Source organism: Scyliorhinus torazame, chromosome 4, assembly GCF_047496885.1.
Source record: "Scyliorhinus torazame isolate Kashiwa2021f chromosome 4, sScyTor2.1, whole genome shotgun sequence".
NCBI lineage: Eukaryota > Metazoa > Chordata > Chondrichthyes > Carcharhiniformes > Scyliorhinidae > Scyliorhinus > Scyliorhinus torazame.
In genome coordinates, this window is record NC_092710.1 from 263,776,812 (window position 1) to 263,920,990 (window position 144,179).

The window sequence follows — 144,179 nt, forward strand, 5'->3', positions numbered from 1 at the left end:
ATAAATGACTTGGAGGAAAATGTAACAGGTCTGATTAGTACGTTTTCGGACGACACAAAGGTTGGTGGAATTGCGGATAGCGATGAGGACTGTCTGAGGATACAGCAGGATTTAGATTGTTTGGAGACTTGGGCAGAGAGATGGCAGATGGAGTTTAATCTGGACTAATGTGAGTTTTGCATTTTCGAAGGTCTAATGCAGGTAGGGAATATACAGTGAATGGTAGAACCCTTAAGAGTATTGACAGTCAGAGATCTAGGTGTACAGTTCCACAGGTCACTGAAAGGGGCAACACAGGTGGAGAAGGTAGTCAAGAAGGCATAAGGCTTGCTTTCCTTCATTGTCCAGGGCATTCAGTATAAGAATTGGCAAGTCATGTTGCAGCTGTATAGAACCTTAGTTAGGCCACACTTGGAGTATAGTGTTCAATTCTGGTCGCCACACTACCAGAAGGATGAGGAGGCTTTAGAGAGGGTGCAGAAGAAATTTACCAGGATGTTGCCTGGTATGGAGGGCATTAGCTTTGAGGAGAGTTTGAATAAACTCGGTTTGTTCTCACTGGAACGACAGAGGTTAAGGGGCAACCTGATCGAGGTCTACAAAATTATGAGGGGCATAGACAAAGTGGATCATCAGAGGCTTTTTCCCAGGGTAGAGGGGTCAATTACGAGGGGGCATAGGTTTAAGGTGCGAGGGGCAAGGTTTAGAGATGTACGAGGCAAGTTTTTTTTTAAACAGAGGGTAGTGGGTGCCTGGAACTCGCTGCCGGAGGTGGTGGAAACAGGGACGATAGTGACGTTTAAGGGGCATCTTTCTTTTTATAAATATTTTTTATTGGATTTTTGAACAAAGTATATTTGCTGTTATGTACACAGGCTATGATATATATATCTATATGGAAGGGAAGGGCACACACACAAATCACAAAGGGAGAGGAGAAAAGAAAAAGAAAACAGTAACACGACGAGAGAAGTACAAAATCAAATAATGTAACTGGTAGGGTATAATGCACCCGCCCAGCCGCAGCAACTCTGTACACTTGGCAAAATTATTTACACACATAAGTAGGCATCTGTTTGTGGCGGGAGAGGGTAGATATACATTTGGGTGCCAGAGACAATTCCGGAGGGCAATCCTCGAATGGGTCTGGTGCTGGTGTTGCCCCTTGCTTCTCCTGGACGGATTTTGCTGCTGTTGTCGCCTCGTGCTCACTATCACTTCAGCCGGCCCTCTCGTCTTCCGCCTGTGTTCTCCGTTTTCTCTGTTCATGTGGATATCAAGTTAGTTAACGTATTCCTGCCCTCTCCCCGCCCCACCTACTTCCCTGGCTCTCTATTGTTCCGTCTCTTCCCTACCCCCCTGTGGTTCGCCTTTCCTTCCTTAGATTTAGCTGTCCCCCCGCTCTCCTTCTCCCTCTCATGCTTTGGCTGCTTTCCCCTGGTTCTTGGCTACCTGGCTATTCTTCTGCTTGTTTGTTGGCCACAAACAGGTCCCGGAACAATTGGATGAATGGCTCGCATGTTCTGTGGAAGCCTTCGTCTGAAGAATTTGATTTTCTCCATTTGGAGAGATTCCGAGAGGTCGGACAGCCAGTCTGCAGCTTTGGGTGGTGCTGCTGACCGCCAACCGAACAGGAATCAACGGCAGACGATCGGGGAGGCAAAGGCAAGGGTGTCTGCCCTCCTCCCCAGGAATAGATCTGGCTAGTCTGAAACCCAGAAGACCACCACTTTCGGGCATGGCTCCACCCTCACCCCCACCACTTTGGACATTGCCTACTCCACAAGTCTGGGGCAAGACCAGAACATGTGGGTGTGGTTGGATAGGCCTCTTTGGCACCGTTCACATCTATCCTCTACCTCCGGGAAGAACCTACTCATACGGGCTTTTGTTAAGTGGGCTCTATGTACCACTTTTAGTTGCGTCAAGCCAAGCCTTGCGCACATGGAGTTTAAGGGGCATTTTAACAAATACATGAATAGGAAGGGAATAGAGGGATACGGACCCCGGAAGTGTAGAAGATTTTAGTTTAGATGGGCAGCAGGGTCAGCACATGCTTGGAGGGCCGAAGGGCCTGTTCCTGTGCTGTACTTTTCTTTGTTATTTATATGTCCCGATCTCAGATGGGAATGGCTGAGGTGCTGCAGAGCTTCTCCCAGTCACAAGTGGGCACGGCTGGGGCACTGCAGACCATGGCTGTCACTGGTGGATGTATCCCAGTCACTTAGGAGCATCTGAGGGCATCGACGCGATGGTGCGGACTATGGGAAAACACCAGGCCTGGAAGAGCCCGATGATGCCCTATGGGCACCGACTGAGTGCCAACCCAGTTCTGTTCCAGGGGGCGGCGACGGTGGCCACCAACACTCCTGAGTTCCATCGCCCTGATGAGGTCACATCTCGGGGTGAGCACATGGGACAGGGTGGCACGGCTGTGCATGTGCCATTGACAAGTGAGCTGGGGCCGTCCGGCCACAGAGGACTCCCACCCGGGGACGTCCGGCCCCAGAGGATTCCCACCAGGGGCAGTGAAGACCACGGACAGGGTAAGCAATTGGCTGCCTCCACCTCAGATGTGCCCTGGGGACACAGCTAGACGTAGAGCATCACTGAGGGCACCGGGGTAGGGTGGATTGGTTAGGTAAGGGGCTGGTGGTTGGGGAAGGGCAGCACTATTCGGAAATGGGGCATTGTACAGCACATTAAACAACTTTTTGCAGACATTCGCCTAGGGGCGCGGGCTGGTTACATCGGAAACCACTATTCACCGGCCTCGTTACACTTGAGTGAGTGTGTAACTAGGCTGGAGAATCACACCCAGGGAATTAATAGGAATTGTGGTGGAGTCCAAACGGCAGTGTTGCCTGCCCATTACCGAGGTTTAGGGCATCTGCTCTGTGCTGGAGAGGAACTTACAGTGGTGGGGAGGGGGGGGGGGGGGGGGGGGGGGGGGAGGATCCTGTTGTTGTGGCTCACCAATAACATAGGTAGGACAAGGGAAGAGATTCTGCTTAGAGTATGAGCAACTAGGGGCTACATTAAATAGCAGAACCTTAAAGTTAAGAAATAATCTCTTGATTACTACCCGAGCCACGAGAAAATTGGAGTAGGGTTAAGAAGATTAGAGAGTTAACTGCTTGGCTCAAAGATGGATATATGAGCAACAGATGTGGTAAATTAAAGAGAGGACAAGCAGGAGAGCAAGGTAGCAATAAGGGAATTAATAATCTGAATGTGGAAGGGACAGAGTGTATAAACGTAAGAGTGCACCAGAAGATAAGACTGGAGGTTGTAAAAATAACAAAGGCAAAATTACAGGCACTCTATCTGAATGCAAGCAGCATTTGCAACAAGATAGATTAATTGCCTGCACAAATGGAAATAAATATGTATGATGGGACACATAGCTGTAGGTTGACCAAGGCTGGGAACTGAATGTTCCACGGGCAAAAAGCAAAATGAGGTGGGTAGAGCCATTATTAAAGGATAGCATCAGCACATCAGTGAGAGTGGATCTTAGATCAGAAGAGCAAGTCAGCCAGACTCGAAACGTTAGCTCCCTTTTCTCTCCACAGATGCTGTCAGACCTGGTGAGAAAACCAGTATTTTCTGGTTTTGTTTCAGAATCCAGCATCTGCAGTAATTTCATATTTATGAGAAGTTAATGATTGCATTAGGTTAAAAGCAGAGGCATATAAAATTGCCACAAAAAGTAGTAAGCCTGAGGATTGAAAGGATTTTGGAATTCAGTAAAGGAGATCCAGGAAACTGATAAAGAATGAGAAAACAGAAGAGTAAACAGACGACATGCAAAAGCAGACAGTAAAAACATCTATAGGTATGTAAAAAGGAATAAAACTAGCAAAGACCAATGAGCATCCAGTACAGGCAGAGATGTGCAAATTTATAATGGGAATTAAGGTAATGGCATAGAAACTTGCTTCCTTTATTTTGGAGGAAGATACAAAACACCTGTCGGGAACGCTAGCAAACTAAGGGATTAATAAGAATGAGGAACTGAAAAAAAATCTTGTTAGTAAAAATAGTACTGGAGAAATTTATGGTACTGCAAATTGATCAAGCCCCTGGACCTGATGATCCACGTCCCAGTGTTGAAAGAAGTGGCTGTAGAGAAAGTGTTATGTTAATGGTCACCTTCCATATTCTTTCGCTTCTGGAGAGGTTTGTGCAAATTGGAAGGCAGGAAATGCAAATATAACCCCATTGGTTAAGAAAGAAGAGATTGAGAATTGGTTGTCAGACAGCAATTGGAATACATGTACCATTCTCGGGTTGGCACACTGACACCAAGATTGGTAGCAGAGTGGACAGTGAAGGTGATCTAGGATTGCAACGGGACTGTGATCAATTGGGCCAGTGGGCCAATGAATGGCAGGTGGTTTAATTTAGATAAATTGATGCATTCTGGTAGATTGAATCGGGGCAGGGCTTACTCAGTTAATGGTGTTGGGGAGAGTTATAGAACAATGAGATCTAGTACAGGTTCATAGCTCCTTGAAAGTGGAGTCACCGGTAGGCAGGGTGGTGAAGAAGATACTCTGCATGCTTGGTTTCATTGGTCAGAACATTGAATACAGGAGTTGGGATGTATTGTTGACGTTGTACAAGGCATTAGTAATGCCACACTTGGAATACTGTGTACAGTTCTGGTCACCCTATCATAGAAAGGATATTATTAAACTAGAAAGAATGCAGAAAAGATTTAATAGGATGCTTACCAGGACTTGATGAGGAGGCTGGAGACTGGGACTTTTTTCCCTGGAGCATAGGAGACTTTGGGTGATCTTAAGAGGTCTATAGAATAATGAGGGGTATAGGTAAGGTACATAGTCAACATCTTTTCCCAAAGCCAGGGGAGTCTAAAACTAGAGGGCATTGGTTTATGGTGAGGGATCCAAAAGGGTCCAGAGGAGCAATTTTTTCCACAAAGGGTGGTGAGTGTCTGGAATGAGCTGCCAGAGGCTGTAGGAGAGGCGGGTACAATTTTGTCTTTTAACAATCATTTAGACAGTTATATGGGTAAGATGGGTATCGAGAGATATGGGCCAAATGCGGGCTTGGAACTAGCGTAGAGCCGAAGGGCCTGTTTCCATGTTGTAAACCTCTATGACTCTGACATAGGAACATAGAAAATAGGAGCAAGACTAGGTCATTCAGCACATCGAGCCTGCTCCACCACTCAATGTGATCATGGCTGCTCCTCTTTCTCCCTGTACCCCTCGATGCCTTTAGGTCTAGAACTCTATTTCCTTCTTAAATATATTTAGTGACTTGGCCTCCAGAGAATGCCACAATTTCACCACCCTCTGAGTGGAGAAATCTCTCATTTCAATCCTAAATGGCGTACCCGTATCCTGAAACTGTGCCCCCTTACATTAGACCACCCCTCAGTTAGAGGAAACATCCCTCCATCCAGTTGGTCCAGCCCTGTCAGAATGTTATGTTTCAGTGAGATCCCTTCATTCTTCTAAATTCTTGAGAAAACAGGCCTAGTCAGCCCAATCTCCTCCTATGACTAGGACGCAGTCTGATGAACCTTCGCTGCAATTCCTCTGTAAAGTATATCCTAATTAGGCAAGGATACAAAAGCTGCACACAATACTCTAGGTGTGTTCCCTCCAATGTCCTGTACAGCTGCACTAAGACATCCTTGCGCCTGTACTCAAATCCTCTTGCAATGAAGGCCAACATACCATTTGCCTTCCTAGCCCGACCTTCATCCCCAAATGCAAAACCTTTCTTAGCATGTTTCACGCTAGCTGCCAGATAATTGGCCAACCAGTGTGAAATCAGTCAGGGTCCGATCGCATCCAGAAGCTCACATCATGGTCACTTCCAGGCCGACCGATCGCACATGCTCAACCGACTCTACTGACATGGTTAACAGGTCTTTAATTCCCCATTTTCTCTCTCCCTCCTTTTTGAAATAGGATTACATTTGCCACCCTCCAACAGCTGAGATTGTTCCAGAATCTATAGTATTTTGGAAGATGGCAATCAATGCATCCACTATTTCCATGATTACCTAATTTAGTACACTGGGATGCAGATTATCCCTTAGGATCTTTTGCCTTTCAGTCCCATTAATTTCTCCAGCGTTATTTTTTTTACTAATACTAATTGCCTTCAATTCCTCCTTCTTACTTGACCATTGGTTCCTTAACATTTCTGGAAAGTTATTTGTGCCTCCTCTGTGACGGTAGAACTAAAGTAGTTTTTAAACATTTCTCTGGCATTTCCTTGTTCTCCATTGCAAATTGTCCTGTTTTGGACTGTAAGAGGTCTTCACTATCTTTTAAAAAAAAAAAACATACTTAGAAACTTTTAGTCTTCTTTTATGTTACTTGCAAGTTTACTCTGATAATCTATTTTCCCCCTTAATCAATCTCTTGGTCCTCCATTGCTGAGTTCTAAACTGCTCCTAAGCCTCAGGTTTGCCACCTTTTCTAGCAACTTTATGACTCCTGTTTGGATATAACACTGTCCCTAATTTCTGTTGTTAACTATAGTTTGGCCGCTTTTCCTGCTGTTTTTTGTACCAGAAAGGAATGTATAACTGTTACAATGCATACATTTATTCCTTAAATATTAGCCAACTTCCAGTAGTTTTCCTCCTTGTTGCTTCTTAGCTCCACCCAGATCGATTCTGCATGTAGATTTTTTTGAGCCGATATCCTTTCTCATTATTGCACTGATTTCATCCTTTACCAGTGGAGTATCACAAAAATCAGTGCTTGGGACCCAGCTACTCACAATCTCCTAGTTTGCTGATGACACAAAACTAGGTGGGTATGCAAGTAATGAGGAGGATGCAAAGGAGCTTCAAAGGGATTTAGACAGACTGAAAAGGCAAGGGGTATGGATAGCATCCTTTGTAAAGGATCGAGTCAAGCATGGTGTGTTGCCTACCTGGTGCCAGGGTGAGGGATATCTCTAATTGGCTTGAAAGGATTTTGGAGAGGGAGGGGGAGGATCCTGTTGTTGTGGTTCACCCTGGGACCAACAACATAAGCAAGACGACCTGTTTAGGGATGATGAGGAATTAGGAACAAAATTAAAGGGTTATAATCTCTGGATTATGACCTGAGCCACATGCAAATTGGCATAGAGATAAGAAAATTAGGAAAGTAAACACGTGACTAAAGGAGTGGTATGGGAAAGAGGGGTTCCATTTTGCGTAGCACTGGTATCAGTATTGGGACAGAAAGGAGATGTACCGTTGGGACAGGGTCCACCCGAACTAGTCCGAGATCAGTGTCCTAGTGGAACAGCTAAATAAAGTGGTCACAAGGACTTTAAATTAGTACATTTGGGGGTGGGGGGGGGGCACACAGGGGAATTCAATATAGTTCCAAATACAAGTCACAGGTCAGAGTAAAGAAAGCCAGGAGTCCTACTGCGACACAGCAGGTAGCGACAAAACTATAAGTAGTATATTAATTAAACCATAAAATAGAATAAATGGGCAAAGCTTCATTGTTGAGGGACAGCATTGTTGAGGGACAGCTTAGAGTGTATGGCGCACACAAGAGTTCAATATACAAATGCACGGAGTGCAAGGAATAAATCAAATGAGCTGCAGGCACAAATTCAAATTGGAGATAAGATATAATAGCCTAAACTGAGACATAGCTGCATGATGGTCAGGTCTGGGAACCTAAAGAGACCAGATTATAAAGTTTACAGGATGGACAAGAGAAATGGCAGGAGTGGGGGGGGGGGGGGGGGGGGCGTACCCTAACTGGTTAGAAACTGAACAGAATCAATTCATTGGTGGGAGAGGATATAATGAGGGGAAAGCATTCCGTGGGGACCTTGTGGGTGGAACTGAGGAACAGTAAAGGATCTAAAACTGCAATAGTGTTGTGCATAGACCTCCTGCGCCAGTAGCAGCTCTTAACTGCTAGATTGTATAAACACAGAAATTAGGTAAGTGTGTTGCAAAGCCAAAATAGTATTAGTGGGGGATTTTAACTTCAACATAGATTGGGAGAGGCAGCAGCTCAAAAACTACACCTGCAGCAACATTCTGAATGATGACGAGGTCATTTAAAATTTCTAGCCTTCTGGAAATAAGAAATCTTGCTATCTTTAACTTCAGGAATTTAAGGATGTGTATTCTTCAATTCATCATAATCAATACCATGGGAGAAGGCGGCATGGCGGCACAGTGGTTAGGACTGCTTCCTACATCACTGAGGACCCGGATTCGATCCCAGCCCTGGGTCACTGTCTGTGTGGAGTTTGCATATTCTCCCTGTGTCTACGCGGGTTTCACCCCCACAACCCAAACATGTGCAGTGTAGGTGGATTGGCCACACTAAATTGCCCCTTGATTGTAAAAAAAAAATTGGGTACTCTTAAATGTATTTAAAAATAAATTAATACCATGGGAGACCAACTGTTTTCCAAATCTTACCAAAAATCATTGACTTGCATAGAATTATTTGTCTACAAAACCTTACTTCTCGATGCAATTTCTGTCACACTCCCATCAACTTTTCCCATTACATTTATTCTCATTACAAAATATTGATTCTGCACATCCTGCTCTGACTTCTATACCTTCAATTGAAGGTTTTTTGGTCTTGATTTCCCATTTGCAAAGTCAGAAAATGGTCGATATGTAAATATATATTAAAGATATGAAGGGATATGGGGATAGTGCAGATTGAGGTAGACCAACCAATATCTTGTTGAATGGTAGAGCAGTGCTGAATGGCCTTCTCCTGCTCCTATAGTAGAAAGGAGATATTTGCCAAAATGTAGCATTGTGAAGGAAATACATGAATAGGTAGAATTCATAAGTATTTAGGGTATTATAAGTGACCACACATTCATGTTTAGCCATTTTTACCCAGAAGCCTTACAACATTTAAATGGGCAGCACTAGCTGACAGCTTTGGTCTCAACAGGTGTTAAACCGACATTGTCTGTGCTACACAAAGTAACACCAGGGCTTTTCAAGTTTGCGTCATACTAAGGAAAGATGAGAAAAAGCTCTAGTCATTTTTAAAGTCATTTTCAAAGGAACTTTAAAAGCTTTTATGGTATTGTCTCTCCTTCAGGAGACAATGAGAACTAACCGCTGCAAATTAGAACAAGACTTTACAAAATCTATTCCTCTATTAAAAGTTAAAAATGACTTCTATATAAAAACAATTGGGGAGGTAAACAGGGAAGATGTTAAGCACATATTTAAGAATTTTTGAATAATAGCACAATTAAAAGGAATTAATCAAAGAGGCAACACCCATTGCTATTAAACAGTGATGCAAACTGGTTTAGAACTTCTAAATGTTCCAGTTTCCTTTCAGAAGATGAGGAATGTTGTATAAGAGGGAGCACCCTCTCAATGTTTCTCCAATTGTCAAGCGGTTGGATATGGTACAGCAGACAGCTTTTGAATCCAACTGCCCAGCAACTGATTCACTCAGGAATTTGGGTAAAACATTACTTTGAATACGAATGGGTATTCTGAATTAATACGAGCAGTGGTGCTGTATTTTTAAAGTTTTATTAGATTTCTTAGAACTAAGACTATTTTTTTCTTTTAGTCATTAACGTTGTGATGTGCTTACCCACTTTAAAGTGTATTACCTGTTAAATAAGTCTGTAATAAAATTTGTAAATAAGTTGGTAAAGTATTATATCTCTTGAAGTATTCTGCATGCAGTTTAAGAACCCAGCTTTCTAGTATTTTCTGAAAGTGGGAAGATACAATTTTTGAAGAGAGACCCCCCCCCCCAAAGACCCTTATACCTTGGTAATTATAACTTGGCCAAAAAATTATTTAACTGGCTATCTGGGAAAAAGATATCTCTTGGCAGTGTGGATGAGCAGAGAGATCTCGGTGCCAATGTACATAAATCCCTGAAAGATGCCACCCAGGTTGAGAGGGTTGTTAAGAAGGCGTACGGTGTGTTAGCTTTTATTGGTAGAGGGAGAGTGTTTCGGAGCCACGAGATCATGTTGTAGCTGTACAAAACTCTGGTGCGGCCGCATTTGGAGTATTGCGTGCAATTCTGGTCGTCGCATTATAGGAAGGATGTGGAAGCATTGGAAAGGGCGCAGAGGAGATTTACCAGAATGTTGCCTGGTATGGAGGGAAGATCTTATGAGGAAAGGCTGAGGGACTTGAGGCTGTTTTCGTCAGAGAGAAGGTTAAGAGGTCACTTAATTGAGGCATACAAGATGATCAGAGTATTGGACAGGGTGGACAGTGAGAGCCTTTTTCCTCGGATGGTGATGTCTAGCACGAGGGGGCATAGCTTTAAATTGAGGGTAGATAGATATAAGACAGATGTCAGAGGTAGGTTCTTTACTCAGAGTAGTAAGGGTGTGGAATGCCCTGCCTGCAATAATAGTGGACTCGCCAACACTAAGGGCATTCAAATGGTCATTGGATAGACATATGGATGATAAGTGAATAGTGTAGATGGGCTTTAGAGTGGTTTCACAGGTCGCCGCAACATTGAGGGCCGAAGGGCCTGTACTGCGCTGTAATGTTCTATGTTCATAATCGCTTTCCTTGGGGGAGACGTGGTTCACCTTCTCACACTCATAAGTGCCTGTGTGAAGTTGCAGCCTTGAACTCAGGTGAGGGTGATTGTTGAGGGTGTGCTCTTGATCTAGGGTCGTCTATATTTGGGGCTAGAGTTCTAATTCATTTCAGCATTCCCTTTCAAAATAATTATCTTATTTTCAAAGTATTGAAGCAAATCCCAGCAGCTTTTAGGGATAATTCAGTAATGTTAATTCCACTAACAAGGAAATTTGATTCATTTACAATGATCGAGAATTGTAACTAGGACAATGATATTGGAATCAATTTCTGCTTCCGGCGGCCTTTTGGCTAAGATGAGCGTGAGGTCAGGACTAATGCCTGGATCTGGTATGTCTCTCTTGTGGGGACCATGAATTGGATTCAATTTGAATTGGTTTTTGGAGCAGACAAGGAGCTGGATTAGGGGTTTGCTCCGGTCCACACTCTTGAGCTCTGGCTTTGTAACTTTGATATAGTAATCCAAAAAAACTAATTTTAGAAGAGGCCTAAGAATTTCTTTGGTCCACCAATATTATCTAGATTACCGCTATGGCATAAATATAATTTCTGGGGCAAAATAAGGTTTCTAGAACTCATCTTGACCTTGCTTTTCATAGACTCCAATGTCACAATCATGCACACCAGGAAAAGCAAATGTTCACCAATTTCCATTGAAACTGAAGTCTTGTAGATAATAGGGCATCACACTTTCACGGTGGTCCATTATCGCTCACAAAAGGTTACAATATTTTCAGAGCAGTATTGCAATATTCTTACCAGTACATGCCACATACCTCTGATAGACAATGAGTGTCCTATCTGCAGGCCAGTCAGAATACATACACAGTCTGCAGCTTACAATGCTAATTGTATTTTTCCAATTCCAAATCATTCCCCATGGCTTTGTCTGGTTCAGCCATGAGCAAACACACGTTTACTCATTGAAACATGCATTCATGGACGCTCCAGGATTTCCATCTTCAACAGTCAAGTGTTCACACGTCAAGCTAACAAGGTGACCTTGTTATTGAAATCTTTAAAGCAATCCAAAACACATTTTTCTTCAAATGAGTAGATTTTGAAGTTTTTTTCCTGAATTTACAGTTTTACATATGAAAGTTACATATTTTCTATGAAAAAGTATACCATCTTAACCACATCTCATCAACACAAACATTTAGCCTTTGCAATACATAATTGTCCTTTCCAACTCAAATTCAACAGCAGATGCAATTTCCAAGGTTAGGGTATAAAAGCAATACAATATTCCAACTGCTGCCAATTGGAATGAAGACATAACATCTAAGCAACAATGTTGACATATTTTGTAGTAGACTATTTACATGACAGATGCACTCTGTCGCTCAACATAACCCTTTGATACTGAGAAAGCCTTGCTACATCAAATAAGCAACTACTATATACTCAGGACTACATTTATTGTGAGAATATTGTAAATCAATATTTTACAGTGCATACATCCACCTACTACAACTTTGCTGAGGATTGGAAATTTACAAAAATAAACAAATATAACAGAAAATATGTTATTCAAAGTGCTATCCAGTACTCAAAGGATTATGTTTTATGTGAATTTTGATGTTAATTTAGATGATGTAATGTCCAATTGAAAATTTTTGTTTGTGAATTACCTTACAACCGCAATGATAAAGTAAATTCTTGTTTGAAATTCAACAGTATTCTTGTATCAAACAGATGCCACTTGCAATGCTCGTGAGGATGGATACTCAACCTGAGGAATAAACATTCAGCTTGGAAAAGTGGAGTGAATCGAGAACATGTTCACTGCCAGAGTGCAGTGTGATTTCTAAGCACAAAGTCAAAAGTTTTAAACTCTTAGTAATTTGCAGAATTAAAATCTTGTTTTCATTATAAATCAAAACTATTTGATGGAATACCGGCAACATTATAAGTTTATTATGTAGAGCAACGCTGGTAAAACTGTAACAATTGATTTTTTTATGTTGGTAATGGTTGAAGGGCAATAGAATAGTTTCTTTTAAACTAAGTAGTAGTCAATAGTCTGCTTGTTAATAGGTACATTAAAGAACTTCAAATCAAGGTTGCGGATCATAAAACACTTTTTCAAGTCAGTATTTATTAAAACATAGACAAAGTAAATCTGGGTTCAGAGAAGAAATCTCACTGGTGATGGGTAGTCACCGCCATTCTTTCTGGAGTATGAAATATTCATACCTCAAGAGTTTAATCGATCAAAGTTTGTAGCAAGCACAAATGAAAAAAACACTGGAACTCACCAACATTAGTGAGATTCTCTTTATTGTGAGGCTCCTGGTAGAAGTTTAAATTCACGTTCTGCAGCATTATGGGCTATATGATTCTAGTCCCATGAAAGTTATTTTCAAATACAGAAAAAGTTTCCTAAGATACTGCTTTAGAATAATTAATGCAATACTTGTTATTATGTTTTGATACATTTCCAATGGTTAATATGATAAATGGTATGCATCACAGCATGTAACTATTTTAATAAAACTTCACACTGCCTTTTTTGATCTATTAGTTGATGCCGTATATGAAGTTTCTTGTCTTGGCTGATCAATTTTTAAAATCAACAAGCAACCATGCAAATATTTAAACAGTTTTCAATACCCTACATTGTGTAAAAGGCTTGATGCACTAGATTTTTTAATTAATAGGATGTGATTTGACTCCAACTTTTAGGAACCCTCCATTTTACATTAACTCTCAAAATAATTTTAAAAATGAACTTCTCAGTCCATAGTTACCTGAAACTTTTAATCACTACTAAATGGGAATTTAACTTCAACCACAACTATTACTTGTGAGGGACCTGTTAGTTAAAACTGCTTTCCCAAATAATGTTTTGGATTTACCAAAGCTAAATTACACTATTTAAACATTTTGAAAGAACTTATGACTGATGGCAGGGTTCTCGTTTAAAATTAAATACACATCTATTAATTTTATTTAAACACTAACCAAAATGGACAGTGATATTGGTGGCATCTTTGGTTTCCATATACAGCATAAATTTCTTTTTTAAAAAGACCTCACAATAAAACACAAAGCTCAACCAGAAAAAATGGTTCAACTTTAAATGTAGTGCACATTTTATAACCTTGTTCCCCTTACTGCACAGACTAAGAGAGCTCTTCCAAGAAAAACAGCAGCATCATGTCATGTAAACAGTTCACAATAAAACAATATTAACATCCCAATATGAATACATTTGCATTGTGTTCATACATTTTTATAAGCATCTCACAGTCTCTCATTTACTGTATGTCCATTCCTGGAATTATTATATGGTCAAATTTGCCTGTGTAGTCATCCATTCAATAATCAAAGGATGGTCCCAGAATAGGAATGGTTATTTGATCATCTTTCGAGACTCAAAGATTAATGGATAAGTTTGCTCCACTGCAGTGGCAACACACTGTATACTGGGTGCTAAGGTACAGAAAGAAAAAGGCACATTATAAATCATACTTTTAAAAGTAATTCCACAGTGCAAAGTTAACATTTTGAACAGTTTGCTCTTAATCTAGCCAAATATAACAGATTCATAGAATCCCTAAAGTGCAAAATGAGGCCATTTGGCCTGTCTGGTCTACACCGATGCTCCGAAAGGGGACCCTACCTAGGCCCACTTCCCCGCCTTATCCCCTAACTCTACCTAGCCTTTGGACACAAAGGAGAAATTTAACATGGCCAATCCACCCAACCTGCACACCTTTGTGACTGTGGGAGGAAAACGGAGCACCCGAGGAAACCCACGTAGACTCGGGGAGAATGTGCAAACTCCACACAGATAGTAGTCTAAGGTCAGAATCAAATCCGGATCCCTTGCACTGTGAGGTAGCAGTGCTAACTACTGTGCCACCGTGCCGCCTGCAAGAGCCTTTGAGTATATAAAGAGGAAGAGAAGCTAATGTTAACATTGATCCTTTGAAGCAGAGACAGGAGAAGTCATCATCATGGGAATGAGGAAATAGTAGACAAATACTTGCGTTTTCTTCAGAAGGCAAAAGTTTCATACCAGAAATAATAGATGGTAATCTTGAACTAAAAAGTGAGTAAATTAAGGAAATTAGTATCGGAGAAACTTAAGGGGCTTAAATCTGACAACTTCCTGGGACCCGATGGCCTACACCCTGGGGTTCTAAAACAGATTGCTGCAGGGATAGTGGCTGCGCTAGCTATGATTTTCCAAAATTATTTAGACTCCATTAGATTGGAAGTTAGCAAATGTGACACTGCTTTTCAAGAAAGTAGGGAGAGAAAATAGGGCACTACATGCCAGTTAGCCCAACATCAGTTTTTCGTAAAATGCTGAAATTCGTTATTAAGAAAGTATTACAATGCAAATAGAAAAGCATATGATTAGTAAAATCATGTTGACCTATGCTAAACAGAAATTCTCTTTGTCAAATGTATTAGAGTTTTTTTAAGGATATAATGAGTAGGGTCAATAAAGAGGAAACCAGGAATGTAATATACTGGATTTCCAAAAGACATTCCATAAGATGCCACACCAAAGCAAAAGAGACGAGATAAGAACTCATGGAGTTGGGTGTAGTTTTTTAGCATGGATAGGAGGTTCATTAATCAATAGAAAGCATAGAGTGGGCATTAACAGGGCTTTTCCCAAGTTGGCAGGCAGCAAATAGTGGAGTGCCACAAGAATCAGTGCTTGGGCATCAGCTTTTTACAAACTATGTTAATGACTTAAGAGTAATGAAATGAAATGAAAATTGCTTATTGTCACAAGTAGGCTTCAAATTAAGTTACTGTGAAAAGCCCCTAGTCGCCACATTCCGGTGCCTTTTCGGGGAGGCTGGTACGGGAATTGAACCGTGCTGCTGGCCTGCCTTGGTCTGCTTTAAAAGCCAGCTCTTTAGCCCTATGCGTATCAAACTTTGCTGATGATACCAAGCTAGGTGGGAAGGACACAGCGACTGCAAAGAGATATGGATAGGTTAAGCGAGTGTGCAACAGGATGGCAGAGGATTATAATGCAAGTGTGAAGTTATTCACTTTGGTCTACATATACTAAAGCAGTACATTTTTGAAAGGTGTGTGAAACATGCAAGTGTTGATGTTCAGAGAGACTGGGTGTAGGTGCAGCAAGCAATTAGGAAAGTAAACAGCATATTGGGCTTTATTGCATGTGGACCAGAGTACAAGAATAAAGAAATCTCGTTACAATTGTAGCCCATCGAGTCTGCACCGACCCACTTAAGGCCTCACTTCCACCCTATCCCCGTAACCCAATAACCCCTCAAGAACAAACAAAGAAACGTACAGCACAGGAACAGGCCCTTCAGCCCTCCAAGCCCGTGCCGACCATGCTGCCCGACTAAACTACAATCTTCTACACTTCCTGGGTCCGTATCCCTCTATTCCCATCCTATTCATGTATTTCTCAAGATGCCCCTTAAATGTCACTATCGTCCCTGCTTCCACCACCTCCTCCAGTAGCGAGTTCCAGGCACCCACTACCCTCTGTGTAAAAAACTTGCCTCATACATATACTCTAAACATTGCCCCTCTCACCTTAAACCTATGCCCCCTAGTAATTGACCACTCTACCCCGGGGAAAAGCCTCTGACTATCCACTCTGTCTATGCCCCTCATAATTTTGTAGACCTCTATCAGGTCGCCCCTCAACCTCCTTCGTTCCAGTGAGAACAAACTGAGTTTATTCAACAGCTCCTCATAGCTAATGCCCTCCATACCAGGCAACATTCTGGTAAATCTCTTCTGCACCCTCTCTAAAGCCTCTACATCCTTCTGGTAGTGTGGCGACCAGAATTGAACACTATACTCCAAGTGTGGCCTAACTAAGGTTCTATACAGCTGCAACATGACTTGCCAATTCTTATACTCAATGCCCCGGCCAATGAAGGCAAGCATGCCGTATGCCTTCTTGACTACCTTCTCCTCCTGTGTTGCCCCTTTCAGTGACCTGTGGACCTGTAGTCCTAACCTTTTCGGTCACGAAGGGCAATTTATCTTGGCCAATCCACCTAACCTGCACGTCTTTGGACTGTAGGAGGAAACTGGAGCACCTGGAGGAAACCCACGCAGACACGGGAAGAATGTGCAGACTCCGCACAGACAGTGACCCAGCGGGGAATCGAACCTGGGACCCTGGCGCTGTGAAGCCACAGTGCTATCCACTTGTGCTGCCCCAAAAGATTCACATTGGGGGCTGTGCAGCAACGGTTCACTAAATTGGTCCCTGGGATGAGGGGGTTGTCCTATGTTGAGAGGGTAAGTAAATTGGGCTCATATTGTATGGAATTTAGAAAAATGAAGGGCGATAAGATATAGGAGCAGGACGCTATTCAGCCCATTGAGTCTGCTGCGACATTCAATGAGATCATGACTGATCTGATAATCCTCAACTCCACTTATTACTGTAACTCTTGATCCCTTTACTGATTAATCTGTCCACCTCAGCCTTGAATATACTCAATGACTCAGCCTCTATAGCCCTCTACAGCGAAGATGTCCACAGATTTACGACCCTCAGAAGAAATTCTTCCTGATCTCGGTTTTAAATGGGTGACCCCTTACTCTGAGATTATGCTCCCTGGTCATAGATTTTCCCACAAGGGGGAACAGCCACATTGCGCTCCTCACTGATACCTCCAAAATTCTGAAGGGGCTTGATAGGGTAGATGCTGAGAAATTGTTTCTAATGGTCGAGGAGTATAAAACTTGGGGAGAGAGACAGTCTTGGGAAAAGGGGTCTATCATTTAAGACTGAGATGAGGAGTAGTTACTTCACTCAAATTCTTGGAATTCTCTATCCCAAAGGTTTGATGCTTCATCGTTGAATATGTTTAAGGCTGGGATTGTGAGAGTTTTAGTGTCTCAGGTAATTAAGGGATTATGGGGAACGGGCGAGAATATGGAGTTGAATCCCAAGGTCAGCCATGATTGTACTGGAAGGCAGAGGAAGTCAGATGGACCATATGTTCCTATTTCTTGCGGATGGGACTATGGTGTACAGGGTGGATGAGCAAATTGTCCATGACACCATGGTGCAGGAGGTAATTTAAATGAGGGGAGTGAAAGGAATGCCGGAGTCATAGGAAGCAGTAGTCAAAGCATAGAAACAGTTCTGAAGATTGTGTTGCCTGGCCAGTGCTATGTTTAAGGACATCATTGTGTGGCTAGTGAAAAACCTGGAATGAAAGGAAGAGGATCCAGCTGCGATGCGTCCAGCAACCAACATATGCACAACTAGAAAAGAAGTTCTGCTGAAAGAGTTTGAGGAAGTAATGTTGAAATTAAAGAGCAGAATCTCATAGGTAATAATCTCTGCATTGTTAATTGAGCCATATGCAATTTGCTAGGGTCAAACAGATAACGTGTGGTCGGGAGTGGTGTGGGAGGCAGGGTTTTCAATTCATGGGGTACTAGCATCAATACCAGGGACGAGGGAGCTGTTCTGTTGGGGCAGGCACATTTAAATGAGCTGGAATTGGGGGCGGCATATGGCGCAGTGGTTAGCACTGGGACTACAGTACCCTGGTTCGAATCCCGGCCCTGGATTACTGTCCGTGTGGAGTTTGCACATTCTCCCTATGTCTGCGTGGGTTTCACCTCCACAACACAAAGATGTGCAGGTTAGGTGGATTGGTCACGCTAAATTGCCCCTTAATTGGAAAAACAATTATTGGGTCCTCTAAATTTATAAAATAAAAGAAGAAAAAAAAAAAAAAGAGCTTTGCAAACTAGGGCGGTTGGTTAAACTTTAAATTGGTAACTTCCGGTTGCGGCTATGCGGAGCCAAGTCGCACATTCAGCGCCTCCTGCAAAAAATTGACTTTTGGGCTCTTTTCAGGGCCCCCAATGGAATTTTGAGACGTTTCCCGCTGTGGGAAGGAGAGTACAATAGTTCCCCGACAGTATATGGCTTTTACCAGGAGCGGGGCGACTAAAAAAGTGGTGGTGGACCCGAAGGTGCGAGTGAAGAAGAACAAAATGGCGGCGGGCGGGGACCAGGCAGCGTGGATGCAGTGGGCGCAGGCGCAACAGGAGGTTATCCAGCGCTGCTTTAGGGAGATTAAAGCGGACCTGCTTGAGCCGATGAAGGCTTCTATCGATAAGTTGCTGGAGACACAGACGGCCCAGGGGGTGGCGATCCGCGAGGCCCGACAAAAGATCTCCGACAACGAGGACGAGATCTTAGGCCTGGCGGTAAAGGTGGAGGCGCACTACAAGAAATGGCAGGAGCGGTTCGAGGAGATGGAGAATCGGTTGAGGCGGAAGAACTTGCGGATTCTGGGCCTCTCGGAGGGGCTGGAGGGGCCGGACATGGGGGCCTATGTGGTCACCATGTTGAACTCACTGATGGGAGTGGGATCCTTCCAGGGGCCCCTGGAGCTGGAAGGGGCCCATAGAGTGCTGGCGAGGAGGATGACTACAATCGAGCAAAGGCGATGCTGCACAGGAAGGGGGTGAAGTTTGGCATGTTGCAGCTGGCGCGACTGTGGGTCACCTACAATGACCGGCACCATTATTTTGAGTCTCCAGGCCTTTGTTCAGGCCGAGAAGTTGGACACAGATTGAGGGTCGGGATGGGCGTTTGGGGATTGCGGTTATGTTACTTTTTGAGTGGGGGTCCTTTGCTCTTGTTTTTTTTTCTGGTTTGGTGAGGGTGGTTAGGGCGGATTGGGCACGGTTTTGGTTGGGTTGGTCGGGGGGGCTCTTGGAGGGGGGTAAGCAAATGGAACAGGGGTGGACGGCCGGCAGTGTGATGGGACCCCGCGGGGGAGGGGGAGGCTGGCCGAGGAGGGGTTATGGCTAGTCGGCGGGGGAGGGGGGCAGGTAGCCCCCTGATCCGGCTGATAACCTGGAATGTAAGGGGATTGAACGGGCCGGTCAAGCGGGTCCGCGTGTTCGCGCTCCTGAAGGGGCTGAAGGCGGATGCGGTCATGCTCCAGGAGACACACCTGGAGGTGGCAGACCAGGTAAGATTGAGGAAAGGGTGGGTAGGTCAGGTATTTCATTCGGGGCTGGATGTCAACAATCGAGGGGTGGCGATCTTGGTGGGAAAGAAGGTGTCGTTCGAGGCGTCGAGCATTATGGCAGACAATGGCGGTAGGTACGTAATGGCTAGTGGTAAGCTGCAAGGAGAGAGGGTGGTACTGGTCAATGTGTATGCCCCGAACTGGGACGATGCGAGTTTTATGCGGCGCATGTTGGGTTGGATCCCTGATATGGAAGTGGGGGGCCTGATAATGGCGGGAGATTTTAACACGGTGTTGGATCCGGCACTGGATCGCTCCAGGTCTAGTAGGAAGCCGACAGCGGCTAAGGTGCTGAGGGGGTTTATGGACAAGATGGGAGGGGTGGACCCGTGGAGATTTGCAAGGTCGGAATTTTCATTCTTCTCACATGTCCATAAGGCTTATTCACGGATCAACTTTTTTATTTTGAGCAGGGCGCTCATAGCGAGAGTAGAGGATACGGAGTCCTTGGCGATAGCCATTTTGGATCACGCCCCGCATTGGGTGGACTTAGAGCTGGGGGAGGAGAGGGACCAGCGCCCGTTGTGGCATTTGGAGGTGGGGCTGTTGGCGGATGAGGAGGTGAGTGAGCGGGTCCGAGGAAGCATAGAGAGGTACCTGGAGGCCAACGATAATGGGGAGGTCCGAGTGGGGATGGTATGGGAGGGGCTGAAGGCGGGTGTTAGGGAGAGCTGATCTCCATTAGGGCCCACAAGGAGAGGAGGGAGCAGAGGGAGAGGGAGAGGCTGGTGGGGGAGATGGTGAGTGTAGACAGGAGGTATGCGGAGGTGCCTGAGGAAGGACTGTTGAGGAAGAGGCGCAGCGTCCAGGCCGAATTTGACCTGATGACCACCAGGAAGGCGGAGGTGCAGTGGAGGAAGGCCCAGGGGGCGATTTATGTGTATGGGAAAAAGGCAAGCCGGATGCTGGCTCATCAGCTTCGGAAGCGGGATGCAGCTAGGGAGATCGGGGGAGTTAAGGACAGGGGAGGGAGTGTGGTGCGGAGTGGGGTTGGCATCAATGGGGTCTTCAGGGACGTCTATGAGGAATTGTATCGGTCCGAGCCCCCATTGGAGGAGGGAGGGATGGGCCGCTTTCTGGACCAATTGAGGTTCCCGAAGGTGGAGGAGGGACTGGTGGCGGGATTGGGGGTCCCAATTGGGCTGGAGGAGCTGATCAAAGGGATAGGGAGCATGCAGGCGGGGAAGGCACCAGGGCTGGACGGTTTCCCGGTCGAATTCTACAAAAAATATATGGACCTGTTGGGCCCGTTGTTAGTTAGGACCTTTAATGAGGCAAAGGGGGCCTTGCCCCCGACGATGTCCTTGATCCTGAAGCGGGACAAGGATCCCCTGCAGTGTGGGTCTTACAGGCCAATTTTGTTGCTAAACGTAGATGCCAAGGTGCTGCCGAAGGTCTTAGCCACGAGGATTGAGGATTTTGTGCCGCAGGTCATCCACGAAGACCCGACGGGGTTCATGAAGGGGAGGCAGTTGAACGCGAATGTGCGGAGGCTTCTGAACGTTATCATGATGCCGGCGAGGGAGGGGGAGGCGGAGATAGTGGTGGCGATGGACGCTGAGAAAGCCTTCGATAGGGTAGAGTGGGGGTACCTGTGGGAGGTGCTGAAGAGGTTTGGGTTTGGGGAGGGGTTTGTCAGGTGGGTCAGGCTGTTGTATGAGGTCCCAATGGCGAGTGTGGCCACGAACAGGAGGAGGTCTGAGTACTTTCGGTTGCACCGAGGGACGAGGTAGGGGTGTCCCCTGTCCCCCCTGCTCTTCGCACTGGCGACTGAACCCCTGGCTATGGCACTGTGAGAGTAGAGGAACTGGATGGGGTTGGTGCGGGGTGGGGAGGAGCATAGGGTGTCGCTCTATGCGGACGACTTGCTGTTATCTGTGGCGGACCCGGTGGGGGGAAATGCCGGAGGTAATGAGGATCCTCAGGGAATTCGGGGATTTCTCGGGGTACAAGCTCAACATGGGGAAGAGCGAGTTGTTCGTGGTACACCCAGGGGACCAGGAGAGGGGGATTGGCGAGCTCCCACTAAAAAGGGCAGAGAGGAGCTTCAGGTATTTGGGGGTCCAGGTGGCCAGGAGCTGGGGGGCCCTGCATAGGCTTAATTTCACAAGGCTGGTGGAGCAAATGGAGGAGGAGTTCAAGAGGTGGGACACGTTGCCGCTGTCCTTGGCGGGTAGGGTGCAGTCAGTCAAAATGACGGTGCTCCCAAGGATTTTGTTCCTGTTCCAGTGCCTCCCAGTGTTTATCCCGAAGGAATTTTTTAGGCATGTCAACAGGAGCATAATGGGGTTTGTGTGGGCGCGAGGGACTCGGAGGGTGAGAAGGGTGTTCCTGGAGCGGAGTAGAGAGGGGGGGGCTGGCGCTGCCCAACCTCTGTGGGTACTACTGGGCCGCTAATGCGACGATGGTGCGCAAGTAGGTGATGGAGGGGGAGGGGGCTGCATGGAAGAGGCTGGAGACGGCGCCCTGAGCGGGTACGAGTCTGGGGGCGCTGGTAACGGCCCGCTGCCGCTTCCTCCAAGGACTTCTACCACGAGCTCGGTAGTGGCGGCTGCCCTCAAAATCTGGGGGCAGTGGAGGCGGCACAGGGGGTAAATTGGGGCCTCGGTGTGGACCCCAATATGGGGGAACCACCGGTTCGTCCCAAGGAGGACAGATGGAGGGTTTTCGGGGTGGCACAGGGCAGGGATACGAAGGTTGGGAGACCTGTTTGTGGACGGGAGGTTCGCGAGTCTGGGTGAATTTGAGGAGAAGTATGGGCTTCCCCCGGGGAACACTTACAGGAAGCGTTTGCCAGGCGGCAGGTGGTGGAATTCCCGCAGCTGCTGCCACGCACGGTATAGGACAGGGTGCTCTCGGGGAGGGTGGGCGGGAGTGGGGGCGGGAGTGGGGAAGATCTCGGAAACTTACCAGGTGATGCAGGAGGAGGAGGCGGCCTCGGTGGTGGAGGTGAAAGGTAAGTGGGAGGAGGAGTTGGGAGAGGAGATCGAGGAAGGGACGTGGGCAGATGCCCTAGGGAGGGTGAACTCTTCCTCTTCATGCGCGAGGCTCAGCCTCATACAGTTTAAGGTGCTGCACAGGGCACACGTGACTGGGACAAGGATGAGCAGGTTCTTTGGGGGTGAGGACAGGTGTGTTGGGTGCTCAGGGAGCCCAGCAAATCACACCCATATGTTCTGGGCATGCCCAGCGCTGGAGGAATTTTGGAAGGGCGTAGCGAGGACGGTGTCGAGGGTGGTAGGATCCAGGGTCAAACCGACTGGGGGCTCGCAATATTTGGGATGGCAGAGGAGCCGGGAGTGCAGGAGGTGAAAGAGGCCGGTATTCTGGCCTTTGCGTCCCTGGTAGCCCGGCGGAGGATTCTTCTTCAGTGGAAGGACGCGAGGCCCCCAAACGTGAAATCCTGGATCAACGATATGGCGGGATTTATTAAGTTGGAGAGGGTGAAATGCGCCTTGAGGGTCAGTACAAGGGTTCTTCAGGTGGTGGCAACCGTTCTTCGGCTTCCTGGCAGAACGGTAGACATTGGTCAATGGCAGCAGCAACTCGGGGGGGGGGGGGGTTTACTTTATTTATGTTAATTTACACTGGGGGATCTGAGGGGGTGTATATATTTGGTATGTTGGCTTTGTGTTAAGTCGGGGTGTTAACTTATTATTTATGTACAGGGGGGAGGGGGGGATGGAGGGTTGTTTTTTGACTGTGTTTTGTACTGAACCCTGTTGGGTTCCTTTTTCATTTTGTTATTGATATTCTGTGAAAACCATAATAAAAATTATTTTTTAAAAAACAAACTTTAAATTGGTTAGGAGGAGGTGCGGGTGGAAGAGAGAGGGGATCCAGGAAAGGATAAATTCAAAATAAATGCCGAGGCTGTTAAGCAGAGTAGTGATTTGGCTATAAAGAAACAAAGTGGATCAACGAGGGTATGGAAACAAGGCTTAGCAAAGGTATTATGAGGATTAGAGACTAGAGTAACATCAGGACATAATGGGGTATGTGAAGGCTAGAAACATTTTATTTGATTGTGTGCAACATAGAGGAATTATATAGAAATTAATGAATTTGATCTAAAAGCCATTATGTTTTCTTTATTCTTTCATGGGATGTGGGCATTACTGGCAAGGCCAGCATTTGTTGCCCACCCTAATTCCCTTGAATTGCTCGGCAATTTCAGAAGGTAATTAAGAGTCAACCACATTACGTGGGTCTGGAGCTGCATGTAGGCCAAGCCATGAAAGATTTCCCCCCATGAAGGACATTAGTGAACCAGATGGGCTTTGACAACAATCAGTGATGGTTGTTCATGATTACCATTTCGGAAACTAGCTTTATATTCCAGATTTATCAAATTAATTTAAATCCCGCCAGTTGCCATTACCAGAGCATTAACTTGGGCCTCTGGATTACCAGCCCGGTGACATTACCACTACTCTATCATTTCCCCACATTATGGAGATGTGGTTGCAGAGTGATCAAATTTTGGAATTAAAATATTCCAGGATACCTTTCTTTTTTAGAAAAGGGAGGTATAAATGGAAAAGGGAAAGGAGTTTTCCTGATGATAAAGACGTAGAGAGAAAGGACCTTAGCTTGTATGCATTCCATGAATTCATGCTCCATAGCTGGGAAATCGCAACTTCGAATCAGTTTGAGTGGAGTCAAGAAAAAAAATAAGGGGAAGAAAATAATGGTGGGAGTCGTTGTAATGTCAGTCAGAGTATAAATTGGGAAATTTGAGATACATGTTACAAGGATAATAGAGTAATCATGGAGCACTTTAATCTTCATATAAACTGGGCAAACTAAATTTACAATAATGGTATGGAGCATAAATTCATGGAATGCATTCAAGATTATTTTCTAAACAAGTGTCAGGAACTAACCAAGGAATAGACTATTTTAGATCTAGCATTGTACACAAGGTTAATTAATAACTTTGCAATAAAGAAGCCTCAGGGAAACAGCAATCATTGTCAAAACTTGAATAGCCAGACAATGAAAGGTAACACATTGAAGTCATGTCTTTATGCACTTAGTAGCTTTTATTTGCAGAGATACACATTACATAGTGTACCTCCAACAGCATAACTCTCTTGCTCCTGCATGTGAGCACAGGTTAATACCCCCCACCTGAATGCAATTAACATCCAACTGACATACAATTAACAATCATAATATGAAGAATTTAACATAAAGTGATTTAGTTAACTCCAAAATTAGAGTCTGAATCTGAACAAACTATATGTGCAAGTTGGTTAAGGTGTGATAGGAAATTAGATTAAAAGATATGATGGCAGATAGACCAATGGTAGAAATTTTAAGAATTAATTTATAAGTCACAACATACATCGTCCAACAGAAAATGCTCGAAGCTATTATTAGCTTTGTGTTATCAAGGCACTTGGGAGATCATAATGCAATTGAGGAGAATGACAGGGGAATCATTTTTGACAAATCTATTAAGAGTATTTTGAGGTTGTGATCAACAGGGTGGATAAGGAGGAACCAGTGCATATGGTATATTTGGATCTTCAGAAAGATTTTGACAAGGTGCCCACAACAGCTGCATGGGATTTGAGGTAATATATTCATATAGACGGAGGATTGGCTAATGGGACAGAATAGAAAAAATGGGTCATTTTCAGATTGGTAGGCTGCAGTAAGTTGGGTACTGGTCGGGCGGCACAGTGACCCTGTGGTTAGCACTGTTGCCCAGGTTCGATCCCGGCTCTGGGTTACCGTCCGTGTGGAGTTTGCACATTCTCCTCGTGTCTGCAAGGGTCTCAACCCCACAAAAAGATGCACATGGTAGGTGAATTGGCCACGCTAAATTGCCCCTTAACTAAAAAAAGAAAAAGGTTGCGTACTGGTATGGGCCTCAGACAACGGGCGGGATTCTCCCAGCCCCGCGCCAGGCCGGAGAAACCCCTCACCCGCGCCATGCCGCCGGCATGCGATTCTCCGCGGAGCGATGCGAGATTGAATTGTAATGTGGAGAAATGTAAGGTTATCTACTATAGTAGGAAAATGAAAAAGCAGAACATTTTTAAATGATGTGAGGGGGAAATGTTGGTATTCACAGAGGCCAGGGCACCTTGAATATGAATCACAGCATGTTAACAGGCAGAAAAAGCAAGCAATGAGGAACGCAAATGGTATTGTTATATTTATTACAAAGGAATTAGCTTATAAGAGTAAAGACGTCTTACTGAATGGCAGAACTAGCTTCATGGCCTACCCCTGCTCATGTTCTCATGTTCTAACGCAGTTTTAAAATCTCGACTGCCCACACCGATTTCAACAATGCTCCATACATGCATTAGAATTTGCTCTTAACAGTAAAATTACAAACCCATTATCCAGTACAGTGAAAAAACACTTTAAAACATCAATGCCAGATATGGCCAAGTCAACAAAACTACTAGATGAAATTACAATATGCCAACCAAGCGTCTTATTGCCAACTTAATTAATCCAGTCTACTCTGTGATTCAGATGCTGTTTCAGAATCTGATTTTTAAAATCTTTTCTCTATTCAAAGCCCAGATCATCCTCCTCATTACTGAAGAAATAATTGCAATACTTCACTGAGTATTTGCTATCCACCGGTGTATTTTGTGTTGATGAGAAATTATTAGCACAATAATGATACAAGGTCAAGCAGGTGTTCAATTCAAACTTTTGTTTTCATCCTGCTTTGTTGCAGTGATACTTTTTAAAAAGCTATTTATAAAAATCACTTAAGTAAGCTGCCACGAATAGTAAAGTCTATGCTGATGAATAAGAGCATTTAGTACTCAGAAATGGTAGAAAATTAAATTGAGAGTCATAAAGAGGTCAACAGTAGAACAGAAAAACAGAACACTAAAGGTTTCATTATTAATTATGTAGCTTCTCAGCAACTATATTTTTTTCTCAATGGTATCCAGAACATCTGGTTAACACTGGTTTGGTGATCAATTTCACTGAAGTAGTGAGTTGATTTTATTTAATATAATGTAACTAGCTATTTAGTACCATTCTAATAACAGTTAACAATTTATTTGACAACTGCAAATTGTCATCTTTTTCAAGTTAATATTTTCGGAATATCTCTGACCGGAAGCAGTGAATTTGTTGTGGGAGGGAATAATGAAAATTCTGAAAATGTACATTAAGCATTTTAATGGTACTGCACAATTGGTGGTGAACAGCAGACCAAGAACTGTGCAGATATTGTGGAGAAAATACTTAATGTGAGGAAGAAATTGTGCACAGTGGCATAATGATCTCATGCAATGGAAATTCTTAAAAAGGTAGACACATTTTTACGCACTTAAAATACTTATTTTTTACAAAGCTTATGAAACGTGGAGGAACCTAAAATAAAGAAGATAGTGGCTACAGTAGCTGATTTTAACTTCCGAGGTTTGCAAGCTCACCTGTTATTGTTATACTTCCTGTGGAAAAAATTTGAAGTGTAGCCTTCAATGCTTTAACTCTATAAGACGCTGCAGGATGGAGTTCTGGTTCATAGCTGCAAGAGAAAAACACTTAATTTCAGTGACCACATAAATTAACAACATAAAATCTTCGACATTGTTTTAAAAAAAAAAAAGTAATACGCAAGAGAGAAAGAAGATAAACACTTCAAATTCTGCAAATCTGAAATAAAAACAAATTTTGGAAGTGCATAGGTCCATCAACATCGGAGAAGAATCAAGGTGAGCTTGTATTTGGGGTAGAGATCTTTCATTTCTCTGGTCTTCACTCAGATGCTGATGGACAATGTTGCCACCATATTATTAATCACCAACTTCCGAGTACATACCTTGCAATTGGCCGATTTCTTTTGGTGAATTCTGGTAGCCTAATTTCAAATGGCATAGTGCACACAGCCAGAACATTGACAACTTTATAGCCAGCAAATTTTACCTTCAGAATGAAGAGAGAAGAGTTTTTTAAAAAATGATCTAACGTAGTTCTATTAATATTTAAACATCTGCCTGTATTAAATTTATAGTTGGCAGTGAAAATATTGAAATACAAATACATCTGGAATGTGTGATCAGTTAGACAATAGCTTCCTCTCTTTGGCACCGAGATACTATCCAGCACATGCTGACAACATAAAAGACTCCGCTCTACTGACTGTACTAACCCTATACATGTTTGTGGCAACCTGAAGCTCGCTCTTAGGGGCAGGCAAATGAATAACACAAACCATCTATAATTAACAGCAATTGACACTGAATTGTCAAACCCACAGAGGAACAGATTTTTAAATTTTAAACAAGCAAAATGATAATCTTTTCAGTCACTCAGTATTGTTTGCATTAGAGGTAAATAGATAATTAACTGGAACATCTTTTGCAAATTTTAAGGAATAATGTGGAGAACAGCCAAGGGTAATCCACTTTAAGAAAGTGAAATATTACTTATTTATGGGACTAAGGTTACTTTTGTTCTCTTATTACTTCGGCAGAACACAGTTGGTTGTACCAACTATTTTAGAACGTGGAAATCCTGCCATTTCTACAGAACAGCTTCAGAAAGACCATCTCTCACCACTGCTTGGAGTATGGCTAAGACCATGGTCAAATCTGGTTCAGAAAATGTTCAGTACTGTAATCCTCTTGAATTTCTTGCATACTTTATAATCACACAAAGCTGGTTAAAATGTTGAGTGTGGGAAACCTCTAGGGAGTCTGGTAGCAATCAAGACTTACCACACCATTAAAAATTAACCTCATCAGAGGTCAACAGCACTGAAAAGGTCCTTCAGCCCATCCCATCTGCGCCGGTCAAAAACAACCACCTAACTATTCGAATCCCATTTTCCAGCACTTGGTCTTGTATGCCCTGGCATTGCAAGTGCACATCTAAGTACTTTCTTAAATGTTATGAGGGTCATTGCCTTCAAGACCCTTTCAGGCAGTGAGTTCCACCCTTTTTGGGTGAAAGGTTTTTCCTCACAACCCCTCTAAACCACCTACCCTTTAACTTAAATGTATGACTCCTGGTCATAGATCTCTCTTGGTACAGCTAAAACTCTCCAGCCTGGGCAACATCCTGGTAAATCTACTCTGCACCCTTTATGGTCCATATATGGACTGGTCCATATTTAAGAACTCAGCAACCAACTTAAATGAGTATGCCACCACCGTCACAGACTTCATCAGCAAATGTGTGGATGACTGCGTGGCAAAGAAAGCAGAACGTACGTTCCCCAACCGGAAACCATGGCTCAATCGCGAGATCGACTCCCTACTGAAGGACAGGTCTGAGGCGTTTAAGTCAGATGACCCTGACCTATACAAGAAATCCAGGTATGACCTCCGCAAAGCCATCCAAGATGTCAAGAGAGAATATCAAACCAAGCTAGAGTCACAGACAGACTCTCGGCAGTTGTGGCAAGGCCTAAACAACATAACAAAGCAAAGCCGAGCAGTATCTCCGGCAGCAGCGCACCCCTCCCCGATGAACTCAATGCATTCTATGCTCAGTTCGAGCAGGAAACCAACAATCCACTGTCGAGTGCCCCAGCAGCCCATAACTCACCCATACCCACCATCACAGCTTCCAAAGTCAGATCGGCCTTCCTGAAAGTGAGCCCTCGGAAGGCGACGGGCCCGGACAGGATCCCTGGTCGTGCACTCAAAAGCCTGCGCGGACCAGCTGGCAGATGTGTCCGCGGACATCTTTAGCCTGTCCCTACTCCACTCCGAGGTTCCCACCTGCTTCAAGAAGTCCACCAGCATACTGGTGCCAAAGAAGAACCAGGCAACGTGCCTCAATGACTACCGTTCGGTGGCCCTGCCTTCAGTCATAATGAAGAACTTCGAGAGGTTGGTCATGAAGCGCATCACCTCCATACTCCCAGAACGCCTTGATCCACTGCAATTCGCATACCGCCGCATCAGGTCCACAGCAGACGTCATTTTCCCGGCCCTACACTCATCCCTAGGGCATCTCAACAACAAGGACTCCTACATCAGACTTCTATTTATTGACTACAGCTCCGCCTTCAACACCATAATCCCAGCCAAGTTCATATCTAAAACCTAGGCATTCGCTCCTCACTCTGCAACTAGATCCTCGACTTTCTGACTCACAGATCACAATCAGTAAGAATAAACAACACAATTGTCCTCAATACCGGGGCCCCGCAAGGCTGCGTACTTAGCCCCCTACTCTACTCCCTGTACACACACGACTGCGTGGCAAAACCTGGTTCCATCTACATGTTTGCTGACGATACGACCAATGTGGGTTGGATCTTGAATAACTACGAGTCAGAATACAGGAGGGAGATACAGAACCTATTGGAGTGGTGCAGCGACAACAATCTCTCCCTCAATGCCAGCAAAACTAAAGAGCTGGTCATTGACTTCAGGAAGCAAAGTACTGTACACACCCCTGTCAGCATCAATGGGGCCGAGGTGGAGATTCCTAGGGATACACATCACCAAAATTCTGTCCTGGTCCACCCACGTTGACGCTACCACCAAGAAAGCACAACAGCGCTTATACTTCCTCAGGAAACTAAGGAAATTCAGCATGTACACATTAACTCTTACCAACTTTTATAGATGCACCATAGAAAGCATCCTATCGGCTGCACCACAGCCTGGTATGGCATCTGCTCGGTCCAGGACCGCAAGAAACTTCAGAGAGTCGTGAACACAGCCCAGTCCATTACACGAACCTGCCTCCCATCCATTGACTCCGTCTAAACCTCCCACTGCCTGGGGAAAGCGGGCAGCATAATCAAAGAGCCCTCCCACCTGGCTTACTCACTATTCCAACCATCCATCGGGCAGGAGATATAGAAGTCTGAGAACATGCATGAACAAACTGAAAAACAGCTTCTTCCCCACTGTTACCAGACTCCTAAACGACCCTCTTATGGACAGGACTCAATACCTGTCAATACCTAACACTGTATGCTTCATCTGATTCCGGTGCTTATGTAGTAACATGGTGTACCTTGTGTTGCCCCATTATGTATTTTTTAAATGTCCTTTTCTTTTCATGTACTTAATGATCTGTTGAGCTGCTCGCAGAAAAATACTTTTCACTGTACCTCGATACACGTGACTATAAACAAATCCAACCCAATCCAATGCTATCACATTCCCCCGATAATGTGGATTCAGAACTACGCATAATATTCTAGCTGTGGCCTAACCAACGTCTTATACAGTTCCAGCATAACCTTCCTACTCTTAAACTCTATACCTTGGTTAATAAGGGCAAGTACACCATAAGCCTTCTTAAACAAACACTGTATCTACCTGCTCTGCTGACTTAAGGGACTGATGTACATGCACACCAAGGTCCCTCTGATCTTCGGTGCTTCCCAGGGTCCTGCCTTTTATCAGGTTTTCCGTTGCCTTGTTTGTCCTGCCCAAGTGCATCACCTCACACTTATCCGGATTGTATTCCATTTGCCACTGATAACCCATCTGACAGCCAGTCTATATCCTCCTGTAATCTAAGGCTATCCTCCTCACTATTTACCACGCCACCAATTTTCGTATCATCCGCAAACTTACTGATCAATGCACCTACATTCACAATAATAATCTTTATTATTGTCACAAGTAGGCTTACATTAACACTGCAATGAAGTTACTGTGAAAATCCCCTAGTCGCCACATTCCGGCTTCTGTTCGGGTACATAAGAGGGAGAATCCAGAATGTCCAATTCATCTAACAAGCACGTCTTTCGGGACTTGATGGGAGGAAACTGGAGCACCCGGAGGAAAGCCACGCAGACACAGGGAGAACGTGCAGACTCCGTACAGACAGCGACCCAAGCCGGAAATCGAACCTGGGATCCTGGTGCTGTGAAGCAACAGTGCTAACCACTGTGCTACCATGCCGCCCTAGTCAGGTCCAAATCATTAACATAAACCACAAACAGCAAGGGCCCCAACACTGATCAATGCAGGACTACACTGGACACCAGATACCAGTCAGAAAAACACCATCGACCATCACCCTCTGCTTCCTGCCACTCAGACTATTCTGGATCCAATTTGATAAGTTTCCTTGGATCCCATGGGTTTCTATCTTCGCTATCTGTCTCCCATGTGGGACCTTATCAAAAGCCTTGCTGAAGTCCAAGTCGACTACGTCAAATGCATTTCCCTCACCTACACAGCTGGTCACCTCTTTTGAAAAATCAAGTTAGTCAGACATGACCTCCCTTTAACAAAACCGTGCTGACTGTTCTTGATTAATCCCTGCCTCCCCAAATGCAGATTAACTCTGTCTCTCAGAACTGCTTCCAATAGTTTCCCACCACAGAGGTTAGACTGACTGGCCTGTAGTTTCCTAGTTCATCCCTTCTTGAATAATGGTACCACATTGGCTATCCTCCAGTCCTCTAGTACCTCTCTTGTGGCCAGAGAAGAATTAAAATGTAGTGCCAGCGCCCCTGCTATTTCCTCCCTTGCCTCATGTGTCTATATATTTACTTTGTGAATTTATGTATGTTCTATGTTGTTTTTCTGTATGGAACGATCTATCTGGACTGTACACAGAACAATACTTTTCACTGCACCTTGGTACATATGACAATTAATCAAATCCGAAATCATCTGGCCCTGGAGATTTGTCTAATTTTAAGCCTGCCAGTTCACTCAGAACCTCCTCTCGGTCTATGTTAATCTCTTCAATTTTATCAGAGTCCTTCTCCCCGATTTCTCTCCCCACACCATCCCCCTCACAAGTGATCAATGACAAGTAGTCATTTAGAATCTTACATCCTCCACTGTGGTCCTTGGGCCCTACTTGTTCCCTAGTTATCCTTTTATCCTTAAACGTACCTTGTAAAATAACATAATTGGTAACAAGTGGGTAAGTACCACAATTTCACACCATTCACTATTTGAATGGCATGTTTCTCAATAAGATACTGTTACTGCAAAATTGCGTAGGAGCAGGGTGACTAACAATAATTTCTAGATTTCCCTGCTTAACCACACAGGTGCAGATGCCAGAAATTGTTGTCTCATTTATTCCTCCATAACAGCGAGTGCGGATAGCCGTATTGCTACATCAGTAAATCCAGGCCATTCAACATTTATCACCTTGGTTCAGAATAAATACAAAATTTGATTTGCATCAATTATTAGTTACACACTGTGAATAAGTGCTTACCAATTACATTGTTATTTATATCTCAATCAAAAATCTGACCACACCACTACTTGGCTCTCAGCTTTCGTCTTTATTTTCAATCTATCACCAAGGTCATCTCCAAAGCATCACTCCATTTGCCTTAGCTCTGACCCTCTGTTGACAAAATCCTAATTCATGTCAATAATACCTTCCAAACGACCTCCTCCAAGGTGATCCCAGCTGGCACCTCCACTTCTGTGATCCACAAGTTACAAATAACATACATACTGCGTTCTTTATACTCATTACAGTTCACATCCTCATCACTCTCGCTCATATCAACACCTACTGGCTCCTTGTGTCACATAACTTTCACATTCCTCCAAGTTTTTGGTCCTCCTCATTTCTGCTATCTCCTCTAGCCTTACATTGTCTTATATACTCTGACACTTGCCAAACCTCTCTTTCATCCCATCATCAGCAGATTTCTTCGGTTTTTAAAAGTCCACAATATATTTTGACTCTGTTGTTGCACCCCACCAACCTGTTGCACTTTTTCATTCCTTTAAAGTGTTCTGCAACACTTCCTTTGGTAATTAGCAGGAAATAAAATTGTAAATTGTGGTTCATACTAGCCCTTGCATTATTGCGCATATATTCAATACTTAAGAGGAAGGCAGACTGTTTAACATAGTATCCTCTCTCTCTCTTTAAATCAAAAATAATAGAAACTAATAAAAAATAAATCACTTTGGAATGTTTAATATTTCAATTGATAAAAATATTTTTTGCTGCTATGGTCACCCTCCAAGCTAGGGGGCTAGGTGCCAGAATAGTGACATCATAGGGCTCAAAATTATGGCACCAAAAGAGTGGGATAGGAGGTGTGAAGGGCTGAAATATCAGAAAGGAGGATGGGGCTGGGGTGCCCATTGCCGTCCTGTTGCCACGGTATTTTGCTGCCAACACAGAAGGTGGAGGATATCCCTTCTGCCCAGGGGTTGATTGTGCCACAAGTTTTTTTTTTAATTCAGTCAAAGGATGTGGGCTTCACTGAATAGATCAGCATTTTATTGCCCACCCTCAATCGCCCTCGAGGTGGTGGTGGTGAGTTGCCTTCTTGAACCAATGCAGTCCATAGGGTGTGAAAACATCTCTAGTACTGTTAGGGAGGGAGTTCCAGGATTTTGACCCAGCGACAGAGAAGGAACGGCCATATATTTCCAAGTCAGGATGGGGAGTGGCATGGAGGGATCTTCCAGGTAGTGGTGTTCCCATGTATCTGCTACCTTTGTCATTCTTGATAGTAGCGGTCAAGGGTTTTTACGGTGCGATCGAAGGAGCTGGTGAGTTCCAGCAGTGCGTCTTATATTCTCCAATAAGTGGTCAATTAATGCCACTGCTGCCATTTTGACAGAGTGTCATTTGGACTCGAAGCGTTAGCTCTTTTCTCTCCCTACAGATGCTGCCAGACCTGTTAAGATTTTCCAGCATTTTCTCTTTGGTGCCATTTTACCAGGCTTGCCGTTGCCCATGGAGGGTCCGTTCCCGGTGGAAATGGTACCACTGCTGCAACACCACATGCCCTCATCCATTGGCGAAATGTGCCCGACTGGTCCTGGAAACACCCAACCCTACTTAGCTTGTTCAGAGGGCAGCATCCATGGCTGTGTCACTTGTCTGGGTGTAGTCCCAGCAGATACCACTGCTTCGTTAAACTGGCAGCACTAAGAGGCAGGCCCTCACTCCTTAAAAGATCAGGAGCCCAACAATCACTCATTATTTGCAAGTTGAGCCTTGAGTATCCCCCAAGCGACTGTGGAGGGGTTGCCCCGACTTTCCAGCCTATTGTTTGTGCTTCCGTGACTGTGACAAAATCCAGCCCACTGTGTCCTGGAGTGGCTCCATCATAAAAATAGGCTAGGTTTTCAGAATAACCTCCCAATTTTTCTGGAGCAGGGACGCCTTTGGATAGCATTTCAGAGACAGGAAATATAAAAGTCCAAACATTCAGCCCCTGTTGCTTACAGTGGAACTGATGTATGACCCAGAAATACTCTTAAGCTAGTAGTATCATGAGAGGCCTAGCAAGAAAAGAGACCAAACTTGAGCATCACCTTGCCGACAAAAAAAAGTGCTATTGAAATCAAAAAAATATTTTGACATGTGCATAATTTTCTTCTTACCCGGACCTCCTTAGACCAAGTGCTATAGAACAATGATGCTGAGGAACCAAATTATAAAGTATTAGTGTATTAGGCCAGGCTCAACTTAACATCTCATGTTTGCACTTGGGAGGTAAAACAGACTTAATGAGCACCGGAAGAATTTAAACATAGGCAAGACACACAAGTGGAATCATCCTGAACTCTAATCAGAGATTAGCATTTGAACTTTAGCAGAGAACAGGCCACTCAGTGCAAATCTTTTTCTTATAAATTTAGAGTACCCAATTCTTTTTTCTTAGCAATTAAGGAGCAATTTAGCGTGGCCAGTTCACCTACCCTGCACATCTTTGGGTTGTGGGGGTGAGACCCCCACAGACACTCGGGGAGTATGCAAACTCCACATGGACGTGACCCGGGCCCGGGATCGAACCCGGGTCCTCGGTGCCATGAGGCAGCAGTGCTCATCACTGCGCCACCATGCCGCCCCTCCTCAGTGCAAATCTTATACAGCAATGCACAACCTATTTTAAAACCTAGACACCACAAAACTAAATCACCAGCTTAAGTGGATAGCAATGATTTCAATAGCTCAATACTTAGAGTTGCTATATAGATCTGGCATACAAAATAATTACCTGAAAACCCAGTTTCTGCAGAAGGCGGGCTAATCTTCGAGCACCAGTTTTTGCATCTTCTTCACTGAATTGTGTTTGAAAATATTTTCAATTGAGTACAAAAAAATCTTCTGACATTATATTTCAGGTGAAATACAATAAAAACTGCATCACAGTTTTTCAATACAAGATTAAATTATTGGGCAGGGAGTGTTCTTAATAAAATGAAATACATAATAATTGATTGACATCTAATTAAGTCTAATTTGTACTTAATAACACAATTGAATGAGACAGTGGACAAATGTTTAAATAAATTTTAACCAATGCAAATTGTGTAGCTGCAGATTAGTCAATCAGTGTACACCCTGATCAGTGTTCCTTTCTACTGACTTTAATCAAAAAGAAAATCAGACATGATGTACAACAGGTGGGCAATCTGCTGCCAATTGCTTTGTGCCCCCATCAAAGCTGAATTTCACTCAAGTTCCTTGTGCACTGTGTCCACTGATAGGGGAGCACATTGAGCATCTGAATTCTAAACATACATTTCCAGTGCTTTGCTTTAAGAATTCCCAAACTCAAAATTTAGACCAAATCTGTTTTGTAATTCATTTTCTGTCCATTTATGAACAAGCTTTTTGATCATAAGATAGTGGAGCAGAATTAGACTGTTCGGCCCATCAAGTCAGCTCCGCCATTTGATCATGGCTGATATATTCCTCATCCCCATTCTCCTGCTGTCTTCCCGGAACCCTTGATCCCCTTATTAATCAATAACCCATCTTTCTCGGTCTTAAAGACATTCAGGACTTGGAAACCATAGCCTTCTGTGGCAATGAGTTCCATGATTCACCTCCCTCTGGCTGAAGAAATTCCTCCTCATCTCTGATATAAAGGATCGGCCTTCAGTCTGAGGCTGTGCCCTTGGTTTCTAGTCTCCCCTACTGGTGGAAACATCTTCTCCTCATCAGTATTCTGTAAGTTTCAATAAGATCTCCTCATCCTTCTAAACTCATCGAGTACTGATCCAGAGTCCTCAACTGTTCCTCATATGACAAGCCAAATGAACCAAGAGAATCCAGAACTAGGACACCTCAGCATATTTTCTCTCTCAGTATACTAGTAGACTTCATCCCAGGTTTAAAAAAAAACAATAATTGGTTTACAAAATATAGCCTTGAGTTTTTCTTTTTAGAAAATATTTTATTGAGGATCTATAATTTTAACAATTTTAAACATCAGGTTTCAACAAGAACAAAACAGTATAACCAACACCCCCCCCCTAGTGAAAAACCCCAGCCAACATGGCTTACACAAACAGTACCACCTTACCCAGCCCCCCTTCCACTGGTTCTCCTGCCCTTACTCCCACCCCCCCCTGCTGACAGCCTAATTTTCTTCGAAGAAATCGATGAACGGTTGCCACCTCTGGGCAAACCACTGCAGCGATCCCCTCAAGGCAAATTTAATTTTCTCGAGTCTGAGAAACCCTGCCATGCCACTAACCCATACCCCCGACTTAGAGGGCTCAGTGTTCTTCCAACATAGTAGGATCGGTCTCCGGGCCACCAGGGGGGCAAAGGCCAGGACATCGGCCTCTCACCTACTGGGCTCCCGGATCTTCAGACACACCATAGATCGCCACCTCTGGACTTGGCACCACCCTCACCGTTAAAACTTCTGACATGACGTCAGCAAAGCCCTGCCAGAAACCCCTCCGCCTCAGACATACCCAAAACCTATGGACATGGTTAGCAGGACCCCCCGCACAGCGCCCCACACCTATCTGCCACCCCCTCAAAGAACCTGCACATCCGGGCCACAGTCATGAGCGCCCTGCAGACCACCTTAAATTGTATCAGGCTGAGCCTGGCACACGACAAGGATGCATTGACTCGCTTCAGGGCCTCCTCCCATAATCCGGCCTCCAACTCCCCACCTACCTCTTCTTCCCACTTTTTCTTCCCCTTCCACTCCATCAGTTCCTTGTAGATCTCTGAAACCTTCCCTCTTCTACTCCTGTTCTCGGCACCACCTTATCCTGTAGCCCCCGGTGCGGGAAGGTCGAAACCTGCCTCCGCACAAAATCCCTCACTTGCAGATACCAGAACCCATTCCCACCTGGCAACTCCAACTCCTCCTCCAACTCCTCTGAGCTCGCAAAGCACTCATCAATAAAAAGATTAGTTTTAGAGTTTTAGAGTTAACGTCTTATTGTATACTACACCACTGTCTATGAAAATGGATAGACTTTTTTCACCCCACTTATCAGGAAAACACAGTTAAACTTCCCCAGTTCAGTTGTCATCCAATATATGTATAATGCTAGCCATTAAAACAATGTTCAAGATTAAATCAGTCAACAATCAATAATAATAATAGCATAAAAGGCTTTTAAAGAGAAAAATGTAATTCTCACCTTGTAGCTCCAGTGCATATGATTTTCCCCGAGGACCAGATTGTGGCTGTTATCCTGGGTTTCCTCAGTTTCATTAACACCTTCTGAAAACATGTAAAACAAACTATTATCTGTGTCCTGGTACATTGACGGAGAATGCCACATTTATATTTTCATTCAATTTTGGATCATGTTATATGCAAAAAATGTCAGAGGGCTGCCTTGGTAAAAATACTTGCATATAATTTGCACCTAAACTTTAGGTGTGTTTTTAAATGTAAAACAATGCATTTTATAGGCACTATTTTTCAGCTATTTAGTATTTCATGTTATAAACTGGTAATTAGGATTTTTCTGATAATTTTAAACACTTTTATTCCTGACATGATTAGAATTTTATATACATGCTTTAAATGAGTTATTTCTAGATGCAAGTCTTGCCTAATATTCCAAGGAAAGGTTTGCATCTAGGCTTACTACTTCATTGATTTTTTAAAACTAATATAATCTGTGTATGATTGCGAATTTATCAGTAGCTAGATCAATACTTCACACATAAAAATCAAAGTGATTATATGCAGGACACTTACTATTACAGTGAAAAGTGTATACAAATTTTTAAAAATAGCACTGAAGACCTCTGTGCCTGTAAAATAAAATTATATTTCTGTGGGAGCAAGTGGAAGTTCTAGTCATTCGAATATTCAAGACGAACATAGGAAACAGGATTAGAACATTCAGACCCTCGAACCCATTTGCCATTCACTTAAATCATAGCTAATCTGTACCTCAAACTCAATCCACCCACTTGCGATTTATATCCCTTGGTAGCCTAACAAAAAGCTAATTTCAGTTTTGAAAATTTCAATTGCCCCCCAACATTTGTAACTTTTGGGAGAGTTCCAGATTTTCATTACAAATGATGGGGAAAAGTTATTTCTTTCTAATTCCTAAAATCCCAGGATTATTTTGCTTAATCTGCAACATCCACTTTCCCAGATCCATCTGTCTCTCTAGCAGTATGCTGTCCCAAGTTAAACACAGTATAAATTAAAGACAATGGTGAATTACATGCCTTTCATCTGTGGGGAAAGATTCTCTAAATTCTTTATTGAAAGATACACCGCAAAATACAAGGACCAATTTTCAAGATGTGCAACCATTATGCAGCCTCACCAGTTGAGGACACACATCAAGAATCACAAGCACACACCATAATTTTCAATTTGCTCTAATTCAAATTGATCCTTTTATGTTGAGTTGTATTAATATCAACTTCATATTTAAGACTGTTCAGTGTTAGTCTATTACAGTTGTCAAATGTAACATTTCTGCATTCTTTATTACTTTGCTTTCTGCTTTAACAAAATAACTGTCGCTTTATTTGAAGTCATAGAATAAATACATTATCACTGTGTACAAGATACATTAGTCACACTGATAGTGGAGTTAAAGTAGTTCTCTCAAAAAGTGTGGAAAACCCTAGCTGACTATCGCAGGCTTGAGTTATGCTGAAATAGATGAAAGAATCGGAAATCCCTTTAATAAAGAACTGTATGGAAGTTAGAGTTTCATTATCCTAGACAGTAATGACTGCACGTGGACCTTTTTGTTCACAAAAGAATCCTCAAAAGATAAACAGCATGAGTAAATATTTTATATATCTATTAAGGGGAACATAATATTGAAATAATGCTCAGTGGGCAGTATTGTAAATTACTGATTTTATGAATAATGAAACCTCCAATGATGCGAAGGAATTAAATGATCTACCTTGCAATAACACTTTTAATAAAATAATCGGCAAAAAAAGTTCAGTTCAGAGGTGTTTATACTAGAGGGAATTATGTCAGCATTTCTCCATTTTATAGGTTAAAATGAGCAAACAGTGACACCTCATGTCCAAATGGAAGAATTTCAGCTTCTTTGTGCATTGCTTATTATGCCCATTAAACCTATTTTTTTAAGATAGCAATTGAATTTGAAAATACAACCGTCATTTAATCCATATTTTTAAAAAAAGAGGTCTTTCTGCAGGTAAGTTTCATACAGACGCTACACAAGAATTCTTAAATGAGGGGCTTAGGCTGAGAATGAACACAAACATTCTACAAATTACAGCAACTTGATTGACAATCAGCAGAATTATGATCAAACTATATATTATGGAGACCCTTTTTAAAAAATTATATTTTTATTCGCCATATTTTCATAATTTTCACCATACAAAAGAAAAACAAGAACCCCTACAATATATAAACAGAAAGTCTCATTTAAACCTAAGAAACCCTCCCCCCACCCAACAATCAAAGATAACCTAAAAATGCATGATGAACAACCCTAACAATTGTACAACTCATCCTTCACCCCCCTCAGCTCTACCTTCACCTTCTCCAGGGTCAACATCTCCAGCAGATCTTTCCACCCTGTGCCTCGGCATGGCGGGAAGACTGACCTCCACCCAACAGGACCCGCCTACGAGTGATCAGTGAGGCGAAGGCTAAAACATCCGCCCCTGCCTGCAACTCGGGCCGGTCCGACGCCCTGAATATGGCTTCTAGGGGACCCGGTTCCACATCCACATGCAAGACCCCCGAGATTGTGCTAAATATCGTCCTCCAAAACCTTTCCAGCTTCCGGCAGGACCAAAACATACGAACATGGTTTGTGGGGCCCCTCCCACATCGCTCACAGACATCCTCCAACCCCTCGACAGCCTGTTCATTCTTGATTTTATGAGCTGCGCCCTAAGTTCGACTTTCAGCTGTACCAGCCCCAACCTCGCACACGAGGTCGAGGCATTCACCCTCCGCAGCACCTCACATCACAATCCCTCTTCAATGCCCCCCCCTCCCCTCCCCGTTTCTCCTCCCACTTTGTCTCAATCCCCTTCTTAGATACCCTGTCCTCCTCCAGGATCCTCCCATAGATCGCCGAAATAACCCCTTTCCAGCCTCCCGCTGATGGCACTGCCTCCAGCAATGAAAATCGGCACCATCAGGAAGGTCGGGGAAAATCTTTCTTGCGAAATCCCAAACCTGCAGGTACCTTCCCCCTGCACCAACCCATATTTCTCTCCTAACTCCTCCAGGCTGGTGAATGGTCCCACAAGGAACAAGTCCATCATTTCCTTGAGCCCCCTCTCATCCAATCTCCAAAACCTCGCATCCATTCTCCCAGAGAACATCCCGAATATCTGGAGCAGCTCCATTCTCCTCCCCACAACGTGTTCGTTTCAGTACAAAGCAGTTCATCAGCGTATACGGACATCCGATATTCCACCCCCCTCTCATTATCCCTTTTCACAGCCCCAAGCTCCTTAGTGTGATGGCCAAGGGCTCTATAGCCAATGCAAACAGGGGGCACATGGGGCACCCTTGCCTCGTATCCCGATGCAGTGCAAAGTACCCCGAGTTAATGCAAACACTTGCCATTGGTTCCTTATACAACAGCCGCTCCCGTGCCACAAACCTCACCACTACCACCTCAGTCTTCTTTCGCTCCGCAAGAGACAGGATCACATTTAGCAACCTCCTCACGTTCAAGAACACCTGCCTTCCCTTCACAAATCCCATCTTCCCTAATCGCCTTCGGACGACATTCCTCCAACCTTGATGCCAGCCAATATTATGTCTTTTCTTTTCATGTACTAAATGATCTGTTTGAGCTGCTCGCAGAAAAATACTTATCGTGCCGCGGTACATGTGACAATAAACAAATCCATTCATCCAATATCTTGGCAACTACATTAAGTAGTGATATGGGCTGAAACGACCCACACTCCACAGGATCCTCCGGGACCTCACCCGTGCTGCAAAGATATCTGTTAAGATGTACGTCAGAGATGTAGAGAGATCTGGGAGTTCAGGTCCATTGTACCCTGAAGGTGGCAACGCAAGTCGATAGAGTGGTCAAGAAGGCACAGAGCATGCTTGCCTTCATCGGACGGGGTATTGAGTACAAGAGTCATGTTACAGTTGCATAGGGCTTTGGTTAGGCCACATTTGGAATACTGTATGCAGTTCTGGTCGCCACATTACCAGAAGGATGTGGATGCTTTAGAGAGGGTGCAGAGGAGGTTCACCAGGATGTTGCCTGGTACGGAGGGTGCGAGCTATGAGGAAAGGTTGAGTAGATTAGGATTGTTTTTGTTGGAAAGACGGAGATTGAGGGGGACCTGATTTGAGGTCTACAAAATTATGAGAGGTATGGACAGGGTGGATAGCAACAAGCTTTTTCTAAGAGTGCGGGTGTCAATTACAAGGGGGTCACGATTCCAAGGTGAGAGGGGGAAAGTTTAAGGGAGATGTGCGTGGAAAGATTTTTACGCAGAGGGTGATGGGTGCCTGGAACGCTGTGCCAGCGGAGGTGGTAGAGGTGGGTACGATAGCATCACTTAAGATGCATCTAGACAGATATATGAACGGGCGGGGAACAGAGGGAAGTAGATCTTTGGAAAATAGAAGACAGGTTTACATAAAGGATCTGGATCGGCACAGGCTGGGAGGGCCGAAAGGCCTGTTCCTGTGCTGTAATTTTCTTTGTTTGTTCTTTTCCTTCTTTAATAGCAGCAAAATCAAAGCCTGCCCCATTGTTTGTGGCAAGACACCCCTGCCAATCGCATCCTCAAGTATTCCCACCATCAGCGGCGCCAACTTATCCTTAAATTTCTTATAGAATTCAACTGGGAACCCATCAGGTCCCACTACCTTCCTTGCCTACATCTCCCAATCGCCTCCTTCACCTCCTGCTCCCCCACTAGCCCCTCCAGGGCTGCTCTATCCTCCTCACCCAGCCTCGGATACACCCTTATCTCCCGCTTCTGCCCCAGTGACTCTGACCTATATGGAACCTGACAAAACTCCTCAATAATAGATCTGCTCTGGGGCCACCCCCAGCTTTCCCATCTTATCCCGTACCTGAACTATCTCAGTCGCCGCCGCCTCCCTCCAAAGATAAACAAAGAAAGCCAGAGCAAAAACCGCGCCCCAGAAAACCGGCATAACCCCAAAACCCAATATAATTGCAACTAACTATCGACTACAACAAAGGTAAACTACCCTTCCCTATTCAACCAACCCAAAAACCCCTGCTGTTCCCCCCCCACAAATACAGAAAAAACCCAAAATGAGAGATAAAGCACAGTCCCCATCCCCTCAGTCCAAGTCCCAATCCCATTCCCATCTTGCATTTCAGTCCCAATCCTTCGGCCTTTACGACGCCTCCGTCGCCTCAAAAGTAGAAGTCTCTCGAATTTAGGTTACCCTCAGCTTCGCCGGGTAGACCACGGCAAACCTCATGCCGTTACTGTAGAGTGCAGCCATCATCCATTGGAAGGCCGCCCGCCTTCTCGCCAGCTCCACCGTCAAGTCCGTATATTTAAATACCAACGCTTTCCAACCTCACACCTTTGCTTCACCCAACTCAGGACCTGCTCCTTGACGTGAAACTTGTGAAAGCAAACTATAACTGCCCGTGGCTAGTTTGCCTTCGACTTGGGCCTAAGCGACCGATGAGCCCTGTCCAGCTCATATCGGGAGGGTTCTCTCCCCTCCCCCAACATCTCTGCCAGCATCTTTGCAAACTACTCAGTTGGCCGCTCAGGCAGGCCACGATCTGCAAGTTTTGCCTCCTAGACTTTGTGTTCCTGAATATTTGCTGCATCAGCATGCTTGCTTTCAATGACTGGAATAAGGACACCCGGATCCCTTTGTACATAAACGTTTCCCAATCTCTCACCATTTAAATAATACTCTGCCTTTGTTTTTCCTTCAAAAGTGGATAACTTCACACTTATCCACGCTATACTGCATCTGCCAAGTATTTTCCCACTCACTCAACTTGTCTAAACCACCTTCAAGCCTTTTTACTTCCTCCGCAGGGAAATTTAGCATGGCCAATCCACCTAACCTGCACATCTTTGGATCCTTACGATGGTGCCATAGTCAAAGTAACTCATAAGGAATTCGATAAACTCTTTGCATCTGATGTAAAAGACAGTGAATTTAATGGATTTTAAAACATTTTCATTGTATTAAAGGAATCTTTGTGCAATTAATTTATTAAATTGAGATGGAAGTTATTGAGTATGAATTACCGGGGTATTTTTTCACATTTCAAAATGGCAATCACCCTCAACAGCAGTTAACATTTTATGCTTTGCATGCAAGTTGACCACCTTTTTTGGAACAAGTTTTGGAGGTTTCATAGATCGACATTGTTGTGTTCAATGGCTCCCCAATCATGAAGACAAGCATAGAACATGTGTATGGTTATAGCAAGTATTTATTCTTAACACGTGGGGAGGTAACCAACAAATCTACGTACAGACAATTATATCCAAGTTACTGTAGAGCTACGGTGAGATGTGACTGTCCTGTTGTCCGTCCTGCTACCAAGTGCCCTCGTCTTGTCCGTCATCCGATACATATGACTGGCTCCATGTGTGTCTGGTTCCACCTACTGGCGGGAGGTCATAACTGGCACTACATGCATTGATCACCAGCTATATACACATTGATATTATATACAGTCATATACATTGGTACAATTATATATAGATATGCATGTGCATGTCACCATATCCCCCTTCCTTTGGAGAAGGGTATATTTACGACCATATTTTTTGAACATTCAGTCACAGGTTCAGTCTATCAGGTTTGCGCCTAACTCTGGTTGACCGTCTAAGGACCAGCTGGGTTGGTGAGCGTGTCTCACCTTCATCAATCACTGGCCTTTACCCCGGCACCACTGCAGATGCATCAGCAACACCAAGATGTGTTGGACAATGTGTCTTTTTCCAGCTTGGGATTACACCCAGACTCGCCTGCCGTTGTGCCTTGAGGAGCGCCCGTCGGTTTCGGCACAGAAGTGAGCCATCCTCAGTAAACACCCTATAGGAGTGCAGACCCGCTTGCTGAACAACTGTTGCTCGCCTTACCCATTGGGGTCCTCGATTCTGACCGTGTCCCTTATTTGCAAGGGCTGGAGTGCCCTTGCAGACCGATCGTAGACCTCCTTCTACTTTTGTTCCTGCAGAACGAGCTTCCTCCGGAGCCTTCGATTGACCGTGAGGGCCACCTTGGAGGGCAGAATTGTTCGCAGCTGCCTGTACATAAGCAGTTGTGCTGGTGATGGGCTATTTACCAGTGGGGCTGAACAGTAGCTGAGTAAGGCGAGATACAAATATCCCCGGCTGTCCAGGGCAGCTGCTTTACTATGTGTATGCCCTTTTCCACCTTCCCATTCAACTAGAGATAGAGCGGGCCCGAGGTAATTTGTTTAAAATCATAATCGGCGAGCAAACTGAATCCATTCATTACTGAAACAAGGACCATTGCCTGACATGACAATAGAGGGTATGCCGTGCCGGGCAAAGATAGATTTGACTTGTTAGATTATACAGCGAGCTGTAGCGTTGGGCAACTGCGCCACCTCTGGGTAATTTGAGAAGTAGTCGATGACAACCAGGTAGTCTCTCCCCTGAAAGTGGAGCAAGTCCAGATCGACATTATGCCAAGGGCTGGCAACAAAGTCTTCCACTTGCATGGGTTCCTTGCTCTGTCTGTAGTGGAATTTCTGACAGGTATCGCATTGCTCAACCATACCTGCTCTGCCCTGGGTAATGCCTAGCCAATATGTCATCTCCTGGGCCCTGCGTTTGCATTTTTCAATGCCCAGGTGCCCTTCGTGAAGCTTCGTTAGTATAAACAGCCTCAGCGTATGAGGGATAACAATCCTGTGCTGCCTTAAAAGACCATTCGCCTCACTTAGCTTGGCACGAACATTATAAAACGCACAGCCTTTTGGCCAACCTTCTGAGACATCTGCTGACCTTCTGATTTATCGGATTCTTGGCCATTTCTGCCTTGATGTTTCATTGGATATCGGCAGTGACATAGTCACCAGGTAGACATGCAGCTGAACTTCATCAGCCCCTGGACAGACCTCATTTATTTATTTAATTTTAAAAAAATTCAGAGTACCCAATTCATTTTTTCCAATAAAGGGGCAATTTAGTGTGGCCAATCTACCTACCCTACACATCTTTGGGTTGTGGGGGCGAATCCCACGCAAACACGGGAGAATGGGCAAACTCCACACGGACAGTGACCCAGAGCCGGGATCGAACCTGGGACCTCAGCGCCGTGAGGCAGCAGTGCTAACCACTGTGCCACCGTGCTGCCCCTACAGACCTCATTTATGGCCGCAGCTCTCGAGAGTGCGTCGCGACAGCCAGAAACTTTCCTGGTGTGTAGATCAGGTTAAAGTCATACCGTTGGGAGTTTGGCATGAGTAGTTGTATCCTCAGGGACATTCGGCATAGGTTGTCCGTCTCATCTAAAAATGTGGGCAGCCTATATACATAATCGTGAAGTATTTTGAGACCTGTGACTAGCCCCAGACATTCCTTCTCGATTTGCGCATATCTGCGCTCGGTTTCTGCAGTGGCCCTTGAAGCATATGCCACCGGCAGACAATCCCCATTTGTACTTTACTGCAGAAGTACTACTTCAATACCATCCTGAAATGTATTCGTGGAGGTTTTGGTCAAGCAAGGCCAGGACAGGCGCCGTTGTCAGCGAAACACACAGCGCTTTCCATTCTCATTCGTGTTTCGGTGACCACCAGAAGACAACATCCTTCTTAATGGATGCCCTGAGGTTTGATGTTTTAATGGATGCCCTGAGGTTTGATGTCTTGGAGTAAAGGTTGGGAATGAACTTTTCCACAAAGTTAATCATGCCCAGAATGTGCAGCACACACTTTCTCCATGGGCCTTTGCATCTTGATGATGGCCTTGATATTTTCAATGACAGACTATCTACTAGAAAGGTGATAGTATCAACACCGACTAGGCATTTCACCTGACTGAGTTTGAAGCCATTCTTACGGACTCTTTTGAGAACTTGAAAGAGCCTTGCATCACGCTCCTCACGTGTGGACCCCCAGATTATGATGTCGTCAACATAGACACAGACACCCGGCAGCCCTTCCACTATGTGGTCTATGGTCCAATGAAAGATTTCTGATGCAGACATGATACCGAATGACATCTGCTGGAAGCAGGACTGGCCGAAGGGCATGTTGAAAGTGCTCAGTCTTGTGCTTGCCTCATCAAGCTTGAGCTGCCAGAAAACCTGCGACGCATCCAGCTTGCTGAAGCATGTTGCTCCAGCCATTTTGCATGCAATTTCCTCCCCCTTTGGGATAGGGTAGTGCTCCCCTTTAATGTTCATGTTAAGATCCTTGGGGTCCATGCAAATTCTCAGGTCTCCATTCCGTTTCTTTACGAATACCATCGAGTTTACCCAGTCAGTGAGCTCTTCTATGGACCTAATGACACCCAGAGTTGTCATCCGCTGCAGCTCAGCCTTGAGCTTCTCCCTCAGCAGAGCAGGCACCCATCTGGGTGCATGCACTACCATTCTGGCATCCTTAGTTGTATGTGGTAAGTGAAGGCTAGGGTGCCAAACCCTTGAAATACATCCGGATGTGTCTTTGAGATCGACTCCACTGATATGTCGGCGGGGTGTCATGCACTCTGTGGTATGCACAATCGTGACGAGCCTGAGCTCTTCACAAACCTGCACCCCAATGAGCGAATCGCACTCCGTCTCCACCATGGATAATAGTATTCTGTACGTTTCCTCTTTAATAGTGACATCAAGCTCGCATTCTTCCAAAGTTGAGATCCGTTGACCATTGTAGTCTTTCAGAAGCTTGCCGAGGTGATGTGAGGTTCAATCTTTAGCCGCTGCACCGCCGAGAACGGGATCAGGTTCCCCCTCGCTCTCCTATCGAGTTTGCACTTGATGGTCGTTCCATTGAGCGTTACTGGAATCGTCCATCTGTCCTCACTGTGACTGCAGACTGAAAGGGCCACTTCTATGTTTCGGCCAGCCAAACTGTTTGCGCCATTCTTCAGAACCATATTCACACCAGCCCCTTGTTATCCCCTTTGTCCTTGTCCAGGCTCTTCTTTTCTGTCTGGACAAGTGTGCATCAGCGGGCAAAGTGACCCGTTGTACCACAATTGTAACAATTTTTGAAATTTTTTTTTGATAAATCGGGCATCGCCGCAGCAAATTTCTGTTGCCACATTTTTGCCATAAAATGATGGATAAAGTGGCACTGAGACGATGTTGCGTCTTTTGATGTTGCGTAGCGGTGCGTTCAAAACGTCCAACGTGCCGGGACCATGTTTTATTTGCGGCTGCATAACGGTGCTTCAAAATGTCACCCAGACGGAGAACCACGTTTTTTTCTGAACTACATCACAGCATTTATGGTGCCAGCATCGCTTCCAAGATTGGCGCCAACATTTTCTGTCCTGAAAGCACCGATACGCAGCGCAGATAGCTCACTTGCCTGGCATATTCTGACGGTAACGTCCAGTGTGAGGTTGTCTTCCCTCAACAATCTGTCCTGGTAGCGCACCATCCGAGATCCCATAAACAATTTGGTCACGATCACTGAAGACTGCAAGTGTCCAAAGTTGCACAACTGGGGCTTTATTCTTAAATCCGTTGCAGAGTTCTTGAACGATTCCGGTTCTTTTTTGGCATGGGAATGGAACAGGTTTCGTTCAAAAGTCAAATTTTTTTTTAGGAGAACAATGGATATCAAAGAATTACCTCATCGGAACTCTGTTCTTTGTTATCAAAACTGAATGAGTTATACGGTTCAAGTGCTTGCAGACCTGCTTCGTTAGCAGCAATGCAATATGCCACATGCCTTTCATCAGGCAGTGCCTGGAAGGCATGGGCCAAAAGAGTACGAACTGCTGTTTAAGATTGCGCCAGTTTGTGTCCAGATTGTCCGAGACTTGAAGTTGGCGGGGTACCTTCAAACCATCCATCTCACACTGTGCGTGGAGTTGCAAATCCTTCGTTCACCAGGTTGGTAGAGAGGTTGTTCATTCAGGTTCTTCTATTCTTCAGCGTGGATTGTCTCGTCTGCAGTGACCTTTAGTTCTTCAGCACTCCTGGTACCATGGTGTGTTCCATGACTCTCCTGATCATGAAGACACGCATGGAACATGTGTATGGTTATAGAAAGTATTTATTCTTAACACGTGGGGAGGTAACCAACAAACCTATATAAAGACAATTATATCTAAGTTACTGTAGAGCTACGATGAGATGCGACTGTCCTGTTGTCAGTCCTGCTACCAAGTGCCCCAATCATCCGCGATATATGACTGGCTCCATGTGTGTCTGGTTCCACCTACTGGCAGGAGGTCATAACTGTCACCACATGTATTGATCATCAGCTATATACATTGGTAGCTATATACAGTTTTATACATTGGTGCAATTATATACAGATATGCATGTGCATATCACCACAGACATATCCTCCAATATCCACAATAATGAACAGTTATGTATTTAATCAACTTAGTTTATATTTTCCTTTAACTAATTACTTGAGCTAGCTTAAAATTTCTATATACTGTTCCTCCATCTGCTGCAACATTACTTTGCAGTTTTTCATTTATTTTTTATATTCTCTCATGGAATGTGGCTGTTCTTGAGAAGGTAATATGAGCATGGTGCAAGTACACCTGGAGTGCTGCTAGGAGGTACTTCAGGATTTTGATCTTACAGCGCCGAAGGAACAACGATACAATGTCAAGTCTGAATGCCGTGTGGCTTAGAGGGGAATTTGCAGATGGTTATGTTTACAAGTGTCTGCTGCCCTTGTCCTAAGTGGTAGAGGTTGTGGGTTTGGAGATTGTTGTTGAAGGAACCTTGTGTGGGTCGAGTAGCTGCATGCAGCTTGTATACAGTACACACGGGCTTCCCTACCGCTCCGCTCTCGGCCTCCCCCTCTCCCTTTTCCACTGCTCCATTCTCGGCCTCCTCCTTTCCTACCGTTCTGCTTTCAGCCTTCCCCCTTTTCAAAGTGAATTGGATAACTACTTGAAGCGAAAATGTTTACAATGGATTTATCTACAAAAGAGCTTTCACAGGCATGGCGGACAAATGCCATTCTTCTGCACAGGATTGTACCTGGATTCTACATACACAGTTCTAGGTTATTAATACTACAGAATCTTTATTTTCCATAGGGCCTGGAAGATAAATAATTCTGAGATACACCAATCCAACTAATAAAATTTCTCCCCGCTGCCAATATTGTCTATAGTTGGCTGACAGATAATAAATGGCAAAGAGAAAAACAATTTAACTTGATCAACACAGAAGCTATGCTACAGTTTAATTGGCATTCAGCTTACAAAATGGAGGATTTAAATATAGACGATAACTAGGTCAAAATCAGTACAGAACACCAAAATACAGAATGCTAATGCTGACATTTTGTTCATTCTTTGAATTCTGCAATAATAAAAAGGCAGCAATCGAAAATACACCACAAGGTTATGTCTGAAATCTAACGTCAGTTAGCACTCCAAAGTCTATAGTAGCCATCTGCTTTGTCATATACTTCAATTTTGTCTATATGGACTTGTGCGCAAAACATTGATGCCAAGATTATTTATCGAAATCATAAGAGTTCATTAAGTTAAGCATGAACAGATATATGATCTTTGCCAAAGCTGGAGATCTGAAAATCACTGAACTTTCCATGTTATAAAAATCAATTAAATATAACAGAAAAGATTTAAAGATTATTAAATAAATCAGCATTGTTTACTGCAGCAGCACAGAGGTCAGAGTTTATTGCAAGTAATACAACGATGCAGAAGTGATGACATAAAGAATTGAACTTACTCCAACGTCTCTTTTGTAGATCACATTTGTTCCTTCCAGTGCAATCTTCCGAAGATTTAAATGGCATCTTGTTTTAAAGACACAGACTACATTTGTTATCAAAATATCCAGTGCAATATCATTGTCCGGTTCCATGGGTATGGCTTGTTATCCAACTGACCAACAGACAGCATACCACCTAGATGGTGCTATACTAGATTAGAACAACAAAATGTTAACTTCATTTGTACAGATATATCTAAAAATATGTATTCTACACCAACAAACAACTATTATACAATTTTTGGAGTTCCTTACTCAAAGTAGCTTTCATAAAACTAGTCTATAACATTGAGGGTAATGCAGGGAAGTCATATTTTGCTTAGTATACTGCACAACCCACACGTAGCCCACAATCTTCTGCTAATTCACTCAAACCAATAAAAAAAATACTCACCATAGCCAGCTGGGCAGCCGAATTCTAGAGTCTGAGTAAAAGGCAAATGTGAACAAAGTCTGGCAGAAAAGGTACCAGTAAACCTACAAATGAAATAAAAGTATCTCATCAGCTTGGTTTACAGCTTAAATGCTCTATAACTGCTGTGTTGCAATGTAATAATGGATATCTTAAAAAAAACAATGGCATTCATTAAAAAATCCTATCGTATTAACAAAAAGAACTGTTCAAAGGATATTCTGCTCCCAAACATTAAAAGAAGAACTTGGGCACATTGTTAAAGCTGAAATAACTTGGGTAAAATGGATATTTGACAGATGGAGGGCTAATCTTGTTCTTTTTTAATGCCTCAATTGCAGACACAAATTGTGCATGGCTGGAAATCATTATCTATTAACGGTGTATTACTGTTTTTCATGTTCAAATGTCAAAAGACATATCCTGTCTGTGGCAATGTTGTTTTTCTTTAATTGTCAAATAAAATACAGTTCATTATGATTGTTGTTTAATACATTCACAGGATATGGGCATCAGTAACATTTATTATCCATTTCCAAGTGCCTGTGGGAAGGTGGTGCTGCGCTGCCTTCTTCAATACAACTGAATGGTTTGCTAGGTCCTTCTCCGGCGGAGAGCAGTTATGAGCCAATCACATTGCTGTGGGTCTGGAGTGGTTATGTGACTAGAATAATAATCCAGAGCAGTGGTGGGCAATTTGTGGTCCATATACGGCTGGTCAGGGCTCCAAGTGCGGCCCTTTGAGTCTCGTCAACAATGCAGCAGACGGGCAAAATAATCGAGAGCTCATTCTGGGATCGCGCTTTGCGATTGAAGGCAGCTGGCGCTGCAATGTGGGCGAGGTTCCAACTGTATAATAATAATTTTTATTATTGTCACAAGTAGGCTTACATTGACACTGCAATGAAGTTACTGGCGCCTGTTCGGGTACGCCGAGGGAGAATTCAGAATGTCCAAATTACCTAACAGCACCCAGAGGAAACCCATGCCGATACGGAAAGAACGTGCAGACTCATCCCGGTCAGTGATCCAAGTCGGGAATCAAACCTGTGACACTGGCGCTGTGAAGCAACAGTGCTAACCACTCTGTTACTGTGTTGTCCTAGGATCGCCTTCTTACAGCTGATGGCAATGCTGCAGTTCCCACCCTTCAAGCAGCACCTCCAATGCATTCTGTGTATGCAGGGAGACCACTGCGTTCAATTCCAAGAGCACGTTTCTTTATTGATTTGCTGGCTATTATCTGCTTTGCTCCTGCCTAATGGATTGCTTTTTGTTGAAGTGGTATGGTGAGGAAAGCAAATCAAATGCAAAATCAAGAAGTGCAGAGGAAGTAGCAGCAAAAAAGAAAAAAAATTGGTGATGAGGGCAGAATGGTAAAAGAGAGTTGAGAGCTGGATTATTTTATTACTCAACAGAAAGGGAGACCATTGTGCTTAATTTGCAATGAGGTGATAGCAGTCCTTAAAAAGTACAATGTTAACAGGTATTATGAAATATACCATTCCTCTCACAATGCAAATTTTCCAGTAGCTTCTGTCCAACGTGCTCAATAGCTTTAAAATCTGAAGGAAGCCATGAAAACACAAGCGGCATGTACTTAGATAAGCATTAAATGAAAATGATGCCGTGACTTTGGCCAGCTTTTGTAATGTTTGGTTACTTACAAAAAAAAATGGAAAGTCATTCTCAGATAATGAATTTGTGAAAGAATGTATCATCAAATCTGCATACTTTTTATTTGCTGAGTTTAAAACCAAGAGGAAATGATCAAACTTGTTAAATGCCTGCAACTCAGCAGGTGTACTTTGAGTCACAGAGTGCAAGAAATTGCTACCGATCTGGCAGAGCAGCTTTTCAGATCTGGATATTCAAGTGAGGCTGTCACTGTAGCACTGGATGAATGTAAAGATACTAACGACATTGCTCAGCTCTGCATATGGTTTTGCTGTGTTGTCAATGATCTGAACATAAGAAGAATATTTAGATCTCTTGGGAATACATTAGACTGTTTCATGGCATTTACTGATTAATTTAAAGTGCACGAGTTTGGATAAAAAAAATCTATTATTTACAACAGATGGGTGCCCCTTCACAACAGGAAAATACACTGGATTTGGAGCTTTTTTGAACATTTGCGTATCTCACATATTTGGTGAGCATTGCATTATACACCAAAAAATGCTCTGCGCTGAACTTGACAAGGGAGGCAGACTGAAAGCTGTACCTGGGCGGCATGGTAGCACTGTTGCTTCACAGCGCCAGGATGCCAGGTTGGATCACTGTCTGTGCGGCGTCTGCACGTTCTCCCCATGCCTGCGTGGGTTTCCTCTGGGTGCTCCGGTTTCCTCACACAAGTCCCAAAAGATGTGCTGTTAGGTAATTTGGATATTCTGAATTCTCCCTGTGTATTCAAACAGGCGCTGGATTGTGGCAACTAGGGGCTTTTAATAATAATCTTTTATTGTCACAAGTATGACGTTACTGTGAAAAGCCCCTAGTCGCCACATTCCGGCACCTGTTCAGGTAAGCTGGTACGTGAATTGAACCCGCGCTGCTGGCCTTGTTCTGGATTACAAACCAGCTGTCTAGCCCACTGAACTAAACCAGCCCATTTATTGTCACAAGTAGGCTTACATTAACACTGCAATGAAGTTACTGTGAAAAGCCCCTAGTCGCCACATTCCGGCACCTGTTCGGGTATACAAGAGGGAAAATTCAAATGTCCAAATGACCTAATAGCACGTCTTTCGGGACTTATGGGAGGAAACCGGAGCACCTGGAGGGAACGCATGCAGACACGGAGAGACGTGCACAGACGGTAACCCAAGCCGGGAATCAACCATGGGACCCTGGTGCTGTGAAGCAACAGTGCCAACCACTGTGCTACAATGCCGCCCACAGCAAATTCATTGCAGTGTTAATATATGCCTACATGTGATAATTAAGATTATAAATAATGAACAAAGTGGTACAGATTGTTAGCTTCATATGTACTTGCCCCCTGCATCACCATCAGTTCATGCAATTTATTGACCAAACTGAAACAGAATATGGAGACCTTGTCATGCACATTGATGTGCGCTGGTTAAGACCTGTACTGATCCAGTTCAAGGTGGTGCACAGGGTGTATCTGACTAAGATGCGTATGAGTGGGTTCTTCTCACGGATGGATGATAGGCGTGAACAGTGCTCTCAGGGCCGGCGAATCACACGCATATGTTTTGGGCTTGCCCCGAGCTGGTTAGTTTCTGGGTCTCCTTCTTTGATACAATTTCATGGATTTTGGGCATTCAGCTGGAAGGAGCCGTGCCCATTGGTGGCCATTTTTGGCGTATCGGACTCAACGGTGCTGCAGACGGGGATGGGGGCAGATGTCCTAGTCTTTGCCTCGCTAATAGCCCGGAGGAGTTCGGTAGGTGGAAGTCCCCAGTACCGCCTAGAATTTCGGCTTAGTCGGGGGACCCGAGGAAACTTTTGTATACCATGAAGGGGCCGGCGGAGGGTTCTACTCGAGGTGGCAAACTTTCATTTCCTTTTTGAGGGAACTGATCACTGTCAGCTGTGTGTGGGGGGGGGGGGAGAGAAAGAGATTGTCTTTTCGTCTGATCAAGCTTTTATTTTTTTTCTCTCCAATTAAGGGGCAATTTTGCATGGCCAATCCACTACCCTGCACATCTTTGGGTTGTGGGGTGAAACCTACACAGACACTGGGAGAGTGTGCAAACTCCACATGGACAGTGGCCCGGGCCGGGATCGAACCCAGGTCCTCGGCGCCATGAGACAGCAGTGCTAACCACTGCGCCACCGTGCTGCCCATCCTTTTGTTTTCTTTGGGGTGGGGGGGCTATACTTCAGGAATAATATGGGGTTTTAAAAAGTCAATGGTCACCTGAACTTGAAGTTATTGCAGGGAGAAATCACCTTTCTCCCACACTAGTTGCTAGTGCAACAATGTTCATGCTGCCCCTGCAGTTAACGCCCACTCAGTTACCTTCCTGTGACTACACTCACTTCCCAAACTTGAAGAAAATGCTGGCAAGAAAATATGATCCATCAGTACACATACAAGCGCTGTCTAAACTGGCAGCATGATTTGAGAACCACTTTTCTTCCAGAGTGATCTGAATCACTACCTCTCATTGCTCTCAATGAATGTGTTCTGAGCAAATGTGGCACAGTATGTCAAAGACTTGGGGTTGATAAAAGGAGGTTTGAAGAGGAATTACTTCATATTTGTGCACTGGAAGCAGATGAAATTAACCAGATAGAGAAAAGATATGCAGGAATTTCCAAAGGTAACACGTGCTCTTTAAAATAATCAGTAAATACCTTGAAAATTACTGAGCCCTCTGCTTGCCCATGTGTTCCCAACGGATCTAAGAAAAACTTCTTTCACGTTCAGATCATTGTCAACACAGCAAATCCATATGCAGAATATGTTGAAAAGGTCTGGCCCAGTTCTCTTGCATTGCAAAGTTGATCTCAATATTTTTTTAAAATATATTTTATTAAAGTTTTCAAACACAATTTTTTCCCTTACAAATCAACAAAAAATGGGAACATGATAACTGCTATATAACATTGTTTAACTAACACAGTAAACTAACCAAATAACACGAAGTAATGCTCCCCCCACCCCCTCTCCCCCTCCAAAAACACAAACAATTTACCCCCCCCCCGGGTTGCTGCTGCTGGCCATCTATCTTCCCCCTAACGTTCCGCTAGGTAGTCGAGGAACGGTTGCCACCGTCTAGTGAACCCTTGAGCCGATCCTCTCAGCGCAAACTTCATCCGCTCTAGTTTTATGAACCCCGCCATATCGTTTATCCAGGCCTCCAGTCCGGGGGGTTTCGCTTCCTTCCACATGAGTAAAATCCTACTAGGGACGCAAAGGCCACAACATCGGCCTCTTTCGCCTCCTGCACTCCCGGCTCTTCCGCTACTCCAAATATAGCTAACCCCCAGCCTGGCTTGACCCGGACCTTCACCACCTTCGAGATCACTCCCGTCACTCCCCTCCAATACCCCTACAGTGCCGGACACAACCAAAACATGTGTGTGGTTCGCTGGGCTTCCCCCGCACCTCCCACACTTGTCCTCCACTCCGAAGAACCTGCTCAACCTTGCTCCCGTTCTGTGTGCTCTATGCAGCACCTTAAATTGGATCAGGCTAAGCCTGGCACACGAGGAAGGGGAATTTACCCAGCTTAGGGCATCAGCCCACAAACCCTCCTCAATCTCCTCCCCGAGCTCTTCTTCCCATTTTCCCTTCAGTTCGCCCACCAGCTCCTCCCCCTCTTCTCTCATCTCCCGGTATATCTCTGACACTTCGGCCTCCCCGACCCACACCCCCGAAAGCACCCTGTCCTGGATCCCTTGTGTCGGGAGCAGCGGAAATTCCCTCACCAGTTGTCTCGTGAACGCTCTCACCTGCATATATCTAAAGAAATTTCCCCGGGGCAGCTCATATTTTTCCTCAAGCGCTCCCAAGCTCACAAACGTCCCACCTATAAATAAATCTCCCACTCTCCTGATTCCTGCCCGGTGCCAGCTCTGGAATCCTCCGTCCAGCCTCCCTGGGGCAAACCTATGGTTGTTCCTGATCGGGGACCACACCGAGGCTCCCAGCACACCCCTCTGTCGCCTCCATTGCCCCCAGATACTTAATGTTGCCGCCACCACTGGGTTCGTGGTAAACCTTTTTTCGGGGAGAGCGGTAATGGCACCGTCACCAGTGCCTGCAAGCTCGTCCCTTTGCAGGACATCATCTCCAACCTTTTCCACGCCGCTCCCTCTCCCTCTAGCATCCATTTACGAATCATCGCCATGTTGGCGGCCCAATAGTAATCGCCCAAATTCGGCAACGCCAGTCCCCCTCTGACTCTGCTACGTTGTAGGAACCCCCTCCTTACCCTCGGGGCCTTCCCTGCTCACACGAAGCTCGTGATGTTTCTATCTATTTTTTTGAAAAAGGCCTTAGTGATCAGTATAAGGAGACATTGGAACACGAATAGGAACCTCGGGAGGACCATCATCTTAATCGCCTGCACTCTGCCCGCCAGCGACAGCGGCGGCATGTCCCACCTTTTGAAATCCTCTTCCATTTGTTCCACCAGTCGAGTCAGATTGAGTCTGTGTAAGGTTCCCCAACTCCTGGCTATCTGAATCCCCAGGTATCGGAAGTTTCTTTCCACTCTCCTTAGCGGTAGGTCATCTATCCCTCTACTCTGGTCCCCAGGGTGTATCACAAAAAGCTCACTCTTTCCCATGTTAAGCCTATATCCCGAGAAATCTCCAAACTCCCTCAATATCTGCATGACCTCTGTCATCCCCCCCACTGGGTCCGTCACATACAGCAGTAGGTTATCCGCGTAGAGTGACACTCGGTGTTCCTCTCCCCCTCTAATCACCCCTCTCCATTTCCTGGAGTCTCTCAGCGCTATGGCCAGTGGTTCAATTGCCAGCGCGAACAGTAATGGGGACAACGGGCATCCCTGTCTTGTTCCCCTGTGTAGTCGAAAATACTCCGACCTTTGCCGATTTGTGACCACACTTGCCTTTGGGGCCCCATATAGGAGTTTAACCCAACTGACAAACCCCTCCCCGAACCTCCTCAGCACCTCCCATAGATACTCCCACTCCACCCTATCAAATGCCTTCTCTGCATCCATTGCCGCCACTATCTCTGCCTCCCCCTCTGCTGGGGGCATCATTATCACCCCTAATAGCCGTCGCACGTTGACATTCAATTGTCTCCCCTTTACGAACCCTGTCTGGTCTTCGTGCACCACCCCAGGGACACAATCCTCGTTGCCAGCACCTTTGCCAGCAACTTGGCGTCCACATTTAGCAGTGATATATAGGGATATAGGACCCGCACTGCAGTGGATCTTTATCTCGCTTCAAGATTAGCGATATCGTCGCCTCCGACATTGTCGGGGGTAGGGTCCCCCCTTCTCTGTCCTCGTTAAAGGTCCTTACCAGCAGCGGGGCCAACAAGTCCACATATTTTCTATAGAATTCCACCAGGAACCCATCTGGTCCCGGGGCCTTCCCTGCCTGCATGTTCCCCAGCCCCTTGGTAACCTCGTCCACCCCAATCGGCACACCCAGGCCTTCCACCTCCTGCTCCTCCACCCTCGGGAACCTTAATTGGTCCAAAAACTGCTGCATCCCCTCTTTTCCCTCCGGGGGTTGGGACCTATGTAGTCTCTCGTAAAAGGTCTTAAACACCTCGTTTATCTTCCCTGCTCTCCGCACCGTGGTTCCCATTTCATCCCTAATTCCCCCTATCTCCCTCGCCGCTGTCCTCTTTCGCAGCTGGTGGGCCAACAGGCGACTCGCCTTTTCCCCATATTCATATCTCATCCCCTGTGCCTTCCTCCACTGTGCCTCTGCCTTCCCTGTAGTCAACAGGTCGAACTCCGTCTGGATTCATCACCTCTCCCTGTATAGTCCTTCATTCGGGGCCTCTGCATATTTTTTATCTCCTCCAGTAGTCTTTCCCTTTCCTTGGCCTCTGTTTTCCCCTTGTGGGCCCTGATGGAGATCAACTCTCCTCTGACCACCGCCTTTAGTGCTTCCCATACTACTCCCATTCGGACCTCCCCATCGTCATTGGCCTCCAGGTACCTTTCGATACATCCCCGCACCCTTCCGCAGACTCCCTCATCCGCCAATAATCCCACATCCAGTCGCCAGAGTGGACGCTGCTCCCTCTCCTCTCCTAATTCCAGGTCCACCCAGTGTGGGGCATGATCTGAAACAGCTATAGCTGAGTACTCAAATCCTTCCACCCTCGAAATCAGTGACCTTCCCAAAACAAAGAAATCGATCCGAGAGTACACTTTGTGGACATGTGAGAAGAAGGAGAACTCGTTGGCCATTGGCCTAACAAATCGCCACGGATCCACTCCCCCCATTTGGTCCATAAACCCCCTAAGCACCTTGGCCGCTGCCGGCCTTCTTCCGGTCCTAGATCTAGATCTATCTAACCCTGGGTCCAGCACGGTGTTGAAGTCCCCCCCCCATTATCTGGTTTCCTACCTCCAGGTCCGGGATACGTCCCAGCATCCGCTTCATAAATCCTGCATCATCCCAATTCGGTGCATATACATTAACCAACACGACCTCCATTCCCTGCAGTCTGCCACTCACCATCACATATCTGCCACCGCTGTCTGCTACAATGTTCCTAGCCTCGAATGACACCCGTTTCCCCACCAGTATGGCCACCCCTCTGTTCTTTGCATCCAGCCCTGAGTGGAACACCTGTCCCACCCATCCTTTCCTTAACCTAACTTGGTCCGCCACCTTCAGGTGCGTCTCCTGAAGCATGGCCACGTCTGCCCTCAGTCCTTTCAAGTGCGCGAACACTCGGGCCCTCTTAATCGGCCCATTTAGGCCTCTCACGTTCCACGTGATCAGCCGAACTGGTGGGCTGCCTGCCCCCCTCCCCTGTCGACTAGCCATCACCCTCTCTGGGCCAGTCCCACGTCCCGGTTCCACGCACCCACCCGTTCCCCAGGCGGCGCATTCCCGTCCCACCCACCTTTTCTTTTACCAGTTCCTTTTCGATCTCTGCAGCAGCAACCCAGTGACCCCCCCCCCCCCCCCCCCCCCCCCCCCGGTTGGTTCCCATCTAGCATGGTTACTCCCCCCATATTGCTTCCGAAAGTCAGCTGACTTCCAGAAGACATAGGAGCGGAAGTAAGGCCATTCGGCCCATCGAGTCCACTCCACCATTCAATCATGGCTGATTTCAACTCCATTTACCCGCTCTCTCTCCATAGCCCTTAATTCCTCGAGAAATCAAGAATTTATCAACTTCTGTCTTAAAGACACTCAACGTCCCGGCCTCCACCGCCCTCTGTGGCAATGAATTCCACAGACCCACCACTCTCTGGCTGAAGAAATTTCTCCTCATCTGACTTCAACTGACCCAGGCATCTCCCGCTCTTTCCTTGACTCCCCCCCCGTGTGGGGAACTCCCATCCACCTTGCGCCTATCTTCCCGCCATCATCTTTCTGGCACGGGAACAAGAAAAATAAGCCCCATATTCTCCAGTGCCGTCTCGCCCCTCGTGGCGCAGCTCCCTCTGCCGCCCCACTCCCATTCCCCATCCCCCGCCAAGTCTCTTCTTCCCCCCCACCGGCGCCCACATTTCTCAGTGTGTGTCCCTCCCCAATTTACATCTCTATATACATCAGCATTGTCGTTTCCCCTCCAACATCAGTCCCTCAGTTCTGATCCAGTTTCTCGTTTTTAATGAAGGTCCATGCTTCTTCCGCCGTTTCGAAGTAGTGATGCCTCTCCTGGTGCGTGACCGACAGTCGTGCCGGCTGCAATATCCCGAACTTCACCTTGTTCTTGTGTAGCACCTCCTTGGCACGATTAAAACGCACCCTCCTTCTCGCCACCTCCGCACTCCAATCCTGGTACACTCGTACCACCGCATTCTCCCATCTACTACTTTGTACCTTTTTGGCCCATCTCAGAACCACCTCTCTGTCATTGAAGCGGTGAAATCGCATGATCATCGCCCTAGGTGGTTCTCCCGCCTTTGGTCTCCTCGCAGGGACCCGATGGGCCCTTTCCACTTCCAAGGGGCCCGAGGGGGCCTCAGCTCCCATTAGCGAGCGTAGCATCGTGCTCACGTAAGCCCCGCCGTCCGCTCCTTCCACTCCCTCGGGGAGACCCAGGATCCGGAGGTTCTTTCTCCGTGATCTGTTTTCTAGGACTTCAATCCTTTCAATGCACATTTTGTGGAGCGCCTCGTGCGTCTGCATTTTGACCGCCAGGCCCAGGATCTCGTCCTCGTTGTCCGTCACCTTCTGCTCCACCACACGGAGCTCCATCTCCTGGGTCTTTTGTGTCTCCTAAAGCCCCTCAATTGCTTGTAGCATCGGGGCCAGCACCTCCTTTTTAAGCAGCTCCACACACAGTCTTAAAAATTCATCTTGGTCCGGCCCCCATGTCGCCAAGGCTCCCTCTCCGCCGCCATCTTGCTCCTTTTTTCCTTCTGCCCTGTCCTCGAGGATTCTTCGCGATCTGGCCGCCGCCGCCGATATTTATCTTTTTCGCTGGGGGGGGGGGGGGGGGGGGGGGGGGGACGACGACGACGACTCCCTGTTGTCTCACCCCACACCGGGTTTCGTCCCGAAGAAATTCCCCGTTGGGGCTCTTAAAAGAGCCCGAAGGTCCGTTCGAGCTGGAGCCGCCGAAACGTGCGGCTTAGCTGGTCATTGCCGCAACCGGAACCCCCAGTTGATCTCAATATTAGCATCCACACAGACATGCAAGCAGACTTTTTCAGCATGGGAAACATCAAATGCAGGAAGTGCAACAAACTAACGTTTGGAAACCTCAGTTCTGAATAGTGAAGAGAGTCTGCACATCACCAAAACCTAATCAAACAAAATCTGTGGAGGAAAATCCAACCAGAAGTCACATCAATAATGCAAGTGTAAACATTACATTTGGGTTTGCCATTTGTAGGTGATGACAGTTCTATTGATACATGAACGTTTATTTAAGTATATTCTGTAACTGGTTATTTGGTGTGTTTTAAATGCATCTAATCTTATTCACAGTTAATACAAATGCCCAATTTCACTCGGACATGATGAAGTGCCACTAATGCAGCCCACTCACTAGCCTAGGCTGCCCATCACTGATCGAGACCCTTGGACGAATGAGGTAGACATCAGAGCTCAAAAATCCCACCATGGCAGTAGGCATTTAAATGTCATCAAACAAACAATCTGGAATAAAAGTTGCCATGTAGGAGCAATGGTAGCCATACAAACTACTGAATTATTTTTTTAAAAACTCATCTGGTTCAATAATAATGCCTTTTAGGGAATAAAATTCTGCCAAATATACTCAATCTAGCCTATATGTGACGCTAGACGACGACATTGTGGTTGACCCTCAACTATTCTCTGATGTGACTATGCAAGCCATTCAGTTGTATAGGAGTGGGTAATAATTGGTGGCCTTTCAAGCAAAATTACATGAATGAATTTAAAAAAGTTAAAATCAAAAAAATACTATAACTTCAAACACCCCTCACATGTGGTGATGTCAGAAATCCTATGTATTAATAATCTTCATCCACAACTCATTAAGTTTGTTTAGTTGATGAGAAGAGATTTGCTGCAGAGAAAAAAAAGGGTCCAAGAAAATCCTGTATTAGGCATGCAGGGGCTAGGCAGACATGAAAATGGAATGGGGAAGGGCAATGGCAATCTCAGGAAAGCAAAATAGAAACTGATTATCAGCTAATGATCACGGTAGCAGTGGTTAGCTCTGTTGCTCCACAGCGCCAGGGACCTGGGTTCGATTCGTGGCTTGGGTCACTGTCTGTACGGAACCTGCATGTTCTCCCCGTGTCTGCGTGGGTTTCTTCCAGGTGCTCCTGTTTCCTCCCACAAGTCCCGAAAGACGTGTTGTTAGGTGAATTGGACATTCTGAATTCTCCCTCAGTGTATCCGAACAGGCAACGGAGTGTGGCGACTAAGGGATTTTAACAGTCCCTTCATTGCAATGTTAATGTAAGCCTACTTGTGATACTAATAAAGATCATAGGCCTAGGGTGCGGAGGCTCCAACAGTCATTGGCTGCATAATTATTTAAGATAGCAGAAAAAAAACCCGAAGGATTCCTGTTCTACATTGGCTACTGCAAGTGCTAACATTTTGCTTAAAGCAATTAACTAAATTCATATTTTAGCACAGTACAATAACTCTCATTCTGACAAATTTTCGGAACTTTAGGTTAAGTTATTGAACTAAGTCCTTCGAAAAGGAGAATTAGCACATGCTTTAGTATTAATTTGATCATCTGTACTTCAACTCTAAACCATGTGCATCTGAATATTAAAGTCTACCTACACAAGCTAAATCAATAACATCCAGAAACATTCATGGCTACTTCAAGGGCTCGTAAAGCCACTTGTTTTCTGGTGTTTGGTGGCACGATGTGGAGGTGGTGGCGAAGTCCGCATCTAGTTAACTCAGTACTCTGTCGGCAAAAGGTTCATCAATACTGTGTTGCTATCCATACTGAGGCAGAAGCGCTTCAGATGTGAACCACATGGAGAATAGCAGGATCCCCAAGGAAATATTGTACAACAAGCAGCTTGCCACTGGCACCAGACGCACTTGCCGCCCCATCCCTTCACTTCAAAGACATCAGACATGAAGTCCTGTGACATGGACACAAGTGTTGGAAGCAAGTTGCCAGCAATCTCCAAAGCTGATGGACAGCAGGGAAGGAGGGAGTGAAAAGAGTCAAAGAGAAGAGACACTGCAGCTGGAAAGACAAGACATGAGAGCCAGGCACTGGCAAGTGAAACAGTGACCCATTGGTGTACAGCCATTGTCCCTCAAGACAGGGAGGCCAAGAAAGTTGCATCTGAATATTACAGAGTCCACCTACACAATGGACCCAAATTAATAACACCTATAAACATTCATGGCTAATTCGATATCTAGTAAAGCCGCTTTGGTGTTTGGAAGAAAATATTTTATAGGTGGCAGTATGTGGGGGAGGTGTTGAAGTCCACATTTATTCAACTCAGTAGTGTAGGCACAGATTTGCCAATGCTGTGTTCTTATGCAGAAGACAATACAGCAATTCAGAACAGCAATAAGGCACGATTGGGAATTTCATAGAATCCCTACAGTGCAGGTCATTCGGCCTATTGAGTCTGCACCGACCCTCTGAAAAAGCTCCCCACCCAGGCCCAATCCCTACCTTAACCCCAGCCTATCCCCGTAGCCCCACCTAGGGGCAATTTAGCAGCCAATTCACTTAACCTGCACATCTTTGGACTGTGGGAGGAAACCGGTGCACCCGGAAGACACAGGTAGAATGTGCAAACTCCACTCGGAGAGTTACCCAAGGTGCTATGAGGCAGCAGTGCTAACCACTGTGCTGATGAGATTTAGAAATGAGCAAATTATTTGCAGTTAGTTGACATGCAAAATTAGCCAACCTTTATATCATTGGCCCAGTTTAGTTTCTTGTCAATGAATGTTGATGGTGAGTTCTAGAGAATGGTAATGTCAAGTGGTTAGGTACTTATGTTGGAGATGGTCCTTGCCTGGTATCCATGTGGTCAAATGTTACTTGAGATTTAACAACCTAGGGAATTCGGGGACTTTTCGGGGTACAAGCTCAATATGGGGAAGAGCGAGCTGTTCGTAGTTCAGCTAGGGGACCAGGAGAGGGGGATTGGCGAGCTCCCACTAAAAAGGGTGGAGAGGAGCTTCAGATATTTGGGGGTCCAGGTGGCCAGGAGCTGGGGGGCCCTGCATAGGCTTAATTTCACAAGGCTGGTGGAGCAAATAGAGGAGGAGTTCAAGAGGTGGGACGCGTTGCCGCTGTCCTTGGCCGGTAGGGTGCAGTCAGTCAAAATGACGGTGCTCCCAAGGTTTTTGTTCCTGTTCCAGTGCCTCCCCGTGTTTATCCCGAAGGCTTTTTTCAGGCGGGTTATCAAGAGTATAATGGGGTTTGTGTGGGCGTGAGGGACTCAGAGGGTGAGAAGGGTGTTCCTGGAGCGGAATAGAGATAGAGGGGGCTGGCACTGCCCAACCTCTGTGGGTACTACTGGGCTGCCAATGCGACGATGGTGCGCAAGTGGGTGATGGAGGGGGAGGGGGCTGCATGGAAGAGGCTGGAGACGGCGTCCTGTGTGGGTACGAATCTGGGGGCGCTGGCAACGGCGCCGCTGACGCTCCCTCCAAGGAGGTATACCACGAGCCCGGTGGTGGTGGCAGCCCTCAAAATGTGGGGGCAGTGGAGGCAGCATAGGGGGGAAGTTGGGGCCTCGGCATGGACCCCATTATGGGGGAACCACCGGTTCGCCCCAGGAAGAAGAGGTGGAGGGTCTTCGGGGTGGCACAGGGCAGGGATACGAAAGTTGGGGGACCTGTTTGTGGACGGGAGGTTCGCGAGCTTGGGTGAGCTGGAGGAGAAGTATGGGCTCCCCCCCGGGGAACACCTTCAGGTACTTACAGGTAAGGGCGTTTGCCAGACGGCAGGTGGTGGAATTCCCGCGGCTACTGCCACACAGAGTACAGGACAGGGTGCTCTCGGGGGGGTGGGTGGGAGTGGGGAAGATCTCGGAAACTTAACAGGTGATGCAGGAGGAGGAGGAGGCCTCGGTGGTGGAGTTGAAAGGTAAGTGGGAGGAGGAGTTGGGAGAGGAGATCGAAGAGGGGACGTGGGCAGATGCCCTAGGGAGGGTGAATTCTTCCCCTTCGAGCGCGAGGCTCAGCCTCATACAGTTTAAGGTGCTGCACAGGGCACACATGACCAGGACAAGGATGAGCCGGTTCTTTGGGGGTGAGGACAGGTGTGTTAAGGTGCTCAGGGAGCCCAGCAAATCACACCCATATGTTCTGGGCATGCCCAGCGCTGAAAGAATTTTGGAAGGTCATAGTGAGGACGGTGTCGAGGGTGGTAGGATCCAGGGTCAGACCGGGCTGGGGGCTCGCAATATTTGGGGTGGCAGAGGAGCCGGGAGTACAGGAGGCGAAAGAGGCCGGAATTCTGGCCTTTACGCCCCTGGTAGCCCGGCAAAGGATTCTCCTTCAGTGGTAAGATGCGAGGCCCCCAAGCGTGGAATCGTGGATCAGCGATATGGCAGGGTTCATTAAATTGGAAAGGGTGAAATTCGCCTTGAGAGGGTCGGTACAAGGGTTCTTTAGGCGGCGGCAACCGTACTTAGACTTTCTAGCATAACGATAGACTTGGTCAATGGCAGCAGCAGCTCGGGAGGGGAAGGGGGGATACTTTATTTTTGTTTATGTTATTTACACTGGAGGGTCTGAGGGGGTGTATACACCTGTTGTGTTAAGTCGGGGTGTTAATGTTAATTGATTATTTATGTACGGGGGGGCGGGAGGGGTTTTGGGGGTTGCTTTTTTAGATTGTGTTTTGTACTTAACCCTGTTGGGTTCTTTTTTCTTTCTCACTTTGTTATTGATATTTTATGAAAAACGTCAATAAAAATTATTTTTTAAAAAAGAGATTTAACAACCCAAGTCTGGATGTAGTCCAGATTTTTATGTATGTAGACATGCTGTACGAGACAGAGCGGGGGCGCGCGCGCGCGAGACAGAGCGGAGGGGGGGGGGCGGGCGCGCGCGAGACAGAGCGGGGGGGGGGCGGGCGCGCGCGAGACAGAGCGGGGGGGGGCGGGGGCGCGCGAGACAGAGCGGGGGGGGGGCGGGGGCGCGCGAGACAGAGCGGGGGGGGGGGGGCGGGGGCGCGCGAGACAGAGCGGGGGCGCGCGCGAGACAGAGCGGGGGGCGCGCGCGAGACAGAGCGGGGGCGCGCGCGCGCGAGACAGAGCGGGGGCGCGCGCGCGCGCGAGACAGAGCGGGGGCGCGCGCGCGCGAGACAGAGCGGGGGCGCGCGCGCGAGACAGAGCGGGGGCGCGCGCGCGAGACAGAGCGGGGGCGCGCGCGCGAGACAGAGCGGGGGCGCGCGCGCGAGACAGAGCGGGGGCGCGCGCGCGCGAGACAGAGCGGGGGCGCGCGCGCGCGAGACAGAGCGGGGGCGCGCGCGCGCGAGACAGAGCGGGGGGCGCGCGCGCGCGAGACAGAGCGGGGGCGCGCGCGCGCGAGACAGAGCGGGGGCGCGCGCGCGCGAGACAGAGCGGGGGCGCGCGCGCGAGACAGAGCGGGGGGCGCGCGCGCGAGACAGAGCGGGGGGCGCGCGCGCGAGACAGAGCGGGGGGCGCGCGCGCGAGACAGAGCGGGGGCGCGCGCGCGAGACAGAGCGGGGGGCGCGCGCGCGAGACAGAGCGGGGGCGCGCGCGCGAGACAGAGCGGGGGCGCGCGCGCGAGACAGAGCGGGGGGCGCGCGCGCGAGACAGAGCGGGGGGCGCGCGCGCGAGACAGAGCGGGGGCGCGCGCGCGAGACAGAGCGGGGGGCGCGCGCGCGAGACAGAGCGGGGGGCGCGCGCGAGACAGAGCGGGGGCGCGCGCGCGCGAGACAGAGCGGGGGCGCGCGCGCGCGAGACAGAGCGGGGGGCGCGCGCGAGACAGAGCGGGGGCGCGCGCGAGACAGAGCGGGGGCGCGCGCGAGACAGAGCGGGGGCGCGCGCGTGACAGAGCGCGCGCACGTGACAGAGCGCGCGCACGTGACAGAGCGCGCGCACGTGACAGAGCGCGCGCACGTGACAGAGCGCGCGCACGTGACAGAGCGCGCGCACGTGACAGAGCGCGCGCACGTGACAGAGCGCGCGCACGTGACAGAGCGCGCGCACGTGACAGAGCGCGCGCACGTGACAGAGCGCGCGCACGTGACAGAGCGCGCGCACGTGACAGAGCGCGCGCACGTGACAGAGCGCGCGCACGTGACAGAGCGCGCGCACGTGACAGAGCGCGCGCACGTGACAGAGCGCGCGCACGTGACAGAGCGCGCGCACGTGACAGAGCGCGCGCACGTGACAGAGCGCGCGCACGTGACAGAGCGCGCGCACGTGACAGAGCGCGCGCACGTGACAGAGCGCGCGCACGTGACAGAGCGCGCGCACGTGACAGAGCGCGCGCACGTGACAGAGCGCGCGCACGTGACAGAGCGCGCGCACGTGACAGAGCGCGCGCACGTGACAGAGCGCGCGCACGTGACAGAGCGCGCGCACGTGACAGAGCGCGCGCACGTGACAGAGCGCGCGCACGTGACAGAGCGCGCGCACGTGACAGAGCGCGCGCACGCACGTGACAGAGCGCGCGCGCGCACGAGACAGAGCGCGCGCGCGCACGAGACAGAGCGCGCGCGCGCACGAGACAGAGCGCGCGCGCGCACGAGACAGAGCGCGTGAGACAGAGACACACAGAGAGAGACAGAGACACAGAGAGAGAGAGAGAGAGTGAGAGACTCACGTGTGTGTGTGTTGTGGGGGGGGGGGGGGGGGAAAGAGTGTGCGCGCGTGCGTGGGACTTTGTCAAATAGGAGTATCTGTTTCCTAGCATCATTCCTTCCATTGACAATGACAAAAGGTAAGACTTCAATATTTTTTACAGAACTTTGTAGGTTACCCATTCCTACAGTGGATACTATTTCCAGGGGCTAATGTTAAAGAGCCATGGGAGGATGACTTGGCCAGGGGTTAATGTGAAGGGGTCATGCAGCTGGCAAATGTATTTGTGACTGTGTGCATCTGCCTAATTCCTAGCATACGCATAGTGTCATGAATGTCGGAATTTCAGATATATATATATTATATATATATCTATGTATATATTTAGTGCAGTAAGGGTTGGGTGTATGATTGTTGCAGTAGTGTTTTAAAAAATCCTGGTTTGCAAGGCAGCCAGCCTTCATGGCTACAAGAGGTGCAATTAAAGCAATGTAAAAGTTTTGGCTAATGGGTTTTTGTTTATATTAAGAGGGTTCCCTGGGGGAGTAGATAATTAGAGACATTTGATGTAGTTAGTGGGAGGAGCCAAAGGCTGAAGCAGTCTCCTGTAGCCACCTGGGTTGGCCACTCCCCGACTTAAAATGGAGGTCCGCAAAGACTACAGGGAAATTCAGCCAACACAGGAAAAAACTAGCAAGTGCAGAAATACTGTGTATTAGAACTTGCAAAAGCCCAGACAGCACTGAAACTCTCAGCCATCTGCATACTAATCGAAACATTGAAGGTGAATAAGGCCAAGCCAGACTCCTCGGCGCCAGCAGGAGCTAAGACAAAGGAAGGCCAACGGACACTCAGGGACCGCCCAGTGATCAGGGAACAACTCCAGTATTGGAGAAATCGATCCAAGTGATCGGAACATAGTTCAATCACTTGGAACCAGGTACATGGTCTGCCCAAAGGGGCAGGAAGCCCCTGGGGACTATAAAATAGAGTGCCCAAGTTCAAATCGTCCTTCTTGGCAGGGTCACTCAGCAACTCGAATCAACTCTTGAGAGTGAACTGTCTAAGCTGCCGCATAACCAAGTAAGTCTCCAGTCAACGCACGCTACGAGATAGGCGCTCCTAGCTACCAGTCCATACCAGCTTTTGAATCCTGCAGACTCCGATCGAACGAAAGGCCATTTGTTCCCCTGACCTGGTGGGCCAGTTCCGAAGCTAAGTATAGGTCTTTTAGTGATAGAGAATAGTCTAGCAACTAGAGTTTATGCATGAATAGTGATTTACTGTGTATAATAAATGTGTTTTGATTTGAATCTTACTAATTGGTGTGTTGAGTTATTGATCAGTACTTGAACTTGAACCTTGTGGCGGTATCATAAAGATACCTGGTGACTTTAGAGCAAAGGTTATAGAAACAGAGCAAAATTCAGTAAAGACCCAACGGGCAGCGAATTAAGAGCCAACCAAAGTTAGCAACACTCCGGAATTTGATTTTAGTTTTAGATTGGGATGTGAAGGTTATTCATTTAAGTGTGAGGTTATTCATTTTGGAAGCATAAACAGGAAGACAGATTACTACCTGAATGGTTGTAAATTGGGAGAAGGGAGTGTGCAGCGGGACCTGGGTGCCCTTGTGCACCATTCGCTGAAGGTAAGCATGCAGGTGCAGCAGGCGGTAAAGAAGGCTCATGGTATGTTGGCCTTCATTGCAAAAGGTTTCAAGTATAGAAGCAGGGATGTGTTGCTGCAATTGTACAGGGCCTTGGTGAGGCCACACAGCTGTTTCCTGAAAGATACCACTTTCTCAAAGTGATTTATCCAAGTCTCTTTACAGCAAGTATTCTGGAGTCTGCTAACAGTATTTTAAAAGTGGATTTTAGATTGATGAGATGAGCATTGTTTGAGTGGAAATAAAGATAATAGTTAAGGATAATGGTGTAATTGTACTGATAAGCATTGTATAACTGGTAATTGAAAGCTATTTGTATTTATACAGTTAAGATTAGTAATACTGTGTTAGTAATAAAGTTTGTTTTTGATATACCATATCCCCATTTGTGTGCGAAATCACGCCTGGAGCCAAGTATCCTTTCTCATAGAATCCCTGCATTGCAGGAGGCCATTCGGACCATTGTGACTGCACCAATCCTCCGAAAGAGCACCCTATCTAGGCCCACATCCCTACCCTATGCCCGTAAATCCACCAAAACTTTTGGACACAAAGGGACAATTCAGCATGGCCAATCCACCTAACCTGCGCATCTTTGGACTATGGGTGGAAACCAGAGCACCTAGAAGAAACCCATGCAGGTACAGTGAGAATGTACAAACTCCACACAGTCACCCAAGGTCAGAATTAAACCCTGGCTCTGAGGCAGCACTGCTAACCACTGTGCCTCCGTGCCGCCCGTTGCCTCTCAGTTTTACAAATTTAATTATTGGGGTTTCTGTCCAGTACCCCAGCAACTATTGGAGTCTGGTCCGGGATTATAATAATAAATGCACAGGCAAATCCCATTTTTAGATATTACCAATTTACCAGAAATGCCGATTTTACAGACAGGCTTGCAGGCGTATACTTGTTTGTGGTTGTTCATCTCCTTTCCATAGTGGGTCGATTTATATCAGTTATTGATCATCTTCAAGTCAACACTGTAGTACTTGTGCCAATTTACTTCTTCCAAGAAACTGCAGGTTTAAACATGACAGTTCTGGACTAGTCAGTCTTGCAGCACAGCCTGCATGTAGGGTCATATTGCTGATAGGGTCGATTAGGCTGAAGTGTTAAAGTCACATGCTAAATTGTATTTAAAAAACAGAAGCTGTCAGCTTCGCTGTTCTTACTGTAGAGAATGAACTTACTGCAGAGAGCTCAGGAGCATTTGCCTTGCTAAAATGATCAAAAATGATTAAGTGAGGATATCACATAGATGGTATCATTACTGTGGGAAGTGGCTTTTACAGAAAAATATAACTTCAAATTGACAAAATGCAGAACTCCTAGGCACAATACATGTACATGGTTTGATGTAGGCAGGTGCCTTCTATCTTTGGCACAATTTAGGAACTGGCATTTGTTTCCCCATTGCTTTTACCACTTCCGCTAGCTCCTTTCTGACCCACCAAATCACCTACTACCATCCCACTCCATAACACACTAAGATGCCCGTTTCCTCAAAGGATCAATGTATTCATTTTTTTGCCCATTCATGGTTTACAGGCAAGATCTCCTTCCCCGCATCAAAGCCATCCCCCTCAGCCATACATGTCACCATCCGTTCCATTCAAACTGCCCCACACAGTATTGCACTCATCACTTCTAATTCTCCTCCAACTACTACAATACAGGTTAAGGAAAATCCTGTTTTACAGAATAAACTTAGCCGTGACCCTGACCCATTTCTTTAAAATAAGATTTACCTGTAGCTAGAAAAGACTTGTTTACATTTGATTTGTGTTCGCACCTATTTTGTGGCAAAAAAGGGGCGTCGCCATCTTGAGAATGATTGGGGTTCCCCGGTGCACTTAGAAAGTCACCGAGGGTTCTAAGACACAAAGTTTGGAAACCCCAATCTGAGGAATTACAAATAGAGATGAACGCTGTGAAGTCATAATAAACATCACAACTTCTAAATTTTTGATGTACAGAAGATCACCGCTAAACCAGCGGTGCCCAGCAACACCTCTAATGTCCTGGGGCTGAGGTGAGCGTCGAAGAATTGGTTAGACTTATTAAAGCGGGGATGATTAAGAACTGGATTAGAAGGTGTTGGTTTAACAGAAGAAATAAGTGCTGCAAAGTCTGTGCAAGGGAAATTGGGGAGTAGGAATGTGGGAGCTGAATTAGGGGGAGAAGAGAAAGAGGTGTCTAGGTAGGCTACTTTTCTCTTTGCATAGAATCCCTACATTGCAGAATGTCGTTCCATCTAGTCTGCACCGACCCCCCCCTAAAGAGCACTGTCCCACTCCCACGTCCGATCATCGTAACTTCGCCCATTGATTATGGCTAATCCACTTAACCTGCACATCTTTGGACTGTGGGAGCACCTAGAGGAAACCCACGCAGACACGGGGAGAACATGTAAATTCCACACGATCACCAAGGCCAGAGTCGCACCCACTCTCTGGTGCTGACAAGCAGCAGTGCTAACCACTGTGCCACCGTGCTGCTTCTCGTGTACCATATTTTACTACCACCACCAAATGTAAATTTCAGCTAGCTTGATACCAATATTTTAGAAGGAAAAACTTGCACTTAAAACTTCAAAAACATATCAAAGCATATAACAGCCAAATTTGTTGTAATTTCGGGAAAGAACTTTGTTTTCTAACAGACCCTTTAAAATTGTGGAATAACCCAAGGTTATTCACAGAAAATGATCAGCCAAAATTGGATGCAAATTAAGATGGGGGCAGAAGCAGAACGGGTATATCTACACTGGTTAGGCCTTAACTGGAGTATTCTGCCCAGTTCTGGATACATTTTAGAGGGACAAGAAGGCATTAGAAAGGTGGCAGAAAAGATTTTCACAGACTACTTCAGGAATTAAGGACTTCCATTAGGTGGATAAATTGGGGAAGCCAGGACTGTTCATTGCGGAGAAGGTTGACATAAGGTTTCATAAAAGGTATCCAAAGATGTAAGCGGCCTGGACAGAGGGAGAAATTATTCCCATTGGCTTAAGGCTAGAGAACCAGAGGAATGAGAATTTTTTTGTTTAAGCACAGTATGACCAAGGCCAGCAGCGCGGGTTCAATTCCTGTACCAGCTGAGAATTCTGAATTCTCCGTGTACCCGAAGAGACGCCGGAATGTGGCGACTAGGGGCTTTTCACAGTAACTTCATTGCAGTGTTAATGTAAGCCTACTTGTGACAATAAAGATTATTTATTTATTTTATTATGTGGTTAGGATCGGAGTGTGTGGTGTAGGCAGATTCAATCGTGGCTTTCAAAAAGTGTTGGATAATTATCTGAAGATTAAAAAATTGCAAGCTACAGAGAAAAGGTAGGGCAGAGGACCTGGCTGACATGTTCTTGTCGAGAGCAAATATAGGCATGATGGGTTGAATGACCACCTTCTATGCTGGAACTATTATATCATTCAACAATTTGGACAGCAACGTTGATGTGTGGTAATAGAGGCAGCGGCACAGTGGTTTGCACTGCTGTCTTATCAAGGAGTACCTGGGTTCGATTCTGCCTTTGGGTGCCTGTGTGGAGTTTGCATCAATTTCCTCCGGGTGCTCCGGTTTCCTCCCACGGTCCAAAGATGTGCAGGTTAGGTGGAGCTACAGGAATAGGGTGGGGGAGTGGACCTAGGTAGAATGCTCTTGGTAGGGTCAGCGCAGACTCAATGGCATCCTTCTGCACTTTAGGGATTCTATGCAGAATGCAGTTTTTGAAGTAGGAAATGTTAACAGAGGTTTCAAAAGAGAGGCACGGTACCTGAAGAGTTGGAACCATTTACAAAGTCAGCAAATATCAAAGAGGGAAGAAACAAAATGTGACATTACTGGGTGACTGGAAGGGAAAAGAACAAAAAGGAGATTGAAGTAATAGGGCACGAGTTGGGTATGTTACTCAAAAATGGACATGGAGGAAATTCAGAGTATATAGGTATAAAGAGGAATAAATGCAACAAAAAATAAATAAATAAATAAATCTCTGCACAAAGTCACAAAAACAGTATTGAATAACTGACCAATTAATATTTTGTTTTGGCGCTGGTTGAATAATAAATGCTTGCTCATACACTACCAACTTCATCTGCTCTTTATGAATAGTAACATAGACATTTATGTCCTACTGATAAAGCTTTGATTAAGAGCTCAACTCAAAGATTACGACCTCCATTAGTGTGGAAATCCCATGGTACTGCAATGAGCTGTCAACCTGGATTGTGTGTTCAAGTTTGTGCAACCACAACCTCTTCACTTGGGAGGCAAAAAAAGTTACTTTTGGACCACAGTTGATACTTGGAAAAACTTTCGGGTCCCACCTTCATGAACATCTGCTAAAATTGCATATGTAAAGTACAAATTCAAAGCCAAAAAAGTTCTCCAACTCAGAACAGGGGAGAACAAAAAAGGAGATTGAAGTAATATGGCAGGAGTTGGTATCTTACTCAAAAGTGGACACGGAAGAAACTCAGACTACATAGGTATCCCACAGGCTAGAGGTAAAAGAGGAAGCAATGCAAAAAAAAACAAATTCATTAGAACTGTTCCTACATCCGAGGAATTTTAGAATATAACCATTGGATCCACTATCATCGCTGTCACTTCCTTTAAGGCTTATCCCATTATGCAGCTAGTTGGTGTATACCCAACAGCATCCATTGCACATTCTTTGCCCTTAGAAGAAACTTCCATTTCTGCTGTTGCAACGACGTGTCTTTCCAACTTTTTAAATATGATCATGAGATGTGAGCATTTCTAGCAATACCAGTCCATCTTTAATTGCCCTGGAGAAGGCACTGGTGAGCCACCTACTTGACCTACAGCAATCATGTGATGAAGGCACACCAACAATGCTGCTGGGAGGTGAGGTCCAGGATTTAGGTCCAGTGACAGTGAAGGATCAGGTTTGGCAGTATTTATAATCGGAGAAAGAGCATTGCCATAGAGTTGAAAATGACTCTCCTTCAGACCTGAACTGATGAAATGGAGTTTAGCTCTGAAGAAGAAATACATTCAACATAAATCTCAACTATTTCTCTCTCCACAGATGCTGCATTTGTGTCTACATTTCATAATATGACTGAATTTTACATTCAGTTTGAGGGAAAGACGAGTGGGCCTCAGACTAATTATTAAACTTAACAATAATGAAGGCATGAAAGTGAACTGGTAATTTAGGTTAAGGGATAGTCATTAGAGATGCAGTGGCGGACATTTGAGAATACACAGAATGGATACATTCCAAGGGGTGGACCCACCACCCCATGTTAACTACAAAAGTTAAAGATAGCATCAAAATTAAAGAAACAAGCACACAACGTTGCACAAAGATAGGTTGACAAGTCGCCAGGTTCTGATGGCAGTTATCTTAGGGCTTTAAAAGAAATGACTCGTGAGATAATTAATGCGTTGGTTTTAATTTTCCACGGTTCCACTGGACATCAAAATAGCTAAAATAACTCCTATTCAAGGGATGGAGACAGAAAGCAGGAAACTATAGGCCAGTTAACATGTTAGAAGCTATTACCAACAGAATACATTCAAGGTAATCAAGCAGAGTCAACATATATTTTGTGAAAGGGAAATCATGTTTAACTAATTTATTGGAGTGCTTTGAAGTAATATGTGCTGTGGAATGCATTATACTTTAGATTTTCAGAAGGCATTTGATAAGGTTAGTATGCAAAATAAAAGCTCATGATGTAAAGGGTAACATATTGACATGGATAGAAGATTTGTCAGCTGACAGGAAACAGAGAGGAGACATAAATGGGCAATTTTCTGCTTTTCAAGATGTAACGAGTGGCCTACCACAGAGATCAGTGCTCGGGCCTCAACTCTATACAATTTATATAAATTATTTAGATAGAGACCAAAGATGTGGTTGCTAAATGTGCCGATGACACAGACAAGTAGGAAAGTAAGGTGTGAAGAGGACATAAGGAGGCTACAAAGGATATAAACAAATTAGGTGACTGGGCAAAGATCTGGCAAATTAATATAACACAAGAAAGTGAAGCATATTAGCTGAATGGGGAGAGATTACAGAGCTCTGAGATGCAGAGGGCTTTTGGTATCCGAGTGCATAAATCTCAAAAGGTCAAGATGCAGGTACAGCAGGTAATTAGGAAATAGAATGTCATTGTTTATTGCAAGGGGAATTCAATACAAGAGTGGAGAACACTGGTGAGACCACATCTGGAGTACTGTGTGTACAGTATTTGTCGCCTTATTTAAGGAAGGATGTAAATGCATCAGAAACTAGACTAGAACATGCTAGACTAATACTCGAATAGGTTGGTTTGTTATATGAGGAAAGGCTGAATCCACTGGAGTAAAGAAAAATAAGATGTATTATGATTGAAACATACAAGATCTTGAGGGGACTTGACAGGGTGGCCATGGAAAGGATGTTTCCTCTTGTGGGACAATCGAGAATTAGGGGTCAGTTTAAAATATGGGGTTGCTCATTTAAAACGCAGAAGGTTGAGAGCCTTTAGGACTCACTTCCTCAAGACAGTAGTGGCAGAATCTTGAATATTTTTAAGGCAGAGGTAGATAGATTCTTGATAAGCAAGGAGGTGAAAGGTTATCGGAGGTAGGCAGGAGATTAAAATCAAGTCAGCCATAATCATATTGAATGGCAGAGCAGGCCTAGAGGGTTGGGTGGCCTACTCCTGTTTCTAATTCATACGTTCATGTTTCCAAGCCTCTGCGGCATTTTGCTTATTATTTTAAGGCATCGTTTTAAGTGTCTCCTTGAATGTTGACAGCCTTTTACATGGTATACTTGTAATTATTCCCAAAGATTTACATCAATTGACATCTAGGACTTTTTTTTTATATAAATAGCCCTCAGCATACCGTATTTGTGAAATTACAGATTTTACCCTCTCCTCTTCCTTCAATTCCCAAGGTTCATCTCCCCCAAAGGCAAGATGCTCAAAATTCAATTGTTGGCTGGAATGCGGATTAATTATCTGTGAAAACATGAAGTAATACAAATTAAGACTGCGCATCAACCATTTTAAAGACAGTGCCTAAATCTTGTAACTTTTTAATGTTACTATTCAGAGTTCGGAAAATGAGGACAAAGAACATTGCAGGTGTACAATAATTTCTAAATCATGGTTTGTTCACATTATGTGCTTGTGCAAAATAACCAGATTTCAAAAACCAGTGTGGTTTCACCTTCCTATTGTTTGGCACTCTTCATTCAAGAGCAATCTCTTTCTTTTGTGACACATCTCCAACCTTAGGCTTCTATTTCAGACCAGTACCAAAAGTTTTTTTTTTTTTTTAAAAAGCTGCCACCCTTTCTAAGATTATTCAGAAGTTGCCTTACATTTATTTTGCATTGCTGATAATGAAGGATACTAGGTTTATTTCAAAAGTTCCCAAACTATGCGTTGGGTTAAGATTTTGGGGTGGAAACTGCCTGGAAAATCTTGGGACCAGCTTTGAGGTCCCATGATATCCACATTCAATTTTTCTCCCCTGTTACAGTTCACTGAGAGGGGAGAGGAGTGAGCAGCTTTGCACAGGCAGCCTGTGTGTGTGCTTTGAACCTACCCAATTTTTAAAAAAACATGGTATGCATTAAATCTCGATATGGATTAAGTTGGATGCCACATCGGAGATTAGATATGCCATACCAGTCACACTACCAGATTTTGAGAAGCTGCACAACATGTATGCAGGAGTCTCATTAGGCTCAGTGAGTAAGATAGCATTATAACAAAAATAGTTCAACTTTAGAAACACTTGATTTTCATATGTTTAAAGTTAGTGTGCACTTTAATAATTAAATGATGAAAGTTATGATTTCCACCCCCCCCCCCCCCCCCCCACCCCAACCAAATGTTCACTCTGACGTTACACCAAGTTTGAGGCATTAAAATGGGGTCACATCGGGAAACGTTTTGGGAAACATTGATTTCCATTATGGAGAAGAATAGTTCCAATTGTTGGGGATGAAAGTGTTTATTTTCTTTACATTACTGTTCAAATATATGCATCTCTTTCCTGATGAAAGGTGCTATTTGCCCCACCTTCATGATTAAGCATTACTTTCTTCATGTTAATGCCATCTCATCCATAGAATCCCTATCGTGCAGAAGGAGGGTATTGGGCCCATCCAGTCTGCACCGACCCTCCAAAGGAGCACTCCACCGAGGCCCACTTCCCCACCCTATCCCCGTAACCCTGCACATTGACAATAGCCAATCTAACCTGCTCACATCTGGACACAAAGGGGCAAGTTAACATGACCAATCCACCTAACCGGCACATCTTTGGACTGTGGAAGAAAACCAGAACACCTGGAGGAAACCCACTCAGACACACAGAGTTTGTGCAAACTCCACAGAGGCAGCCACCAAAGGTTGGAACCGAACCTGGGCGCTGTGAGGCAGCAGTGCTAACCACCATGCTAGAAGCTATGATTTATATCCAACAATCCAGATTTATATAATTCTGACAATTAAAACATTACATTTCTCAGATAAATTCAACAATAATTTACCCGAGTTAGAACTGTGATTACACAGCATTTGTACATCAAGATCATTGAATGAACACCATATACGAATACAAGGATTGGCTGAATGGAGTACTACAGAGTAAATAAGTTGACTTTACATCAATAGGGATAAATACATAAATGCAGCATATTTCCAGTTTTATTTCTGAAACATGCAAAAAAAACCTGACAGTTTTATAATAATATTAACACAGCACAATATACAGGGCACACGTGCAACATCCCATTTCAGCACTGACAGGACACTTCTATGACTTGGGTTGTCAATATTTGGTACTGAAGTTCATAAAAGGTGACGGCAGTAATATTAGAAAAATCCTGTTACTTTAATGTAGTGCGGTCTCAACATGATACGTCTGTCCACCTGTACATAGCTTACACAATGACTGAGGATGTCTCACCCCAGGATCTCTTTCATTCATCTAGATTGGTTGAAGTAGGATAAACTCTGAAATTCCAGGATACCTTTCTCACCGTGTGTGATCAAGCACAGCGGGCTAAACAGCTGGCTTGTAATGCAGAAGGCGGCCAGCAGCGCAGGTTCAATTCCCATACCGTCCTCCCCGAACAGGCGCCGGAATGTGGCTACTAGGGGGTTTTCACAGTAACTTTATTGAAGCCTACTTGTGAGCATAAGCACTTATTATCAAGTCTGCTTGGATCAAAATTCAATTTATCAAGCAAAAAAATAACTGCATGCAGGCAAAGCTCAACACAAGCCAACAAGTGGGAGACTTGGACTTCAGGTTCTCCAAAGCACAAGCGATCGGGCTGATCAAATCAAATTAGGTTATTACATGGATCACTGGTATTTTGGGGATTGTACTCAAATGATCTTCGTATGAAAACTGTAATGTGGCAGCACTAACTTAAGGTTCAGCCTTCAACGGTGGTGCACTTTGCACATATGCTGTTACTTGTTACTTCCAGTTACAGCCTCTGACACAGCAGCTGTCACCTATTTCAGTTCTGACATGAATAAATCTGACAAACACATTGTATAGTGTGTATGTGCACACAGACGGAGTACAGCATCCCATTCTGAATCATTCTCAAAAGAAATAACAACATTTCTTAGATTGAGGCATACAAGTCAACCTTTGAAACCTTAAACATTTCTTGAGGAGCGTGGCCAATTTATTCACCAAGTATAAAATTTGAGTGTGTTGGCAATCACCCATTTTAAAATGTGAAAAAAGATAACATGGACGATTCAAGTTAAATCTATCTGACACATTTTATTGAATGGAAGGATACGATAAATCACAACCAAAACATTTTTTAAAAGGTCAAATTCATTGTCTTTGTTATCTGACGCAAAGAGTTCATCAAATCCATGCAGTGTCGCTTTGACTATGGCATCATCATAAGAATTGTACTCTGGATGAGATTTGGCTTTCAATTTCAGAATCATCTCTCCACAAATAATAATTTCCTCCATCCATTGAAGTGGATATTCTTCATTTTTTGAATCATGTGCACCTGCACTGTAAATTCTATGATTAATAGCATCCCAAATGGCATCCCACTATTTGATGAAGAAATCACACAGAACGTCAAACAGGGCTTGCATAGTTGCCCTCATGTAGGTTTTTTCTTTGACAATCTACCTATTCCATTCAGCTCAAACATGATATTGGAATGGTTTATTGAGGTAAGCATTTAAAGGTTCAACTACAGATGTCAGACCGCCTAGTTTAACTACAATTTCTTTGCAAGCATGTCTTGATCTCAGGTCATATGAACATGTCACCCACTACTAAGCTGAGGTTTTTTTGAGTAGCTCAACAGGACATATATTACGGAGATATAACTTCACTCCATCTTCATCCATTCAACCCTTGACACAGGCATGCATAAAATCTCCTGCAGTGAACTTGATTTTCAGCACATTTGAAAATTATCACTAGCTTCAATTTTGTTCCGGTCATGCAAACTGGTGCCACTTGTCTTCTCGTATCCTGTGGTTTTCAGGAGAACGGTTTTTGAACCTTCTTCATTCCAGTTTGATTGCAGGGCATGTGAAAATTCATGGGTATTTCATCCACGATGCTGATGTGGCTTAATGAGTACTCATGATTTTGTTGTTGTCTGGTGAAGAATTGCAGGAAACTGGCAATTTTGACATAGAGGTCTTTTGGTAGTCTGAATGGTCTTCGGCCTCTGTCACAACACTAGACATTTTCTTTCCATAAAGTGGCTACAACTAGCTGTTGCCCTTTGCTGGACCCTATGTTCGATTTGGCCCACATTTCTGATGACTACATAACCATTCTGATCTTCAAGCACTCACTCCAATATATGCTTTTCAAGATCAGGCCAGCAGCTGGTCCCAGCTCTTTTGGTGCATTTGATATTGGTCATCTTCTTCAGGGACGATTCCTCCTCCTTTCATTCTTGAACCAGTTTTTCACTAACACTGGATTCCCTCGCTACAGCAATTATTTGATAAGTTAGCAAGTGTTACGACTTTCAGATTGAAGCCAGGTTCATACTTCAATCATTTTGCTGGAGAACATATTTCTGTTGGTCATGTGCAGTCTGCTCTGCGTGGGTGCATCCTAAACTCCAACCATTTCCTTGGTAGAACAGTCTGTCTCACCTTCTTGATCCCTTACGCCGACGTTGGGGAGTAAAACAACATTTGTGAGGTGAAAAATTAAAACTGGCCCCTAACGCAAGTATAGCATGCCTTCGTGAAAAGGAGGGGGTTGGGGTGCTGATGCATATGCGGAGTATAGACCTAAACATAATTTGGCACTGAAAAATGGAGTCATCTTATACATTGTGTCCAATTATATGGTATATCCATTTGGACTCATGATCACTTTGCCAAGATTGTGGCAGACAGTGGGAGAATTGCCCTCAGCCGATGGAACACTTTTTACCTTGACCACCAGTAGATAATTCCACCATCCATTTTTTCAAGTGCCAGTTCTCTTAATCATCAACTTCAACCAAGCAATACCCTAATTGACTAGCAAACAATACAAACTATTAGGCCATAAGACCCAATGCAGAGGGCGGCAGTGCGGCGACGCTGATTGGCTGTTGCGGGGAGTGATTTGCCTCAGGGGCAGTCACTGCGACTAGAAAGAGCTCTCAGTGAGGATAGACTGCGGGGACAAGTTGAGGCAAGTATCCTGCAGAGGACGGCAGAGCGGCAACGCTGATTGGCTGTTGCGGGGAGCGAATTGTGGAACGCTGCTGTCGGGTGAGTTTCTAGAACTAATATATTTCAGGCAGTGGTTAAACCAGTGACACTACACAGGTAGTGTCTCCCACCCATCCTCCTCCTCTAACCACAAAAAAAAAAGACTGTGGTGAGTTGATGAGGTAAGCTTTTCTTTCCTTTTCCTCTCTCCACCCTTCCACCATCTCTAACCTGCAGGGAGTGTGAAAATCAGGTAAGCTTTTTTAAAATCTCTGTAATTGTCAAGTGGATAAATGGAAGGGATGGCAGAGAGGGCAGTGCAATGTTCCTCCTGCAGGATGTTCGAGGTGAGGGACACCGTCAGTGGCCCTGCTGAGTTCAAGTGCAGGAAGTGCACCCATCTCCAGCTCCTCAAAGACCGTGTTAGGGAACTGGAGCTGGATGAACTGAGGGTCATTCGGGAGGCAGAGTCGGTTATAGATAAAAGCTACAGGGATGTAGTTACTCCTAAGAATGAAGGTAGCTGGGTGACGTTTAAAAGGAGGGGGAAGAAGCAATCGGTGCAGGGATCCCCGCGGTTGTTCCCCTCAATAACAGGTATACCGTTTTTGATACTGTTGGGGGATGGGACCTACCAGAGGTAAGCCACGGTGACCAGGTCTCTGGCACTGAGTCTGTCCCTGTGGCTCAGAAGGGAAGGGGGGAGAGCACGAGAGCATTAGTTATTAGAGACTCTATAGTTAAGAGGTACAGATAGGCGGTTCTGTGGCAACGATACAGGCTCACGGTTGGTGTGTTGCCTCCCAGGTGCCAAGGTATGTGACGTCTCTGATCGTGTTTTCAGGATCCTTAAGGGGAATGGGGAGCAGCCACAAGTCGTGGTACACATCGGTACCAACGACATAGGTAGGAAAAGGGACGGGGATGTAAAACAGGAATTCAGGGAGCTAGGGTGGAAGCTGGCAGCCAGGACAGGCCGTGTTGTAATCTCTGGTTTGCTGCCAGTGCCACGTGCTAGCGAGGTGAGGAACCGGGAGAGTGCGCAGTTAAACACGTGGCTATAGGGATGGTGTAGGAAGGAGGGTTTCAGTTACTTGGATAATTGGAGCACCTTTTGGGGAAGGTGGGACCTGTACAAACAGGACGGTTACACCTGAACCAGTGGGGCACCAATATCCTGGGAGGGAAATTTGCTACAGCTCTTCGGGGGGGGGGGGGGGGTTTAAACAAATTTGGTGGGAAACTGATTTATAGTCCAGGAGATAGCATTGCTGGAGTTCAGGAAGTTGAGGGTAGTGCAGTACTGAGGAAGGTACCAAGGTCACAAGAGTGGACCTGCAGGCATGAAGGTGGTTTGAAGTGTGTCTACTTCAATGTGAGGAGCATCAGGAATAAGGTTGGTGAGCTTGAAGCATGGATTTCTACCTGGGACTACGATGTTGTGGCCATTACGGAGACGTGGATAGAACAAGGGCAGGAATGATTGTTGGAGGTTCCGGGGCAGAGATGTTTCAGTAAGATTACGGAAGGTGGTAAAAGAGGTGGAGGAGTAGCATTGTTAATCAAGGATAGTATAATGGCTGCAGAAAGGCAGTTTGATGAGGATCTGTCTACTGAGGTAGTGTGGGCTGAAGTTAGAAATAGGAAAGGAGTGATCACTTTGTTAGGAGTTTCCTATAGGCCCCCAAACAGTAACAGAGATGTGGAGGAAAAGATTGCAATGCAGATTTTGGATAGGTGCGGTAGTCACAGGGTAGTTGTCATGGGTGACTTGAACTTTACAAATATTGATTGGAACCACTATAATTCGAATAGTTTGGATGGGACTGTTTTTATCCAGTGTGTGCAGGAGGGTTTCCTCACACAATATGTGGATAGACTGACAAGAGACGGGGCCACATTGGATTTGGTACTGGGTAATGAACCGGGCCAAATGTTAGATTTGGTTGTAGGAGAGCACTTTGGAGATAGTGACCACAATTCGGTGACTTTCACTATAGCAATGGAGAGGGATAGGAACATACGGCAGGGCAAGGTTTATAACTGGGGGAAGGGTAATTACGATACGATTAGGCAGGAATTGGGGAGCATTAGATGGAAACAGGAACTGTCAGGGATAGGCACTATTGAGATGTGGAGCTTGTTCAAGGAGCAAATACTGCATGTCCTTGATATGTATGTCCCTGTCAGGCAGGGAGGAAATGGTCGAGCGAGGGAACCATGGTTTACAAAAGAGGTTGAATGTCTCGTCAAGAGGAAGAAGGGGGCTTCTGTAAGGATGAGAAAACAAGGTTCAGTTAGGGCATTTGAGGGATACATGATAGCTAGGAAGGAGCTCAAGAAAGGGTTTAGGAGATCTAGGAGGGGGCATGAGAAGTCCTTGGTGGGTAGGATCAAGGAAAACCCCAAGGCTTTTTACTCTTATGTGAGAAATAAAAAAATGACCAAGGTGAAGTTAGGGCCGGTCAAGGACAGTAGTGGGAACGTGTATGTGGAGCCTGAAGATATAGGAGAGGCCCTAAATGAATACTTTGACAGTTTTCACAAAGGAGAGGGGCCATGTTGTTGAGGATAGTGCGATACAGGCTGGAGGAGGTAGATATTCGGAAGGAAGATGTGTTAGAAATTTTGAGAAGCCGGGGGATAGATAAGTCCCCTGGGTCTGATGGGATATATCCTAGGATTCTTTGGGAGGTGAGGGATGAGATTGCAGAGCCTTTGACTTTGATCTTTATGTCCTCACTGTCTACAGAATTAGTGCCAGAAGACTGGAGAGAGGTGAATGTTGTCCCCTGGTTCAAGAAAGGGAATACGTATAACCCTGGGAATTATAGGCCGGTTAGTCTCACTTCGGTCATAGGTAAATTATTGGAAAGGGTCCCAAGGGATAGGATTTATGATCATTTGGAAAGATACAGCTTAATCCAGGATAGTCAGCACAGATTTGTGAGGGGTAGGTCTTGCCTCACAAATTTGATTGTATTCTTTGAGGAGGTAACTAAGTACATAGATGAAGGTAGAGCAGTTGATGTCGCATACATGGATTTTAGTAAGGCGTTTGATAAGGTGCCCCATGGTCTGCTCATGCAGAAAGTAAGGAGGCATGGCATAGAGGGAAATTTGGCTGATTGGATCAGTAACTGGCTATCACATAGAAGACAGAGGGTGGTGGTAGATGGTAAATTTTCATCCTGGAGTCCAGTCACCAGCGGTGTACCACAGGGATCAGTTCTGGGTCCTCTGCCATTTGTGATTTTTATCAATGACTTGGATGATGGAGTCGAAGGTTGGGTTAGTAAATTTGCTGATGACACCAAGATTGGTGGAGTAGTGGATAATGTGGAGGGCTGTTGTACGCTGCAAACAGACATTGATAGGATGCAGAGTTGGGCTGAAAAGTGGCAGATGGAGTTTAACCCTGATAAGTGTGAGGTGATTCATTTTGGTGGGACAAATTTGAATGCGGATTACAGGGTTAACGGCAGGGTTCAGAAGAATGTGGAGGAGCAGAGAGATCTCGGGAGTTCATGTCCATAGATCTCTGAACGTTGCCACCCAAATGGATAGAGCCGTGAAGAAAGCCTGTAGTGTGTTAGCATTTATCAACAGGGGGATTGAGTTTAAGAGCCGTGAGGTTATGCTGCAACTGTAAAAGACCTTGGTTAGACCACATTTGGAGTAGTGTGTGCAGTTCTGGTCACCTCATTATAGGAAGATGTGGAAGCGTTGGAAAGGGTGCAAAGGAGATTTACCAGGATGCTGCCTGGATGGGAGGGTCGGTCTCATGAGGAAAGGTTGAGGGAGCTAGGGCTTTTCTCATTGGAGCGAAGGAGGATGAGAGGTGACTTAATTGAGGTGTATAAGATGATGAGAGGGATAGAGTGGACGTTCAGCGACTTTTTCCTCGGGTAGATGTAGCTGTTACAAGGGGGCATAACTATAAGGTTCATGGTGGAAGATATAGGAGGGATGTCAGAGGGAGGTTCTTTACTCCAAGAGTGGCTGGGTGGTGGAACGCACTCACAGCTGTGGTAGTGGAGTCGGACACTTTAGGAACTTTCAAGCGGTTATTGGATAGGCATATGGAGTGCACTAGAATGATTGGGAGTAGGTTGATTTGATCTTAGTTTCAGACTAGTTCGGCACAACATCGTGGGCCGAAGGGCCTGTACTGTGCTGTACAGTTCTATGTTCTAAGACCATAAGACATAGGAGCAGAATTAGGCCACTCGGCCCATCGAGTCTGATCTGCCATTCAATCATGGCTGATATTTTCTCATCCCCATTCTCCTGCCTTCTCCCCATAACCCCTGATCCCCTTATTAATCATGAACCTATCCAGCTCTGTTTTAAAGACACTCAGTGAATTGGCCTCCACAGCCTTTTGCGGTAAAGTTCCACAGATTCACCACCCTCTGGCTGAAGAAATTCCTCATCTCTGTTTTAAAGGATTGTCCCTTTAATCTGAGATGGTGTCCTCCGGTTCTAATTTTTCCTACAAGTGGAAACATTCTCTCCATGTCCACTCTAGCCAGGCCTCGCAGTATCTTGTAAGCTTCAATAAGATCCCTCTCATCCTTCTAAACTCCAACGAGTACAGACCCAGAGTCCTCAAACGTTCCTCATACGACAAGTTCTTCATTCCAGGGATCATTCTGGTGAACCTCATCTGGACCCTTTCCAAGGCCAGCACATCCTTCCTTAGATACGGGGCCCAAAACTGCTCACAATACTCCAAATGGGGTCTGACCAGAGCCTTATACAGCCTCAGAAGTACATCTCTAGTCTTGTATTCTAGCTCTCTTCGCATGAATGCTAACATTGCACTTGTCTTCTTAACTGCCAACTGAACCTGCACATTAACCTTAAGAGAATCGTAAACAAGAACTCCCAAGTCCCTTTGTGCTTCTGATTTCTGAAACATTTCTCCATTTAGAAAATAGCCAATGCCTAAATTCCTCCTTCCAAAGTGCATAACCTCACATTTTTCCACACTATTTCATTTGCCATTTCATTGCCCACTCTCCTAGCTTGTACAAGTCATTCTGCAGCCCTTGCTTCCTCAATACTAACTGTCCCTCTGCAGATCTTTGTATCATTTGCAAACTTAGCAACAGTGCCTTCAGTACCTTCTTCCAAATCATTAATGTATATTGTGAAAAGCTGTGGTCTCAGCACAGACCCCTGAGGCACATCACTAGTCACCAGCTGCCATCCTGGAAAAGACCCCTTTATCCCCACTCTCTGCCTTCTGCCAGTCAGCCAATCCTCTATCCAGGATCTTACCCTTAACACCATGGGTTTTTAACTGTTTTAACAGTCTCCTGTGCGGCACCTTGTCAAAGGTCTTCTGGAAATCTAAATAAATCACGTCCACTGGTTCTCCCTTGTCACCTCCTCAAAGAACTCTAACAGATTTGTCAGACATGACCTCCCTTTGACAAAGCCGTGCTGACTCAGTCCTATTTTACCATGCACTGCCAAGTACTTTGCGATCTCATCTTTAATAACAGACTCTAAAATCTTACCAATGACCAAAGTCAGGCTAACCGGCCTATAATTTTCCATCTTCTGCCTCCCTCCCTTCTTAAACAGTGGTGTTACATTAGCCACTTTCCAGTCCTCTGGGACCCTTCCTGCCTCCAGTGATTCCTGAAAGATCATCACCAATGCCTCCACAATTTCCTCAGCTATCTCCTTTAGGACCCTGGGGTGTAGTCCATTGGTCCAGGTGACTTATCCACCTTCAGACCTTTCAGTTTTCCTAGGACCTTCTCCTTAGTAATGTTCACTGCACTTACCTATTGTTGAATGGCTTTCACTCAGCAACTTCGCTGTGATCATTTCCATATAAATCCAGCAAATAGAGTTACAGTAATGCCTATTTAGATCCAACATGAACTTCCTCAATCATTTGAAGAATTTGGCAATTATCCCTGGCCAGCCCTATACTTGGTTCAGGGCTCAATCAGCCATTTTGCAAAATCAACAACTTAATTTAACAACTCATAAGGAGATATTAAGATAAATGACCAAAACTTTAATCAACAGGTTGGTTTGCAGATGCGCCTCAATAGCTTAGGACCGAGGCAGTTGAAGGCATACTGTCAATGGTGATGAAAATAAAATCAGGGATGTTCATGAGGCCAGAATTGGAGGAAGACATAACTTGGAGGGTGGTGGGGTCGGAGGAGATTACAGAGATGGTGAGAAAGGAGACCATGGAAAGATCTGAAAAAAGGAAAATATATTGATAATGGAGGCATTCTTAAGCAGAAGCCAATATCGTTGAGTGAACAGAGGAGTGATAGATGAATGGGACTTAATGTTAGTTAGGGCACGGGGAGCAATTTTAGGGACTTCAAGTTTAGAGGATGGAATGTGAGAGGTTAGCTGAGAGTGCACCGAAATAGACAAGTCTAGAAATAATAATGGTACGAATGAGGGTTTCAGCAGCAGATCAACAGACAGGGTCAGGTGAATTACAGAAGTGGAAATATGGGGTCTTAGTGATGGCAAGGATTTATTTGAAAGGTCAGATATGACATCATAATTGGAAGCAATCTGGTTCAGCCTCAAAGTTGTCAGGAAGAGAGATGGAGCTGGTGTCCAGCTGTCAGAATTTCCTGTGGGGCTGAAGACAATGGTTTCAGTGTTCCCAATACTGAGCTCAAGGAAATTTCTGCCCGCACAGAATAGAAATGGGGGATGAGGAGTCTGACAATTTAGACACAGTGGAGGGGTTAAAAGAGGTAGTGGAGAGGTAAAGCAGGCATTTTCAAAATGGGGGTCGCGATCCACGGGTGGGTCGCGGGCGGGTGTCAGAAGGGTCGTGGAGCAGTCAGTCGCAGCGTTCCCGATCGCGTGAATTCGCACGCAACAGCCAGCTTTTAACTATGCCGGCTGCGAGCGGCTTTGAAAATGACGGCCGCGACCAGGTAAAAAAAATGCGGGTGCACTGCGCATGTGTGCCCGCTCATCGGTGTGCATGCGCAGAACCAAGCGAGAAGCACCGCCTCCTCCTGACGCCAGCACAATGACCCAGGAGAATATTTTTGTTTTTAAATTCAATGCAATCGTCCTGCCTGAATCAAGGCAGAGATCAGGTAACGTGGCCCGAACACTGATGTCACGTGATTTGGGAATGATTGCGAATCGTCCATTTTCAGCAGCAAACAAGTAAATAAGGACCAAGCAGGCTCACCTCTCGCATTAAAGGTAAGAGAAAACGGTGGGTCGCGAATGTCGGCCGGCGTGGGTCACGAAGGTCGGCCCGCGTGAGTCCCGAAGGTCAAGTACAAAGAAAGGTAGAGCACAGGAACAGGCCCTCCAAGCCTGCACCGACCATGCTGCTTGTCTAAACTAAAATCTTCTACACTTCCGGGGTCCGTATCCCTCTATTCCCATCCTAGTCATGTATTTGTCAAGATGCCCCTTAAACGTCACTATCGTCCCTGCTTCCACCATCTCCTCCGGCAGCGAGTTCCAGGCACCCACTACCCTGTGTAAAAAACTTGCCTCGTACATCTCCTCTAAACCTTGCTCCCTTGCACCTTAAACCTATGCCCCCTAGTAATTGATCCCTCTACTCTGGGAAAAAGTCTCTGACTATCCACTCTGTCTATGCCCTCATAATTTTGTAGACCTCTATCAGGTCGCAACTCCACTTCCGTCGTTCCAGTGAGAACAAATCGAGTATATTCAACCTCTGCTCATAGCTAATGTCCTCCATACCAAGCAACATCCTGGTAAATCTCTTCTGCACCCTCTCAAAAGCCTCCACATCCTTCTGGTGGTGTGGCAACCAGAATTGAACACTATACACAAGTGTGGCCTAACATAGGTTCTATACAGCTGCAACCCGTAACAGCCTCCCCGAACAGGCGCCGGAATGTGGCAACTAGGGGCTTTTCACAGTAACTTCATTTGAAGCCTACTTGTGACAATAAGCGATTTTAATTTCATATCACATGACATGCCAATTTTTATACTCAATGCCCCGGCCAATGAAGGCAAGCATGCCGTATGCCTTCTTGACTACCTTCTCCACCAGTGTTGCCTCTTTCAGTGACCTGTGGACCTGTACACCTAGATCTCTCTGATTGTCAATACTCGAGGGTTCCACCATTCACCGTATATTCCCTACCTGTATTAGACCTTCACATTTCTCCGGATTAAACTCCATCTGCCATCTCTCCGCCCAAGTCTCCAGATTATCTAAATCCTGCTGTATCCTCTGACAGTCCTCATCGCTATCCGCAATTGTACCAACCTTTGTGTCGTCCGTAAACTTACTAATCAGACCAGTTACATGTTCCTCTAAATCATTTATATACTACGAACAGCAAAGGTCCCAGCACTGATCCCTGCGGAACACCACTCATTACAGCCCTCCAATCAGAAAAGCACCCTTCCATTGCTACTCTCTGCCTTCCATGACAGAGCCAATTCTGTATCCATCTTGCCAGCTCACCTGATCCCGTGTGACTTCACCTTTTGTACCAGCCTGCCATGAGGGACATTGTCAAAGACCTTACTGAAGTCCATATAGACAACATCTACTGCCCTACCTGCATCAATCATCTTTGTGGCCTCCTTGAAAAACTCTATCAAGTTAGTGAGACACGACCTCCCCTTCACAAAACCGTGCCGCCTCTCGCTAATAGGTCCACTTGCTTCCAAATGGGAGTAGATTCTGTCTCGAAGAATTCTCTCCAGTAATTTCCTTACCACTGACGCAAGGCTCACCGGCTTGTAGTTCCCTGGATTATCCTTGCTACCTTTCTTAAACAAAGGAACAACATTGGCTATTCTCCAGCCCTCCTGGACATCACCTGAAGACAGTGTGGATCCAAAGATTTCTGTCAAGGCCTCAGCAATTTCCTCTCTTGCCTCCTTCAGTATTCTGGGGTAGATCCCATCAGGCCCTGAGGATTTATCTACCTTAATAATTTGAGAGACGCCAACGCCGCGTCTTTTTTGATCTCAATGTGACCCAGGCTATCTACACACCCTTCTCCAGACTCAACATCCACCAATTCCTTCTCTTTAGTGAATACTGATGCAAAGTATTAATTTACTACCCCGGCCATTTCCTCTGGCTCCACACATAGATTTCCTCCCCTGTCCTTCAGTGGGCCAACCCTTTTCCTAGCTACCCTCTTGCTTTTTATGTACGTGTAAAAAGCCTTGGGATTTTCCTTAACCCTATTTGCCAATGAATGGGTAAAAATGGGTCCCCGAAAAAAAAGTTTGAAAACACTGAGGTAGAGTATAGTTGTCAGCGTACACACAAAAATGATATGCTTTCAGGTGCGACCTCCCTCTTTTCCCCCACACCCCCCCTCTCCTTTTCCTCTTTGCCCAGTGGCTCGTTTGCATCACCCCCCCCCACTCTACTGGTTGCTGGCTAGGAACAGATCTTGGAACAAATTGGTGAACAGCTTCCACATCCTGGGGAAGCCCTCTTCCGACCCCCGGAAGGCATATTATATTTTCTCCAGCCTGAGAAATTCCCCCAGGTCAGACAGCCTGTCTGCTGCCTTGGGTGGTGCTGCCGATAACCAGCTGAGCAGGATTCTCTGGCCGGCGATCTGGGAGGCAGAGGCTACGGCATCAGCCCTGTGCCCCATAAAGAGTTCTAGCTGATCTGAAACTCCGAAGAGGGACACTTACGGGAATGGCTCCACCCTCACTCCCACAACCCTGGACATGGTGGCAAACGACAAGTCTGGGGCAGGCCCAGAACATGTGGTGTGGTTGGCTGGGTGTTCCTGGCACCGTTCGCATTTGCCCTCCACCTCCGCAAAGAACCTACTCATTCGGGTTCAGGTTAGGTGCGCTCTGTGCAGCATCTTTAGCTGCATTAGGCTTAGCCCTGTGCATGTGGAGTTTGCCCCGTGCAGTGCTTCAATTCAGCATCCATATCATATTTCTATGCCTAGTTCTTCCTCCCATTGTTTTCTCGTCTTTTCCTGGGGGCAAGGTACCTCCCCCCCCCCCCCCCCCCCCACCCAGCAGTCGCCCATACAGATCCCCAGTTTCCCTTCCCTATGTCACCTACATCCAGCAGTTCTTCGACTAGCGAATGTCTTGGTACCTGGGGATACGTCATTGCTTCCACACGGAGGAAGTGTTTGACCTGGATGTTTCTTAGTTTGTTTCCTTCTGATAACTGGAACTCTCCACGAGTTCCGCCAGGGTCACTACTCTGTCGTCCATGTACATACCCCTAACCGTCATTGTTCCCTTGTCCGCTCGCCATCTTTTGAAAGTGCCGTCCATTATTGCGGGAGTAAACCTGTGGTTGTTGCTGACGGGAGCCATATTGGACATTTCAGTTAGGCCGAAGTGTTGTCTCATCTGGTACCATGGCTGGAATGTGGCTGCTATCACTGGCTTTTCGAGTACTTGAGGTGGGGTGGGGGGAGAGAAAGAGTGCAGTTGTGACTTGGGTTCGGAGGGACGTCCTAATGTAGGACCTCTCCTCCACCTTCACACATTCTGCTCCCGGTTCATTCACCCATCCCCTCACTCTTTCTGCTGTGGCCGCTCAGTAGGTTTGGGAGGGCCAGGCTTCCCATGCCACTTTTCCTCTTTAGGACCCTTTTTTTGGCTCCTTGGTTTCCCCCCCCCTCCCACCCACACCCACAAATGGCATGATTAGCTTGTCTACAGTGTTGCAGAAGGCCTTGGGGATGCAGATCGGGAGGGATCTGAACAGGAAGCGGAATCTGGGCAGTGCGTTCATTTTAATCAGCTGCACTCTCCCTGCCAGGGACAGTGGAGCTCCACCTCTGCAGGTCCTTTTGAATTCCTCCACACTTGTCTTGTCAGGTTCCATTTGTGGATCCATGTCATCATAGGCTATTTGGATCCCCACGTAGCGGAATTTGGTTTGGGTTTGTTTGAGCAGTCCCTCCCCCCGCTGCGGGTTCACCGGGAAGATCTGACTTGTGCTCAGATTAAGTAGCCTGAGAAGGCTCTGAACTATGTCATGAACCCTCCCACGCTGGCCCGAGGGTTTGAGATGTACAGGAGCACAACATCCGCGTAGAGTGAAAATCTATGCTCTCTGCCCCCCCAACCCACCCTCTGGATATCTCTTAACCCCTTCGCAGTTCTGAGAGCAATCGCCAGTGGCTCGATTGTCATAGCAAACAGCAGTGGGGACAGTGGGCAGCTGGAAGTATTCAGAGCTGGTGGTGTTTCACCATACACTCGCTTTGGGAGCACTGTACAGACGTTGCACCCAGCTGGTGAACCATGGCCTGAACCCAAACTGTTCAGTACCTTGAATAACTACTTCCACTCTACTCTGTTGAAGGCCTTTTCTGTGTCCAGGGAGATGATCACTTCTGGTGCACCGTTTCAGCAGGCGCCTGATGTTAGCTGCCTGCCCTTGACAAAGCCAGTTTGGCATTCCGCAACTACCTCTGGCATGCAGCTCTCCAGCTTCTTTGCCAGAGTTTTTGCCAGGATCTTTCCATTAACATGGAGTAGCGAGATGGGTTTGTAGAGCCCGCACTGAGTTGGTTCTTTGTCCTTTTTGAGCATCAGCGATATTGAGGCTTGTGCTAGTGGTGGTGGCAGGGAGCCCCTTATTAATGAGTCTGTGAACATCTCCCGTAGGTGCGGGGCCAGTGCTGGCACAGATTGTTTGTAAAGGCCGCCGAGAATCCATCTGGCCCCGAAGCCTCCCCGCCTGCATGGAGTTGATATTCTCCATGACTTTATTCATTTACAGGATGTGGACGTAGGATTAGACCAGCATTTATTGCCCATTCCTAGTTGCCCTTGAGAAGGTGGTGCTGAGTTGCCTTTTTGAAGCGCTGCAGTTCCTGAGGTGTAGGTACATCTACCGTGCTGTTAGGGAAGGGGGTTCAGGATTTTTCTCCAGGGACAGTGAAGGAACGGCGATATATTTTGAAGTCAGGGTGGTGAATGACTTGAAGGGGAACCTCCAGGTGGTGGGGTTCCCAGCTATCTCCTGCTCTTGTCCTTCTAGATGGTAGTGGGGTTGGAAGGTGCTGTATAAGGAACCTTGGTGAGTTACTGCAGTGCATCTTGTAGATGGTACACACGGCTGCCACCGTTTATCTATGGTGTAAGGTTTGAATATTTGTGGAAGGGGAAGTAACGAAGCGGGCTTTGTCCTGGATGGTGTCGACCTTCTTCCTTGTGGTTGAAACTGCACTCATCCAGGCAAGTGGACAGTATTCCATTACATTCGTGACTGGTGACTTGTAGATGGTGGACAGGCTTTATTTTGGGGGGTGGAGGGGGGATCCAGAGATGAGTTACTTGCCATAGGATTGTTAGCCTTTGACATGCCCTGGAGCCACAGTATTAATATGGCTAGTCCAGTTCAGTTTTTGATCAATGGTAACTCCCAGATGATCATTGCCTGGTTCTTGTGTGGCGTGTGAATGCAACTTGCCGCTTGGCAGCCCAAGCCTGGATATTGTCCAAGTCTTGCTGTATTTGAACATGAGCACTTCATTATTGGAGGAGTCGCGAATGGTGCTGAACATTAGTCATCCGCAAACATCCCCACTTCTGACCTTATGATGGAAGGGAGGTCATTGATGAAGCAGCTGACAATGGTCGAGCCTTGGGCACTACCCTGAAGAACTCCTGCAGTGATGTCCTGGAGTGGAGATGATTGACCTCAAACCATTACAATCATCTTCCTTTGTGCCATGTATGCCTCCAACCAGCGGTGAGTTCTTCCCATGATTACCACTGACTCCAGTTTAGCTGGGGCTCCTTAATGCCATAGTCGGTCAAATTCTGCCTTGATGTCAAGGGCAGTCACTCTCACTTCACTTCACCCCTGGCATTCAGTTCTTTTGTCCATATATGAACCAAGGCTATAATGAGGTAGTGAGCACAGTGACCCCTGCAGAACCCAAACTGAGCATCAGTGAGCAGTTTATTGCTGAGTAAGTGTCACTTGATAACACTGTTGACGACTCCTTTCATCACTTTCCTGATGATGGAGTATACTGATGGGGTGGTAATTGGCTGGGTTGGATTTGTCCTGTTTCTTTTGTACAGGACACACCTGGCCAATTTGCCACATTGCCGGGTAGATGCCAATGTTGTAGCTGTACTTGAACAACTTACCTCAGCCTTGTTTTTTGCACATATGTGCTCGGCTCCTCCATTATTGAGGATGGGGATATTGTGGAGCTTCCTCCTCCAGTGAGTCGTTTAATAGTCCATCACCATTCACGGCTGGATGTGGCAGGACTGCAGAGCTTGGATCTGATGGGTTTGTTGTGGAATCGCTTAGCTCGGTCTATTACTTGCTGCTTATGCTGTTTGGCACATCAGTAGTCCTGCATTGTAGCTTCTTCCCATTCTAATGGTGCTTCCAGGAGCCGTCTCTTCTCTTCCCCCAATGACAAAGAACAATACATGATGTGGAGATGCCGGCGTTGGACTGGGGTGAGCACAGTACTCGCAATGCTCGCATTCCAAGCATTGTTTGGCATCTTTGAATCTGTCTATATATGTGTTTCTGGAACAGACCTCTTCATTCACCTGAGGAAGGAGCAGCGCTCCGAAAGCTAGTGACATCGAAACAAACCTGTTGGACTTTAACCTGGTGTTGTAAGACTTCGTACAAAGAACAATACAGCACAGGAACAGGCCCTTCGGCCTCCAAGCCTGTACCGGTCATGATACCACCCTTGGCCAAAACCCACAGCACTTCCTAGTATCCCTCTATACCCATTCTATCCATGTATTTATCGAGATGCCTTTTTTTGACACCGTTAATGTATCTGCTTCCACAACCTCCCCTGGCAACACGTTGCAGGCACTCTCCACCCTCTGTGTAAAAAAAAAAAAACTGCCTCGCACATCTCCTCTAAACTTTGCCCCACGGACTTTAAACCTATGCCCCCCTCCACCCTGTTGCAGTTGGCTTTCCCCAAATTTAGCACCCTCACTCGAGGACCACGCTCATCTTTATCCAGGAGTATTCGAATTATGATCACTATTCCCAATATTTTCCCCAGAGAGCCTGCCCAGTCACTCTATCCATGCCCCTCAATCTTGTAGACCTCTATCAGGTCACCCCTCAATCTCTGTCGTTCTAATGAAAACAGTCCAAGTCTATTCAGTCTCTCCACATAGCTAACACCCTCCAAACCAAGCAACTTCCTGGTAAACCTCCTCTGCACCCTCTCCAAAGTCTTCGCAACCTTCCGGTAGTGTGGCGACCAGAATTGTGTGCCATATTCCAAGTGCAGCCTTACCAAGGTTCTATACAACTGTAGCATGACTTGCCAGTTTTTAATGTTCAATGCTCTGTCCAATGAAGGCAAGCATTCTGACTACCTTGTCCACTTGTGTTACCACATTCAAAGATCTGTGGACCTGCAAGTCCAGATCTCTGACTTTTTATATTGCTAAGAATTTTGCCATTTACAATATATTTCCCCTCTATGTTAGATCTACCAAAATGCATTACCTCACATTTGTCTAGATTAAACTCAATTTGCCATTTCTCTGACCAAGTCTCCGACCTATTTATGTCCTGCTGTATCATCTGACAATCCTCAACACTATCTGCTACTCCACCAACCTTGGTGCAAGTCTCTTTAGAATTTTATGTTTCAATAAGATCTCCTCTCATTCTTTTAAACTTCAGAGAGTATAGGCTCAGTTTCCCGAGCCTCTCATCATGAGACAACTCTCTCATCCCAGGATCTAGTGAAATTTCACTATATTGTCTCCAATGCAAGTATGAAGTATGGCGACCAAAACTGCACCGTATTTCAGGTGTCGTCTCCAAAGCCCTGTACAATTGCAGCAAGATTTCCTTATTCTTCTACTCCGATCCTCTTGCAATAAAGGCCAACATGCCATTTGCCTTCTCAAATACGTGCCGTACCTGCATGCTAATTTTGTGCCCTTTGTGCAAGAAAACCCAAGTCCCACTAAACATCCATGTTTACAAGTTTCACACCTTTCAAAAAGGAAATTCTGCTTTTCTTGCAACCAAACTAAATAACCTTCCCCTTCCCCACATTATACTCCACCTGTCACCTTGGTGTCCACGCACTCACTTAACCTGTCTATATCTCTGCAGCATCTGTGTCCTCCTCAGTTTGAATTTACACCAGAAAACTTAGATACATTATTACTCTGTCTCTTTGATTAACTCATTAATATGGAATTTGGGAGGTGGCAACAAATTCAAGGAGTTTGGAGAGAAAGGGAAGTTGGAGATGGGCGTTAGGACTGAAGGGTTAAGGATTGGGGTTTTTTTTAAAGAAGAGGGTGAACATAGCATATTTGAAGGAGACGGGACAGTACCGGAGGGTAAAGAATCACTAAAAACATGAGCTGATGTGATAGTCGAGAATGGAAGTTGAAGAGTCAGCAGTTTAGGAATGGGAGCAAGGAAGCAGGTGGGCCTCAGAGGCATGAGGGAGTTTGGAGCGAAACCAAAGAGATCAGGGGAGACGTTAGAGGCAGATTCGTCTGGTGGGCAAGGGAAGCAGCAGAACCAGTTGACTGGAGCCTCCTGATCTTAGCAATAAAGGAGTCCACAATGTCCTTGCACTTATTGGAGTGGAAGAGACAAGGGTGAGGGAGTTAAGATAATAGCTTGGTTTTGAGAAAATAAATTCAAATTATCTGCTGTCCTGGAATAGTGAACAGTTTGAGAGGATGAAAGCAGGGTTTAACGGTGCTTTCTGTGGTAAAATCCAAGTGATTAACTGTAGGTTCAGAGTGTTGGCACGTGGAAAGAAATCTCAATGACAAGAATCAAAAATAAAAGCCCTGTCATGGTCCAACCTCTATGCCAATAACTAATATGGCATCAACCAACCAACCAGACCAGTTGAGGGAAAGCAAGTTTCTGGGGAAACAGTGTCCAAGTCTGACAGATAAAAGTGGCATCAACAGCAATCAGAGAGTGAACTGGAGGGGAAAAGGTGCCAGAGACCCATGGACAATAGTAGCAGAGGGGATTCGGCATGGGAGAGAACAAGTTTGCTTGAGTCAGGGAGAATTAGAAAGTGTATCGTGAGAAGAAATTAACTGGTGGGTTAAGTATAACAGTGAGTTAATAGAAGTGTTAGCATAGAGCAGGTCAATAGAGACAGCAACTTGCCAAGGATCCATCTACAACACTTCCCAAACCCAGAACCTCTGGAAAGGCAAGGACAGCTGATGCAAGGGAACATCAGCATCTGCAAGTTCTTCTCCAGGCCTAACCATGGAACCATAGAACTACTGCTCCCTCATCAGTCAAAATTCTGCAACTGCCTTACCAGCATTGTGGGAGTACCTGCAGAAGATGGACTGCAGGTGTTCCAGGTGAAAGTAGCTCGCTATCACCTTCTCAAGGGTACTAAATGCTGTTGTTGTTACCAATGTTCATAACAAAGAATAAAAAAAATATAAAATTAATAGTTTAAACAAGGTACTAACTATTTTCTAAGAAGGGAGAGACATTTTTTAGAATATGAATGGGGAGCCGAGACCTGATGCTTGTAATTCCCGCACCATGTGGGAACGCCAGAACACTTCAATTGCCTCAGGGAACTATGTATGCAAGAAGCATCTCTAGCTACTGGAGCTTGAGCCCAGGGTTTATGAGTTTGAGGAGCAGTTAAGTATTTGCAGAGAATCAAGGAGGCTAATTGTATATTCCAGGAGGTGACCAATCCAGAGACAGCAAAAACTCAGGCTAGTCGATGGGTGGCCATTCGGAAGAATAGGAAGAGGCAGGAAGTGCGGGAATCTTCGGGGTGTGCCACTCTTAAACAAGCACTCAGCATTGGAGACTTCAGGAAGGGTGGTCCAAATCATGGTACCATTGGACAAGGGACCAACAGGAGGAGAGAGCACAGGAGAAATGTCGTTATTCCATAGTTTGGTGGATAAAGCTATTTCAAGCCGCCATAGGATGCAGAATATCCTGCAGCTAAAAGAATGAGCCAGGAATTGTGGTACGCATTGGTTCCAATGATATGAGAGAGAGAGAAGGTACTGAGGTCTGATGATCAGTATTCAGGAGGGAGAAAGATGAAATGTCGGAACTCAACAGTAATTTCTAAATTGCTCCCAGTGTTGCACGTTAACGATAGTAGAATAAGGAAGATGAGGAGGATCAATATGCATCTTAAATCTTGGTGCAGGAGGGCTTTAGATTTTTGGGGCATTGGGGCCCGTTCTAGGGCAGGCAACACCCTTTCAAAAGGGGATGGTACACCTCAACAGGACTAGGATCAATGTCCTTGTGGGGAGGTTCACACATGCAGTTGGGAGTGTTCAAACTAAGCCTGCAAGAGACTGCGAATTAGCAAATCAAGCCAAAAAGAGGAATAACAGGCATAAAGTTGGTGTGCACTAAACATATTAGTACCATATCAGACAGTACCAGACCAAGAAGGACTACAAGGAATACAAAGACAGGTTTACAATGCATATATCTAAATACGGAGAGTGTGGTGAATATGGTTGATGAGATGTAAGCGCAAATAGCAGTGTGTGATGTAGTGGCAAAACGGAAATCTGGATTAAAATGGTGAGGACTGGGCACTTAATATTCAGGTATACAAAGTTTACAGAAAAAATAGGTTCAATTCCCATAATTTGCCGTAGTGGGTCGGATTTCAAACAATGAGGAGACAAGAGTACAGGAATGAGACAGAGAATCTGGTGAACTGGTGCGACGACAATAATCTCTCCCTCAATGTCAACAAAACGAAGGAGATTGTCATCGACTTCAGGAAGCATAGTGGAGAACATGCCCCTGTCTACATCAATGGGAATGAAGTAGAAACGGTCAAGAGCTTCAAGTTTTTAAGTGTACAGATCACAAACAGCCTGTCCTGGTCCCCCCCATGCCGGCACTATAGTTAAGAAAGCCCACCAACGACTCTACTTTCCCGAGGTTCCGCTGTTCCTGTGCTCCCTTCAAAGTTGTACAATTGAGCATGTATTGTCTCCCCGTGTTTCTGCAAACAAAATGCATTACCACACATTTCACTGCATTGAAGTTCATCTGCCAGGTGTCTTCCTATTTGGCCAACTTGTCAATGTTAATGTCCCTCTGAAGTCACTCAGCGTCATCCTCATAATTCACTATTCTCCCTAGCTTTGTATCAACTGCAAAATTAGAGATTTTGCCCTCAACACCCATTTCTAAATCATTTTTATAAATCAGAAAAAGCAAGGGTTTTCAACACTGAGCCCTGGGGAACATCACTTTCAACTTGTCACCAGTCTGAGAAATGCCCATCTATACCTCCCCTCTGTTTCCTATCTCATAACCAACTTCTAACCCATGCTGCCAAGGACCCATCAATCCCAAACATTTTTAATTTGCTAACCAACCTGCCATGCAGCACTGTTTCAAATGCTTGCCGAAAGTCCAAATATTCAAAATCGACGGCACTAATTTCATTCACTGCCTGCGTCACCTCGTCAAAGAACTTAATTAAATTTGTCAGACATGATCTGCCCTTGACAAAGCCATGTTGACTGTCCAGTATTAACTTATTTTTCTCTTAAGTGTATATTTATCTCATCTCTCTTGCGACCTCCATCAGTTTTCCCACAATTGTTATCATGCTGACAAGACTAAGTTCCTGGGTTATCCTTTGCCCCTTTCTTAAACAACAGGGTCACATTTGCAATCCTCCAGTCCATCGGGACTAAACCCGTATTCAGAGAGGCCTTGAAAATTTCTGTCAATGGCTCCGCAATATGCTCCCTTACCTCTCTCAGCAATCTAGGATGCATCCCATCCCGGCGATCTCTCTATCTGGAGTGCTGCCAGCATATTTAGCATCTTTTCTTTATCTATCACTATAGTGCTCAGTTGCTCAACAACCACAGTTTCAACTGGGCCATTGTCACCATCTTCTAGTTTGGTAAAGACAGAAGCAAAGTACTCATTCATACCCTCTGCTTCAGTGAGCAGTTGACTCTGCTTGTCCTTTACGGGCCCCACTCTGTCCTTCACTTTTACCACTAATATGTTTGAAGAATATTTTACTATTTTTTTTGAGAACACCTTGCCATGCTTTCTTCATGTTTCCTCTTAGCTTTCCTTAATCCAGCCTTAGTCTCTCTCCTGCATTTGAGATACTCTTCCCAATTTCTATTGCTATTATTACTCCGACATGCATCATATGCCTCTTTTTTATCATCAATATCCTTAGTCATCCAAGATACTCCTAACTTTGGATACCCGTATTTATTTCTCATGGGTACCTAGCTTGTACACTATTCTCTCCTTTGAAAGTCTCCCATTTTTCATCAAAATGCGTTTCTAATCAACCTGCTCCCGCTCAACTTTTAGACCCCTAATATTTGCCCCTTCCCAGTCTGGGATCTTAAACCGTGACTGATTTTATTCTTTTCCAACTTGATATTGAATCGTATTATATTATTATCGCTACCCTGGCTCACTCACTCGATGTTCTGTACCTGCCCTGCCTCATTTCCTAGGAACAGATCTAGCACAGCTTGCTCCCTGGGAGGACTGTCCCAAAAAGGTCTCCCCTTCCATGCCCCACACTCTACCCCTTTCCCAGTCTCCCTTAGGGTAATTGAAATCCCAAGCTCTCACAACCATACTTGTCCTACATGTTTCCATAATCTGCCTACAAATCCTCTCACTTCCTCCCCACTATTTGGAGGTCTACAGTAAATACCAAACATACAGATTCTAATTCAGGAACTGCACCTTGTTCAAGAGCTATGATACTATCTTTTACCAAGACTGCTACACCTCCTCCCTTTTTGCCCACCCTGTTCCTTCTAAATAGCTTAAAACCAAGGATGTTAAGTATCCAGTCCTGTTCTGGCTTGAGCCATGTTTCTGTTAATGTTACTATGTCACCTGCACCTAGAGCAATTGACCTCAACAGAACCCAGATAGGCTAACAGCAGGATCAGACCAGTGGCAGATAGAATTTAAAAAAGAGGGGAGTGCGGTAATGCATTTTGACAGAAGGTATAGGGAGAAGTAATATAGAATTAAATGCACAGTTCTAAAGCGGGCACAAGGGCAGATGGATGTTATATCCATAAATCTTTGAAGGCGACAAAACATATTGAGAGAATAGTTTACAAAGTATATGCAATCAGGGGCTTCAAAGAGGTATTATGCACAGAAGCAGGGAGGTTATGCTGCATCCATATAACACTCTGGTTAGGCCACAAGTAGGGCATTTCATCCGGTTCGGTCACCGTAATAATAATAATCTTTATTGTTGTCACAAGTCGGCTCACATTAACACTGCAATGAAGTTACTGTGAAAATCCCCTAGTCACCACACACCGGCACCTGTTCGGGTACAGAAGATGGAGAATTCAGAATGTCCAAATTACCTAATAGCACATCTTTTGGGACTTGTGGGAGGAAACAGGAATACCCAGAGGAAACCCATGCAGACACAGGGAGAATGTGCAGACTCCGCACAGACAGTGACCCAAGCGGGAATCGAACCTGGGACCCTGGCGCTGTGAAGCAATAGTGCTAACCACTGTACTACTGTGCTGCCCGTTAGGAATGATGAGGTTCTTGAGAGGGTGCAGATAAGATTTACAGAATAGTTCCAGGATGACGGAATTTAGGTAAAAGGGCAAGTTAAAGGACCTGAGGTTGTTCTCCTTGGAGCAAAGGATATTGAAGGGAGATATGATATATTATGACAGGTTCAGGTAAGGTAAACAAAGAAAAGCTGTTCACATTAGCTGATGGCATAAGGATTAATGTTTAAGATTGGCAGGTGAGGGGCGGGGAGGGGAAACAGAGGAAACCTTTTTTTTTTTACACAGCAAGTGGTAATGAACTGGAACTCTCAGCCTATAAGGGTGGTGGAAACAGAGGTGACCAATTTCAAAAGGAAATTGGATGGCTATTTTAGGAAATAAACCTATAGGGCTCGAGGGATAGAGCAGGGGAATGGGACCGACTGATTTCTCCATGAAAGAAATATCAATGAAATTCAGCAGCCACCATATTTCACCAGTAGAAGTAGTAAGTAGCAGCTACTGCTTGGTCAGACAGATTGCCTTCCGCCACTTCACCCCTACCCTAAGTAATTGCCCCATTGAGATCCAGCTCAGGCTGTACCTACATTTCTCGGTGTATGTGAGGGGAGTTGCGTATTACAACTGTCTTCCATTATTATATAATTCTGATACACTTCTTTAATGTATTCGTTCATGGGATGGGGATGTCACTGGTTAGACCAACATTTAGTGCCCAACCCCAATTCCGCATGAAGGTGGTGATGAGCTGGCTTTTTAAACCACCGCAGTCCATGTAGGTTCGGTAACCAAAGAGAAAATGCTAGAAAAACTCAGCAAGTCTGGCAGCATCTGTAGGGAATGAAAAAGCTAACGTTTCGAGTCCAGATGACCCTTTGCCAAAGCAGCTTTAACAAAGGGTCATCTGGACTTGAAACGTTAGCTCTTTTCTCTCCCTGCAGATGCTGCCAGACCTGCTGAGATTTTCCAGCATTTTCTCTTTCGTTTCAGATTCCAGCATCCGCAGTAATTTGCTTTTATCCCATGTAGGTCCGGTCAGAGAAGGAGTTCCTGGATTCTGACCAAACGACAGTGAAGGAATGGCGATATATTTCCAAGTCAAGATGGTGTGTGGCTTGGAGGGGAACTTGCAGTTGGTGCTGTTCCCATGCATCCTTCCAGCTAGCTGGTCGTGGTCGTTGGTTTGAAAGGGTGCTATCAAGAAGCCTTGGTGAGCTGCTGCAGCTTATCCTGCAGATGGTACACCACGGTTCCGCTATGCATCTGTGGTGGAGGAATGATTGTTGAAGGTGGTGGATGGGCTGCTAATCAAAAGGGCTGCTTTGTCCTGGATGGTGTCAAACTTTTGAGTGTTGTTTAGGCAAGGAGAATATTCCATCGCAATCCTGACTTGTGCATTGCATTAGTGACAGGCTTTGGAAAGTCAGAAGGCAAGTTACTCACCACAGGATTCCTAGCCGTTGATCTGTTCTTACATAGAACATAGAACAATACAGCGCAGTACAGGCCCTTCGGCCCACGATGTTGCACCGAAACAAAAGCCATCTAACCTACACTATGCCATTATCATCCATATGTTTATCCAATAAACTTTTAAATGCCCTCAATGTTGGCGAGTTCACTACTGTAGCAGGTAGGGCATTCCACGGCCTCAATACTCTTTGCGTAAAGAACCTACCTCTGACCTCTGTCCTATATCTATTACCCCTCAGTTTAAAGTTATGTCCCCTCGTGGCAGCCATATCCATCCGCGGGAGAAGGCTCTCACTGTCCACCCTATCCAACCCCCTGATCATTTTGTATGCCTCTATTAAGTCTCCTCTTAACCTTCTTCTCTCCAACGAAAACAACCTCAAGTCCGTTAGCCTTTCCTCATAAGATTTTCCCTCCATACCAGGCAACATCCTGGTAAATCTCCTCTGCACCCGCTCCAAAGCCTCCACGTCCTTCCTATAATGCGGTGACCAGAACTGTACGCAATACTCCAAATGCGGCCGGACCAGAGTTCTGTACAGCTGCAACATGACCTCCCGACTCCGGAACTCAATCCCTCTACCAATAAAGGCCAACACTCCATAGGCCTTCTTCACAACCCTATCAACCTGGGTGGCAACTTTCAGGGATCTATGTACATGGACACCTAGATCCCTCTGCTCAGCCACACTTTCAAGAACTTTACCATTAGCCAAATATTCCGCATTCCTGTTATTCCTTCCAAAGTGAATCACCTCACACTTCTCTACATTAAACTCCATTTGCCACCTCTCAGCCCAGCTCTGCAGCTTATCTATATCCCTCTGTAACCTGCTACATCCTTCCACACTATCGACAACACCACCGACTTTAGTATCGTCTGCAAATTTACTCACCCACCCTTCTGCGCCTTCCTCTAGGTCATTGATAAAAATGACAAACAGCAACGGCCCCAGAACAGATCCTTGTGGTACTCCACTTGTGACTGTACTCCATTCTGAACATTTCCCATCAACCACCACCCTCTGTCTTCTTTCAGCTAGCCAATTTCTGATCCACATCTCTAAATCACCCTCAATCCCCAGCCTCCGTATTTTTTGCAATAGCCTACCGTGGGGAACCTTATCAAACGCTTTGCTGAAATCCATATACACCACATCAACTGCTCTACCCTCGTCTACCTGTTCAGTCACCTTCTCAAAGAACTCAATAAGGTTTGTGAGGCATGACCTACCCTTCACAAAGCCATGCTGACTATCCCTGATCATATTATTCCTATCTAGATGATTATAAATCTTGTCTCTTATAATCCCCTCCAAGACTTTACCCACTACAGACGTGAGGCTCACCGGTCTATAGTTGCCGGGGTTGTCTCTGCTTCCCTTTTTGAACAAAGGGACCACATTTGCTGTCCTCCAGTCCTCTGGCACTATTCCTGTAGCCAATGATGACATAAAAATCAAAGCCAAAGGTCCAGCAATCTCTTCCCTGGCCTCCCATAGAATCCTAGGATAAATCCCATCAGGTCCCGGGGACTTATCTATTTTCAGCCTGTCCAGAATTGCCAACACCTCTTCCCTACGTACCTCAATGCCATCTATTCTATTAGCCTGGGGCTCAGCATTCTCCTCCACAACATTATCTTTTTCCTGAGTGAATACTGACGAAAAATATTCATTTAGTATCTCGCCTATCTCTTCAGACTCCACACACAATTTCCCATCCCTGTCCTTGACTGGTCCTACTCTTTCCCTAGTCATTCGCTTATTCCTGACATACCTATAGAAAGCTTTTGGGTTTTCCTTGATCCTTCCTGCCAAATACTTCTCATGTCCCCTCCTTGCTCGTCTTAGCTCTCTCTTTAGATCCTTCCTCGCTACCTTGTAACTATCCATCGCCCCAACCGAAACTTCACACTTCATCTTCACATAGGCCTTCTTCTTCCTCTTAACAAGAGATTCCACTTCCTTGGTAAACCACGGTTCCCTCGCTCGACGCCTTCCTCCCTGTCTGACCGGTACATACTTATCAAGAACACGCAGTAGCTGATCCTTGAACAAGCCCCACTTATCCAGTGTGCCCAACACTTGCAGCCTACTTCTCCACCTTATCCCCCCCAAGTCACGTCTAATGGCATCATAATTGCCCTTCCCCCAGCTATAACTCTTGCCCTGCGGTGTATACTTATCCCTTTCCATCATTAACGTAAACGTCACCGAATTGTGGTCACTGTCCCCAAAGTGCTCTCCTACCTCTAAATCCAACACCTGGCCTGGTTCATTACCCAAAACCAAATCCAACGTGGCCTCGCCTCTTGTTGGCCTGTCAACATATTGTTTCAGGAAACCCTCCTGCACACACTGTACAAAAAACGACCCATCTATTGTACTCGAACTATATATTTTCCAGTCAATATTTGGAAAGTTAAAGTCTCCCATAATAACTACCCTGTTACTTTCGCTCATATCCAGAATCATCTTCGCCATCCTTTCCTCTACATCCCTAGAACTATTAGGAGGCCTATAAAAAACTCCCAACAGGGTGACCTCTCCTTTCCTGTTTCTAACTTCAGCCAATACTACCTCGGAAGAAGAGTCCCCATCTAGCATCCTCTCCGCCACCGTAATACTGCTCTTGACTAGCAGCGCCACACCTCCCCCTCTTTTGCCTCCTTCTCTGAGCTTACTAAAACACCTAAACCCCGGAACCTGCAACATCCATTCCTGTCCCTGCTCTATCCATGTCTCCGAAATGGCCACAACATCGAAGTCCCAGGTACCAACCCACGCTGCCAGTTCCCCTACCTTGTTTCGTATACTCCTGGCATTGAAGTAGACACACTTCAAACCACCTACCTGAACGCTGGCCCCCTCCTGCGACGTCAAATCTGTGCTCCTGACCTCTATACTCTCATTCTCCCTTACCCTAAAACTACAATCCAGGTTCCCATGCCCCTGCTGCATTAGTTTAAACCCCCCCAAAGAGCACTAACAAATCTCCCCCCCAGGATATTTGTGCCCCTCAGGTTCAGATGTAGACCATCCTGTCTGTAGAGGTCCCACCTTCCCCAGAAAGAGCCCCAGTTATCCAAAAATCTGAAACCCTCCCGCCTGCACCATCCCTGTAGCCACGTGTTTAAATGCTCTCTCTCCCTATTCCTCATCTCACTATCACGTGGCACGGGCAACAACCCAGAGATAACAACTCTGTTTGTTCTAGTTCTGAGCTTCCATCCTAGCTCCCTGAAAGCCTGCCTGACATCCTTGTCCCCTTTCCTACCTATGTCGTTGGTGCCAATGTGGACCACGACTTGGGGCTGCTCCCCCTCCCCCCTAAGGACCCGGAAAACACGATCCGAGACATCACGTACCCTTGCACCTGGGAGGCAACATACCAAACGTGAGTCTCTCACGCTCCCACAAAATCTCCTATCTGTGCCCCTGACTATAGAGTCCCCAATTACTAATGCTCTGCTCCTCTCCCCCCTTCCCTTCTGAGCAACAGGGACAGACTCCGTGCCAGAGGCCCGTACCCCATGGCTTTCCCCTGGTAAGTCGTCCCCCCACAAGTATCCAAAGCGGTATACTTGTTTCTCAGGGGAACGACCGCAGGGGATCCCTGCACTGACTGCTTTTTCCCAGTCCCTCTTACAGTTACCCACCTATCTCCAATCTTTGGTGTAACTAATTCCCTGAAGCTGCTATCTATGACCCCTTCTGCCTCTCGAATGATCCGAAGTTCTTCCAACTCCAGCTCCAGTTCCCTAACTCGGTCTTGGAGGAGCTGGAGATGGCAGCACTTCCTGCAGGTAAAATCAGCAGGGACACTAACTGCATCCCTCACCTCAAACATCCTGCAGGAGGAACATTGCACTCCCTTCCCTGCCATTCCTCTAACTTTCTACCAAGATCTGGCTAACAACTAAATTAAATTTTTATAAAAAATAATAATAATATAATAAAAATATGGTACTTACCTCAGACCAATGGGTTTTATTATTAGGTTAGAGGAGGAGGGCGGGTGGGAGACACTACACGTGTAGTGTCTCGGGTTTCCTCTCCACCAGAATTTATTGGTGAGGGTCTTCCCAGACGTCCGCGGGTCGACTTCCTGATCCCGCCTAAAAAACTAATTTTTAAAAAAAAAAGAAAAATTCTCAGCTCCTGCTGAAATTGACTAACCAGCCAGCTCCACTCCCGCCGAAATCGACTGGCCTGCCCCTGCAAAGAGAAGTGCTTTTAAAGGTTGACTTACCTCCCAGCAACCTCCTTCCGCAATGCTCCCGCTGAAACTGACTCACCACTCACCAGCTGTTCTCCCGCCGAAATCGACTGGCCTGCCCCTGCAAAGAGAAGTGCTTTTAAAGGTTGACTTACCTCCCAGCAACCTCCTTCCGCAATGCTCCCGCTGAAATTGACTAACCAGCTGCTCTCACGCCGCCGAAATCGACTGGCCTGCTCCTGCAAAGAGAAGTGCTTTTAAAGGTTGACTTACCTCCCAGCAACCTCCTTCCGCAATGCTCCCGCTGAAATTGACTAACCAGCTGCTCTCACGCCGCCGAAATCGACTGGCCTGCCCCTGCAAAGAGAAGTGCTTTTAAAGGTTGACTTACCTCCCAGCAACCTCCTTCCGCAATGCTCCCGCTGAAACTGACTCACCACTCACCAGCTGTTCTCCCGCCGAAATCGACTGGCCTGCCCCTGCAAAGAGAAGTGCTTCTAAAGGTTGACTTACCTCCCAGCAACCTCCTTCCGCAATGCTCCCGCTGAAATTGACTAACCAGCTGCTCTCACGCCGCCGAAATCGACTGGCTGGCCTGCTCCTGCAAAGAGAAGTGCTTTTAAAGGTTGACTTACCTCCCAGCAACCTCCTTCCGCAATGCTCCCGCTGAAATTGACTAACCAGCTGCTCTCACGCCGCCGAAATCGACTCTTGTAGCTATAGTATTTGCATGGCTGGTCCAATTCAGTTTCTGGTCAATAGTAATCCCCAGGATGTTGATACTGGGGTATTCAGCGAGTGTAATGCCACGGGGAAATAGTTAGATTCACGGACTCGAGATGGTCATTGAATGACACTTAGCAACATTCACATCATACATCAGCCCAAGCCTGAATGTTCAGGTTTTGCTGTATCTGGACATGGTCTGCTGCAGTATCGGAGGAGTCACAAGTGGTGAAAAGTGCACAAACACCACCCCCCCTTTCTGACCTATGATGGAGGGGTGGTCATCGATGAAACAGTGGGTCTAGGACACTACCCCAAGGATCTCCTGCAATCATGTCCTGGGACTGATATGATTAACCTGCAAAAACCACAACCAATCTATAATGACTGTGGTGGGCTGTATCTCAAACAACGCCGAATCACACTACAGAACGGAGATAGATCACTTGATTGCATGGTGCACCAAATACAACCTCTCTCTAAATTTTGGAAAGACCAAGGAACTGATCATCAACTTCAGGAAGCATACCACGACACACCCCCGGGTCTGTATCAATGGCTCCGAAATGGAGATTATCATCATAGATTATCATAGAATTTACAGTGCAGAAGGAGGCCATTCGGCCCATTGAGTCTGCACCGGCTCTTGGAAAGAGCACCCTACCCAAGGTCAACACCTCCACCCTATCCCCATAACCCAGTAACCCCACCCAATACTAAGGGCAATTTTGGACATTAAGGGCAATTTATAAATGGCCAATCCACCTAACCTGCACATCTTTGGACTGTGGGAGGAAACCGGAGCACCCGGAGGAAACCCACGCACACACGGGGAGGATGTGCAGACTCCGCACAGACAGTGACCCAAGCCGGAATCAAACCTGGGACCCTGGAGCTGTGAAGCAATTGTGCTATCCACAATGCTACCGTGCTACCCATAATAATCACTTATTGTCACAAGTAGGCTTCAATTAAGTTACTGTGAAAAGCCCCTAGTCGCCACATTCCGGCGCCTGTTCGGGGAGGCTGGTACAGGAATTGAACCTACGCTGCTGGCTATGTTCTGCATTACAAGCCAGCGATTTAGCACACTGTGCTAAACCAGCCCCTGATGGTCGATAGCTTTAAGTTCCTGGGGGTCAGCATCACCAACAGTCTGTCCTGGTCCACTCACGTTGATACAATAGTCAGGAAAGCCCATTAACGTCTCTACTTCCCACAGAAGGTAAAGAAATTTGGCTTGTCTGCATCGACTCTCTCAAACTTCTACAGATGTGCCATAGAGAGCATCCTATCCGGCTGCATCACAGCTTGGTATGGCAACTGCTTGGCCCAAGATCGCAAGAAACTGCAGAATGTGGTGAACTTACCCAACGCATCACACAAGCTTGCCATCCTCACATTGATTCTGTATACACCTCCCTCTGCCTCAGGAAGGCAGACAGCATCATCAAAGACCCTTCCACCCAGGCTTTGCCTTCTTCCAGACCCTTCCATCGGGCAGAAGGTACAGGAGTCTAAAGACCCGCACATAAAGACATAGGAACAGCTTCTTCCCAACAGTCACTAGACTCCTCAACGACTCTCCCGTGGACTGATCTGTTCCCTGTAAGAACACTATTCACGATGCCCTGTGCTACTCTTGTTTGGCCCTTGTTTCATACTGCAACCAATCCCTATTTGTTGATGTACCATTGTCAATGCACTCTGTCGATTATTCTTTTTTGTCTACTATGTACATACTGGGTACGTTTCCTTGGTCACAGAAAAATACTTTGCACTGTACTTCGGTACGTGACAATAAACCAAATCAAATCGATCTTTTTTGCATGATTCTAACCAGTGGAGAGTTTCCCCTCTGATTCCCACGGACTTCAGTCTTGCTAGAGCACCTTGATGCCACACTTGGTCAAATGCTATTTTGAGACCAAGGGCAGTTATTTAGACTTCTTAACGCAGTGTCTGCATGGGTTTCCTCCGGGTGTTGCGGTTTCCTCCCACAGTCCAAAGACGTGCAGGTTAGGTGGATTGGACATGATAAATTGCCCTTAGTGACCAAAAAAGGTTAGGAGGGGTTATTGGGTTACAGGGGTAGAGTGGAATAATGAGGGCTTAAGTGGGTCAGTGCAGACTCGATGGGCCAAATGGCCTGCTTCTGCCTGCATGTTAAGTTCAGCTCTTTTGTCCAGGTTTGGATACGGCTGTAATAAGGTCAGGAGCCGAGTGGCCCTGGCAGAACCCAAACTGAGTGTCAGTGAGCAGGTTATTGCTCAGCAAGTGCCGCTTGATAGTATTGCTAACTGAGAGTAGACAGATGGGGCGGCAATTGGCCATGTTGGATTTGTCCTATTTCTTGAGTACAGAAATTGTAGCTGGACTGGAACTGCCTGGGAAGGGGTACACCAAGTTCTAGAGCACAAGTCTTCAGTAGTAAGAGCACAAGTCTTCAGTACTATTGCCAGGGACCTATTGCCTTTGCAATATCCAGTGCCTTCAACAGTTTCTTGATATCACCTGGAGTGAATCGAATTGGCTAAAGACTGGCATGTGAGACGCTGGGGACCTCCAGTGCAGATTGAGATGGATCATCCACTGGGTAACACTCAGCAACTGGGTAATACTCATTGACGCTCAATTCGGGCTGCTAGGACCGCCCGTCTCCTGACCTCATTACATCCTTAGTCCAAATTCCTCCATCAGAAAAGTGCAGGGGCGAAGACGGGAGTCAAGTTAATTGTTCAATGGGTGAGCCGTTCTGGAGCTGATGGGCCGATTGGCCTCCTTCCGCGCTGTGACAATTCTGAGGTCCATTGATGATGGGGATAACTATGGAGCCCGCACAGGAAAGCGGCGAGAGGGCAGCAGCTTCCCGGGCCGGGGGAGGGGACTTTGCCTCGTCCTAAAATAACCCAGCTCTTTGTGGCTGAACCTAGCCCTGGGCCCACACACTGATCGGCTCCAGGAGGCAGCGCCCGCCCCCCATCACACTGCCGGTTCAAGGCCAGCACAAACGCACCGCCGCCAGTTCCTAAACTCCCATTTTCACCCAAGGCCCCGGGTGAACCGGATATCGGAACTCTGCCGCGCATGTTCACAAAGTGCTGAAGGAACTAATGAAAGGCTCCTCACCCACCGGCCTGTCCCTCAGCCCAGCCCGGGATCTGCAGCCGCTCGCTCCTCGGCTCTGCCCCCCTCTCCTTGTTGTTGTTTGGAACGCGGCGGTTTAACGGTCCATGAGCCAACGTTCCAACACTGTTACTGTTTGAGCGCACCGAGACCCGGAAGCGTCCATGCGCGCTCTGATCGACAGCCCCGCCCGCGAGTCCGAGCACGGCGCCTCCGCTGGCCAGCCAATGGGAGCGGCGGAGGGGCGGGACTTCCTGTGAGGCGGTGGCGCGCGTGGGCGCGCAGACTGGGCCGGAGTTGTTGGGAATTTTGAACCGTTCTGCCTTGGCCGCATTTGAAGGCTGACGGCCGAACGCTCCGAATGCTTGGCAGCAGCCCCGGCGTCCAAGTTCCCCACCAGTTGGGTACCCAATCGAAGCTTTATTTATAACTGTTGGTGGGTTACTGATGTTTATGATTCTGACACTACCAAAGCAGAAGTTATTCAACGCTGCAGCACAAAGATAATTAGCCCCAGCGATCATGCCACAATAATGTACCTCTGACTCCAATTGTCTCCTACTTCGTCCCTGATCTGTGTTTTCCAACTCCCTCTCTTTGCATCAGTCCCTATGCTCGAGGATGACCTCTACCCAGATTCACACATTGACATGGGTTTTCATGTGACTGAACCGGTCTAATCTTAACCCACAGCTATTTAGGCAAAAGAGGGCTGGACATTCCATAAAGTAGTGGGAATATTGTGTGCAGTTTTGGTCTCCTTATCTGAGAAACGATAGAACAAAGAAAAGAACAGCACAGGAACGGCCCACCAAGCCTCGCGTCGACCATGCTGTCCATCTATCCTAAAACCTTTTACATTTCTGGAGCCCGTACGTACCCCTTTATCCCGTACTATTCATGTATTTGTCAAGACACCTTTAAATGTCACTATTATACCTGCTTCCACCACCTCCAACGGCAGTAAGTTCCAGGCACCCACTACCCCCTGTAAAAAACATCCCTCGCACACCTCTAAACTTTACCCCTCGCACCTTGGTGGGATTGGTGGGGTGTTGCACTGGATGAGTGACACTGGTTCCATAGAGTATGAGTCTGCTGTCCTCTCTCAGGATGACATCGTTCATGCTCCCCCTCAACTTCCAATTTGCCATTGCCCTGGTTGTTGTAATTCAGCCAGTCAGTCAAGGTTGGTGCTACCCATGCTTAGGTGGTGCAGTCAGTAAATCTGAAGGCAAATAGCTACTTGGAGTCATCCTTCAAGGTCACCTGCAGTCTCCCCTTCCTCCTCCAACATCTGCCACTGGGGTAGCACTGTGCAGGATAATCAAAGACATGCTGAAGGCAGTTAGTAGGGGAATGCCCAAGTGTAGGAGTAGATAGGGAAAAACTGTTCCCACTGGTGGATTGAGAATGAGAGGGCACAGATTTAAGGCAATTGACAAAATAAGCAATGGAAACATGAGGATAAATTTTTACATGCAGTGGGTGGGTAAGATCTGAATGGCACTGCTTGTGAGTGTGGTGGAAGCAGAAGACCATAAGACATAGGAGCAGAATTAGGCCACTCGGCCCATTAAGTCTGCTCCGCCATTCAATCATGGCTGGTATTTTTCTCATTCCCATTCTCCTGCTTTTTCCCCATAACTCCTGAACCCCTTATTAATCAAGAACCTATCTATTTCTGTCTTAAAGACACTCAGTGATTTGGCCTCCATAGTCTTCTGCGGAAATCGACGTATTCAAGAGGGAATTGGGTAATTATCTGAATAGAAAGAATGTACAGGATTACAGAAAAAAGCTGAGTGAATGGGTGAATTGCTCATTTGGAGACCTGGCACAGACACGATGGGATGAATGGCCTCCTTCTGTACTGTAACAGTTTTTTGATTCTGATACTATGATTCTGGATGATTAGTTTACTTTTGTATACATGGCTTAAATTTAAAATTTCAATTGGAATGCATATTTTGTGTTTGCTTTTCATTTCGCATGTGGGTTATGGTCAACGACAGTGGGAAAATAAAGATAATGTTGGTGAGTGGAGAATTGGTTGCTATTACTGGCATTCCTCTTTGTCATAATGCTTTGCCCCTTTATTTTTGGAAATACGATTTTTCAACTTGCAAAATTTTGCAATTTGAAATGAGGCAGTATAATCTACTTAAACACGCAAAGCCACCTTCCAAGGTGAAGGTGAAAAACAAAGAAATCACCTTCAGGCGAGTGTGGAGAGAGATATTTCCTACAATTCGGAGGCCAATTGAAACTTGTCACTGCATAAGGAAGAAACATTAAAATGCAAAGTGCTGGATATTGAAGCAGTGGCTGCCACAGACAGACCTATGCAAAACCGTTTGGAAGTACACAATGGGTGAAGTATAGCTGGCCAGGCTGCAGCCACTGCAGAGAGATTGCAAGAACGTTTTCAGCAGAGAATACAGGTTGAAGTCTGGGGTCTCTCCCCTCAATCTTTTGGAATAAGTGTATGGCCTGGTTCAGAAGCCAATATTACCAGAAATCTACCAACGAACTAAGATCTCGTAAGAATTGCAACATTTCCAACATCTGACTGCATCCATAAAACCAGCTAATCCAAATCAACTGCAACGTTTAAAAATCTGCGCCTCAATGACAGTCAAAGGGCACTAAACCACATAGTCCACATTTTTTTTATTGGATGCTAATTTCCCTCAGGTTTAGTTTCTAAATAAATTTGCTCTTTCTTTGATTCAAGAAAACATTGTTTGATTGGCTCCTTACAGCTCACAGCTTAAATGTTAAATTCATTTAAATTGGTAAAGGCATATCCTCGGTAAAAATAAAGATAAACCTCTTTGTGATCAACTGAGGAGGCTGAATAGAGGGGAATCAGTTCACTCTCCACCTACTCATAACGTGTTGGATTAGTTGTTCATGCCAAATTCGAGCAGAGAGGACCAGTCTAATTTGCCACCTCGCTTGCTTTTCCTTGGCTTGTACTACCTTCTCTTCATGTTCCTGCTCATCAGCTTCTTACTTTTCAAAAAGAATTTAGAGTACCTAATTCATTTTTCCCAATTAAGGGGCAATTTAGCGTGACCAATCCATCTACCCTGCAGATCTTTGGGTTGTGGGGGCGAAACCCACGCAAACACGGGGAGAATGTGCACATTCCACACGGACAGTGACCCAGAGCCGGGATCAAACCTGGGACCTTGGCACGTGAGGCAGCAGTGCTAACCATTGCACCACCGTGCTGCCCCGCCTCTTACTTAATAGGTGGTGGTTAGGGCTTTTCTCCCATGATGGCAGTGTTGGGCAGCATCCAGTGTACAATAACAAATCTTGATATCCACTCAAAAGGGTACTACAGGTCTTTTCCAGAGTGATCGAGGCAGCAGTCATTGCTTCAGGACACCAAAGATCTGCTCTATCAAATTTGTTATGGCGGCATTGCTCTTTTTGTGTACCTGGTGAATTTGTGCGCATGCGTTGTGAATTGATGTCATGAGCCTTGCCATCAGTCGGATAGTCCTTGTTGCTCAATAGCCACTGTTTGTTTTGTTATGCTGGTTGAAATATAGTGGAATGTTGCAGAATGAATGCTAGGATACCAGGTATTACCCTGCATGATGCGCTGTCTATGGTCGCACATCAGCTACAAGTTGAGCAAATGTCATCCCTATCAGTTCAGATATATGAGAGAGTTGACACAGTATATATACTGTTATAACCTGCCTGCTTACCATTGGCAGGGGACTAATGACAATCCCACAATCCTGTGGGAGTATGAGTTTCCGAATGAGGGGGGCGGAGAAACCATTAGTAAATTCCAAGTATAAATACAGCTGGCCAGTTTAGGAACCAGCAGGAAGGAGTGTGCAGCAAGGGAGGTTGCTGCTGCTGTTATATATATATGTTATTGTAAATAAATGTTATTACTTTGTATCCTTAAAACTCGTGCTGGATTCTTCGTGGCCCTCACAAAACTGGCGACAAAGATGGGATCCTCTTGTGGGGGACGCGTGTGATTGTCCCGGAAAAAGGCCAGGAGCTGATACTAACAGACTTGCATAATGGGCATTTAGGTGTGACCAAAATGAAAATGTTGGCCCGGAGTTATGTCTGGTGGCCAGGCCTCTACACCGACATTGAGAAGGTGGCCCAAAACGGCTCCATTTGCCAGGAGCATCAGAAGCTTCCGCCGGCCGCGCCCCTACATCACTGGGAATGGCCAGCGCGGCCTTGGGCACGCTTGCATGCAGATTTCGCATGCCCTTTTTGAGGATCCATGTTCCTTCTATTAATTGACGCCCAGTCTAAATGGCTAGAAGTGCATAAGATGCAGGGGACACGCCCTGCGCAACAATCGAAAAGATGCGTTTGACTTTTAGTACGCATGGCCTCCCCGAGGTACTGGTCATGGGTAACGGCACTCCATTCACGAGTGAGGAGTTTGCGAGGTTCACGAAGATGAACGGCATACGCCAACCTGCACTGCCCCTTACCACCCGGCTTCAAATGGGTTGGCAAAGCGCGCAGTGCAGACATTCAAAAGATGCCTAAAGAAGCAGTCTTCCGGATCAATGGACACGAGACTGGCTCGCTTTTTGTTTACGTATAGGACCACCCCCCATGCGGTGACTGGGGTAGCTCCCGCAGAACTCATAATGGGCCGGAGACTTCGCACCCACCTTAGTATGGTTTTCCCGGACATTGGCGCAAAAGTACGCCGCACACAAGAACGGCAGGGACAGGGATTTCCTCGGCATCGGCCGATTCGGCAGTTTGCGCCCGGTGACCCAGTGTTCGTTCGGAATTTTGCTGGTGGTGCCCAGTGGGTTCCTGGCGTAATCTTTCGCCAAACGGGCCCTATATCTTACCAGGTGCAAGCCCAGGGTCGTCTCCAGCGAAAACATGTAGACCACGTTCGGTCCAGAAGAGTATCCCCTCAAAAGATTCCCCGCCCCCGGAGCTCATTTCTGCAGCCGCAGAGACCAGAGACAAGGGAAGGTAGTCCTCACAATCTTCCACTGGTGCCTCACTCGAAGCCTGCGCAGGTCGTTACAGAACCGAATGGAGATAGAGACGCTGGCATGACGGAGGCAGCAGACTCTGACTCCGAGATGGAGACACAGGATGCATCAGAGGGGGAATCCTCGGGTCCACGGGCCGTGGATGTACAACCATTGCGCCGTTCATCATGGAAGCGCCGGTCTCCGTCTCGTTACACGCCGCCTGATCCAGCGCCGCGTGCAAATGGTGTCCGGCCTGCGGCAAAACGAGTCCGACGCCCTCCTTCGCCAGGGTTTTCGGTGGATTCCTTGGACTTTGGGGGGGGGAGGGATGTTATAACCTGCCTGCTTACCATTGGCTGGGGACTAATGACAATCCCACAATCCTGTGGGAGTATGAGCTTCCCCAATGATGGGGGCGGAGAAACCATTAGTAAACTCCAAGTATAAATAAAGCTGGCCAGTTTAGGAACCAGCAGGAAGGAGTGTGCAGCAAGGGAAGTTGCTGCTGCTGTTATATATATATGTTATTGTAAATAAATGTTATTACTTTGTATCCTTAAAACTCGTGCTGGATTCTTCGTGGCCCTCACAAAATATACACAAAACAATATGTGTGCAGTCGCTGGTATCCTGCATCATGGGGAAACCTGCAATCCGTGTTAACTGTTGTGGTTCTGCCACCTGCTTCATGTCGTGTTGGGTGTTCCGCTATACAAACAAACCGACACGGTTGTAGATGGTACAACTCTGTTTTATTATTCTGGATAACAACAACTGTAAACTTCTGGCTGTGGTTCGTACTTCACCCGTTAACCTGTGGACCCAGCCCTAGCACTATCTTAGAGATGCACTCAGCACATTATATATGTCTGAATGGCACGCTGTGAGCTCTGTGCTCTGAGCTATCTCCTGCTGGAATGAGCGGGAACTGTGGTGTTCCCTGTTTTATAGTGCGTGTGCTCTCACTGGTGATTGGCTTTGATGTTGCGTGTGTGTTGATTGGTCCGTTGATCTATCCATCAGTGTGTGTACCATGATATGTTAATATGGATATCATGACACTTCACTCTGGAAATAGATAATGAAATGAAGTTTTTTCACTTTTCAGAGAGAACCTCAGTGACAATCCTGTGCAACATTGCACTGCAAACTACAGGATGTTGCTTATGTCTCCAGTAGCTGTCTAGCCAGAACCAGACGGGTGAAAATCCATAGCAAGGATCACCTTCACAGCCATTGGCAATGTGGATCTTTCCCTGCACTGATGTTGGAGATGTGGTTACATCAGTTGGGAGATTCTTTAGTGACATAATGGCATTATTAAACACTGGAAATACCTGAAGTTCAGTTAGGATACGTCCTCTTGCTGAGAGTCATTCTCCCCCTCCTCCTCCCATTAAATAAAAAAAAAGAGGAAAATTCTCCTGGTGTTCTGCCCATCATTTGTTGTCCAACCAACATCATTAAATCAAATGATCTGGCCATTAGCGTAACAGCCCTCTGTGGGAGTTTGCTGTGCACAAACTGGCTGCCATTTCTTCCATATTACAACAGGCTACATTTTTAAAAAGTACTTCATTCACTCCGAATGCTTTTGCACATCCTGAGATCAAGGAAGATTCTATAGAAAATCAATTATTTCTGAATAGACACAGCCCAAGTCCTTCATGGGTAATTCAAGCTTGGCTTTAGTTTCTACACTAGAAAGCTACAATAAAGAACTGGACATATTATTACAACATAATTTGTTTCAATTCAAAATGAGAAAACTGTATCTCTTACTTTGGAAATTGAATTTCAAAATTAGGAAATACTTGCATATTGAGTCTTTCACGACCACCTGACATCACTATGCATCTCACCGTGATACGGCCGCCTGGGCTAGCGTGCGGTCAATTGCAGCTCCACTTAACCCAGAGCCGTAACACAGTTGAAATGACCAAATAATTCTTAGAAAAACACCTGCAGTCTTTGGACCTTGGCTGCTCAACAACTACAGTCACCAGGTTTGTAATTTAAAGACAATTGTTTTAATTAATAACAATAACTATAATTTAATAGGCAACAAATACAACTGGTTAACTATTATGTAGTTCCTAACCCCCCCTCTTTAACTCACCCCCCCTTCTATACACACAGACACATCAGATAAACAAACACAAAGGGGAAAAGAGAGGTATAAAAATAATGATGAGAGTAAAAAAGATGGGAGTCTTTGTTTCAGATGGTTGTCTTCTAGCACCCCTTCCTTTAGTTTAAGAGAGAGAGGGAGATTCTTCTGCTGTTCGGAAGCTAGCACAGGGTACTACTTTGTAACTTTTGAGTTCCTCAATTCTTCTGCTCGACTTAAATAACCAAAAATGATAATGGCAAAATAAAATAAATTGGAAATTAAAAAATCACCAGAAAGGGTCCTTGCAACAGTCAATTAAGTATTTTTGAGGTGTAGTCACGGCTGTAATGTATGTACGTGGCAAAGAACTTACACACAACAACCTCCAGTAAACAGCGATATGATAATGACCATATTCTCCGGCCATTTGTGATGGTGGTTGAGGAATAAATATTGGCCTGGAACTGGCGATAGCTCCCCTGTTCTTCAAAATTGTGCCATGGGCTCTTTCGGTTTCACTTGAGACGACCTGGATTTGAAATCACACATAAAAGACAACACCTCCAATGGTGCACCCCATGAAAGCTGCATTAGGGTGTAAACCTTGATTTTTGTGCTCAAGTCCTAGAGTGGGATTTGAAACTAGACATTTGTGATTCAGTGGTGTGAGTTCTTTTTTTTAACAGCTACACTTTTGTGCAACAAGTTAATGCTATCGGCTGGTATTTTCCTCCACGAATATGGGCATCAACAGCTAAAAATATAACATTTCAATTAATATTATAAAAATAAATTTACTTGAAATTGCATTTTCTCCAATTTTGGGTGTATTTAAATGTTGTTATTGTGGATTTAATAATTGCAGGATGCAATGCATTTATCGCTCATTACCATTAGGTGGCACTGGTGATGAAGAAAGCTCCTGGCTCGACAATAAGGGGGGAAATGTAATGCTAACTTTGCTGGTCTGCTGGCGATGACCAGCTAAGCCGCACGTTTCGGCGGCTCCAGCTCGAACGGACCTTCGGGCTCTTTTAAGAGCCCCAACGGGGAATTTTTTCGGGACGAAACCAAGTGTGGGGTGAGGCAACAGGGAGTCCCCCCCCCAGCGAGAAAGAAAAATATCGGCGGCGGCGGCCAGATCTCGAAGAATCCTCGAGGGCAGTGGCAGAAGGAAGAAAGGAGCAAGATGGCGGCGGAGGGAGCCCAGGCGACATGGGGACCGGACCAGGATGAATTCTTAAGACGGTGTGTGGAGCTGCTAAAAAAGGAGGTGCTGGCCCCGATGCTACAAGCAATTGAGGGGCTTAAGGAGACACAAAAGGCCCAGGAGATAGAGCTCCGTGTGGTGGAGCAGAAGGTGACTGACAACGAGGACGAGATCCTGGGCCTAGCGGTCAAAATGCAGACGCACGAGGCGCTCCATAAGAAGTGCACCGAAAGGATTGAAGTCCTAGAAAACAGATCACGGAGAAAGTACCTCCGGATCCTGGGTCTACCTGAGGGAGTGGAAGGAGCTGACGGCGGGGCTTACGTGAGCACGATGCTACGCTCGCTAATGGGAGCTGGGGACCCCTCGGGCCCCTTGGAAGTGGAAGGGGCCCATCGGGTCCCTGCGAGGAGACCAAAGGCGGGAGAACCACCTAGGGCAATGATCGTGCGATTTCACCGCTTCAATGACAGAGAGGTCATTCTGAGATGGGCTAAGAAGGTACGAAGTAGTAGATGGGAGAATGCGGTGATACGAGTGTATCAGGATTGGAGTGCGGAGGTGGCGAGAAGGAGGGCGAGCTTCAATCGAGCCAAGGAGATGCTGCACAAGAAGAAAGTGAAGTTCAGGATGTTGCAGCCGGCGCGACTGTGGGTCACGCACCAGGAGAGGCATTACTATTTCGAAACGGCGGAAGAAGCATGGATCTTCATTAAAAACGAGAAACTAGATCAGAACTGAGGGACTGATGTTGGAGGGGAAACGACAATGCTGATATATATAGAGATGTAAATTGGGGAGGGGGGGACATTGAGAAATGTGGGCGCCGGTGGGGGGGGAAGAAGAGACTTGGCGGGGGATGGGGAATGGGAGTGGGACGGCAGAGGGAGCTGCGCCATGAGGGGCGGGACGGCTCTAGAGAACGCAGGGTTTCTTTTTCTCGTTCCCACGTCAGAAAGATGATGGCGGGAAGATAGGCGCAAGGTGGATGGGAGTTCCTCACACGGGGGGGTCAAGGAGAGAGCGGGAGAAGCCGGGGTCAGTTGAAGTCAGCTGACATTCGGAAGCAATATGGGGGGAGTAACCATGATAGATGGGGGTCTAGTGGGGGGGGGGGGGGGGGGAGGGAGGGGGGGGGATAACTGGGTTGCTGAGATCGAAAGGGAACTGGTAAAAGAAGAGGTGGTCAGGGCGGGAATGCGCCGCCTGGGGGTCGGGTGGGTGCGCGGAACCGGGACGTGGGACTGGCCCAGAGGGTGATGGCTAGTCGACAGTGGAGTCCGGCTGATCACGTGGAACGTGAAAGGCCTAAATGGGCCGATTAAGAGGGCCCGAGTGTTTGCGCACTTAAAAGGACTGAAGGCAGACGTGGCCATGCTCCAAGAGACGCACCTGAAGGTGGCGGACCAGGTTAGGTTAAGGAAAGGATGGGTGGGACAGGTGTTCCACTCAGGGCTGGACGCAAAGAATAGAGGGGTGGCCATATTGGTGGGGAAACGGGTGTCGTTTGAGGCTAGGAACATTGTAGCGGACAGCGGTGGCAGATATGTGATGGTGAGTGGCAGACTGCAGGGAATGGAGGTCGTGCTGGTTAATGTATATGCCCCGAATTGGGATGATGCAGGATTTATGAAGCGGATGCTGGGATATATCCCGGACCTGGAGGTAGGAAACCTGGTAATGGGGGGGACTTCAACACCGTGCTGGACCCAGGTTTAGATAGATCTAGATCTAGGACCGGAAGAAGGCCGGCAGCGGCCAAGGTGCTTAGGGGGTTTATGGACCAAATGGGGGGAGTGGATCCGTGGCGATTTGTTAGGCCGCTGGCCAAAGAGTTCTCCTTTTTCTCCCATGTCCATAAGGTGTACTCTCGGATAGATTTCTTCGTTTTGGGAAGGTCACTGATTTCGAGGGTGGAAGGAACTGAGTACTCAGCCATAGCTGTTTCAGACCATGCCCCACACTGGGTGGATCTGGATCTAGGAGAGGAGAGGGAGCAGCGTCCACTCTGGCGACTGGATGTGGGATTATTGGCGGATGAGGGAGTCTGCGGAAGGGTGCGGGGATGTATCGAAAGGTACCTGGAGGCCAACGGCGATGAGGAGGTCTGAGTGGGAGTAGTATGGGAAGCACTGAGGGCGGTGGTCAGGGGAGAGTTGATCTCCATCAAGGCTCACAAGGGGAAAACAGAGGCCAAAGAAAGGGAAAGATTACTGGGGGAGATTCTGAGGGTAGATATAAAATATGTGGAGGCCCCGGATGAAGGACTATACAGGGAGAGGTGACGAATCCAGACGGAGTTCGACCTGCTGACCACAGGGAGGGCAGAGGCACAGTGGAGGAAGGCACAGGGGATGAGATATGAATATGGGGAAAAGGCGAGTCGCCTGTTGGCCCACCAGCTTCAAAAGAGGACAGCTGCGAGGGAGATAGGGGGAGTTAGGGATGAAACGGGAGCCACGGTGCGGAGAGCAGGGAATATAAACGAGGTGTTTAAGACCTTTTACGAGAGGTTATATAGGTCCCAACCCCCGGAGGGAAAAGAGGGGATGCAGCAGTTTTTGGACCAACTATGGTTCCCGAAGGTGGAGGATCAGGAGGTGGAGGGCCTGGGGGCGCCAATTGGGGTGGATGAGGTGACCAAAGGGCTGGAGAACATGCAGGCAGGGAAGGCCCCGGGACCAGATGGGTTCCCGGTGGAATTCTATAGAAAATATGTGGACTTGTTGGCCCCGCTGCTGGTAAGAACCTTTAACGAGGCCAGAGAAGGGGGGCCCTACCCCCGACAATGTCGGAGGCGACGATATCACTAATCTTGAAGCGAGATAAAGACCCGCTGCAATGCGGGTCCTATAGACCTACCTCACTCCTAAATGTGGACGCCAAGTTGCTGGCAAGGGTGCTGGCAACGGGGATAGAGGATTGTGTCCTGGGGGTGGTGCACGAAGACCAGGCAGGGTTCGTAAAGGGGAGACAATTGAATGTCAACGTGCGACGGCTATTAGGGGTGATAATGATGCCCCCAGCAGAGGGGGAAGCAGAGATAGTGGCGGCAATGGATGCAGAGAAGGCATTTGATAGGGTAGAGTGGGAGTACCTATGGGAGGTACTGAGGAGGTTCGGGTTCGGGGAGGGGGTTGTTAGCTGGGTTAAACTCCTTTATGGGGCCCCAACGGCAAGTGTAGTCACAAATCGGCAAAGGTCGGAGTATTTTCGACTACACAGGGGAACAAGACAGGGATGCCCGCTGTCCCCATTACTGTTCGCGCTGGCAATTGAACCACTGGCCATAGCACTGAGAGACTCCAGGAAATGGAGAGGGGTGGTTAGAGGGGGAGAGGAACACCGAGTGTCACTCTACGCGGATGACCTATTGCTGTATGACGGATGCAGTGGGGGGGATGACAGAGGTCATGCAGATATTGAGGGAGTTTGGAGATTTCTCGGGATATAGGCTTAACATGGGAAAGAGTGAGCTTTTCGTGATACACCCTGGGGACCAGAGTAGAGGGATAGATGGCCTGCCACTAAAGAGAGTGGAAAGAAACTTCCGATACCTGGGGATTCAGATAGCCAGGAGTTGGGGAACCTTACACAGACTCAATCTGACTCGGCTGGTGGAACAAATGGAAGAGGATTTCAAAAGGTCGGACATGCAGCCTCTGTCACTGGCGGGCAGAGTGCAGGTGATTAAGATGATGGTCCTCCCGAGGTTCCTATTTGTGTTCCAATGTCTCCCTATACTGATCACTAAGGCCTTTTTAAAAAAAAAATATAGGAGCATCATGAGCTTCGTGTGGGCAGGGAAGGCCCCGAGGGTAAGGAGGGGGTTCCTACAACGTAGCAGAGACAGAGGGGGACTGGCGTTGCCGAATTTGGGCGACTACTATTGGGCCGCCAACGTGGCGATGATCCGTAAATGGATGATAGAGGGAGAGGGAGCGGCGTGGAAAAGGTTGGAGATGATGTCCTGCAAAGGAACGAGCTTAAAAGCACTAGTGACGGCGCCATTACCGCTCTCCCCGAAAAGGTTTACCACAAACCCAGTGGTGGTGGCAACATTAAGTATCTGGGGGCAATGGAGGCGACAGAGGGGTGTGCTGGGAGCCTCGGTGTGGTCCTCGATCAGGAACAACCATAGGTTTGCCCCAGGGAGGCTGGACGGAGGATTCCAGAGCTAGCACCGGGCAGGAATCAGGAGAGTGGGAGACTTATTTATAGATGGGACGGTTGCGAGCCTGGGAGCGCTAGAGGAAAAGTATGAGCTGCCCCTGGGAAATATCTTTAGGTATATGCAGGTGAGAGCATTCACGAGAAAACTGGTGAGGGAATTTCCGCTGTTCCCGACACAAGGGTGCTTTCGGGGGTGTGGGTCGGGGAGGGCAAAGTGTCCGAGATATACCGGGAGATGAGAGAAGAGGGGGAGGAGCTGGTGGACGAACTGAAGGGAAAATGGGAAGAAGAGCTCGAGGAGGAGATTGAGGAGGGTTTGTGGGCTGATGCCCTAAGTAGGGTAAATTCCTCTTCCTCGTGTGCCAGGCTTAGCCTGGTCCAATTTAAGGTGCTGCATAGAGCACACATAACGGGAGCGAGGTTGAGCAGGTTCTTCGGAGCGGAGGACAAGTGCGGGAGGTGCGGGAAGCCCGGCGAACCACACACATATGTTTTGGTCGTGCCCGGCACTGGAGGGGTATTGGAGGGGAGTGACGGGAGTGATCTCGAAGGTGGTGAAGGTCCGGGTCAAGCCAAGCTGGGGGTTAGCTATATTTGGGGTAGCGGATGAGCCGGGAGTGCAGGAGGCGAAAGAGGCCGATATTGTGGCCTATGCGTCCCTAGTAGCCCGACGTAGGATTTTACTCATGTGGAAGGAAGCGAAACCCCCCCGGCGTGGAGGCCTGGATAAACGATATGGCGGGGTTCATTAAAACTGGAGCGGATGAAGTTTGCGCTGAGAGGATCGGCTCAAGGGTTCACCAGGCGGTGGCAACCGTTCCTCGACTATCTAGCGGAACGTTAGGGGGAAGATAAATAGCCAGCAGCAGCAGCCCAGGGGGGAGGGGGGGGGTAAATTGTTTGTGTTCTAGATGGGGAGAGGAGGTGGGGGGAGCATTACTTTGTGTTATTTGGTTAGTTTATTATATTATTTAAACAGTGTTATATATCAGTTATCACGTTACCATTTTTGTTGATTTGTAAGGGGAAAAAATTGTGTTTGAAAACTTTAATAAAATATCTTTTAAAAAACTTTGCTGGTCTGCTTTAGTGTGTCATTAACCTCTTTCTCTCCCATCACATCATGAACACTTGACAACCTGATAACCGGAACCAAATCTCTGAAAAATATTTAGCAATGGGAAGGAATTGAAATAACTAAGAAACCAGGAAACTCTTTGTGGTATTATAGGTAATACGGTACCTGAGAGGCTAAAGCACCATTGGTAGAACCTGTATGCTTGCTGTTGGCTAGAGTGTATAATAGCTCCGCCCTGATAGGCGAGGTATAAGAACCCGTGCCGTCCCAGCAACCCTCATTCTGTAACTGAGCTGCTGGGGGAAACATCTAGCTTATTAAAGCCTTCAGTTGGACTACAACCTCGCTTTAGTGGTTATTGATCGTGCATCACTCTTTAAAGGCAAACACTTCTTAGTAGGAAAAGGATTTAAGATGTTTATTGGCTACTCGTGAAATTATACAGTAAATATTAAGTTATCAATAAAGCTAATCAAATACCAGGATTACCGATTGCAACCATTTTTTAATAAATGCTTCTAATTGGGTTTTTGAACAACGTATATTTACAGTTATGTACACAGAATAAAATATATATATAGAAGAGAAAAAAACCAAAAGAAAATTGGTGTGATATTGTGCACTAGCTCAACAACAGCAACTCTGTACAGTTAGCAACATTATTTTTAACAAATAAGTAGGCCCCTGTTTGTGTGGGGGGGCGGGGGAGGGGGGGGATGCGGGTGGGTGGGGGGGAACTGGGGAGGTACATATACATTTGGGTGCCGAGGAAACCCTTACATTAGTTATGTGCAATACAGAGAGGGCAATACGCGAATGGATCTGGTGCTGGTGTTGTTACTTGCTTCTCCTGGACGGTTTCGCTGCAATTGTTGTCGCACGTTCACCTCCGCTTTGGCCGTTCACTCTGTTTTTCGCCTGTAGTTTCCTTGCTCTCTGTTACTGTATTTGCCAAGTTTGTTGTCATTTCCCATGTTCTCCTTCCGGCTACCATTCCCTTGCCTCCCCCCCTCTCTGGTTCCTCTCTATTGTTCCCTGTCTCCTCCCTCTTCCCTCTTCCCCCCCTCCCCCCTCCCCTTCTCCTGTGGTTCACCTTTCTTTTCTCTTAGGTTTAGCTGTTCTCTCCCCTACCCACCCACCCCGGTCTATCCCTCCCTCTCATGCCTTGGCTACTTTCCCCTGGTTCTTGGCTACCTGGCTATTCTTCTGCTTGTTCGTTGGCCACAAACAAGTCCCGGAACAATTGCGTGAATGGCTCGCATACTCTGTGGAAGCCGTCGTCTGACCCTCGGATGGCGATGTTGATTTTCTCCATTTGGAGAGATTCTGAGAGGTCGGACAGCCAGTCTGCAGCTTTGGGTGGTGCTGCTGACTGCCAGCCGAACAGGCCATCAGGGAGGCAAAGGCAAGGTCGTCCGCCCTCCTCCCCAGGAATAGATCTGGCTGGTCTGATACCCTGAAGACTGCCACTTTCGGGCATGGCTCCACCCTCATCCCCACCACTTTGGATATTGCCTCGAAGAAGGTTGTCCAGTACCCTGCAATTCTGGGGCCTCCTTGGCATTGTTCACATCTATCCTCCACCTCCGGGAAGAACCTACTCATACGGGTTCTTGTTAAGTGGGCTCCATGTACCACTTTTAGTTGCGTCAGGCTGAACCTTGCGCACATGGACGTGGAGTTGACCCTATGCAGTGCTTCGCTCCAGAGTCCCCACCCTATTTCAATCCCCAGGTCCTCCTCCCATTTCTTTCTTGTTGCGGTGTCGGCCCTTTCTACCAGTCGATCATACATGTCGCTACAATTCCTTTTATCTAGGATGCTTGCGCCCAGTAACTCTTCCAGTAATGTCTGTCGTGGCGGTTGTCGGTACGTCCTTGTCTCCTTTCTTAGGAAGCTTTTGAGTTGCAGGTACCTTAGCTCACTCCCCCTGACTAGTTGGAATATCTCCCATCAGTTCATCCAGTGTTGCGATCCTGCCGTCCGTGTATAGGTCCCTAACTGTCAGTGGCCCTCTGTCTTCTCTCCACTTTTTAAAGATGGAGTCAGTCAGCGCTGGTGTGAACCTATGGTTGTTACAGATGGGAGCTTTGTCTGACATTTTGGTCAGGCCAAATTGCTGCCATAGTTGGTTCCAGGATTGGAGGGTGGCTATCACCACCGTGCTGCAGGAGTGTTTTTTGGGTGGGGATGGGAGTGCCGCCGTGGTGAAGGCCCAGAGGGAGGTCCCCTTACAGGAGGCCTCCTCCGTGCGCACCCACTCGGCTTCTGGCTCCTTGATCCATCCCCTTATTTGCTCGAGTCACCACCCAGTGGTAGAATTGTAGATTTGGGAGGGCTAGCCCCCCCCGGACTTTGTTTTTGGTAAGACCTTCTTTGGGATCCTACCATTCTTCCACCCCCCCCCCATACGAACGCCATGATTAGTTTGTCTAGTGCTATGAAAAAGGTCTTGGGGATGTAGATCGGGATAGATCTAAGTAGGAAGAGGTACCTGGGCAGTACGTTCATTTTGATCGTCTGGACTCTCCCCGCGAGGGAGAGTGGGAGTGTGTTCCATCTTTGCAGGTCCTTTTTTACTTCCTCTGTCAGACTGGTGAGGTTCCATTTGTGGATCCCTTTCCAGTCGTGGGCTATTAGGATCCCCAGGTAGCGGAATTTGTTTTGGGCTTGTTTAAACGGCAGTCCCGTTAGGGCTGCCCCACCTACTTGTGAGTGTACTGGGAAGATCTCGCTTTTTCTCATGTTAAGTTTGTAGCCCGAGAAGGTGCGAAACTCTTTCAGGAGCGCAATGATTCCGTCCATGCTACTTTGTGGGTCCGAAATGTAGAGGAGCAGGTCATCTGCATCGAGCGAGACTCTGTGCTCTCTGCTGCCCCTTCGGATCCCTCTCCAGCTTTTTGCTGCTCTGAGAGCAATTGCTAATGGCTCGATTTCTAGAACGAACAGCAGCGAGGACAGTGGGCACCCTTGTCTGGTGCCCGTGTGCAGCTGGAAGTATCGGGAGTTGGTGTTGCTGGTCCGTACACTTGCCAAGGGAGCGTTGTATAGGAGCTTTACCCAGGAGGTGAACCCTGTTCCAAGCCCGAACTGTTCCAGTACCTCTATGTGGTACTTCCATTCAACCCTGTCGAAAGCCTTTTCTGCATCCAGGGAGACGATCACCTCTGGTATTCTCTCCCCGGATGGGGTCATTATCACGTTCAGCAGGCGCCTGATGTTCGAGGTTAGCTGTCTACCTTTGACAAAGCTCGTTTGGTCTTCTGTGACCACCTCTGATACGCAGTTTTCTAGCCTTGTGGCTAGGATTTTGGCCAGTATTTTGGCATCTGCGTTCAGCCGTGAGATGGGTCTGTATGACCCACATTCCGTTGGGTCTTTATCTTTCTTAGGTATCAGCGAGATTGAGGCCCATGCTAGCGTGGGTGGCAGTGTGCCCCTCGCTAGCGAGTCTGTGAACATTTCCCGCAGGTGCGGGGCCAGTGCTGTCGCAAATGTTTTGTAGAAGTCTGCCGGGAACCCGTCTGGTCCCGGCGCCTTCCCCGCCTGCATGGAGCTAATGCTGTCCATGATCTCTCCCAGTGCTAGTGGTGCTTCCAGGCCCTGTTTTCTGCTCTCCCCCACGACTGGTATGTCCAGTCAATCAAGGAACCGTTTCATCCCAGACTCCCTCCTTTGGGGGCTCTGAGGTGTACAGCTCTTGGTAGAAGGCCTTGAAGGTTTGTTGATCTTTTCTGGCTCTGTTTCTAATGTGCCTCTGGTATCCCTGATTTGTTCAATTTCTCTGGTGGCTGCCTGTTTTCTCAGCTGGTGTGCCAACAGGCGGCTGACTTTGTCTCCGTGTTCGTACAGGGCCCCCGTGCCTGGCGGAGATGATGCACTGCGTTCCTGATGGAGAGCAGATCAAAGTTCATTTTTAGCTCTTTCCTCTCTGCCAGGAGCTCTATGGGCGGGGCCTCAGAGTATTTACGGTCTATCTCCAGTATGGAGTCGACCAGCTGCTGCCTAGCCGCCCTTTTTTCTCTATCTCTTCGTGCTTTGAAAGCGATAATTTCCCCTCTTACTGAGGCCTTTAGCACATCCCAGAATGTGGAGGGTGAGACCTCCCCATTTTGGTTGTTCTCCGTGTACTCTGCTATGGCCTGTTATATCTTTTCATTGAAGGCCATGTCAGCTCGTAGGGCAGTGTCCAACCTCCAAGTGGGACGTTGGGCCCTGCCCCTCTCCAGCCTCACGTCCATGTAATGTGGAGTGTGGTCGGATATTCCCCACCACAAAGATGTCAATTCTGGTGTATACGTTGTGTAATGGGGAGAAGAATAACTCCTTCTCCCCTGCGTGGGTGAACCTCCGGGGGTCCACTGCTCCCATCTGCTCCGTAAAACGACCGAGTTCCTTTGCCATGTTTGAGGTTTTCCCCGTTTTGGGGCTTGATCTGTCAGTCATTGGATCCTGTACACAGTTGAAGTCCCCCCCCATGATTAGTCGGTGAGTCGCTATGGCGGGGATTTCTGCCATGGTCTTTTTGATGAAGCTCCTGATTGCAACCATAATTGTAAATTCAAGCAAGTTATTTCGAAAAGTCACAATTAGAAAATCGTCCTGGGCACTCTAATTGCAAACTTTTTCTGCAGCCATAGACGTAACTCCAGACTGCTATAATAATAATCTTTATTGTCACAAGTCACAAGTAGGTTTACATTAACACTGCAATGAAGTTACTGTGAAAAGCCCCTAGTCGCCACATTCCGGCACCTGTTCAGGTACACGGGGGGGAGAATTCAGAAGGTCCAAATTCCTTAACAAGCACGTCTTTCGGGACTTGTGGGAGGAAACCGGAGGAAACCCACGCAGACACAGGGAGAATGTACAGATTCTGCATGGACAGTGACCCAAGCCGGGAATCGATCCTGGGACCCTGGCGCTGTGAAGCAACGATGCTAACCACTATGCTACCGTGCTGTCCAATGTTACTGCCCTAGTGCCAGGGTCAAGGATATTACAGAACTGCTGCAGAGCATTGTTCTGGAGGAGGGTGAACAGCCAGAAGTTGTGGACCACATTAGTATCCGCGACATAGTTTGGAAGAGGAATAATGTCCTGAAAACAGATGTTAGGGAGTTAGGAAAGAAATTAGAAAAGCAGGACCTCCAAAGCAGTAATCTCAGGATTACTTCCAATGTCACGTGCACTAGGCCATAGGTATCAGAGAAATGAACAATTGAACACGTGGCTGAAGAACTGGTGTAGGATGTAAGGCATCGGATTTCTGAGGCATTGGGACTCATCCTGGAGCAGGTGGGACCTGTACATGCTTGCAGGGAGATTCGTTACTGCTGTTGGGGAGGGTTTAAACGTGACTGGCAGGGTCATGGGTACCTGAGAGGGCGTTCAGCTTGGAGGGAAGCAAAATTAGTAACAGGAAGTAGAAAATAGAGCAAAATTAGAAGGCAGATTATGCGAAAGCTTGCATCAAATAGGATCGAATGCCCATCAGAATGGGCACTTTATCTGAATGCATGTAGCATTTTTATCAAGGTAGATGATTTGAAGGAACAAGCAGAAGTAAATGGGTATGATTTAATGCCATTGCAGAGGTGTGGTTACAGGCAACTGAATAGTCAAGGATATTTGTAATTTAGGAAAGATATGCAAAAAGGAAAAATAGGTAGGCTAGCACTGTTAATAAGGGACGAGATCAGTACATTAATGAGAGAGGACCTTACATCGAAGGATCAAGATGTAGCTTGGGTGGAAATAAGAAATAGCAAGGAGCAACAAACATTAGTGGGAGTTGTTTACACACCACTAAACTGCAATGGTAATGTTGGGGGCATGGTATAAATCAGCAAGTTAGAGCAGCATGTAACATGGGTAATACAGTAATAATGGGTAACTTAAATTTACATTTAGACTGGGTGAGCCTAAGTAAAACTAATGCCGTGGAGGATGAATTTCTGGAGTATGTACAAGATGGGTTTCTGGAGCCAACTAGGGATCAGGCTATTTTAGATTTAGATTATGTAATGATAAATTGTTAGTTAATAACCTTGCTGTAAAGGAGCCTTTCGGAAATCGTGGTCATAATATGATAGAATTCTACATTACATTTGAAAGTGATATAGTTCATTCTAAAACAAGGGTCTTAAATCGGAACAAAGGAAACTATGAAGGCATGAGGGGCAGGTTGGCTATGGTGGATTGTGGAAATACATGAAAAGATTTGACAGTAAACAGTCAATGGTTAGTATTTAAAGAATTATTACATGGTCTCCAACAAATATATATTCCTCGAAGACACAAAAATCCACAGGAAAGGCAACTGTGGCTTACAAAAGAAGTTAAAGATTGCATGAGATCAAAGGAAGTGATTTTTAGGGCGAGACCATAAGATGTAGGAGCAGAAGTAGGCCATTTGGCCCATTGCGTGTGCTCCACCATTCAATCAGATCATGACTGATCTCATATAATAATGCTAAAATCCACTTTCCTACCTTATCCCCATAACCCTCAATTCCGTGGCTGATTAAAAATCTGTTCTTCTCAGCCTTGAACACATTCCATTTGTCTTCAGTAAAGAATTCCACAGATTTACTACCCTCTGAGAGACAAAATTCTTCCTCATCTGTCTTAAATGGGCGACCACTTACTCGAGGTTATGCCCTCTGGTCCTAGACTCTCCCACAAAAGGAAACATCCTCTCAGCATCTGCCCTGCCAAACCCCCTGAAGATTCTACATGTCTCAATAAGGTCACCTCTCATTCTTCTAAACTCCAATGAGTACAGTCCCAATCTACTCAACCTCTCATTATGAGAAAATCCTTCCATACCCGGGATCAACCTAGTGAACCTTCTCTGGACTGCAGCCAATGCCAGTATATCTTCCCTTAGATAAGGGAACCAAAACTGTTCACAGTATTCCAGGTGTTGTCTAACAATGCCTTTATAGCTTTATCAAAACCTCCCTATTTATATATTCTATTACCTTTGAAATAAAGGCCAATATTCCATTTGTCTTGCCAATTACCTGTTCAACTTTCAAGCTAGCTTTTTGTGATTTATGCACAAGAACCGCCAAATCCCTCTGAGTTGCAGTTTTCTGCAGTCTTTTTCCATTTAAATAATATTCAGCTCCTTTATTCTTCTTACCAAAGTACAGAACTTCACATGTTCCTACTTTATATCCTATCTGTCAAGTTTTTGCCCACTCACTTCATCTGTCTATATCCCTCTGCCACCACTTGCCTTTCCATCTACTTTTTGTCATCCGCAAACATGGTAATGGTGCATTCAGTTCCCCATCTAAGTGATTAATATAGATTATGTATAATTGTTACCCCAGCCCTGATCCTTGTGGCACTTCATTAATTACAGGTTGCCGTCCTAGAAATGCCCCTTTTATCCCAACTCTCTGTCTTAATCCTCTATCTGTGCTAATATATTACCCCCAACACCCATCTTATTAAGTAGCCTTTTGTGTGGTACCTTATCGATTGCTTTTTGGAAATCCAAGTATATTACATCGACTGGTTCTCCTTTATCCTGTTCCTTACTAGCTCAAATAATTAGAATACATTTGTCAGGCATGATTTCCCCTTCATGAAGGCATGCTGACTCTGCTTGATTTTATCGTGTATTTCTAAATGCACTGCGAATACTTCCTTTATCTTGGACTGAAATGTTTTCACAATGAAAGATGTTAAGCTAACTGGCCTATAGTTGCCTATTGTTCGCCTCCCTCACTTTTGAATAAGGGTGTTACACTGGCAGTTTTCCAATCCTCTGGAACTTTTCCAGAATTTATGCCAGGGACCTCGGTTCGATTCCCGGTCTATAGACCATTTAGTTTGACATCAGTAATAGGGAAAATGTTAGAATTTATTACAAAGGATGTGGATGCGATAACTTGACACTTGGAAAATAATGATATGAGTCAACATGGGTTTATTAAAGGGAAATCGTGTTTGACAAAATTCTCAGAGCATTTTGAGGATGTTACCTGTAGCACAAATAAAGAAGAATCAGTGGATGTGCTTTATTTGGGTTTTCAGAAGGCTTTTGCTAAGGTCCATACAGAAGGTTAGTAAATAATATTTAGAGCACAAGAGAATTGGGGTACTATATTGGTACAGATTGAGAATTTATTGACAGAGCGTAAGAATAAACGGGTCATTCTCAGGATGGCAGGCTGTTACTATTGGGATACAGCAATGATCAGTGCTGAAGCCACAGCATTTCACAATCTATATAATTGATTTGGATGTGGGGATAAAATGCAATATTTCCAAATTTTCATTTGGTAGCACAGAACTTGAGAATTGCTGGAAAAAGAAATATGCTGTTGAAACTTTACATCTTGCACTCATCAGGACAGAATTCACAAAAATACCAATTGTAAAGGGAATAACAATTTATCCTGCATCAGTCGAGCCCTCGGTGTGTCTGATTAATACGTGCTAGAAGCTACATATATTTACACACAGGGCCTTGCAGACAGGAGTATATCAACACATTGTGCCTTTTTAAACTAAACAAATGCTTGGGGGACAGACGGTCCCTGGTTCATTCCCCATGGCAATGCCTTGACCAATCAGAGTCGACCTACCTAGTTTGAATTTAAACACAAGCTTGACAGTTAACTGTTACCTGGTACATTCTCCGTGACAATACCTTCTACCAATCAGAGTCCGCTTGCCAACCAATCAGCACTCTTTTCTTATGCAGTTTAAATTGAGCTGATGATTTCAGAAGGTCACAGTTACCGATTTATTAAAATATTTTTCTTTCCCAAAGAAGTTGTGCATTATGAACAAATCATTAAAGTACAACCTGTAAAATTGCCACATTTCGCACTGCTGTTAACTCGGATGAAGTTTCAGTCCCCCCCCCCCCCCCCCCCTGGAGTGGAGTAGAAATATGATAAGCTTTATTTAATTTAAATGAATTAAGTTGCACCAAGCTTTTCATATTTAGGATTCCTCTGCAGAGTACTGCTCTAATCTCCAGTGTGGACCATTGCATTCATTGTCTGTGAGTCACAGGGTTTGCTCACTTTGAACGAGTTACTTGTTTTTAATTTTTGTTAATTTGGTTTGTTTAATTTGTTTAATTTTGTAAACATAAATGATTGAGGATGCTTTGTTTCCATTAGTGCAATAAACTGCCACTTCATACTGCAACCAGTCAGGTATACCTGAAAGCACAAAATTCAGCTTCCCAAGATTGTACCTGGAAACCACATTATAATGGAATTAAATATTCCATTTTGTTAATGCACACCACATACATAGAAAATAGAAGCAGAAGGTGGCCATTCGACCCTTCGAGCCTGCTCCGCCATTCATTATGATCACGGCTGATCATCAAGTTCAATTCCCGGATCCAGCCTCCCCCCCATATCCTTGATCCCTTTAGCCCCAAGAGCTATACCTAACTCCTTCAAATGGTGAGCCACCTCTGTAAAACACACCACGGGAGGAGGGGGGGGGGGGGGGGGGGGGTACAGAAAATCCTACCCATTCCCTTTGCGGATTAGAGGAGAAAGCAGTGGAAGATTTCCAAACTGATTAACAGCCTGCTGTGCCGTGTTATGAGCACTCCTTCCACAGTCAACACGCCTTGGAGTTGGACTTGAACCCGGAGTTTCTGGTCCAAGGTTCTATGACTGCGCCACAAGGCCTCCTAATATTCTAATGACTGTAGCATGTAACAATTTTTATTCTAGCTTATGAAACAAAACATTTTTGGTGTTTTTACTGCCTTGATAATGTATTCTCTACTGATTACCTTTGGTAAGGGCACCTACCCTTTAAGTGGAGCAGACAGTCTTTAAGTGGCAACAGGGATGCAGGATTTTCTACGCTCTCAAAGAGCAAGTGGTCTACAGACAGCAGAATTAGCCCTAGCTGGCAGTTTACCTATTCTATTGTCAGCCAGATCTGCACTCCACAATAAATTAACCCCAATGACACTTCAAGTAATCTTGAGGAGATCATTTATTGGATATGGAGAGAGGGAATTTCCTCACCATTCTCAGTGCAAAGTGTACAATTAACCCGGTATTATTTTCAGGCACGAAAATCAGACAGAAGGCAGAAAGATAATCCCGCAAATTCATCTGAGGTTTTGGTACCTGCCCACGACCTACTCGAGTCCTGAGTAATCACATTTGCATATGTCAGAACGTTAGCTCATGTGCTACAGCACAGACTTTACGGAATGTACATTCCGAACGCACTCTCAGAAATTTAAACTGAGATTTAGGACGGACTTCTACAGCCCTGCCAGGGTGCGGGGGATGGGGGACAGAAAGTCCGTTGACTCAGCCCGGACTGCAAAATCTCGCAGTCTGGAAGGGCTGTAAAATTTTACTCTTAGTAAACTCACAAGATGCCTGAATCAATACAAGGATGAGTGAGGAATTAGTGAGCCGAGAGAGTTTTAATTGTGATTCTGTGACTGGGAATATTTGTTTTCCTTTTTTGCCATTTTACCTACAGATGTCTGCAATTGCTTCTGACAAAGTCAGACAGTGACATGTTTATTTGTATCTCCTCCACTCCAGAACTTTACCTTCGCCACGCGAAAGACCTGACACTTCGCGAAATGAGGGGCAATGATGTCGGGAGGACTTCCATTGCACCACGTCGGGATATTTTGGTTGAGGGGCATGCTTGTAAATCACAAACGCAGCCACCGACAATTGAAGGATCAATTAAGGCCATTAAATCCCCAATGCACGTCAATTTTGAGTGGCTCATGTGCGCAGCTCAACCTGCCAGGCTAACTTCAGATTTTCCATTTATTTTACATCCGGGGTGGGATAAAAGGACCAGAAGATGTTGGAAAGGTGAAGAATTAGAAGTTTGCTGTGACTTGTTTGGAATTGGTTTAAAGATACTTTCTGGCATTTTTTTGGGTTGAATTCGATAAACCTAGACGTGCTAAAGATTTGCAGAGCCTCGGTACAGAAAGACCCCTTACAGTGCAGAAACATGTACAACCATTTGGACAAATGGAGATTGTGCACTCTGCCGGAGGTGCCTCAGAAATAAAGGAGAGCGCATGAAGGGGGAGCCCAATTGCCCCGAGACACCATCTCACAGTCTGCCCTCTGGACCGAGAGGCGTTGCCTGAAGGAGTGAAGGGTCAGCAGGCTTTGCAAGGGAGAAGAGTCCAGAGTAGGTGTCATTACAGAGCAGGTAGTGTACAGGCAGCGATCATGCTACCTGGATCTGTCAGAGGTTCAGTGACAAAGAAGGGTCCGCCTCTCCAGGGACACTGTCACCTCTATCAGTCCGAAATACCCTCAAATTGTGTAGGTGACTACCAATGCCTTCAGGGGCCCTGAACGTTTATGTCTTAGAATGTTTCCAGGGGTTAGTGGGAGATCTCTGTGGGGTCTCACAATTAGCTGCCACAGCGGCATAAAATTGGGTACAGATGCCCACTGTTCTGAAAGGGCAATACCTTTATTCACTTCAGGATAGATGAGGCCAGCCAGGCAGAGTGAGTGAGCCAGAGGATTCCCTGAAAATGCAAGATTTCCGAGAATTCACAGAGCAAATGACTCCACACATGTGCCCATCAAGGTGAAATCAGGGGAGCTGGGTGCCTTTGTCAATAGAATCACAGAAAAATACAGTGCAGAAAAGCCCCTTTCTGCACGGCCGCATGAAAGGCACCACTCTCCTAGGCAGTGCATTCCAGACCGTCACCACCCTCTGGATAAATAAGCTTTTCCTCAAGTCCCCCTGCACCTCCCACCCCTCACCTTGAACTTATGTCCCCTTGTAACCAACTCTTCAACGAAGGGGAACAGTTGTTCCCTATCACCCCTGTCCATGCCCCTCATAATCTTGTACACCATGATCAGGTCACCCCTCAGTCTTCTCTGCTTCAGCGAAAATAACCCAAGCCTATCTGACCTCTCTTCATAACTTAAGTGTTCATCCTGGCAATATCTCCAGTGCAACAAACAAACAAAGAACAAAGAAATGTACAGCACAGGAACAGGCCCTTCGGCCCTCCAAGCCCGTGCCGACCATGCTGACCGACTAAACTACAATCTTCTACACTTCCTGGGTCCGTATCCCTCTATTCCCATCCTATTCATGTATTTGTCAAGGTGCCCCTTAAATGTCACTATCGTCCCTGCTTCCACCACCTCCTCCAGTAGCGAGTTCCAGGCACCCACTACCCTCTGCGTAAAAAACTTGCCTCATACATCTACTCTAAACCTTGCCCCTCTCACCTTAAACCTATGCCCCCTAGTAATTGACCCCTCTACCCCGGGGAAAAGCCTCTGACTATCCACTCTGTCTATGCCCCTCATAATTTTGTAGACCACTATCAGGTCTCCCCTCAACCTCCTTCGTTCCAGTGAGAACAAACCGAGTTTATTCAACCGCTCCTCATAGCTAATGCCCTCCATACTAGGCAACATTCTGGTAAATCTCTTCTGCACCCTCTCTAAAGCCTCCACATCCTTCTGGTAGTGTGGCGACCAGAATTGAACACAATACTCCAAGTGTGGCCTAACTAAGGTTCTATACAGCTGCAACATGACTTGCCAATTCTTATACTCAGTGCCCCGGCCAATGAAGGCAAGCATGCCGTATGCCTTCTTGACTACCTTCTCCACCTGTGTTGCCCCTTTCAATGACCTGTGGACCTGTACTCCTAGATCTCTTTGACTTTCAATACTCTTGAGGGTTCTACCATTCACTGTATATTCCCTACCTGCATTAGACCTTCCAAAATGCATTACCTCATAATTGTCCGGATTAAACTCCATCTGCCATCTCTCCGCCCAAGTCTCCAAACAATCTAAATCCTGCTGTATCCTCTGACAGTCCTCATCGCTATCCGTAATTCCACCAACCTTTGTGTCGTCTGCAAACTTACTAATCAGACCAGTTACATTTTCCTCCAAATCATTTATATAGACGACAAAGAGCAAAGGTCCCAGCACTGATCCCTGTGGAACACCATTGGTCACAGCCCTCCAATTAGAAAAGCATCCTTCCATTGCTACTCTCTGCCTTCTATGACCTAGCCAGTTCTGTATCCACCTTGCCAGCTCACCCCTGATCCCGTGTGACTTCACCTTTTGTACTAGTCTACCATGAGGGACCTTGTCAAAGGCCTTACTGAAGTCTATATAGACAACATCCACTGCCCTACCTGCATCAATCATCTTAGTGACCTCCTCGAAAAACTCTATCAAGTTAGTGAGACACGACCTCCCCTTCACAAAACCATGCTGCCTCTCACTAATACGTCCATTTGCTTCCAAATGGGAGTAGATCCTGTCTCGAAGAATTCTCTCCAGTAATTTCCCTACCACTGAAGTAAGGCTCACCGGCCTGTAGTTCCCTGGATTATCCTTGCTACCCTTCTTAAACAGAGGAACAACATTGGCTATTCTCCAGTCCTCCGGGACATCCCCTGAAAACAGTGAGGATCCAAAGATTTCTGTCAAGGCCTCAGCAATTTCCTCTCCAGCCTCCTTCAGTATTCTGGGGTAGATCCCATCAGGCCCTGGGGACTTATCTACCTTAATATTTTTTAAGACACCCAACACCTCGTCTTTTTGGATCTCAATGTGACCCAGGCTATCTACACACCCTTCTCCAGACTCAACATCTACCAATTTCTTCTCTTTGGTGAATACTGATGCAAAGTATTCATTTAGTACCTCGCCCATTTCCTCTGACTCCACACATAGATTCCCTTGCCTATCCTTCAGTGGGCCAACCCTTTCCCTGGCTACCCACTTGCTTTTTATGTACGTGTAAAAAGCCTTGGGATTTTCCTTAACCCTATTTGCCAATGACTTTTGGTGACCCCTTCTAGCCCTCCTGACTCCTTGATTAAGTTCCTTCTACTTTCCTTATATTCCACACAGGCTTCGTCTGTTCCCAGCCTTTTAGCCCTGACAAATGCCTCCTTTTTCTTTTTGACGAGGCCTACAATATCTCTCGTTATCCAAGGTTCCCGAAAATTGCCGTATTTATCCTTCTTCCTCACAGGAACATGCCGGTCCTGAATTCCTTTCAACTGACACTTGAAAGCCTCCCACATGTCAGATGTTGATTTGCCCTCAAACATCCGCCCCCAATCTATGTTCTTCAGTTCCCGCCTAATTTTGTTATAATTAGCCTTCCCCCAATTTAGCACATTCATCCTAGGACCACTCTTATCCTTGTCCACCAGTACTTTAAAACTTACTGAATTGTGGTCACTGTTACCGAAATGCTCCCCTACTGAAACATCTACCACCTGGCCGGGCTCATTCCCCAATACCAGGTCCAGTACCGCCCCTTCCCTAGTTGGACTGTCTACATATTGTTTTAAGAAGCCCTCCTGGATGCTCCTTACAAACTCTGCCCCGTCTAAGCCCCTGGCACTAAGTGAGTCCCAGTCAATATTGGGGAAGTTGAAGTCTCCCGTCACCACAACCCTGCTGTTTTTACTCTTTTTCAAAATCTGTCTCCTCTATATCCCGCTGGCTGTTGGGAGGCCTGTAGTAAACCCCCAACATTGTGACTGCACCCTTCTTATTCCTGATCTCTACCCATATAGCCTCACTGCCGTCTGAGCTGTCCTCCCGCAGTACAGCTGTGATATTCTCCCGAACCAGTAGCGCAACTCCGCCTCCCCTTTTACATCCCCCTCTATCCCGCCTGAAACATCTAAATCCTGGAACGTTTAGCTGCCAATCCTGCCCTTCCCTCAACCAGGTCTCTGTAATGACAACAACATCATAGTTCCAAGTACTAATCCAAGCTCTAAGTTCATCTGCCTTACCCGTAATACTTCTTGCATTAAAACATATGCACTTCAGGCCACCAGACCCGCTGTGTTCAGCAACTTCTCCCTGTCTGCTCTGCCTCAGAGCCCCACTGTCCCTATTCCCTAGTTCTCCCTCAATGCTCTCACCTTCTGACCTATTGCTCCGGTGCCCACCCCCCTGCCATACTAGTTTAAACCCTCCCGTGTGACACTAGCAAACCTCGCGGCCAGGATATTTATGCCTCTCCGGTTTAGATGCAACCCGTCCTTATATAGGTCACACCTGCCCCGGAAGAGCTCCCAGTGGTCCAGATAACGGGAACCCTCCCTCCTACACCAGCTGTTTAGCCACGTGTTTAGCTGCTCTATCTTCCTATTTCTAGCCTCACTGGCACGTGGCACAGGGAGTAATCCCGAGATTACAACCCTAGAGGTCCTGCCTTTTAACTTTCTGCCTAGCTCCCTGAACTCCTGCTGCAGGACCTCATGCCCCTTCCTGCCTATGTCATTAGTACCACTATGTACAACGACCTCTGCCTGTTTGCCCTCCCCCTTCAGGATGCCCTCTACCCGTTCGGAGACATCCTGGACCCTGGCACCAGGGAGGCAACATACCATCCTAGAATCTCTTTCACGTCACAGAAGCGCCTATCTGTGCCCCTGACTATAGAGTCCCCTATTACTATTGCTCTTTTGCGCTTTGACCCTCCCTTCTGAACATCAGAGCCAGCCGTGGTGCCACTGCTCTGGCTGCTGCTGTTTTCCCCTGATGGGCTATCCCCCCCGACAGTATCCAAAGGGGTATACCTGCAATCACATCCTTCCTATAATCTGGCGACCAGAACTGCACACAGTACTCCAGCTGTGGCCTCACCAATGTTCTATAGAATTCCAACATTACTTCCTTGCTTTTGTAATCTATGCCTCGATTGATACAGGCAAGTGTACCATCTGCCTTTTTCACCATCCTATTAACCTGCTCTTCTGCTTTCAGAGGTCTATTTACAAACACGCCAAGATCTCTTTGTTCCTCAGGACTTCCCAGTGTGGTTCCATTCATTGAATATTTCCTTGTCAAATTTCTCCTTCCAAAGTGTAACACCTCACACTTTTCAGGATTAAATTCCATCTGCTACTTTCTGCCCATTTGACCATCCCATCTATATCTTCCTGTAACCCAAGACAGTCAGCCTCACTGTTAACCACCCGGCCTATCTTTGTGTCATCCGCAAACTTACTGATCCTACCCCCACATAGTCATCTATGTCATTTATATAGATGACAGATAATAGGGGACCCAGCACAGACCCCTATGTTACACCACTGGTCACTGGCTTCCAGTCAGTAAAGAAGCGGTCTATCATCACCCTCTCTTTCCTACAGCTCAGCCAGCTTTGAATTCACCTTATCAAGTTTCCCTGTATCCTGTGTGCATTTGCCTTCTTTATAAGTCTTCCATGTTGGACCTTGTCAAATGTTTTGCTGAAATCCATGTAAACTACATCAACTACACTACCCACATCTACACACTTAGTCATGTGCTCGAAAAATTCAATCAAATTTGTTAGGCATGACCTCGTTCTGACAAAGCCATGCTGACTATTCCTGGTCAAACGTTGCCTCTCCAAGTGGAGATAAATTCTCTCCATCAGAATTTTCTCCATTAGTTTCCCCACCACTAACTTGAGAGTCACTGGTCTGTAGTTCCCTGGCTTATCCCTCCAGCCTTTCTTAAATAGTGGGACCACATTCGCAGTTCTCCAGTCCTCTGGCACCTCCCCGATGGCCAGAGAAGAATTAAAAATTTGGATTTGGGCACCTGCAATCTCCTCCCTCGCCTCCCAGAGCAACCTGGGACCCAATGTGTCCAGACCTGAAGATTTCTCCACTTTTAAGCCTGCCAACACCTCCAATACATTGCCCCTCCCCATGATAACTTGCTCAGTAATCTCTCTCTCCCGAGTTCCATATCTGCCTCCTCATTCTCTTGGGTGAAGACATGTGAAATACTCATTTAACACCCTAACAACGTCCTCTGGCTCCACCCACAGATTCCCTCCTTGGTCCCATAATGGCCCCTACTTTTTCCCTAGTTATCTTCTTCCCATTGATACACTTATAGAATATTTAGGGATTTTCCCTACTTTTACCAGCTAGAGATTTCTCATATCCCCTCTTTGGTCTCCTAATTTCTTTCTTAAGCTCCAACCTGCACTTTCTGTACTCCACTAATACCTCTGTTGATTTGTTCCCTTATACTTATTAAAAGTTCTCTCTTCCTTCTCATTGTATCCTGAATATCTCTGGTCATCCATGGTTCTCTGGGCTTGTTACTCCTTCCTATTACCCTAGAGGGAGCATGTTGGGCCTGTATCCTCCCCATTTCCTCTTTGAACACTCCCATTTGACCTTCCATAGATCTCCGCACCAGTAACTTGTTCCAATCTACCTTGGCCAGATCCTGCCTTATTTTACTAAAGTCTGCTCTACCCCCAGTCCAAGACCTTTTTCTGCAATTTGACTATTTCCTTGTCCATAACAAACTTACATTGCACCATGGTGTAGTCACTATCACTAAAATGCTCTTCCACCGTCACATCAACCACCTGTCCGGCTTCAGAGTTATGCCCAACACTGGACCATCCATTGTTGAATCCTCCACATGTTGAGCTAAAAAGTTCTCTTGTATCTATTTTACAAACTCTACTCCATCTAAGCCCTTAACATAACGACTGTCCCAGTTAATGTTGGGAAAGGTGAAATCACCCACTATTCCCCGATTATTATTTTTACACGCTTCTGCAAATTGCGCATATATTTGCTCCTCAATTTACAACTGACTATCTGGGGGCCTATAATAAACACCTAGCAATGTGGCTGTGCCTTTTTTATTGCTAAACTCTACCCACAAAGCTTCATCTAACGCCACCCCAAGATATCATCTCTCCTTACTGCAGTAATTGACTGCTTAACTAATATTGCAATGCTCCCCCCTCTTTTGCCTCCTCCCCTGTCCCCCCTGAAGATTTTTTCCTGGGATATTAAGCTGCCAATCCTGCCCCTCCCTCAACCATGTCTCCGTGATGACTACTACATCAGAATTCCATGTGCCAACCTTCGCCCATAATTCATCCGTTTTACCTGTAATGCTCCAGGCATTAAAGTAGAGGCCATTCAACCTGGTCTTACTCTCCTGAAACCTACGACCAATGTATCCCCTCTGACCTGATTGTTTTTCTGTGATACACTGTGTCGCTATTCTGTTAACAGTCTGCGTCCCCTCCCCCCTGCCAAATTAGTTTACACTCCTCCCAATAGCACTAGCAAACTCACCAGCAAGGATGTTAGTCCCACTCTGGTTCAGATTTAGACTGTCCGCTTGTACAGATCCCACCTTCCCCAGAAACAGTCCCAGTGGTACAGGAATCTAAAAGACTCCCTCCTGCACCAACTCTTAAACCATGCATTCATCTGCCCTATTTTTCTATTTCTATACTTGCTAGCGCATGGCACTGGGAACAATCCATAGGTTACAACCTGAGAGGTTCTGCTTTTTAGTCTACAGCCTAGCTCCCTGAATTCCTGATTCAAGACGTCATCCCTCTTTCTACCAATGTCATTGGTACCAACATGTACCATGACATATACCATGCCTTATCACCCTCCCCATTCAGGATATCCTGCAGCCGTTCAGTGTCATCCCGGTCCCTGGCACTAGGGAGCCAACACACCATCCTGGAGTCTTTTTCACCACCACAGAAGAGCCGATCCCTATCTGTGCCCCTGACTATGGAGTCCCCTATGACTATTGCTCTTCTGCACTTTGACCCTCCTTGCTGAACAACCAAGCCAGCCATGCTGCCACTGATCTGGCTGCTGCTGTTGTTTTCCCCCCGAGAGGCCATCCCCCCAACAGTATCCAAAATGGTACACTTGTTAAAGAGGGAGACAGCCACTGAAGATTCCTGCACTGACTTCCTTCCCTTTCTAGTGGTCACCCATCTGTCTGCCTGCACCTTGGGTGTGACCATGCCTCAATAACTCCTGTCTATGATGCTTGCTACCATCTGCATGCTCTTAAGTGCATTCAACTGCAGTTCCAATCAAACCACTCGGTCTGTGAGGAGCTGCCATTGGGTACACTTCCTGTAGATGGAATCATCCAGAATGCTGGAAACGCCACAGATCTCCCACATCCCACAGTTAGAGCACTGCATCCCACTGACTGACATATCTAGCATTAATTAATTAAGTCAAAATAGTTATTAAATTTAATACTAATTAATTAATTATGTTAAAATGAATACTTACTAAATTTAAGTTAAATATGGTCCCTTGCACTAGATTTTTCCGATAA

General features: G+C 46.1%; 1 protein-coding gene across 5 annotated transcripts; it reads right to left on the reverse strand.

Annotated features, from left to right (window-relative positions):
- Window positions 1-11,416: 11,416 nt before the first annotated feature.
- Window positions 11,417-111,623, reverse strand: tbpl1 (TBP-like 1). 5 transcript variants are annotated; one of them, XM_072499730.1, is made up of 9 exons: window positions 111,459-111,623; window positions 76,565-76,654; window positions 51,093-51,175; window positions 50,657-50,849; window positions 37,938-38,020; window positions 35,537-35,600; window positions 27,434-27,537; window positions 27,045-27,139; window positions 11,417-14,023 (listed from the first exon to the last, which is right to left on the reverse strand). In XM_072499730.1, the coding sequence occupies exons 4-9, from the start codon at window positions 50,789-50,791 to the stop codon at window positions 13,944-13,946; spliced, it is 561 nt and encodes a 186-aa protein (XP_072355831.1). In that variant the 5' UTR covers window positions 50,792-50,849; window positions 51,093-51,175; window positions 76,565-76,654; window positions 111,459-111,623; the 3' UTR covers window positions 11,417-13,943. The 5 variants fall into 5 exon arrangements, with proteins under 5 accessions (XP_072355831.1, XP_072355828.1, XP_072355830.1 ...); XM_072499727.1 differs by having other exon boundaries at window positions 76,539-76,654; XM_072499729.1 differs by having other exon boundaries at window positions 111,455-111,623.
- Window positions 111,624-144,179: the final 32,556 nt, after the last annotated feature.

Coding starts and splice junctions, on each gene's coding strand:
- tbpl1 (XM_072499730.1), bottom strand. CDS start 50,791: ATGGAACCGGACAATGATATTGCACTGGATATTTTGATAACAAATGTA. Junction 27,140..27,433: donor AGAAATCGGCCAATTGCAAG/GTATGTACTCGG, acceptor TTTCTCTTGCAG/CTATGAACCAGAACTCCATC. Junction 14,024..27,044: donor AGGAAGTATAACAATAACAG/GTGAGCTTGCAA, acceptor TCTGTACCTTAG/CACCCAGTATACAGTGTGTT.